The sequence below is a fragment of the Callospermophilus lateralis genome, unplaced genomic scaffold (assembly GCF_048772815.1).
Source record: "Callospermophilus lateralis isolate mCalLat2 unplaced genomic scaffold, mCalLat2.hap1 Scaffold_44, whole genome shotgun sequence".
Lineage (NCBI taxonomy): Eukaryota > Metazoa > Chordata > Mammalia > Rodentia > Sciuridae > Callospermophilus > Callospermophilus lateralis.
This window is the reverse complement of record NW_027514389.1, coordinates 416,376-560,554: the sequence shown is the minus strand read 5'-3', so window position 1 is coordinate 560,554 and position 144,179 is coordinate 416,376. Positions and strand designations below refer to the sequence as shown.

The following is a 144,179-nucleotide window of genomic DNA, read 5'->3' as shown; positions in this document are numbered from 1 at the left end:
TGGGATACTGAGACAGGATCTTAAATATTAGCATGTCCTGTATTTGAGCAGGCAGGAGGGCAGCAAATTCACCATGCTTTAGATTTCAAAACAGTGAAGCAGTTAAAGGAGGCTGTAACAACCTATGGTCCTCAAGCACCCTTCACTTTAAGCATGGTTGAATCCATTACCATCTTGAACATGACACCAGCAGAATGGACTAGTATGTGTAAAGCTGTGCTAAATGGAGGACAATACCTGTTGTGGAAGGTTGCCAATGAGGAATTTTGCAAGGAGACGGCTAGGCGAAATGCAGCAGCTGGTTATCCTCAGAAAAATCTAGATATGTTGTTAGGAAAGGGACCTTATGAGGATCAGTAGCAACAAATTTCATATGATCCTGCCATATACTTACAAATTGCTGTAGATGCAGTTAGAGCATGGAAGACTTTACAAAGACATGGAGGTTTACAAGATCAATTATCTAAGGTAATACAAGGAGCTAATGAACCTTATGCTGAATTTGTAGATAGGCTTATTCAAAGAGCTACCAGAGATTTTGGGAATACAGAACAAGCAATGCCATTAATAAAACAAAAGGCTTATGAGCAAGCAAATCATTGGTGCAGAGAGGTCATTAGACCATGAAAACATAAAGATTTAAACACATATATTAAATTATGTAGAGACATTAATGAACAAGGGCAAGTCTTGGCAGCTGCAGTACAACAGGTTTTAGATGCCAGGCCAATAACATGCTACAATTGTCAACAAACAGGACATTTTAAAAGGAATTGCCCAATAGGAGGAGTGTTTAACAAAACTAGGTATCAAAGGAATAGAATACCGGGTCTTTGCGCACAATGCCATAGAGGGAGACATTGGGCTAATGAATGCCATTCTCAAACCACCATAGAGGGTACTCTGTTATTAAAAAACGAAAAAGGACCAGATGTGTATCCACGATATCATGGAGAAAGGCATTGGGTTCCATTGCCAAAAAACAGTGGGGACAATGCTCTGGGGCCCACGATCACAAATATATGGGGCACTGGAGGAACCCAGCAACCCAAACAGTGTAGTACCCAGGACACATTATCCATTAGATCCTTCACTAGACAAACCAGAGGAAGTGCAGGATTGGACATCTGCGCTTCTGCCAGAACAGTACTAACTCCAGAGATGGGAGTTCAAATCATTCCCATAGAAGTAAAAGGACCTCTTCCCAAAGGAACAGTATGCTTATTATTGGGACACAGTTCTTCTACTCTAAAAGGACTTATGATAAGTCCTGGGGTAATTGATCCCGAATATGAAGGTGAAATAAAAATTATAGCCAGTTCTCCAAAGGGTATATCAGTAATTTAAAAAGGAGATAGAATAGCAGAGTTACTAATAATACCCCACCTACATGATAAATTTTCAAGTCATACTGTAGAAAGAGTTTCCAAGGGACTAGGCTCCATAGGTGTAGATTGGGCTATGCTTTCTTTAAATTTAGATTCACGCCCCATGCTAAAACTATTCAAGGACATGAACTTAATGGGCTACTGGATACAGGTGCAGACCGAAGCATCATCTCTCTCCAAGAATGGCCAAAACATTGGCCATTACAACAAGCCACTCAAATGCTTTGAGGCCTGGGAGTTGTGACTAATCCCCATAGAAGTGCAATGGTATTAAATTGAAAGGATCCTGAAGGATGTGAAGAAACTATACAGCCATATGTATTGGATAATCTTCCCGTAAATTTATGGGGACAAGATGTCCTAGATCATTTAGGACTAACATTAACAAATAACATCAATTCAAATGTGTCTACTATTATGGCTAGACAAGGTTTTAGGAAAGAAAAAAGATTAGGAGAACAAGAACAATGTATAGCAGCACAAATACAAATAGATCAAGGAACAGACAGACATGGATTGGATTTTCAGGAGGGGTCACTGAGACAATCAAAATTACTTGGAAATCAGAAAGACCAGTATGGGTTCCTCAGTGACCCTGACTAAAGAAAAGGTACAAGCAGCCCATGACCTGGAGTATTATCTCCCCATAATACTCCCATTTTTGTCATTAAAAAGAAATCTGGTAAATGGAGATTACTGCAAGATTTAAGAACCATTAATATTGAGATGGTTACTATGGGACCTGCTCAACTGGGGATTCCTCAATGGTCTGCTTTGCCAAAAACGTAGTATGTTTTAGCTATACATATTAAAGTTTTTTTTTTTTTCAATTCCAATTCATCCTGAGGATAGTCCAAGTTTTGCATTTACTAGCCCCTGCACTGAATCATGAATGTCCCGATCAGAGATATGAATGGAAAGTACTCCCTCAAAGGATGGCTAACAGCCCAACTATGTGTCAAATTTACGTTAACAAAGTAATCAAGCCATTTAGAAATCAAAATCCTGAGCTACAAATATTTCACTGTATGGATGATATATTATTAGCACATAAAGATAAAAACACATTGCTAGAATGTTATGGCACACTTACAAACTTATTAAAAAATTATAATCTAGAGATAGCAATAGATAAAGTACAATTAAATTTTCTACTAAATTATTTAAGAGTTCGATTATCCTCAACCATGGTTTGTCCATCAAATATTCAAATACGAGTAAATCAACTCAAATCACTTAACGACTTTCAAAAGTTATTAGGAGACATAAATTGGATAAAGCCTTATCTAGGCATATCAACAGGAGAGTTGGGACCTTTATTTGATATCCTAAAATATCCATCAGATCCAAATTCACCACACATGTTAACGCCTGAAGTAAGAAAGGCATTAAAAATCATTGAAATATACGGAAAGTATGCATTTGAATAGAATTTATATGTTTGCCTTTATTATTTATTGTACTACCAACAAAAAATATTCCTACAGGAGTATTTTGGCAAGAAGGTCCATTATTATGGACACATTTATCTTATTCTCCTAACACTATTCTTACTAGGTATCCTGAGGCTGTAGAACAATTAATACTCAAAGGAATAAAAGCAGCAAAGGGAGTGTTTGGAATTTCTCCCAATAAAATTATCACTCCATATACTATGGATCAATTGATGAGTTAGCTAATGAGTTAAATACTTTGGCAATAATCATGTGTAAATCTAATGTTTCATTTGATAACCACTTACCATCTAATCTTTTATTGTTTTTTTGGTCTTCGCATCCTGTATTTTTTCCAAAAATGACAAGAAAAATACCTATTATAAATGCTCCACATATATTCACTGATGGGTCAAATAATGGTACAGCAGCAGTAGTTACCCCAGATCAAACTTTTACATTTTTAGTACCCAAAAAATCAGCTCAAAAAGGTACAGCTTAATGCAGTATTACAAGCTTTTGTGATGTTTAAAGATTTTGTATTTATTTTCTGATAGTCAACATATTGTTAATGCTATAGTATCCCTTGAAGATGCTGGTAGCATTTCCCCTTCCTCCACTGTTTTCTCTTTGTTTTCCACTACACATTGTCTAATCTGGGACAGAAAAGATCCATTCTTTATAGGACATGTCAGGACACATACAGGATTGCCTGGAGCCCTTAGTTTGGACAATGATTTAGCAGATAAAACTACACATGACATACATATTTTCTCTACACTAGAATAAGCTACTAATTTTCATTAAAAGTTCCATGTCAATGCTAATACTTTACAAAAGCATTTTCAAATAACTAAGGAACAAACTAGACAAATAATAAAACAATGTCAAAATTGTGTGACCTTTTTACCCCAAATTAATCTTGGAGTCAATCCTAGAGGACTGATACCTAACCATATTTGGCAGATGGATGTCACATACTTGGCAGAATTTGGAAAATTAAAATATTTGCATGTTACAGTTGATACTTCTTCTGGATTTTTGATGGTCTCCCTTCAAGCTGGAGAAAAAACTAAAGATACTATAGCTCATTCCTTACAAAATTTTGCACTGTGGGCATTCCAAAACTATTAAAAACAGATAATGCCCCTGGTTATACTTCTACCTCTTTTAAAATTTTTGCTCATCATTTGCCATTAGTCATATAACAGGAATCCCATACAATCCACAGGGACAAGGCATAGTTGAAAGAGCTCATCAAACTATTAAAATGTACTTCTTAAAGCAGAAAGAAGGAATTGGGAAGGGGTATATATTCCTGAAAGATAAACTTAAAATGAACCTTTTTACTCTAAACTTTTTAAATTTGGATTCATCAAGGCTTAGTGCTGCAGAAAGGCATATGTATCCAAAAAATGTACAGTAGCCCAAGATACTTTGGAAGGATATTCTAACAGGACAATAGAAAGGTCCTGATCAAGTAATTGTCTGGAGTCGTTGGTCTGTTTGTGTGTTTCCACATGGAGAACAGCAGCTGATTTGGATTCCAGAGAGATTAACTAAAGCGATTTCTACATACCAAAAAAAAAGATGATTTGGCACAAATCCATAACAGCTGATATCCAGAACTCCAGTTTGGCTATCCTTACATCTGCAACAGAACCAGGATGCTTTTTTCAATATCTATTTTATTATTGCCCTTTCCCACATCATGAAGTTCTATTTTGTTTTTTGAGCTCCTACAGACCTAGGTTAATTTTTTGCTGATCAGTTCTATTTTTTGACTATAGAGTTTTTAATCATTGCAATGGATATTTCACCTGTAAAAAGTTATAAGACCTTTACTATTATGTTATGTGTTGTATGTATTATATTATGTGTGCACACTTGTGTTTTGTGTTGTATGTTTGTATGTACGTATGTCCATATATCATATATGATGAGCACTCATGAAAAATGGATCCAAATATTTTGTTTTATTATTCACATGATTTAAATGGTTTAATTTAAATTGGGTAAACAGCTGTTGAGGATTGTTTTAATATGTGAAGGAAAAAGGAGGTTAACAGATCTGTTTGTTTACTTTCACCTTTCCTTTTCATTATATTTAATAATTCAGTTCAGGATAATGTAAATTGTTCAGAAAATTGCTTTTTTTTTAGTGCCTGCTGGAATTTTACATAATTTTTTATTTATCCATTATTGCCAGAATTTCAATCTTCATCCCAGTGCCCATGAAGACAAAGATAAACCCAATCTATAGCTTCTGCAATAGCTATCACTGAACTGCTTGCAGAACTTGCCTGGACTATGTGTCACTTGTATGCATTTTGAACTATTTGGTGGTGCAGCGACTTGTGGTAGTGTTGAAGTATTTTTGCTGATGGTGTCATCGGTGGTACAATTTTTCCAAAAGGAGCCATCAATTGGCTTGCTGTATCCTCCTCCCTTCTGCTTGTGATGGTCATTCAGCTAAAATTTGGGGGCCAACAGAGGTGAAGCAAAGAACCTCACACCCCCCCCCACTGTTACAAGGCCTATACACAGGTGTGGCTGTATGCTGGACTGGTAGTCAATGACGGGTAAGATCCAATTGCAATGGTACCAACCTAAGACAGGAGGCTGACACCTTGAGGTCAGCTCATCCGATGACGGGTAAGGACCATATATATTATTGAACAACCTAAGTCAGGCATGGTCCCTATGCCACATGCTTGTTGTTTAAACTGAGAGGGGGAGATATTGAGAGCCACAGCCGAAGGGGCCCCAGCAAACTTCCAGCTAATTGGCTCACCATGGCCCCAGTGAGATTGGCTCCTCTGTGGTGGTGCTCATTGGGCTGTTTCCCCACGCTTTCAGACCATGTAGCTGCTCACTGGGGGACTCTTTTGGCTCTGCCCATGCAACCCAGCCAATTGGCCTCACGAGCAGGAGGAGTGGGGGGTTGAGAGACTCGTGGGAAGCCGGTGGTGGCAGTTGGGCTCTGAGGGAATACCTGAAGAGCTCGTGTGGTGTGGCATGTGTGTTCTAAAAATAAAGTTTGTTTCTGCTTGACAAGTGGCTCATGAATTGTGCCCAGCCAGACTGCAGCAGTAAACCAATTAGGTTAATGGCTGATCTTTCAACACAGACTCTGAAAGCTATAAAATCCTGGAACAACATATTTCAAACACTGAAAGATAATGGATTCCAAGCAAGAATCTTGTATCCAGCAAAATTTAGCTTCAGGTTTGAAGATGAAATAAAAACCTTCCATGATAAACAAAAGTTAAAAGACTTTTCAGCTATAAAACTGGTGCTTCAAAACATCTTTGGGAAAACATTACATGAAGAGGAAATGAAAAATAACAATGAACACCAACAGTGGGAGATAGTACAATAAAGGGAAAACTAATTAAAGATGGAAAACAAATCATGTTAAATAACAAAAATAAATAAGTATATCTGGAAATGCAAACCATATCTCAATAGTAACCCTAAATATTAATGTCTTAAACTCACCAATCAAGAGACATAGGCTAATAGAGTGGATTTTTAAAAAAAGATCCAACAATATTCTGCCTACAAGAGATTCATCTGATATGAAAAGACATAAAGACATACACAGACTGAAGGTGAAAGGTTTGGAAAAATTATGCCACTCATATGGACCTCGAAAGCAAGCAGGGGTGTCCATACTCATATCAAATAAAATAGACTTCAAGCCAAAGTTAATCAAAAGGGATAAAGAAGGACACTACATACTCCTCAAAGGAACCATACACCAACAAGAAAAACCCTTCTCAATTCAAGAGTCAAATAGAGCACAACACAATAATCATGGGTGATTTTAACATACCTCTCTTACCACTGGACAGATCTTCCAAACAAACATTGAATAAAGAAACTATAGAACTCAATAACACAATTAATAACCTATACTTAATTGACATATATAGAATATATCAATCAACATCAAGTGGATACAATTTTTTTCTCAGCAGTACATGGATCCTTCTCAAAAGTAGACCATATATTATGTCACAGGGCAACTCTTAGCAAATACTAGAGATACTACCATGCATTTTATCTGATCATAATGGAATGAAATTGGAAATCAATGATAAAATAAGGAAGCAAAATTCCTGCATCACATGGAGAATGAACAATATGCTACTGAATGAACAATGGGTTACAGAAGACATCAAGAAGGAAATTAAAAAATTCTTTGAGGTAAATGAAAACTCTGACACAGTATATCAAAATCTCTGTGACACTATGAAAGCAATACTAAGAGGAAAATTTATTGCATGAAGTTCATTCCTTAAAAGAAGAAAAATCCAACTCATACTACATCTCAAAGCCTAAAAAAAGAAGAAAAAATCAGCAGCAAATGCAGTAGAAGGCAAGAAATAATTAAAATCAGAGCTGAAATCAATGAAATAGAAACAAAAGAAACAATTTTAAAAAATGACAAAACTAAAAGTTGGTTCTTTGAAAAAACAAATAAGATTGACAGGCCCTTAGCCATGCTAACGAAGAGAAGAAGAGAGAGAACCTAAATTAGTGGCATACTGGATGAAAAAGGCAATATCACACGTACACTACAGAAATACAGAAGATAATTAGAAATTATTTTGAAAACTTATACTCTAATAAAATAGAAGATAGTGAAGGCATTGATAAATTCCTTGAGTCATATGATCTGCCCAAATTGAGGCAGGGAGATATACACAACTTAAGCACACCAATATCTAGCAAGAAAATAGAAGAAGCCATCAAAATATTACCAACAAAGAAAATCCCAGGACCAGATGGATATACAGCTGAGTTTTACAAACCTTTAAAGAAGAACTAATTCCAATACTCTACAATCTATTTCAGGAAATATAAGAAGAGGGAGTACTTCCAAATTCATTCAATGAGGCCAATATCACCCTGATTCCAAAACCAGACAAAGACACCTCAAAGAAAGAAAACTTCAGACCAATATCTCTAATGAATATAGATGTACAAATCCTCAATGAAATTCTGGCAAATTGGATACAAAAACATATCAAAAAGATCATGCACCATGATCAAGTGGGATTAATCCCTGGGATGCAAGGTTGGTTCAACATACAGAATCAATAAATGTAATTCATCACATCAATAGACTTTAGGATAAGAACCATATGATCATTTCAATAGATGCAGAAAAGCATTTGACAAAATACAGCATCCCTTTGTACTCAAAACACTAGAAAAAATAGGGATGACAGAAACTCACCTTAACATTGTAAAAGCTATCTATGCTAAACCTCAGGTCAGCAGCATTCTAAATGGAGAAAAACTGAAGTTTTTCTAAAATATGGAACAAGACAGGGATGCCCTCTGTCACCACTTCTGTTCAAATTAGTTCTTGAAACACTGTGCAGAGCAATTATACAGATGAAAGAAATTAAAGAAAAAACTATAGGAAAAGAAGAACTTAAACTAGCACTATTTGCTGATGATATGATTTTATACCTAGAAGACCCAAAAAAACTCTACCAAGAAACTTCTAGAACTACTAAATGAATTCAGCAAAGTGGCAGGATATAAAATCAACAGCCTAAATCAAAACCATTTCTGTATATTAGTGAAAATCCTCTGAAAAGGAAATGAAGAAAACTACCCCATTTACAACACCCATCAAAAAATAAAATAAAATACTTGGGAATCAACCTAACAAAAGAGGTGAAAGATTTTACAATGAAAACTACAGAAACCTAAAGGAAGAAATAGAAGTGTACCTTAGAAAATGAAAAGATCTACCTTGCTCTTGGATGGGCAGAATTAATATTATTAAAATGAACATTCTACCAAAATCACTATTCCGGTTGAATAAAATTCCAATCAAAATCCCAATGGTATTCCTCATAAAAGTAGAAAAAGCAGTAATGAAATTCATCTGGAAAAATAAGAGACCCAGAATAGATAAAGCAATTTTAATCAGGAAGAGTGAAACAGGTGGTATTACTCTACCAGACATTAAACTATACTATGGACCAATAATAAACAAAACAGCATGGTACTGGTACCAAAACAGGCTAGTAGACCAATGGTACAGAATAGAGGACACAGAGACCAACCCACAAAATTACAACTACCTTATATTAGACAAAGGTGCCAAAACCATGCACTAAAGAAAGGATAGCATCTTCAACAAATGGTGCTGGGAAAACTGGAAATCCATATGCAACAAAATGAAATTGAATCCCTACCTCTCACCATGCACAAAAGTTAACTCAAAATGGATCAAGGATCTTGGGATTAAACCAAAGGCTCTGCATCTAATAGAAGAAAAAGTAGGCCCTAATCTCCATCATATGGGGCTAGGCCCCAACTTCCTTAATAAGATGCCTATAGCACAAGAATTAAAACCAAGAATCAACACATGGGACGGTTTCAAACTAAAAAGTTTTTTCTCAGCAAAAGCAATAATATGAGGTGAATAGGGAGCCTACATCCTGGGAGCAAATTTTTACCCCTCACACATCAGATAGAGCTCTAATCTCTAGGGTATATAAAGAGATGAACAAGATAAGCAACAACAACAACAACAACAACAACAAAATAATCCAATTAATATATGGGCTAAGGACCTGAACAGACACTTCTCAGAAGAGGATATACATTCAATCAACAAATATACAAAAAAAAAATGCTCATCATCTCTAGCAATCAGAGAAATACAAATTAAAACTACTCTAAGATACCATCTCACTCCAGTAAGAGTGGCAGCCTTTATGAAGACAAACAACAACAAGTGCTGGTGAGGATGTGGAGAAAAATGTATACTCATACCCTGCTGGTGGGACTGCAAATTGGTGCAGCAAATTTGGAAAGCAGTATGGAGATTCCTTGGAAAATTGGGAATAGAACCACCAATTGTCGCAGCTATTTCTCTTCTCAGACCATACCCAAAGGACCTAAAAACAGCATATTACAGGGACACAGACTCATCAATGTTTATAGCAGCACAATTCATAACACCTAAACTGTGGAGCCAGCCTAGATGTCCTTCAGTGGATGAACGGATAAAAAAAAATTGTGGCATTTATACACAATTGAATACTACTCAGCAATAAAAAAAAAGAATAAGATCATGGCATTTGCAGGGAAATGGATGGCATTAGAGCAGTTTAAGCTAAGTGACCTTGGGACTGAGAACCACGAATTGGAGAGAAGACAGGGTCCTATCCTTGGGTCTGGCCTGTCCTAGCTAGAGTCACACAGGTAAGTGACCATCTTCACTTGGGCCTCCAAGCCTAGTGAAGCAGACCCTGCTGCATAGAACCAATTGGGTAGACACCAATCCCCCCAAAAATCAAATGCCAAATGTCTTCTCTGATATAAGGAAGGTGACTCAAAATGGGGTTGGGAGGGAGAGCAAGGTAGGAAGATTACCTCTAGAAAGGGAATAGGCGTGGAAGGGGAAGGGAGGGAGATGGGGAATAGCATGGATGGTGAAAGGAGACCCTCAACATTATACAAAATACATGTATTAAGATGTGAATTTGGTGTCAACATACCTTATATAGAACCAGAGATATGATAAATTATTGTATAATGGTGTATTAAGAATTGTAATGCAAAATCAATAAATAAAAACTCAATAGAAAGCATAACCAACAGAGTAGATAATTTGGAAGAAAGAATGTCAGATAATGAATACAAAGTATACAACCTGGAAAATAAAGTTGATCACACAATGAAGAAATTTAGAAACCATAATCAGAACATCCAAGAATTATGGACAGCAACAAAAGACCAAATCTAATGTTGTTGGGATAGAACAAGGCACAGAGTTTCAATCCAAAGGAATGCACAATCTCTTCAATGAGATAACATCAGAAAATTCCCCAAGCATGAAGAAGAAATTGCAAAACCAAATGCAAGGGGCTTATAGGACACCAAATGTACAAATGTACAAAATTAAAATAGATCTATACCAAGGCACATTATAATGAAAATGCTTAGCCTACAGAATAAGGATAAAATAAAAGCTGCAAAAGAGAGGAATCAGATAACATTTCAGGGGAGACCATTTCATATCTCAGCAGATTTTCAACCTAGACCCTCAAAGCCAGGAGGTTGTGACTTCTATTTAACATAGTTCTTGGAACACTGGTCATAGCAATTAGACAGATTAAAGAAATTAAGGGGATACATATAGGAAAAGAAAAACTTAAATTAGCACTATTTGTGATGATATAATTCTATACCTAGAAGACCCAAAAAGATCCACCAGAGAATTTGTACAACTAGTAAATGAATTCAGCAAAGTAGCATGATATAAAATCAACACGCATAAATCAAAGGAATTTTCTGTATATCAGTGACAAACCTCTGAAAGGGAAATGAGGAAAACTACACAATTCACAATAGTCTCAAAGAAAATAAAATATATGGGAATTAACTTAATGAAAGATGTAAAAAATCTGTACAATGAAAACTAAAGAAAGAAATCAAAGAAGACCTTAGAAGATGGAAAGATCTACCTTGCTCTTAGATAGGACAAATAATATTATCAAAATGACCATACTACCAAAAGCACTATACAGATTTAATGCAATTTGATCAAAATCCCAATGACATTCCTCTCAGAAATAGGAAAAGCAATCATGAAAATTTATCTTGAAAAATAAGAGACCCAGAATAGCCAAAACAACCCTTAGCAGGAAGAGTGAAGCAGGTGGCATCACTATACCAGAACTATACTACACAGCAATAGTAACCAAAAATTGGCACCAAAACAGACTGGCAGACCAATGGTACAGAATAGAGGACACAGAAACTAATCCACAAAACTACAAGCGTCTTAGACAAATTTGTGAAAAACATATAAGGGAGAAAAGGTAGCCTCTTCAACAAATGGTACTGGGAAAACTGAAAATCCATATGCAACAAAATGAAATTAAAATCCTATCTCTCACCATGCACAAACTCAAATCAAAATAGATCAAGGATCTAGGAATAAATCCGGAGACCCTGTGACTAACAGAAGAAAAAGTAGTCCCTAATCTCCATCATGAGGGATTAGGCCCCAACTTCCTTAATAAGACTCCTATAATGTAAGAATTAAAACCAAGAATCAATAAATGGTATGGAATTAAACTTCTTTTTCTTCTCAGCAAAAGAAACAATCTGGGAAGTAAATAGAGAGCCTACATCTTGGGAGCAAATATTTATGCCCCACACATCAGATAGACCACCAATCTCTGGAGTATATAAAGAACTCAAAAAACTAAATACCAAAAAAACCAATAACCCAATCAATAAATGAGCCAAGGACCTAAAAAGACACTTCTCAGAAGATGATACACAATCAATCAACAAATATATTGAAAAATGTTCATCATCACTACCAGTTAGAGAAATGCAAATCCAAACCACTCTAAAATTTCAACTCACTCCAGTCAGAATGGCAGGTATTAATCATACAAACAATAATAAATGTTGGCGAGGATGTAGGGGGAAAAGGTACACTTATACACTGCTGGTGGGACTGCAAATTGGTGCAGCCAATATGGAATGCAGTATGGAGATTTCCTGGAAAATTGGGAATGGAATTACCATTTGACCCAGCTATCTCTTTCCTTGGTCTATACCCAAAAAACTTTAAAAAAGCAAATTACAGCTACATCAATGTTTATAGCAGCACAATTCACAATTACTAAACTATGGAACCAACCTAGATGCCCTTCAGTAGATGAATGGATAAAAAAATGTGGCATATATATTCAATGGAATATTACTCAGCAATACAAGAAAATAAAATCATGGCATTTGCAGGTAAATGGATGGCATTGGGGAAGATAATGCTAAGTGAAGTTAGCCAATCCCCAAAAAGCAAATGCCAAATGTTTTCTAAACTCTCAGGAGGCTGATTCATAGTGGGATAAGGAGAGGGAGCATGGGGGCAATAGATGAACCCTAGATAGGGCAGAGGGTTTGGAGGGGAAGGGGGTGGCACAGGGTTAGAAATCATCATGGAATGGGATAGCCATTATTATCCAAATTACATGTATCAGCACACAAATTGATGTGAATATACCTTGTATACAAGAAAAGATATGAAAGATTGTGCTCTATATGTGTAATAAGCATTGTAATGCATTTGCTGTCATATATAAATGAAATAAATAAACAAATAAATAATGTCATTCTTAAATATTTGAGGAAAGAGGTATGTTTAGTCTCATGCAAAAATTGCAAAATGTTTTCAATTATTGAAACATCATACAGTACACCATTAATATATATAAATTAATATATATATGCATTTTGTCTTTATTTATTAGTAAAAAAAATTTAAAAAATTATAGAATTTCATCAATTAGCACATAAAGGAGTATCATTTTTTGAGGTTAATATTTATAAGTAGATATTTTTTAAAATAATTGAAACTTATTTTCTAATAGGATACTTTAATGTTCTTTATATCCATATAGAATTATCCCCATATTTCTAAATTTTTACTTTTAATGACCAGATAAATAATTGAGCTTTGATTCATTTCATGCTTCACTTTAGTAAAAAGACGGAACAGTCTCTGAAGATAAATATTCACTTTGTTTTGAAAAACTCATACTTTAGTTGACAAACGTTATTCATGGACAGACATAACTGTTAGTGGGCATAATAATAATAATAATAATAATAATAATATTGGCAACTCATACATTTTATATTTTCTTGTTAACTGGTTCATAGTCTACTGTTTCTTTACTCATCTCTGAACTTAGATCCTCTCAGTTTGTACAGGAATAAATTCTAACAATAACACTCTTGTTGCAAGCATTATATTGGTTGCTTATACTTTATCGTGTTCCAAGTTAATATTATATTTTGGAGGGGGTACCAGAAATTGAGGGACACTCAACCACTGAGCCACATCCCCAGCCCTATTTTGTATTTATTTAGAGACAGGGTTTTACTGAGTTGCTTATCACCTTCTTTTGCCTCAGCCTCCTGAGCTGCTGGGATTACAGACATATGCAACCACACCCAGCTCTAAATTACTCTTAAATACTAAGTTATTTTGTTTTCCATGAAGTACTTTTAAGAGTACTCTTATTACAGTATACTTTTTTTGAGAAGGGAAGATAAACACTATCTTTTCAAAACTAGAAAAACTTTTGCTTTCATTGGGCAGCTGGCTGGAAGGTTGTACTTATGGAGCTGATAGTTTTTTTTTCCTTCCATAAATGGTTTCAGAAACATTTTGCTGTGGCTTAGTATACTATTTGACTCTAATAAAATTTCCTCAGGGTGCTGGGGTTGTGGCTCAGAGGTAGTGTGATCGCCTTGCATGTATGAGACCTGGGTTCAATCCTCAGCACCACATAAAAATAAATGAGTAAAATAAAGGTATTGTGTCCAAACACAACTAAAAAATAAATATTTAAAAAAATGTCTTCCATATTTGTAAGAAAACTTGCAGTCTCTGAGGGATATGAAACACCTTGGTTTTTGAGAAGAGATCTTTGGAGTTTAATTATAGTATATTGGAAGAACAGTCATTTTTAATAATCATTTTAACTGGAAACTACTATTTTAATTTTGCTATCAAAATATTTTTCTCAAGTTTAGGCTTCCATTTTGAAAAATTGCAAGTGATCACTTTAGGTTACAAAGCTACTTATTGGCCTCAGACAAAGTGTAAACCTGATCCTTCTGTTAACAACAGACTAACTTCTACCATACTGCCCCTCTTGATCCAAAAATCTATGAAAATGGACAAAATATATGTTGAGGAACTGTTGTTCAGCACTGGAAAAAGGTAGACCGAGAATGTGATCCTTAAGAAAGATAACACAGAAGTTTGTCCTTTTCTCTCAGATCTTCTGTCAGGGTAATTTGTAAAATTGAGAACTTTGCTTTTAAGCCCAAGTGAAGCATGATTTTCTCTTATTTAAAAAACATAGAATTTGAGGTTGCTAAAATGTCCAGGTAACAGAAAAGAAATAGCTTCATGAAAATGGAGAAGAAGAAGAACTAAGTTTGCACAGAGAATAGATCATAAAATCATGCCCCCACAAAAATGTCACTAAGTTGATGGAAACATTCCCTACTAATCTAAAACATCTGGCAAGTATTATCCAAAATGTTATGCATAGACTAGTCACCCCATGGAGGTACACCATAGTTAATCTTTTGTATTCAAAATTCTGTAGTACAGGATTAATTATGTTAATCTTCCCAGATATTTTCTTGTCACTAATATTAATTATACGTTAGAAAACTAAAAATCGCCTACTCTTGAAAGAAATTCAGAAAGATTATCTCATGATTCCCTGTGATGGTTTATGGCACAGATTACCAACCTCCTATCACTTAGGGTTTCCTTTTAAAATCTCATTCATGACTTAAATTTCACTGAAGCTGCATGGCAGACAACATAAAAGATTCTACTCTGTGTACCCTACACTGTGCTTCATCAATGCTTTCTGTAGAAATTCTTGTTTTTATTCCTTTTCTTAGCATTGCTGGGTATAATCAGAAATTTTCACGACATATAAAACAAAACTTTGTCCAAATCACAGTTCCTGTTTTTCTGTATGAGTGCTTTTTAAAATCATCTTCTTGCTGTCCATGTCTCTCATTTTATGCAATTCCTTGGACCACTTTGTGATATTTACTTACATCCTACATTACTTTATTAAACACCTTTTATTTCTCTCTTTCCAAGAATTTTTTAAAATATTACTGACAATTAAAATGAAAGAGCAATACTAGAACCCTAAGAAATCAATTGTTCACTGATAGGAGGTTAATTATCTCTGTTCCAAGGAAGAGATGTGAACCATATCCCTATTGGTGTTAAACTACCTGAACATTAGTACTCATATATTGCCTCCCCAAAGTCTATAAATATGCCTTATAAACCTAAAATAGTTTTAATTTATGACCTTTTTTCAAAGACACATTTGAGAATTTGCCTCTCAGTATTTTATAATCTATGTGATCCATTTGTCTCCTTGAGTTTACTCCCGCTTGTCCACAAGTTGTTCTGCCCCATATTTGCTCTATGATTAAGTTTCTTATGGGGGGACAGTATTCATCACTTTCTTTCTGAGATTTTGTCAAAAATTTCTTAAGTCTGAATCCCTTTCCATAATACAAGGACTTGGTGAAGAGATTCCCTATCTTTACACAGGCAAATTTCATATTATAGTACAAATTGCACAGTACATATATGAAAAATATTAAGGGGAACATTGTGTGACTCAGCTTTATGGCAAGTGCTATCAACCTAAGTACTACTAACAGGTAAATGAGATCCCTGAGTTCCTCATACTATATCATTTTCTTTTTAAACTAGGCTTGCTTGCTAACAGATGATAATCTAGACCATAGTAGTCAGTTGGCCACTTGCAAAGTACATACTATTCCGAACAAAATTATATAATTATGCAACTGCTCTCTTTTAATTTCAGCATTGATTCCCAGAAACATCTTTATTCTTTCCAAACTTACAATTCTGTTATTTTATGATTGTATAATTTTTGCCCACATGTTGTATATTATGCATCATCATTTTCCTAAAAGTTTTCCTTTAATTATGACATTATTCTTGACATCATTTTCTCACCTCAGGTTAATCTACTTGTGATAAAACGATTTACTTCCAAAGTTAGTCCAAGTAGAAGACTCCCACATTGTGAATAATTTACCACTTCTCATTCTAAATATGAGGTTGGTGATTTTTTACTCAACGGTTTTTACTCTTCTATGATTCATTTCAAGATGTGTCTTGAAATGAAAATTTCTGAGGACAAAAGATATATTTCTCAATGTACTTTGGTCAAAACTGATGTACATGTACTTTTGATAAGTAAATATATTTTGGTTCATGATATACTTTATCCATCTTGTTCCAATCCCAGTGTATTCTAGAAATATTATAATAAGCTTCTTTTCCTTTTTCAGTTGCTTAATATATCAATATTTTAACAAATTCCAATATATATGTAGGCACTACTTTGTCATTGACGAAATTGGCTTACAATTTGACTGTGCATTGTTTTTCTACAATCTTAAGACTAAGCTTATTCTTTAGAAGCATGCTCAATATTTTAATTATTCAGGATAAGAAATTATATGCATAAGACATGCAGCAACTGTAGGTTGGGTAAATGTGCTTCAAAGCAAAGGAAGGTGCTAGTTCTTTGGAAACCACTAATATTTCATCCAGAAAACATCAATTCGTGAAGGACTGCAAAGAGAACATTTTCTATCCAATATACCTGTTGAATTATGTCAGCTTTGTTTATTTCTCAGAAGTGTTTCAGTTGTGCACATTTTTTATGCATGTTATGTATTCCACTGAAAGTTAAAAGTAGATATTCTGTTCTTGGGTAGTGTAAGTTAGTTCATGTACTTGCCAGATGGATGATACACAGGCACCTCTTCAAATGACTGTCTATAGAGAGCTCTCTGCCTATGTGTGATTTTTCACATCTTGGTTCATACTTCAAAAGGCAAATACAATATTAAGGGACATTGTGAATTTGTAACACACTGGAAATATATTATTTCTATGGACAAGTATTAAGCTTCTTCATATATTCATCTTTTTAATGAGGAAATGTGGTAATTAACAGAAAATTGAAGATATGACTTAATGAATTTGTATTTGTTTCAGTTTAATCTTTAGTGAAATACATATTTTATTTCAATTTTTTCTCTCTACATTTGAATGATATCTATAAATAAATTTTATTCATCTTATGTCAGCACATGAATTTTTTCTTTTGTGAGCAGGATGGTAATAACTAAAGTACTAATGGTGCTAAAGCCAATTACAGAATTACCTTCTTTTTAATATTTATTTTTAGTTGTAGTTGAAGATTAACTCTACTTACTTATTCTTATGTGGTGCTGAGGATTACACCTGGGGCCTCACACATGCTAGGTGAGTGCTCTAATGCTGAGCCACAACCCCAGCCCTAGAATTACCTTCTGAAAAATAGATCAATTAAAAATCAGTGCCTCTCTTTATTCAATTTGACCTACAGTTTTGGAAGTATGGAAATCTTAGTTTTGTAATTAAATAGAATTCCATTAGGTTAAGTAGAAAAAAATGGAAATGGAGCAAATTCTTCTAATTCAATCAAGTACAAGGAAAAAGTTTCATTTATAGACATAGCATTCTTTTATTGAATAAAACATTGTTTCCAGTGTGTGGCAAAACAGTATCTTCTTGTATGTTTTGTATTTGCACAATAACTATAGTCTGAGTGATTGTGTTCTATTTAAATGTTAAAGCCATAACCCCCAAAATGATGGTAAGTGAGCTAAGACCTTTGGGATGATTACATCAGGAAGGCAGAGCCTTTTTGAAGAGAGAGGGAGACCTCTCACCACTTCCACTATGTGAAGTTGAGGTGAGAAGATATCTATGTATGAAGAAGTGGGCTCTCCCAAAATATTAAATCTGTGATACCTTAGTCTTAGACTTCTGAGCTTCCAAAATTGAAAGAAATAGATTCCTATTGTTTATAAGCCAACCAGTATTTGTTATTTTCTTATAGGAACTCAAATGGACTAAGATAATCTTTTTTCTTGAATTTAATGGGAAGGTAATTCAAAGAAAGAGTTGATTACTTGTTTTATTATTGAGATACAGTACCTCATCCATCCAGTGACAGACAGAGCTAATATTCAAAATGAAGCTCTTTTCTTTAATCTCGGTGACTGTCAACAGCCCCCAAATCCTACATGGGATGGGGAGCTCTGTGACCACTCTGTTTCAAGTTGTCCTATTAACCAGTCTTTCACATGAGAACTATTTCAATATGTCTGAAAATTTACAGTTATAGAAAAAGAACTGAAATAATTTAGTAAGCTTTCTTAATAGCTATTCATTGTGACAATATCAAGAAGAGTTCTTTAAAATAATAGTTTATATGTGAAAGTGTTAATAAGACAGCATTACTTAAGCCAGGCATGATGGCATACTGCTGTAATCCCAGCAACTCAGAAGGCAGAGACAGGAGGATCACAAATTCAAAGCTAGCCTCAGCAACTAAGTAAGGCCTTAAGCAACCTAGTGAGACCATTTCCTGAAAAATAAATAAATAAATAAATAAATAAATAAATAAATAAATAAATAAATAAATTTAAAATTTAAAAAGGGATGGTAATAGGGTTCAGTTGTTAAGTGCCCCTGAGTTCCATCTCTGGTTAAAAAAATAGTATTATTAAAATCCATATTAAATTTTAATCCTTTGTGATGTTACTATTTTCTTATTTCCCACATAAACTAATGAATAATCAGCAAGTTAACTATATAAGAAATATGACAGGGATTCTGGATCTCAGACACTCATGAGCTTGTGGATTTTATAAACTCTTACTTCATAATGCTTACAGACCTACATGATTATTTTATATCAGTTTAACAATACTTGCTTTGTGAGTGACTAGATGATTTTGGTGATTCAAAAATTCAACTCCCCACATTGTTATTGCTTCCTATTTTTTTTATTACTACATGGGTTTCTCCACCTTGGAATACAATTGGTCTTTAGATAACTTGAAGTTGTTCAGCTCTGCTTAACCTAATATAAAATGCCATTTTTTTAACTATTAAAACTCAAATTACCATGCATGATAAAGACTTACTGTGATGTGAGAGCAAACAAAAAAGAAACATTATCCCAAATCTACAAATCGGAAATGTATTAGTATACATGTTATGAATTCATTCCTTTTCTTAACATCCTGATGAAACACGACTTTACTTTCCCTTCTAAATATCCCTTCATTTATTTATTAATTCTGCTCTTATTTCCAATCAGTTTATTGCAGATATGTGCTTCTCACATGATATTACACCCAAAAGCAATATTTTCATAAAGATGGTTAAAAGCTCTGGAGTTTAAGCTGCTATTAATTTTGAGAAGGCATTGTCCAATTTTGGGATGCTGAACTATTGTCTGTCTTTGAGTTCAAAACCCCTCATTTTTCCACTGATTTTACTATTTTTTTTGTTGTTATAAATTATGTATTAATCAAATGATGTGACAATTAGTAGAATTATGCACTCAGTGGGTGAACAGTGACTAGATGTGGTTTTATTAATCACATCTGCCTACTTTACATATTCACAGAAGCTTAAATCATTCCAAGGAATCTATGTGTCAACTATCCTTACCCAAGAAGTTTGCTAATTGCCATGGCCCACATCTCTCAGTTTATAATTGATAGCACTGACTTGTTTTCTATTTTAATTTGTTTTCTTCTGTGACAACAAAATAATTGAGACTGGGGAATTCATAAGGGAAAGAATTTTTTTTGGCTCATGGATCTGGAACATCAAGAGCATGGCTCCAGCATCTGTTCATCTCAGGTAAGGGCTTCATGGCAGAAAACAGAAGGGCAGTTGGGTGTGTGCAGAGAAAATGGGGCTGATATCTTGTGGCAGCCTCTGAGGGAAAGGCATTAATGCTTTCATAAGGCTCCATGCCATCACTAAACGCCTCCTATTAGGCCCACACCATCACTAAACACTTCCTATTAGGCCCAACCTCTAAATAGTACTGTGGTGGCAAAAAAATTGTAACCTAAATTTCATTCAACCATTAGCATTCTCTTTTAAATGTCTTAATGCTGTCTTTTTTAGTGGACAAAGACTTTGCATGCAAATTTGAGGAAATGAAAATGACTGTCATTGTCTTGATTCATAGGACTTGATCTAGTAGAGTACAAAGAAGCAAACAGATACAAAACACAGAATATGGAGTTATGGGTGAAAGACAATTCCCTAGATGCCAGCCAAGAATTAGAGCCAACAAAGTCTACTTTAGCCTGGGTTGATCAAGGAGACAAAATCTGAAGGGATCTTGAAGAAGTCAAAATTTCCACTAAGATTTAGAAGTACATATGCAATAATCGTGTTTAGGCCAGAAATAGGGAGGCTGTGAGAGTATTTCTTTTCAATGATGTGCAATAAACTTATACCTTAAAATACAGATACAAGAGATGATAAATTATTCAAGACACATATAATGAGAACTTGTAGGATGGTAAAAAATAAATAATAAATAGGTCTAGGTCTACATTGTATCTTGTGTCCAAGAGAGAGTTAGTTGAATTTTATTTAGTAGGAATTGGGAGTTCTTAAATACATTTGAGCATTCAGCAGTACTGCAGGATTATATGTGGCAGTGCCAAAAATACATAAGGAAGAGGCCAGCCATGAGAGCACTGCAGTCATAGACACAGAAGGCAGCATCATATGAGGAAGGGAAATTGTTAGTTACAGAGAAGGCTGAATAAATGTTAGCTGCAGGGTGGGCTGAACACTCAACCCCCATCTATTAATTAATTGCCTCTCAGCCAAGTTAATTAGTATCAACTGCTCCTTGAGGTAAGGCTCATTCTACTTTTGCTTTTTGTTTTCTTTGCTAGACCTGGGCATTTATGAACCTATGAAATTCTTAAAGACAGTGTCTGATGTTTTAACATATTCCTATTTTTCATAACAAGCACATTTTGAATTAAGCTGTCAATCACATTAGTGCTGCAACTGAAAAAATTAAGTAAGTGAGATAAATACCCTGTGAAAAATCAACAAAATAGTAAATAAAAATTGTTTCTTGGATTTTAAATGAGTGAAAGGAACTGCAGTTACAAACTTTGAATAATAAAAGATACAGATATAAGAGATGACCAATTATTCAAGACATATTTAATGAGAACAAATTCAATATAAAATTTGAATAATCCATAATTTAATAAGCTATTTCAACTGTCAATATATCCCATGAGAAAAATACTTCAAGTGTTTTTTAAGATCAAGTTTAGGAAGTTGATTAATGAAAAATTGGTCACAAGTACAATGTAATGCCTCAAATCAAACAGAACTTTTATTTTACCATATTGTTTGTGCTATTTTGCAAATAAAACAAAAACCTTGTATATTAATATAAAAAATTATAAACTTTCTAATTGGTAATGACTATAAGAACTTAAATGTATTATATATCTAAAACAAATTTAAAAAGAAGAGTGGAAACAAGCTTCCTAGAGAAAAGATAACAATTACACATATAATTTAACATTTATATAAACCTCAAACTGAGAGTTTTTAACTGGTGGTTGAAGATATTCTGAAATGCTTAAGCCTGTGTATAACAATATTTATAAAGGAAATTTATAAATTATGTTTCAATAGGATGTATTAGTAAGATCCTGGGGAAAATGACTAGAATACTTCAATTACAAGAATGATATAATCTAATATAAAATAAATTCATCACATATATATTTCTAATTTGTAAAATTACAACAACAAAAGAAAATTAAGTTTCTTGGTGGATAAGCAAAATCAAAATTAATGAATAATTCAAATAAAATAGTATTCATGTTCAGGTGTATTACATCTTCAGATACTAAAAGCAAGTAAAATATCATTATAAAACCATTATGGTGAATGTATAAAGTCAGCAAGACAATTCAGGAGATTCATATAGATAAAGATGTATCATAAAGGTCATCTAAAAGAGATTATAAAGAGTACAGATAGACTTCTCATTTGAAATTTCCTATGCTCATATATGAATACAAAACCAGTGAAGTTGTACATCATACAACGACAAGAATGGGATTCTAATTAGAATAAGTTATACTCCATGTATGTATAATATGTCAAAATACACTATACTGCCACGGATATCTAAAAACAATTTTAAAAGTCCATAAAATCAAGCCTATGTTTTTTAAAAAATAACGATTTTTTAAAGATTTTTTAAGAGAGAGAGAGAGAGAGAGAGAGAGAGAGAGAGAGAGAGAATTTTAATATTTATTTTTATTTTTTGGCAGACACAACATCTTTGTTTATATGTGGTGCTGAGGATCGAACCTGGGCCAGCTGAGTGCACTACCACTTGAACCACATCCCCAGCCCCAATATTGATTTTTTTATCCCTTAATAAGTACTCTTTTTAATTAACATATGTTAGTTGTACACTCATTGGTATTTGAAAATAACTTATTTGCATTCCAATTTCCACATTCTAAAGCATATCTACAAAATATCATTACAATAGTATTTTATACTCATTCATGGATCAAGATGCTGATCATTTAAAGCATTTTGAGTTATTCCAAAATGCCAACATTCAAGGAACAGAAATAAAACTAGATAGAATTCAAGTATTTCAACTCCATGATCAAGTTAATTTATACTGAGCCAGATGCCCTGTGTCTGTATTCACAATGTTTTTGATAACCTATAAGATGAGCCAAATCCATATTTTATATATTTGAAGGCATAGAAAACAAACACATTACATTTGTAGTGAAAATTATCAATATATATTAATGTTAAAATTATAGAGAATAAAATACATTAACAAGTTTGGCAAGAAATAAAATAGTTTATTTTTATCTTTAATGTTCTTACAGAATTTTTATTTCTATATTTTATTTCCATTTTCAGATAATTCCATAGAAAAGACCAACTTTAATTAATTGTGTTAATTTACTGCATATGAAACTAAACAGCATAAAGTTATAGCAGGACACCATGTTCTTAATATATACATGTGGGGACTAGAATTTTAAATTTAGAAACTAGAATTTTAGAATTCAAGCAAGGGGGTTCTGATATATTGTTGTCTGGAATGTAGTATTTAGTTTTGTGTATTGTTAATAACTTTTAAAAATATTTTTATAAAGTTTTATTATGATGTTAATATATACTAGACAATAAATTATTATTAGGTGTGCAAAAAAACCCCAGAATTTTTGTTCTCAATTTTCCCTTAGTTGCTAAATAGAAATACACATATTTATTTGTAAAGTGATGTGAAATTATACTTTCTATAATTTTAAGAAGTATTTAATCCATGAATAGTATTAGAATGTATTTGAATACTTCCAAGCAATTATTAGTGAATGTGAAAATAGTTAACATGATTTGTTCAAACTGGCAATTGCCTTACAATTTAAGTTTTTTTTTTAACATGAAAACAATGTTATACAACATAACTCTAATAGTTAGAAAATTCCGCAAGTTTTTGGCATTAAGTATAGAGAGATTTGGGGTAATCTATAAGGCCTTTATAAAACAGAAGATATTTTAAAAAATCAAAATGTTTTCCAAATTGAAAATATTACAATTCAAGAAAGTAAGCTTTCTGACTTTCAGAGTGTTGAAACAGAAGCTGAATCAACTTCTGCTAGAATTATACAAAAATGATTTGTATTTGGCTAGTGCTTAGCCTGAATTATACTGAAAAACCATCATACATTATAAATTCTATAATTCTGACAGATCTGCATGAAGGATTTATGCAGATTTATTATAAATGATTTATTATAATTAGCCTAAAACTGAATTATTAAATGTATGTCATTAAATTTATCATATCCTATAAGGAATGACAACAATGTACTTCAGTCTTTATAAGGGGGCAATTAATAGTTTGCTCTTCCCTTCATTCCCTCTTTCCTTTCTTTCCTCTTCTCTCTTCTATAAGATAGGTAGACAAAAAAATGCAGCACATCTTTTGGATGTGTCTGACATCATGGAAGCTTAAAGACCGTTGGTTATGTTGCCAGTGGATTTAAGAGCTTGTTTAGAGGTCCTAGCAAGGGAGTATGTTACTCCTACACCATTGCCAGGAAAATGGTTCTTGACAGAGATGGTCCCCTCCTTGGACTTTTGGGAAAGTATTCAGGTTAATTTTTGAACTACATGTTATAGAATAATTTTTTAGTCTGGTAATCTCATCAATTGATTCATGCCTTCAATTAAAAGAACCACTGTTTTTTTAAGTAAAGCAGCTAGGATATTTTTTAAATTAGTCACAGAATTATTTAACATAGGGACAAGGAATTATGTTACTGTCAGTTATTAGGTCACTTCCCTTTTACCTTTCCCTTGCCTAAGCTGGAAGGTACAGCAGTGTTGTGATGAAACATGACTTTTGATTATTTTCACCACTGTACAGTGTTTACAGCAGACACGTGATAATTTTCTGAAGGTAATTTCTAAAAATCGGTGCTGGTTTTCTATTATTATTTTTCTGCAGCATCAGTATTTGAATCCTGTAATAGGATTGAAATATTGAAATACTCTAATTGAACAGAAATATTGAATTCTCCTGAAATCCTTGTTTGGCCACTTCATCATAAACTCACATTTCACTTGTAAGGCAGAAGCAAAGAGAGCTTAAATAAAATAAGAACATATTCTATTCACCAACCAAAAAACCCCACAAGAGTAAGTTCAGAATTCTTAAAAAATACTTAATTTTATTATTTTTGTATTCTAAAATTTTATTAATATCCTATATAAAAGTAAATCTACAGTGAGGTAAATAAAATTGCCTTCTCCTAAGACATCATATACTTTACCTCAAGTGACACTATTATTTCTTCAATAGCTCTGTTTTTTACTGCTTACCCAATTTCATGAACTTATATGATGATGAGTTTGACACTCTTACTAATTCCCTCTAGTTCATATATTCTCTGAATTGTGGCAGGATATATTTGCTTACTTTCATGCCTGTTATAATACATTTAAAAAGTAATTGGGGAGAAGTAGATGTTGCAAAATTTCTCTTTGGTATTTTTTTTACTTTTTAACTCAGAAAGATGCTACTTTAGTCCTTTTAAAAATTAAATTATCTAAGGAAATCCTAACCTCTCTCTCTCTCCAGTCTCCCTCTTCTCTCTCTCTCTCTCTCTCTCTCTCTCTCTCTCTCTCTCTCTCTCTCTCCCTCTCTCTCTCTCCTGAGACAGAGGTCAAAAATGATTATCACTTTACAGTGACAATAAGTCCTGCTGAGTTATTAAACAGCAATCAACAGACTTGTTCCACGAAGTCAGTGCCAGTCATTAGGGGCACCCAGTAATATGGTTTTAGTCAAGACCATTACAGCAAACACAAAGATAGATAGATCTTAATAAAGGAAATTTAGTAAAACAAAATCAAAGGGTTTCAGATAAAGAAGCCATAAAAACAAAGGGAAAATAGTTACAGACAATGTATTTAAAACAAGTATTAGTAATAAAATTTTTTTTGGTAAGTAACTTTTTAAAGGCACTTTGCTCAAAATAACCTAGTAAGGTGTCAAAAGTTCAAGTAGTAAACAATTAGGTAATAAAACAGACTCTCATACTTAGGTACAGGGTAACTTCAGACAGTTTCCAGAAAAACACCTAAATTCTACTTTCCAAAGAAATCCAAGTGAGTTTTTAGTTGACTTAATCATATAACTTTATAAACAGAATCATTCTATTTTTCAATACAATTTAATGATTCATTATTTAAAATAATATATGTATGATGAATTTAAGCAAGAAAGAATCACATTTCCTGAGCTTCAAAAAATTACACTATGTCTCAAATTTTCTATTTATTGTCATTTTTATCAATTATAAACTTTTGAATTAAAATTCAAGCATGTCTGTATTTAAATATGTGAAATGTGCAAATATGCATATAGTATAACCTTATCACTGCATTAAACAATATAGGCATTTTATTATTTCATCTTTATGAATAGTAGAAAAAGATATTCATTATTATATATATTATAATTTCTTTATGATGAAATATGTGAATTATTATATTTAATCAAAGTAATAGTGTATTATTATTCCAGACATCAGAGATCTAGATGAAAGAAAACCAAAACAATTTAAATATGTACTTCATATTGCTTTGGCTATTTTTAAGGTATCAAAATAAAATTATCCTGAATGGAATTAAATAGGCAGGGAGACACTAACAAATTAAATAGGCAGGGAGACACTAACAGATTGAACATAACTGCCCTAAAATATGCTGAAGTACACTAAGGTGGTAGAAGAGGAAAAAAGTACAAGATACAAGAGGGAAAAAAAAAGAGAAAAAAATGTTCGGAGCACATAGGCTGTTGTGATAAAGTCATCTATTTGTGTGTGCCACTTGGTGTTTATGGATGTGAGGCTTATACTCTCATATGCCAAGTTTACAGTTAAACATTTCCTTCTGAGCTACTGTTTTAAATGTATAAAACTTTTTTCTCTCTTTTGGAAATTCTTCAGTATTGATTAGGATGAATATGCCTTCAGTGTACATAACACAACAAGGTTTCCTAAGGAAAGGACAAAAAGGAATAAAAATTTCTAAAAATTGAGAAAGAGGTCTTTGAACAGATTTGGAATACTTTCTGTAAACGTACTATTTTATTTATTCTTGAAGTTGGGAAGAAAGTTTAAGTTCAGGGAAATTCCATTTATAAACAAAACAGTGTTTGTATGTCTGATTTAAGCAATAATTCAAATCCATGGCAACCCCATCAAATTATACATTAAAATACCACGGTTTATTCCTATAACAAGAAAACAAAATAGAAGGGTTATACCTATTAATGAGATTCTTACAAAGGAAGAAGAATGCAGATGGAAAAGGAATGGAAAGAATAAAGGGTAGGTGGAACAATATCTACATATGTGAATAATTTATCATTTGTTTATTATTAGTGTTTTATTAGTGTCTTAGATGAAGAATCATATTCATAGGAATTTGTTTTTCTTATGAATATGAAATTTTCTTTCTTATCAATAGGAATTCATAGGAAAAATTCCCCAATGTAGTCACTAGAATTTCAGATACTCCTTGGTGAATTTATGCTAAATAGGGTCATATCCGTGTGAATTGAGAAACCACTTTTTACCTGAGAGTTTAGCTTTCTAAGCAAATATAATGAGGATAACAATACCCAGCAGGAAAAGAGCCCTTACCTGCATTTCTTCCAGCCACAATTTCTAACCTCCACATGTATTCAATACTTCAGCCCCATGAACCAATTTAGAGACCTCAAACACATACACTGTCATCCCATGCTTTAATCATGTTCTTGCCAGGTGACATTCTCACGCATAACCTTTTCCATAATTAACAATTAATGACAGTAAATGTACTAACATTTACAAATTCACATTGATTAACACTTTCTCCCTAAAATTCCTTTGGGAATTTTTCAAAATATATACCTTACTATATGCAAACCTTAGGATTTGTATTGGCACATTTCTAGTAGTACTTCCTTCTCTCCTCCTTACATTCTAATCACTTTATAATAGTTAACAAATCTCCTTAATGTTAATGCTGGTCTTTGGGAGTAGAATCTCTTATTCATTTTCATAATCATCAATAGGGCTAACACAATTTTGTAATTATATGTATGGGATTACAAATTTTTAATACTAAATTTATCCCAAGATTTCTCCAGTATCCTGACTTGGAAATGATGCTCCTCCTTTTTAAGTACAACATTAACAATAAATTATATTTCACACTTTTAAAATTAAAGGATGCTTCAGGTAAAGGATAGTAAATTTTTAAAACAGACACCAGTCCTCAGTGCTACCAATAAAATCACTGATATAATGTTTGTAGCATTATAAATGAACTAGCACGAATTTAAGAGAAGAAATATCATTAGAAAAATTTTGAAGATTTTTCAGATACACCAAGTACTGAAAGGACCTGAAAAATCTAAAAATCTAAATCTAGGACTAGCTAAATATATATCTGTGTGTATGTGTATGTATGTGTGTATGTGTGTGTGTTTATCTCCATCATATTTTATAATTCTCAGCTCCATGCTCTCTTCCTGGTCTAGACTGAGGACTGAAGCTTTATGCTTTGGACATGATCCTTTAGATCCTGTGAATTATAGAAAACCAGATGGATTTGAGGATAACTGTCCAAAATGTAAGCAAGGAAAAAAGAATAAAAATTTACACATCAACAACAGACCATTTAGAGTTCATTACATAGCCCAAACCAAGAGGGATGAGAGTATAAGAGTATCCATAAACAGAATTTTCAATTATAATTTGGATCAGTTCTTACTCAGAAAGAAATGGAAAATTGAAATGACAGTCAATATATAAATACTAAGACAATCAATAATGGAAGATAGAAGGATGCCCAGCAAGAGGAGACGGGTAGGGTGGCCAAGTCCTTGCGCAAAGAGGCAGGAGCCTGAGGAGCTGTGGCCTAGTGAGCTAGGGGCCACCTTCCCAGGGTGGCCAGGAGCCCAGCTACCATGCATTCCCCTCTCCCTATGGCTCCCCACACCTGTCCTCCTGTTGTCTTCCTTACCTTTGGCCTGCCTCCCACACCCTCTACAGGGCCACTGAGATGCTGGCTGAGATCCTGGAACTACATAAAGATAAAGGTGGAGACCATGGAAACTGCCGTGTTGGAGAGAATGAGGATGAAGGTGGCTACAGCAGCAGCTTTGACCACAGTGGCGGGACTGCCAGGGGCAAGCCACCACCATCACCAACAACAAGCCAGCCCGTGATCGCGCTGCAGTCCCTGATCTCCAAGGACTTGACCCTGGTGCAGCACCACCAGGTGGTGACTCTGGTGCAGATGCACGAGGTGGGCAGCATAAGGACTACATAGAGGAGACAAGGGTCACCTTGGCAGCATGAGCAGCCCCCAGAAGAGTCACCTAGGCGGCGGGAACAGTGCACCTGCTGGCAGCCTGTACACCTGGCAACCAAAAGTGGAAGTAGAAGCAGGTGAAGATCAAGACCCTGGAGAGCCAGTGCAGGGGTCACCGTGTGGACCTCAGCGCACATTGGATGGCTGCGGAAAATGCTTTTCACTGGACTTCAACTTGCTCACACATGTATGAATCCATACAAAGATGGGCCCTATGGTTGCCCCTTCCATGGTTTTCATAACAAGTTTGCTCAGTCACCTAACCCTAAATCTCACGTTTTAGCATATGAGAAGGCCAATCACAACCAGTGAAAAGAAGAGAGAAGACCTTCTCAACTGCAGGCAGCATCTTCCAGGAGTGTAATTGGAATGAATATGCCTCTCCTTTGTATATTATTTCTAGTAAGAATTTTAATAATGAATCCTACACACATAAAAGAATGGTTTTGATAATGTAAAAAAATTAAAAGGAAAAATAAACTTTAAAGAGTGTTTTTGTACAATGTGGTCCCAGCAGGACAATTCATGAACTCTGCATCAGAAGACAGTTCTTTAAACAACAGTGCTAAAATGGAACTTCTTTTCACATTCTTCTAAACATGAAGCTCGGGTTTATAGCTCAGTTGGTAGAGCTGTTTCCTAGCACATGTGAGGCATTGATTTGAACCTCAGCACCACATTAAAAAATAAAGGTATTGTGTTCCTCTACTATAAAAATATTTTTAAAAATAAAATAAATATGAATCTCACCTGTTGCTTACAATTTTTTAAAATTTGCACTTTACAAGTGTGCATATTATACACTTTTGAAGGACATGCTTAGTAATGCTATATGTGATTTTTCTGGAGGTTGATAACTGCTCATTCTTTTTAAAGAAAATCTACCTCAAGCAAAGTTATGTGCATACTTCAAAGTATTCTCCTGTACCTAAATAAATAAATAGATAGATAAATAGATAGATAGATGATAGATAGATAGATAGATAGATAGACAGAAAAAAGTTGTATAGGTTTTTAATTGCTATCTTAATTTTGGTTGTATTCTTTGATGTTAACACATTTTGTATGATTGTGTTTTATAGATGTCTTGAATCGTGTAGTATCAAATATTAGATGTGATTTAATAGTTTTAATCAATTTAAACCCATCTTAGTCATTTTTTCCAACAGAATACTTCCAGATTCTGATGCTTAGTGTAATTTCTTTGCCTGTTTAGTTACAGAAAGTGGTGCTCACTTGTACAATATATTGTACCTTTTAACACCTGATTTATATAATCCTATGTAAAAGAAAAGGCAAAAATAAAATATCAATCCTAAAAAAAGAATATGGCAGGAAAAAATAATGGAAAGTAGAGAAACTGTACAGAAATAAAACATTAATATAAAACAGACATGAATAAAATACGCTAAGACAATGTGAATTTCCATGTTGGAAAATGTCAAATGTACCAAAGGATGAAAATAGAATAGAACAAAAGATAAATTTGTGCTCTTTTCATTAACATTCTATCTTTGGGATTTAAAATTGTTTTCTAAAATATAGTAATATTCAAAGTTTGATATATCCAAAGTAAAATGTTCACAGAACAAAAGTAGGACTTGTAATTGACTATAGCTTGGTATTTAGAGATATACTTAATATTTTCAATACTCTGAGGGATGAGTACAAAAAGTACATTTTTATTCCAATTAAATGTTAATGAGCATATATAAGAATGACACTTTCCCCAAGAGAAATGAAGAATAGATTTGAATTTTGACCAACTACTTAAATTTTTATTCTCTTGTATTAATATCAATTACCTTTATTTCTATTCAAATGAAGATTGTCATAATTTATCTTTTTCATTATCATAGAGAAAAAAAAGAAATTCAGTATCATATCCTTCAACATTTCTTATATAATGCCTTCTTGAATCTCATTTACATGCTGTTTTTCAAAGTTATTCAAAGCAGTAAGCTAAAATTTTTCTATAAGCATATACATTTTAAAAGTTAAGAGTATTTGAGATTACTAATTACTCTGTTTACATAAAAATGAGCTTTTGCTCATTTGTATATACTTATTACAAACATTTTCAAAATTAAAGAGCAATTGCATTTACTAAAACAGTAAGAAATTACAAATTTAGTTCAAAATGACATAACTATGTCATTATTCAGATACCACAAAAATAGACATTATTGTTTGACATATAATTAACTCCTTGTTGTAAAAATGCATGTAGTTCTAAATATATTTGATTATCTGAATTAATTCTATAACAATAATGATTTACATTGCTATACTCAAGTTATTTAATATTATTATGAGTACTGGTGATAATAATGTTTAAAATGCTGTGGCAAGTAAATATTTAAAATACTCAACCTGGTAATATCAAATAAGACAAGAGAAAATATAAGTTAGTTTAATTCCATTCATACAAGTATTTCTCTCAAATGGATATAGAATAAAAAGTCTTTGAGATTAAAATATTTAGAAAAGACAAATTACTTTGCCTCTGTTGGAGCTTTTAGAAGAAATAATGTGATAAATGCTAAAAAAAATTCCACAGGTTGTTTTGTTGTTGTTATTCTTGTTAATACATTTTTTAAATATTTTTAATTGTAGAAGGACACAACCTTATTTTATTTATTTATTTTTTATTAGTTGCTCAAGACAATACAATGATCTTGACATATTATACATTTGTTTATTTTTTATGTGGTGCTGAGGATTGAACCCAGTGCCTCACATGTGCAAGACACTCTTCCACTGACCTACAATCCCAGCCACCCTTAATGCATTTGTTAATATTGCTTAAAAAGAAATGTTTTTGACACTTTCTAAGACTATTAACTCAAAGTGTGTTTATCCTCAGCCTCTCTGTGAATATTCCCTTACTTTTGGAGGGGCTCTGGTTTTATGTTTCTACTGCATTTCAAAATTGCATTACTATGAACATTGGAGTTAAAATTGGCATTTCTGAAATTTGAGTGGGAATTCACAGTTTATCAAATATATCAAATGTTCCGTCAATAGATCCCTCTAAGAATCCTCAGAAAAGTATATTATGTCTCATTCATTGCCAAGGAAGTAAATCAGGATCACAAGACCTAACATGGCACAGCAGAAGATGCAGCACTTTAATAATACATTTGGTAATATTAATTTTAGTAAAATTTATTTTACTATCCAAAGTTAATTAGTTACTTAGCCCTTTTCAAGATTTGTTTATTTATTTTCTCATACATGATCCAAGGCAAACTGAACACTTGGGATTTGATAAATGTAGACCACATATATTACCACTCCTTTTTCTTCTTCCAATACACTGGAGTAACTGAAATTTAATTTTACCCAAAATACTTCATCCTTGAGCATCTCTTTCCATCAGTCCTATTTTGCCATATATTACGATATATGAATCATTACACTTATAATCTTCATAAGGTTCCTTAATACACTCCTGTCAACATACTCAAATTCACTTTTTATACTCTTTCCCCATGTTCTTTGTTTTAATCAAAACTTTCCTTTTAATAGAAAATATTTGAAGTTACCTTGATTTATCTAGTAATAAGTACTTTCTAATTATTATTCTATATTTTATATGTGCAATTGCTTCTGAAAGCCAGCTAATTTGCATAATGCAGAGAACACAGATATGCCATTTAAAAAGATTAATATTCTCACAGATTAACTAATATACTAACAAAAGCCATGTTCAAAATATTAACAAGGTAAAGATACTTAATTTTGTTTGGTTAATATTTTTTTTTTAGAAGATGAAGAACTAGACAGGAACATATGCAGGACCCAGGGCAAACTCACTTGCCTGTTTGAAAATAGCATTTTGAATTACATTAATCACCTATCAGAGCAGTAAAAGTTCTCTTGAAACAGAATTCTTACTTTAATTATTTTATGTGTGACTGACTATATTATTTACAGAAAAAATATACTAAAATCAATATAATATTGCTTTATTAACTTTTGATATTTATTTGTACAACCACATGAAGCATGTGTGTACATTTGAGAATTTGTCTACTGTATTTAACAACTATTTTCATGACATATCTGAGTTCAACAGTTCATCAAATATTTCAATTCTGTTCTTGAGTTGTCACCTAGGGGAAATAAAAGTACACTAATAAAATAATAATAATAATAATAATAATAATAATAATAATAATAATAATAAAAGTTATCTGGCAATTAATATAAAACTTTTAGAGAAAATTTCATCCTGCAAAAAATTTGCTTTCTTATTGTTAACTGTACTCTGACCTGTATTGTTATGCTTTACTTACAATCATTAGCCTATTCATAATTCTATCCTACTATTCCTTTTATACGTCTCCTTTCCAAATGCTTTCCTACACCTTCCAAACAGAAGTGTATCCTATTTGTGTATCTATGTTGTGCTTAATTTTGCACTTGTAATCTTTTTCCAGTTATTTTCTTTTCAGATTATTTTCTCACTGTTGATGACAGAGCAAGGCAGGTTGTCTAGCACCTGGTCAAATTCTTCCTTTACACATAGTCCACTAGTTTATAGTTATCATACTTAGTTTTTAATCTAATTCTTCATGCATAAAAGTTTCCCATTGAACTTATTTTTAAATTATCTCTCTGGAATTTTCTTCTTCCTATCCCAAATTGCTGAAAGAAAGGGCTTAGTCAGAATTATATCAATTAGAACACTAGGTGCCCAGAACAAAGGAGATGGAGAAAGGTGAAGGAAAAGCAAATGGAAAGATAAAATATAATTTCAAGTGTATAAAAATGAAAAGCAAAATAAAATGAACCTATGAGCAACAAAGCTTGATAGTTCCTTTTTAATTGTTCTGTAGACGTAGTTTATTTTAAACAACTTCCAAAAAAAAAAAAAAAAAACTAAACAAAAACAAAGCAAAAGAAGCAAACTCACACAAGCTACACAACTGGCATTATTCTGTGCAGCTTATGAAATACAAAACTCAGGTTTAGAATTGTGTTTGTTCTAGCACCTTGCACAAAGTGACCCAAACAGTATATAGCATAATTGATGTTAGGTACAAGGTCTTAGTAAAGGGCTAGCTAATATTCGTTAAATAGCACAGAAATAATTTTCACACTAATTGCTTTTCAATTCATATTCTCTATTTAAACTATGACACTGATGGTAGTGTGGAGATAAGATTACCTTCCTGATGAATTTGTCTTATCCATTCATTTATCTATTCTCTCACCTATGCATCTCACAATCAGGTAATAAAAACCACTGGTTGCCTGCAAACAAATAAGTGTGGACAAAAGTATAAGTTGATTCATGTGCTGGAATCTCAAAATGAGAGATTTTATTACTAGACAAATTATAGAAGAATAAACTTTACTCAATTTTCACTCCAGAAGATTCTTATGAATATGGCAGACATCAGGGAAAGAGGGTATCTATCTATCTACCCATCCATCCCTTATCTTCTGTCTAATATTTGTCTATCAAAGTATATATGAATATTTTCTCAATAAGTAGAATTAGCATTATGAACTAAAGATAGACACTGGATATTTGTTCAATTAATCTAAAATGGTAATGCCCACTTCTTTTATTCATCTTCTTTTAACTAATACAATGATTTCTACTAATATTTTCTGGTTTTTATTGTTTTGTTTGTTTTCCATTTGGCACTAACAAATTAAAATTAAATAGCATGATAATAATGTTGAAGTTGTTTCCTTGTCAAGGAAAATGTTCAAAAATAATAAATACAGGGAAGCTATGAAATGTTTGTAGATCAATTTATTTTGAAATCAAAGTTATGTTAGATTTAAATAAAAATAAAACTTTTCCTATGGATATTTGATTTATCTGGCTAGTTAACTTTTTCTACTTTAAGATCCATAGAGGAGGCTGAGCGGGTGGAGGCCGGCAGCCGGCCGGGAAGGCACAGTCTGGGCTACTGCATACCGGTCTGGCCATGGCAGCGGCACCTCTGAAAGTGTGCATTGTGGGCTTGGGGAACTGGTAGCCGCGCGGCGAGCGCACAGAAGCCACCTGCTCACCACGCCCTGACGTTTTGCCCAATATTCTGAGGTCATTCTCAATTCTCCCTACCGATCGCCTGGGTCGAGGAATTGAAGGAGGCCCAAGAATTAATGTAGTTTTGATGTTGGGCAGACCGAAGCACAGAGGGCTTGCTATTCGGGTCTCTGGCGAGGCAAGCTCTGCCCATTAAGGGGTTCAGCTGTTGCAAAAATAATTGGTAATAATGTCAAGAAACTACAGAAGTTTGCCTCCACAGTCAAGATGTGGGTCTTTGAGGAAACAGTCAATGGGAGAAAACTGACAGACATCATAAATAATGACCACGAAAATGTCAAACATCTCCCTGGACACAAGCTGCCAGAAAATGTGGTTGTCGTCTCCAATCTCAGCGAGGCTGTGCAGGATGCTGACCTGCTGGTGTTTGTCATCCCCCACCAGTTCATTCACAAAATCTGCGATGAGATCACTGGCAGAGTACCCAAGAAAGCACTGGGGATCACCCTCATCAAGGGCATAGACGAGGGCCCCGAGGGACTGAAACTCATTTCTGACATCATCCGGGAGAAGATGGGCATTGACATCAGTGTGCTGATGGGCGCCAACATTGCCAGCGAGGTGGCTGAGGAGAAGTTCTGTGAGACCACCATTGGCAGCAAAATCATGGAGAACGGCCTTCTCTTCAAAGATCAAACCCCCAATTTCCGAATAACTGTGGTTGATGATGCAGACACGGTTGAACTTTGTGGTGCTCTTAAGAACATTGTGGCCGTGGGAGCTGGGTTCTGCGATGGCCTCCGCTGTGGAGACAACACCAAAGCCGCCGTCATCCGCCTCGACCTCATGGAAATGATCGCTTTCGCCAGGATCTTCTGCAAGGGCCAGGTGTCCACAGCCACCTTCCTGGAGAGCTGCGGGGTGGCTGACCTCATAACCACCTGCTACGGAGGGCGGAATCGCAGGGTGGCAGAGGCATTCGCCAGAACCGGGAAGACCATTGAAGAATTGAAGGAGATGCTGAATGGGCAGAAGCTCCAAGGACCTCAGACTTCTGCTGAAGTATACCGCATCCTCAAACAGAAGGGACTCATGGATAAGTTTCCATTGTTTACTGTCGTGTATCAGATCTGCTATGAAGGCCGACCTGTCTCAGAGATGCTGTCCTGTCTCCAGAGCCATCCAGAGCACATCTAACGGGAATCACATAATGGGCTGGGGAAAGTCCTGCCTCTCCCATCAGTCTTTTGGGTTCATGTGGAAACCAACACTTGGCAACAAGAGATTTGCCTGATCGTGCTCCCAACACGGACATGTATGAATTGTTACAGGTTCATTTTTGAATTACGAGAGACAGTTCGTTGGCTCAACTGTACAGGGCAACAACTAAACTCACATGTGGACATGTGTGTTCATTTCTCATTGTGTGGGTGTTTCTACTAATCAATATTATACATCCTTTTTAAAGATCACATTTGAAATTTCCCCACTGTGGTACTGTATAAGATTGGGACTATCTCAGCTAATTTTTTTAGGTGTAATTCATATGTATTTGAGTGGATGAATTATTTTTTTTCTCCTTCTTTTGATGATAAATTTAACCAGCATTAAAATGGTTGGTAGGATGAGGAAGGAAATGTGTTCAAAGATCACCATATTTAACATTTAAACACTATCTCAAACCAGCATAATTAACTTACTTTGATTGTGGGTTGGTGGTTGTTTTTTTTTTTTTTTTTTTTTTTTTTTTTTTTTTTTTTACAATTAGATAACATTCAGTTAGATAATCCACTTATATACTTTCCCTCTTGCTGCAGGTTTGTGAATTTTTAGCCTTCTTTCTCTTCATTAGCTGCCAGAATGTGCTTTTGTAAAGATTTCAGCAGTGGGAGAAGACAGAAAATTCACCGGGATTTTCCTGCCTTGACTGACGTTCTTCTGATTAACAGACACTACCTACTCTGTGCTAGGTGGTGCTTTTTTTCAAACATTTCTTAAGTCCTCCAGATCCTCTGAGAGGGTGCTGCTATTATCCCTCTTGTAAGATGCAGTTGCTATACCTGGTCATCTGGGTGTGTGGGAACAGAGCCAGGAATGGAGTGTGGCACTCTCTACCTGCCAACATATGGGACCTTTAGAGATACTACTAGGCTTTTCTGGCCTCCAGCTACTTGGTTGTGACAAGTGTCCCATGCAACCTTTCCTGAGGTCACAGGAGGACATCCTGACACTGAGATGTGTGTGGGTCAGGGTCTTGATGATTGCCACACTAGGTGTGGTCCACGGTCGGGTAGTATCTGCTTCACTCTTTGGAATCCAGTTTCCCAGGCCCTGCCCTGGACCCTGAGTGCTGTCTCTGCTTCAGTACACCTTCCGTGTGTTTCTGATGCTCACTCTAATTTTAGAACCACTACTTTCAAAAATTTACTTCATCCTGGCCTGTCACACATTGTGTTCCACGGGAAGCAAGCATCCTGGACTCTAGGAGACCTGGGGGGAAGCTGCATATGTCCATCCCTCTTGAAGGTGTAGAATGTATGTTGGTGTCAGTCAGGGGAAGCTGTTTGCTTACCCCAGCAAGTCCCAAACACGTTAGGCTTAGGGAGATGTTTTAGCAAAGGAAACTAGCCAAAGTTTCCAGGGAACACTGTTGTAGGCTGAGGTGACTTTAGGACAGTTCGAGTGGATCCTTTGCTCTCTACAAGCCATGAGCATGAATAGCTACCTGTGGAATTGTGAGTTCTGAACTTTTGCAGTTCAGGTCAGCCATGAATCTTTTATGGAGCTTTAAGGTGTCACTGTCGAGTACAACCAAGTCTACTTGTCAGCCTCGCTGAAATGCACATTATATGGGATAAGTGGTTTTAATTTTAGAATTAGAATGGAATGATTGTACCCCTCAAAATGAGATTGGTTTCAGAATACCATTCCACAGTTACCTTATATAGCATTCCATAAGTATTAAAAGAACCTATGAATGTCATTTATATATTCATGAATTTTTAGTTACTTTGTGAGATTTTTTTTTGCCCCACCCCACCCAACCCCAACCCTAGTTTGAGGGGTTATTTTTCCCTTCTTTCTTTTTCTTTTAAAACTAAAATGATTGTAGAATTGATTTCCTTGGGAATTCTAAAAGCTATCTAAAACACTTCTGGGGCCTTTTTCAGCCTCATACACAGAAGTACATGGAAGTGCACACAGTGCTACAGGTTTCAGCAGTTTTAATGCCACTGTTAAATCAATTTGGGGGACTCCTGATAAATCTTTTTTAAAGTTTGTACATAGGTAACAAAGAGTTACTTGTAACTGTAAGCTAATTGTGGTGTCTACTAAGTAGGATCATGTGCTGGGAAGATTTGGGATTTTGTGTTTTCCCATCTGCATTCGGCCTCCTCTGGGTTTTGAACCTGAATGTTTTTTTTCTTTCCAAATCCCCTCTTTCTGGAGCTGGGCATTGTGGCACATGCCTATCATCCCTGCGGCTTGGGAGGCTGAGGCAGGAGAGTCATGAGTTCAAAGCCAGCCTCAGCACTTAGCAAGGCCCTAAGCAACTTAGCAAGACCCTGTCTCTAAATAAAATGTATAAAAAGGGCTGGGGATGTGGCTCAGTGGTTAAGTGCCTCTGGGTACACTCTCTGGTACAAAAAAAAAAAAATCCCTTCTTACCGCTCTGAATTCTGCTGACCATACCTCTCGAACATACTTATGATAATCTGCACATTATAGGAAAAGGTAAATTTTATATAAGTTTGTGCTCTGCTACTTATAGATATTTATTACTCTACGAGTCATCTATTTTTGTAACCACCTGTGGTCCGTCCTTTATTTTAACTCACACTTCTTACCAATGATGGTGATAGGGAGGGAGACACCAAGATGAGGAAAGTTCATTTGTACTATTTTAGCCAATCTGTAAATGTAAAAACTACCCTGTGGCCTTGCTGTGGTCCACCCTGCCTGGTGTGGAACAGATGCCTGTCTTGACCCCCACCCTCGGGATGGAGTGGAGCTCCCTCTCTGGTTCTTTCCTCTTGCCCTTACCTGCAGCACAGCCCTGTGGGGTCGGTCTGCGGAGGGTGTTCTGGGGAGGTGCTAGTGTGCAAAGGGAACTTGAGTTTTCCCACTGGTTCTGATCTGCTGCCCATTTACTTACACGTGGACTGTATTTGTTTACAGACGGTAGGTGGATGTATGATTTAAAGCTTGGTTTAATAAACATTTAACCCTTCCCCCCCCAAAAAAAGATCCATAGACCTTTAATCAATTTTACTCCTGTTGTAATTTTAATTAATATCCATTTCTCATATGTTTACTTTTTAATTTAAATCATTTGCTTAAAATCTATAATCTCTTTGAAAGTTGACAAAAATATTTAATTTATCTTTTGGAAGCCAGGAGCTGAGCATGTGGAACTCATTTAATAATACCACTTAATGAATGCCTTTCACTGTCAAAATTGATTTCTAAGCATTGTAATCAAAATTTACTATTGGAAAAACCTAGAGATTAATCCATTGATAGCTTAATGGACTAGTGTGTGGTAACTGGAGGCATGTGAGATTTGGCTGGAGGAAGGAGATCACTGGAGATATGGGCTTAGACTATAACCATTCCTGGCCTCTTCCTTTCTCCACACCCCATCTCTCCTTCTACTTCATGAGCTTCTACTTCATGAGCTGAGAAACTTTTATCCATTATATTCCTTCACCATGATGTTCTACCTCAACTCAGACCCACTGCAATACCATTCACTGACCGTGAAATGAGGACTAAAAAGCCATCAACCAAAATAAACTTTTCTTCCTCTAATTGTTCTTGTCAGGTACTTTGGTCATAGGTACAAAAAGTACACCAACAAATTTTGAATCTGAAGTTCTTGTTTCACTGAAGGATTATTCAAATACTACATATAAATTTAATCAAGAGTTTCTGTTATTGTAAAATCCCTCTGCTTATAAAGGACATGTATCCTTGAGGAAAAGAAGAAGCTTATTATTTGAAGATAGTTTAGTGAAATAGAATAGCCATGTGAAAGCATTTTTAAAATATATTTTTTTAGTTATACATTGACACAGTATCTTTGTTTTTATTTTTACATGGTGCTGAGGATTGAACCCAGAGCCTCGCATGTGCAAGGCAAGCACTCTGCCACTGAGCCAAAACCTTAGCCCATGAAAGTATTTTTTAAAGGAACAAAAAATTATTCCTCATCTTTTTTACAATATGAATTATAGTATTTCCATATAATAAGCCAATTGGCATATAATTTAATGGTTTTTTGTATTCCCTAAGTTCAAGAGACTAACTGCCATTTAAAGACCAAAGCATTTGAAAAGAATGTATACACATTTGAACAACCATATGCTGATAATGAACATCTGCATTTCTCCATTTAATTCACAGTGTTAAACCTTAAAAAGTTGCAAAGATATCATCATAATTAATTTATGAACTTGGTTGAGGGTTACATCTTGATTATTTTACATCAATTTTCAATTATTTCCTCACAGTCTCTAAAATTTTCCCTTTGAAATCATGTTAAATTTCTACAATATGATTAATAAGTTATTTAAATATCTTTAGGGCAAAAACATAAATATATTGAAATTTTAGTGAATGATATTTTTATATAAATTAGCAACAATTTTGTGATTGCAATTTTGTAAACCATCCTCAGTATACCTATAATTTATCAAATCAATATACATGGACAATGACAAAATTATTTATTGGTTTGGGGAAGTACTATATAATAATTTTCCCCAACAATAAAAAATGGGTAAGAAAATCACATATTTAGTGAATTTCTATATACACCTTTTCTATAATACTTTTGTTCCCTTCAAAAATTTCATATGGATTCAGTAGTTCTATACCCATAAGTCCTGGACAAAATGATACAATATTTGAATGGGAACATCATAAAGTGTTCTGTTTATTAACTTATGTGTGGACTCATTTAATTTATACACTGTTGTTGAAATATACATATTTATAACAACCAGACAGTTCATGAAAAGTTAAACATGGGGCCAAAAGAATACCAAGATTCAAAGTGCTAATTTTTCCATTAGCATTTTCTAAAATAAACTAACTATATACCCATTGATGTGGAGATTAAGAAAACAATTGGTGTACCATTGCACAGAATCACTTTATATTGTTTAGATTTTCAATGCATCTTATTGGTAAACGAAGATATATATTTAACAATATTGATCATATATTCAAAGCTAATATTTAGTGAAATGTTAAACACCAAACGGAAATACTTCTGAATTTTTATAAGGTAAGAGATTTTTGAGAGAAAATACAAATTTTTAAATATTATCTTTCATCATGACAAATTTGCTCTTATAAGTCAAACATGTGATTCCACTTCCCCTCCGCTCGCGTTGCAGCTGCAGCTGCCTCCAGGCCCCGCCCACCTCCGGAGTCCATGGCCGGAACGCGCTGGGTACTCAGGGCGCTGCTCCGGGGCTGCGGCTGTAACTGCAGCAGCTGCCGGCGCACCGGCGCCCCCTGTTTGCCCTTTTATTCCGCCGCTGGCTCCTTCCCCTCGGGCGTTTAGGGCCGCCGCCGCCTGCTGCTGTTACTCGGGGCCGCTTCTGCCGCCGCCTCTCAGACGCGGGGCCTCCAGATCGGGCCTGCGCCCGCCGGGAGGCTGGCGGGCCCTCCACCTGCGGCCACCTCAGCCGCGGCCGCGGCCGCCTCCTACCCGGCTCTGTGCGCTCCTCTGCTACCGCAGTCGCTGGCGGCCGCGGGCTCCGCGCGGAGCTACAGCCAGGAGTCCAAAACTCCCTACCTGGAGGACCTTCCACCACTCCCTGAGTATGAATTGGCCCCATCCAAGTTAGGAGAGGAGGTAGATGATGTTTATCTCATTCGAGCTCAAGGATTGCCTTGGTCAGGTACTGTGGAAGATGTGCTTAACTTTTTCTCAGACTGCAGAATCCGCAATAGTGAGAATGGAATACATTTCCTTTTAAATAGAGATGGGAAACGAAGGGGTGATGCCTTAATTGAAATTAAGTCAGAGCAGGATGTGCAGAAAGACTTAGAAAAGCACCACATGTACATGGGTCAGCGATATGTGGAAGTATATGAGATAAATAATGAAGATGTGGATGCCTTAATGAAGAGCCTACAGGTCAAGTCGTCACCTGTGGTGAATGATGGTGTAGTTCGTTTAAGAGGACTTTCTTATAGTTGCAATGAGAAAGATATCGTGGACTTCTTTGCAGGACTGAATATAGTGGACATTACTTTTGTAATGGACTATAGAGGGAGAAGAAAAACAGGGGAAGCATATGTGCAGTTTGAAGAACCAGAAATGGCCAACCAAGCCTTGCTGAAACACAGGGAAGAAATTGGTAACCGGTATATAGAGATATTTCCAAGCAGAAGGAATGAAGTTTGAACCCATGTTGGCTCTCATAAGGGAAAGAAAATGGCATCTTCTCCTACTGCTAAGTATATAACTGAGCCAGAAATGGTCTTTGAAGAACATGAAGTAAATGAGGACATTCGACCCATGACAGGTTTTGAAAGTGAGAAGGAGATAGAATTGCCTAAGGAGATGTCAGAAAAGCTTCCAGAAGCTGTTGATTTTGGAACTACGCCTTCATTGCATTTTGTCCACATGAGAGGATTACCTTTTCAAGCTAATGCCCAAGACATTATAAAATTTTTTGCTCCCCTGAAGCCTGTGAGAATCACCATGGAATACAGTTCCAATGGAAAGGCTACTGGAGAAGCTGATGTGCACTTCGATACCCATGAGGATGCTGTTGCAGCTATGCTCAAGGATAGGTCCCATGTTCAGCATAGGTATATTGAACTGTTCCTGAATTCATGTCCAAAAGGAAAATAAGACTTCCAGGGACTCCAGATAGTAAGGATGAAGCAAGAAGCATTTCATTTGCACATCTTTCTTGGACATGGGCTATAAAGTTCCTGTTTATTGGCAGAAACTGCTAGAGAATGGATTTTGGGTTTGGGTTAATGCTTCTAAGAAAAATTCATAGTGAACTATTGAGAAGGAGAAAGATTAAATTTGGTATTATGAAATAAACCACAAATCTTAAATTTTTGTTTAAACTGTTCGGGATCTGATTAAGAAAATCTGATTAATTCTTTATTTTATATAATTAAGCAGTTTGTTTTTATAGAGGATATGTTACCCATTGTAAAGACTACAAATTTTTATTCAGTACTATCTTTAAAAAATCTTTTTCTCATTTAAAAAATAATCTGTTCAAAGTTTTGATTTTGCCTATGAATTGAGAGCTCTGATGTAAAGCTTCTTATGGATAAAATAATGTTTTATTGTAACCAAACACTCACCAAAGCAAGGAAAGGTTTCAGACCTTTAAACCACTATGGTGTGGCAGATAGTTTTAATTTTAGCTATATTTGATTATTTAGATAGGGGTAGTGATTAAAATAAATAAATACCACAGGTTAGTGAGTATAAATGACAAGTTGGCAGTTTTATGTCTTTAGAAATGTTTTGCCTTTCTAAACCTTGTGGTTAAAGGCATTTAACATTGGTGCCTGTCTGTTTAGGGGGAAGTCTAGTCTCAACTTAAAAGTTGATCCCCGCCCCCTCTTTTTTTTTGGGGGGGGTGGGTTTGGGTTTTGGGTAAACCTTAGGGGTGTTTGTTAGTCTTGAAACTGTAAAGTGATATGTCACAATAGTCCAGACTTATAAGCACATTAATGGCTTCACTTGATTTAAACCAGCTCTGGACAGGAAAAAAAAATCTGTCTACTCATTTGCTTTTCAGTGCAGTAGCACATCCCATATTTTAGAACAAGTAGGGGTGCCTTGCTTTAAATAAAAATAGCATTTAATGTATAATTGTGTGAAGGGTTTATGGATAAAGCTACATCTGCCACATTGTGGCAGTACCTTCTGCTTTAATATTAAACAGCTTATTATTTAAATATTGGACAAAATGGCTGGCTTCAAAATGTAGTCATTAATAAACTAACTTTATGTGCACCTGTGTAGGAGAATCAAAAGTTCTGTATACTTTCTTTGCCTTGTTCCTGTTCTCAGGGTGACTGCTGCCACCAGGAGACGCAGTTATAGTTCATAAAATTGAATTTTCCCAGATTTCAGAGAGGTGATATCTGGAAGAGAGATGATGTTTTCTCTCAATATATAACCATCTTTGATTACCAGCTAAGATACAAAAATCACTGTACTGTAAGCAGTCAATAAATGGAGGCTCGCTTTAGGCTGAAGATTACCTAAGAGTATTTATTATTGGAGTATGTGAGTCAGTTGCTTATATATTTTATTACAGCAATTCCTGGTATATTAATGTAAGAAGAAATGATTAATTTTCAGTTGTATTTAAAAAAATTCTCCTGTAAGTACATGACTTAATCTAACAGATGTACTACTCAGATGGAAATGTTTTCATATGTGGTTGAATGTGCCAAGTTGTGAGAACTGGTGTCCCTACTTATGTCATATGTTCAGGGTCTGAACAGTCCCATTCATAATTGGAATCTAATTTTCTTTAAAAAATACCTGTAGAGTCTATTGGGATTGGGTGTAGTGAGGAATTCATTCATTTGTACTTTGTCTTCAGCTAATGAGTTTCATTTGCACTTTTTTGGGAAAAGAATGAGAGCAAGAGCATTAAAATACTGTGTGATGGGTAAACTTGAAGGAATATGTCTTCATGCTTCACTAAAGACTGAGTTCTCAGTACAAAACAGGTTCATTTATTGTACTTATTAGTTTTTGTTCATAATTTAGGCTAGTGAGTGTGTGATTGATTGATAAGGCAAATGTAGTTATTAGGAGAGGAAGAGATCCACATAACAGAATAAAAGTCTTATTCATTCACAGGAAAAAAAAAAGTCAAACATGTCTTCTACACATTCTACCATACTATTTTATCTTTGCCATATGTCACATGTTGAAATGCAAAGAATGTGAGTTTTTGTATTTGTTTCATACCTGAAGAAATCCATGTATTGACTTTCACATATTAATAATAAACATAATTCTAAATGCTTACTAATTTATATATACCCATTGGGAATAAAACATATTCTTATATAAATCCAATTATTTTATTTTAACTAACATGAAAATAGTCTTTTTTATTATAAAACCCTGATGTTTATACTAATGTTTATAAAATACTGATTTTTTCAGAGTCCCCATCCTGCATTTAGTAGAGGACACTTTTGTCTGAAGTCGTGTTTCTTTCTTATTGTTTTCTATCCCCATGTGAAAAGACATGATTTTATTAATCTTTTTCACTTCATATCACATTCTTACATACACAGTGCTTGGCACATAATTATGTATATAAAAAATATCTGATAGATTCATGTATATTTCACCCCCCAAAGAGTTGATTGATCTTGCATTTGTAACAGAATATATGTATTAAGTGTTGTTTGTTTAAAAAATGCTAAGAAATTTTAAGAAAGGAACATAATAGAGAAAAAGTAACAAGTACATTAAGGATAAGAGCAGGCTAGCAATGTAGTATTTAGACTTGTGTAAGAGAAAAGATACAGAAGTATTATGAAGGGAAAAGTAATTTTTGAACCTGAGATAAAATTGAAAATTTGTATTATGAATATATTAGACCAACAATATCTCTATAACATATAAAATTTGTTATGCATGGAATAAAATATAAAACCACACATGATGACTTTGATGAGATGGTAAGACTCTAAGAAAATCTCTCATTGATTTCTGTTGTTATTTAAACTTTATTAGTAATCCATCAGTTTTAAATTCAGCCTCACACAAAGATTTAGAACATGGAGAAATATAACCAAGTTTTTTGTTTTTCCAGAATATAACTTGAGTGTCTTACAGTTCAATTCCCAAAAAAGTCCTTATTTCCTTTTGAAAAGTCATAAGCACAGTCCACATCTCCATCATAATTCTGGTTTTTTTGAGCTCCCACTAGGATTACTCAGCTCCACTTTTGAGTTTTCTAAAGTTTTTCCAGCTTGCATCTTTAAACTATTAAATTTTCTCCACAAACAAGCTCCAAAGATTTCTGAATCACATGGTCATGTTAATTATAGCAATGATCCCACTTCTCAGTACCAATTTCTGTTAGTCAATTTTTGTGTCACTGTGATTCAATTTCCCCAAAGGAACACATTTAAGGAGGAAAACTTTATTTGGGGATCATGGTTTCAGAGGTCTCAGATGGCCAACTTCATTGCTTTCAGCTCAAGGTGAAGCAGTACATTATGGGGAAAAGGCCCAGAAGAGAGAAGCTGCTCAGCTCATGGTGGAGTCAGGAAACAGAGAAGGAGGAGAGGAGAGAGAGAAAGAGACAGAGGGGGAGAGAGAGAGAGAGAGAGAGAGAGGGATAGGGAAAGAGGTCAAGATAGAGAAGTTTTCAGAAAAAATCAGTGGACTTTTGATGAGTTCCTTTCTTCTAACAAATCACAATGCTAATATTTTATAGAATAATTATCATGTATTTAAAATATTAATATTTGATAAAGAAATTATATAAGGAGGACAACTTTTAGACTATGTAATTTTTTTAATGTGTTAGTTTCAAATTAGTTGTCAACTGCCTACCTAAATGGAACATAAGCAAAAACTAGAAATCAGAATTGACAGCTAATTGACAGTAGCTATAAGAAGAAATGATGTGTGCCTCTCATGGGAATACCCAGATTGATGAATTTTCTAATTCTGCTGATTTTTCCTATTTCTTCCATGCTCACTTTGGCTTGTGAGTAATAAATATTTTATTAGTTTGTCTTTTTGAAGGGAGAAATAACACAATGTCTCTACCTACCTATTTACACAAAGACATGTTATTTAGAGAGAATCTGTTTTTCAGGTACAAAAATGCAATTAGGTAGGTAGAATAAGTTATAGTGTTCTAAAGTGTAGTAGGATCAATGTGGTTACCATTATTTTTCAGCTCTGGAGATTGAACTCTGGACGTTGCACGTACTAGTTAAGCATTCTAACATTGAGCAACATTCCCAGCCCTCGTTGACAACAATTCATTATATTTCAAAATAGTTGGGAAAAAAAGAAGTTTTAATGTTCCAAATACACAAAATATTAAATATTTGAGGTTATGGGTATGGTAATTATCCTAATTTGATTATTGCATATTATATACATGTATTGAAATATCATAGTACTACACTCCATAAATATGTATGATTATTACATATCAGTTACAAAAAAACTAATATATTTTCATATTAAAAGTTACTGAAAGACACTAAAAAGGGAATATTTTTAAGTAACAGTATAGGTTGATAACACTACATAATGTAGAGTTTTATAAAAAAATCAATGTTTTACTTTTTAATTGCATTCAAGGCTATTCCTAGGTGACACTTTTTGTTCACTAAAGGCAAGCTATGTTCTTATTTCCAATGCTGTGAAAGTACATTAATATAAGAACCTTATTACTGTATAATGACATCCCCTTTGGACAATAAATTGCCCACACAAAGGAGGATGTAACTAATCTTATATAACTAATCTTACTTAGAAATGCAATTTTTTTAATGACACTCATTAAGATGTCCAAATGATGCAGTCATTGAAAACCATTTACCACAATGAAATTAATCATAGTAAAAATGAATGTCCCAATATAAAACATTATTCTTTTATAGATTTATATGGCCATGAACATCAGCATGGTACATGAATTAATTATGGACGTTTAGACTGAGACAGCTATAGTGTGTGTACCAGTTCTGGGAACTCATATGGTTTCAGTAAATTCAGTTAAGTTTTCAGTGCTTCAGCCTCCCCTTTTATTTAATGGTGATGTTATTCACCGTGGTGACAAGACTAAAGGAAATACTGCAAGTGACCATGGTTTGGAAATAATTAACTATTACATAAATGACGTTTGTTGATTTTGCTTAAGAATTTAGACTATAGTGGACAGGGTAAAAACTTTGAAATATCTTCCATTTCCATTAAGCATCTATACGCATCTAACTTTCATTTTATATTTTAAAACATATTTTCCCCAGTGCAATTTATTTCAAATGGCTGCCACAGAACTGACTCTCATCTGTACCATGGAATATGTTACAGTACTCCTCAGGCATTTTTATAGCCTTCCTCCCTGGTCTATCTTCTCATATGGTCTACAAATCTCTTTCCCACTCTAATGTTCACATCTAGGCACCTCAAGCAGCAGCTTTGCTTAGTTCCAGATCCAATGCAAGACAATCCTGTCCTGCTTTTGAGTATTTTTTATCTTACGTGTGACTTGCAAAGAAGTCTGCTTTCTTCTATTTAGGTTTTCAAATATCAATGGGATAAGTATTAACTTCTAGAAACTACTGGCTCTAAATTTTCCTTCCAACCATTGGTTGTGATGATGGTGTACTTGGATAGAGGTGGCAAGATGCAACTGATGCCATTTCAGCACAGATCCCTTCAGTCCTTTGAACAACAAGACCTGCTTCTTAATCTCTACTTTGTGTTGATTACAAGCCATGGGATAAGGTTTTAGTATTTGCAAATTTTCCACTATTCACATTCAGATTTATTGGTTCTGTCTCCTTTCAATAAATTCTGTATGTTTTATGGGTTTTTCCATGTTTTTAATTTGACACAATCTATATTATCATACATGAAGTGAAATTACTAAGGACAACAATATAATTATATTATGTTTTAAGTTCATTCTGCCTCTCTCTATCTTTGATTTAGTTGACATACTTAATATATCATTAATTTATTTATTAGGGCTGCCATTTTATCTTTTTCTGCTGTGCAATCATTGGTTTTGATTCTGTTTCTTGCTTTATGATGTACTACTTGAATATTGATTAAAATTCCATTTTGGTATATTTGTAACATCTTTAAGTGTTTCTCTAGATCTAGCTTTAATATTTCTTGTCCTTAATCTTATATTATATATGCATAATATTAAATTCAACTGATATGACATTTTATCTCTTCAAATGAAGTGCAAAAATCTTATCTTCTTTTATGTACATTTACTTCCACTGTTAATAACATGTTTTAATTAATATCTATGTATTAATTAATATGTCAGATGATATTGTTATTTTTGTTTCAATCATCAAATATAATTTAGAATACTAATTAAGAGAAGGTGATGTAATGTGTTTACACACACATCTGTTTTCTATTATTTGTTCTTAATGTTCTGAGATTATTTCTGTCATTTCTTTTCTCGTTTGAAATCTGCTTTCAACCATTCATTTAGAATAGCTCTGTTGCTGACGATTTTATTACTGTTATAATTATTAGTTTTCAGTCAACTAAATTGACTTTGACATTAGTTTTTTACTTTAGTTTCTGAGATATATTTTATTTTAAATAGAATTCTGGGATGGTTATTCTTTTCTTTTACTCCTTAAAAAATATTGTTAAGGAGGCCATGCCGGCAGCTCGGCCTGATAAGAGGGACCATGGAACTGGAGCCGGAGCTGCTGCTGCAGGAGGCCTGTGAGAACGTGGATGCAGCACAGAGCTACCAGCGCGAGCTGGGCCACCGACTGCAGGGGCTGCGGGAGGCGCAGAGGCAGATCAAAGACAGTCCATCACAGACAAGGGATGTCCTCAAACAGTATTTTAATGATTTAAAGAGAACTCTTGGGAAGCTACTCGATGAACGATTGGTGACCCTTTTGCAAGAGGTAGACACCATTGAACAGGAGACCATTAAACCACTAGATGACTGCCAGAAGCTCATGGAACATGGAGTTAACCCTGCAGAGGACTTATTCCGAGAAGGTGAGATAGCCATTCTTGGTGGCATAGAAGAACAGAATGAGAAACTTTGGAGCTTTACCAAAAAGGCCTCACACATTCAGTTGGACAGCTTACCAGAAGTGCCTTTACTGGTTGATGTGCCTTGTTTATCTGCTCAGTTGGATGATTCAATTATTAACATAGTGAAAGATCACATTTTAAACCATGGAACAGTAGCCTTTCGCCCACCAGTGCAGATAGAAAAACTAATAGAGAAACCTGGAGGCATCATAGTACAATGGTGTAAGGTGGATGACGACTTCACAGCCCAAGATTACAGGCTTCAGTTCTGTAAATGCTCTTCAAATCATTTTGAAGATGTTTATGTAGTTTCTGAAACTGAATTCATAGTATTGCACATAGACCCCAATGTTGATTATCAGTTCAGAGTCTGTGCCCGAGGAGACGGCTGACAGGAGTGGAGCCCGTGGAGCGTCCCCCAAATAGGTCATTCTACATTGGTGCCTCATGAGTGGACAACTGGCTTTGAGGGATACAGTCTGAGCAGTCGAAGAAATATAGCACTCCGGAATGATTCTGAATCCTCAACTGTTCTCTACTCCAGCGCTCCAACCTATATTTGTGGGCAGACATTAACATTCAGAGTTGAAACTGTGAGACAGCCAGACAGAAGAGATAGTATTGGAGTATGTGCAAAGAAGCAGAATGGATATGACTCTCTGCAGCGCGATCAAGCTGTATGCATTAGTACCAATGGTGCAGTTTTTGTAAATGGAAAAGAAATGACTAATCAATTGCCTGCCATTACCTCTGGATCCACTGTCACACTTGACATTGAAGCTGTGACTCTAGGAACTACCAATAAGAATGAAGGCGGGAACTTCAAGCTCCGAGTAACTATTAGCTCAAATAACAGAGAAGTGGTTTTTGATTGGTTACTTGATCAGTCTTGTGGTTCTCTTTACTTTGGATGCTCATTTTTTTTATCCTGGATGGAAAGTATTAGTTTTTAGAGTTTTGGATGCTTGGCATTGATTTACTGTATCTGCCTCATCCCAGTTTAGTTAACTTTTGTTGTTGTTGTTGTTTAAAGTTAAATTAATCTTTCAGGCCATTGGAAATGAAAAGTGTCTACTGACAACATTTTTAACAATAAGAGAGTTGAATGGTGTGGACAAAACCATAATTCAGTCAATTTTGGTTTTAGCACATTATTGATAACAATAGAAAATTACAATAAAATCAAATTAGCGTTAAGTGTCTGGGAAGATAACAAAAAGTCCTGTACCCTTCCATTGTACATCTTAAAGTTGGTTGGTTTAATGTAACATTTTATTAAAACTCTTTCAGTATTCAAGACCATTGTAGAACTTTATAACAACAGGAGTAGACCAGAAAAGAAGCCAGAGTTCTGTAAAATTCATTCACTTGTTTTTTCCACACGAGTGCATTGACTGTTTGCTGTATGTTCAAGAATTTGAAAGCAGTGTTAGCGTTTATCCCATTTTCATTAATCTTTAAGTCTAAAAAGCTTTATGATTTTTTTTACAATGCCTGAGTCAGTGTCTGTAATAGGCAAGTATTGTCTTTTGTTCTTGTAGTTTGATTCAAGATAGGATATAAGATGCAGGGTGCAATGGCTCACATCTGTAATTTCAGCAAATCAAGAGGCTGAGGCAGAGGGATCACAAGTTGAGGTCATCCTCAATAACTTAGTGAGACCCTGTTTCAAAATAAAAAGGGTTGGGGATGTGGCTCAGTTGTACAGGGCCCTGGGTTCAATCCCTAGTATTGATTAAAAAAATAAATAAATAAGAGAGAGAGAGGGAGAGAGATGGGATAGAGGATTTTGTACAGGGTGAAATTACTTATGGAACTAGTAAATACAGCAGTGTTAGTCATTTCACAAGTACATTATATGTACACGTGTGCCTTCAGGATCAATGATATGCATATTGCTATTTGTAGTTACAAGCTCTAGTCCAGTTAATGTCAGTTTGATACATGGTCTGTTAGTGGGCCAAAGAAATATAGGGTAAATGCTTGACCGATTTTTTAAACTTAAATTTGTGTAAGATATTTATTTGAGGAACTTAATATGTAAAAAATAATAGCCATAACTTGATATAGCAGCTTACAGATTTTTTAATGTGAAAAGTATTTTTTTTTCATTTTTATCAGTAATAGAAAAATGGAAAAGCAAGCTTGATATTTTTGTAAGATAATTTATTTGGGGGCTCATGTTCCCTGTTAGACAATCGTGACCAATTTTCTCCTTGCCTTTTTATGTATAAGTGCCTTTCACATGTTTAGTGACTGTAAAGAGGTTCCAGAATGTAGATGTCTTGCCCAGCCATCTGAAACAAAATAGAAAGCTCAAATTAAAAAAAAAAATATTGTTAAACTTTCTTTTGACTTTTATGGTTTCTGATGGGAAACCTACTTGGCATTCTTAATGGTTTTCCCACATGCATGAGGTATCATTTTTCTATTGCTACATTGAAATATTTTCTTTGTCTTTATTTTTTTAGAAACTTGACTATGGTGTGTTTTCTTGTGGATTTATTTAAATTGACCCTGCTTGGAGTTCAAGCAGCTTAGTGGGTTTGTGTCCTTTATCAATTTTGGAAGTTTTTACCTGCTATTCTTCTGAGTGCTTTCTCCTTTCTGAGTCTCTGCTGACATGTTTTTGAGATCTTTTGTTACAGCCCTACAGGATCCTGAGGCTCTGTTCATTATTTTTAAAATCTACTTTCTCTTTATTTCTCAGATTTTTAAATTGTTATTCTGTATTCCAATTTAGTGTTCTGTACACTCTGCTAGCTATATTTGATTTTACTTTATATTTTTTATCTTTTTCCAAGGACAGTTTCTTTGTTAAATATCATATTTTCATGTCTTTCAAATGTATACATAATTGCTTGCTGGAAGTTTTTATAATGGCTAAATTTAAATCTTTTTCAGATAATTCTCTCATCTTTTTTTAGTGTTGGTATGAGCATGTATTTTTGTCTTTTTTTAATTCAAATGGAGATTATTCTGTTTGGGCATGTTGCATATAATTTTAGCTTATTTTCTTTGGCCATTGTAAAATTCGAGATGGCAGAGTTACCCCCACTGACACAGTGGAAGTACTGTCTTTATTATTCTCAGACATACTTTGTGAGTTCCAGTTTGCCAACAGAGTTCTCCTGATCTCTCTCCTTGGTCAGGAGATGGAGAATACTTCATCCTTGCCCACTATGTGTTTTCCAGTAATGGGATGATGATTGTGTTTCACATAACCTTTCATGGCAGTGGTAACAGTCCTGACTGTTTCTTAGGCCTCCTCTGACCTCTCTCAACAGGAAATGATGACTGTTATCTTGTTGTTCTTAATGAAGTAGAAGCCATGGCACTGTGAGAAGGATGGACCTGGCTTTATGATAATGAACTGCTGGTTCTTTCCATGGCTATTCCTGCCATAACCCTGTCAGGATTGTAGGACATCTTGTCAAGTCTGGTAAGTATAGAAGTCCAGAGCCCCACTCACCCTTTCCTGACATTGGGGGGATGAGACAACAGCTTGGTTTTACTCTCTTGGTTTTGCTGGATAATTATCTGGAAAATTTTGATCTGCTAGACTGAGCTTTTCCTGCTCTTTTGCATAAAGATTATGTAATTTAATCAGGGCTATTTTTTTGTACCAACTGTTTTTTCCAGGACACTAACTTTTTCAGCTCCATGTACAGGACACACAAAGCAAAAATAAAACTTACTGAACATACCATTGAGTGTTTTATTGGTTTCTGAAAAGGCTTATCTGCCTCATTTTTCCTCCATCTTTCAAAGTCTCCTAACATTATCTTATATATAAAGCCCAGGAAGATATACAAAAAATAAGAAAATTCACATTTATTTCAATTTTTTTGGAATCAGACATCTGCTTGAGTCATTTAAATATATAAAATTTAAAATAAAATTTAACAAATGTGACAACATATTATATCAAACCCAAAGCAGTGAAATTGATTGCCTCTCTACATCTCAGGAGCATGTAATAACAGAGAGCTTCAAAAAATAGTAAAGATTATTTTTCCCTATAACTATCCTAATTTAACATTTAAGATAAAGAGCACTACAGATGACTGTGGACTTCTGGTAAAGCCAGTTATCACTACACAGATTCCAATACAACACAGGAAATTCCTTTTTTCTATTTTGTCTTTTTGTTCTTCTCACACTCTTTTTTATATAATATGAATACCTGATTAATCAACACTTTAAGAATGCTATTTATCTTGCAATCCTGGGTCCAAATAAGAAGGCATATAAAACTAACCTCTGCTGTCTCTTACTCTATAGAAAATGGGCATTCCCAGACAGAGGGAATTATGTTCTGTTGGTAAACTCCAGCCAAGCTGGTTTGTTTGGTCAGACTCTGGAAGCACAGCACATAGGGTAATGCTGTCAGAGCAATGTTAGTTCTAGACAGCTGTTAGCTCTCCTTCTGTGGTTTAATCAGTGTTGTTATGCAAACTATCCTAATTTGCAAGTTACCTAAAGTGAACATATTTAAGATTATTATAATAATAAATAAAAGTATGTCTGTTTGGACCACATAGCAAGTTACATGCTCAGTAAATTGTAGATATTACATTTTAAAAACATTTTCAAAGATTTTTAAGTTGGAACTTTATTGTGTGTGGGGGTGTGTGTGGCTGTGGTAAATGAAGGAACTGATACTCTTTGAAATTCTTTGAAAAGAGAAAAAAATAACAGATTAGAAAGTAACATCTCTCCATACTGAAAGTTTATTTAGATACATGGGTTAAATATTTTCCAATGTTAATCTCAAAGAGTTAAGAGTAAAATAGTGTTACCAGAGACTGGAGAGAATAGGGGTGAGGTGGGGGTAAGTTAAATAAACAGTTCTTAGTTAGAAGCAAGAGGTTCTGGTGTGTCATGGTACAATAGGGTGACTATAGATAAAAGAACATACTGCATATTTCAAGAAACCCGGAAAAAGAAATTTTGAATGTTTCTACCAAAAAAAATCATTTAAAGAGTGCACAATGTGGGGCTGGGGTTGTGGCTCAGTGGTAGAGCACTCACCTAGCACATGCGAGACCCTGGGTTTGATCCTCAGCACCACATAAAAATAAATAAATAGAGATATTGTGTCCAACTAAAAAATAAATAAATATTTTTTTTAAAAAAGAGTGCACAATGTTTTGTATTGAAATATCACATAATATCCAATCAATATGCACCAAATTTTTGTGTAAATTATATTTTTAAATGAAAGCCTAATTCATTTTGATGTAATATTTTTATAATTCTATATAACACTTATTTATTTAATTATCACCTAAGTGTTCAACAAAGAGATAATCAGCTTTGCTTTTAATTCTCATAATACTGTGAAGCAATTATTTACTTTACACTTTCAGATAAAAAGTGAGGCTCAACATAGTCTTTACAAAACCATGCTGAATAAATCAATCACTTACAAGAATCACGTAATTAAACTATTGAGAAAATGCACATCTAGATTTCTAATAATGCATACACATATACACTTATATACATGAAATACTGAGGTTGAGCAGAAACAAAGGACAAACCTACTCAGTTTACAAAGCTTTAATTTTTATGTTTTGAAGAAGTACATCAATATTCTAACTATGAACTAAGTTTTTTTTGAAAAACAACTGTTTTCAAAAATTTAAATTGTACATGTTATAAGCATAAAATATACCATTTTTTCTTTATTAAATATTCAAGTAGAAAAAGTCTTATCCAATAAAAAATAATAGTCCTTGTTTCCTCTACCATTTTGAGTGAAGACAAATTCATGTTTTAATGGCATTATTCCATGGTCTTATAATATAACCTCTTTTCAATGCATGCTCTTTCAACCTTCATTATAAACTTGAAAATTAATAATTTGGTTTTGTTTCACTTAAACTTTAAATATGCTTTCTACCATTCATTTTATTTTTTCTCTCTCTTTCCCTATATTTTCCTCCTTTGCCTTTATTCTTTTCATCTAATCTTTTCAATCTCCCCCTGTTGTTCTGCTTTTCCAAGCCCTCTTATTTTTTTAACAAATCCTACCCCAGTCACACACACCCTGGTTGGACCCTTCTCCTGTGAGGAGGGCTTAGTAAAAAGACTTGTAGACAATCACCAATAGTATCCATCAGACACTGTTTAATGTAATTCATAACCAGGTCACAAAAGTTTCTCACTTAAATTTGCATGCAGACTATCACCTATTTGGTTTGAATACTTTGATGAAGCAAACTGCCTTGTTATTTATTATTGGTCTATTCAAGTTTTTATTTCTTTATGATTAATCTTGGTAGGGAGTAAGCACCCAATAATTTGTCCATTTATACTAATTATCAAATTTGGGGACATATGGTTGTTCATAATAATCTCTAGTATATCCTTTCCATTCCTGTCATGTCAATAGTAATTATTTCTTCTAAAACTTCTCAACAGCAATCCCACAAAATAACTTAAAGATAGATAAAATTTCCCTAATAGTCTTTCCTCAAAAGCAGACATGAAAATGGCCAGCAGATATATGAAAAAATGCTCAGTATCATTAACCATCAGATAAATGCAACTTAATAGCACAGTGGGAGATCAAATCATACTTGTTAAAATGGCTATTACAAAAGATAGATGACAAGTATTATCAAGGATGTGGAAAAAGGGAGCCACTTTATACTGTTTGTAGGGATATAAATTAGCAAAATCACTATGAACAATTTTTGTTCCATTTTTCGTGCTGCATTATCAATTCTAAGGCTGAGGACAGACACATTTTTTGAGTTTTATTTTCACCAATGTCTTTATTAATACAAAGAAATTTAGTGGTTATTTTTCATTATGTTTAATTTATTGATGTCAGATGACTTTGTGCCTTAAAATGTAATCAAACAAAAATGAGTGAAGATTTACATTATATAATAAATGACAAAACCCTATAGAAAGCATATGATATGTTTTTTTAAAATTCTTCTGTTTAATTTATACTGGTTTTCACGTGTATCTACATTGATATTGAACCTGTTTGTCTACACTTATCTTGATTAATCAATAATTTCATCTATTTCCACTGAACACTACCAACAGTCAGCCTAGCTACTTAATATATGTAGAAATTTCTGCTTGGGTTGCAAGATAATTATCTACAGGAGTGTCATATATCTGCCCATCAATTTTGTAAACCAAAGGGAGTATATACCTAAGGGTACTTTAATTTGTTGTGTTCTTTTTGGTGTCTTTTAAGCAGATTTGGGTGACTTGAGTCTTGTCACTTGTGTAATTCAGAATTTCTGAAGGAGGGAGAATTAGATACTCATTTAAACCCTGTATACATTGTCTCATTTTTTTTTATTCATTTTTGTATTCTTCTGGCTCGCAAAAGTTCCTACTTAGGCCAGGTCATAGAGCCAACAAATCTTCAATAGAATGTAAAGTGTTGGCAAAATTAAAAAAAATTAAAAACCCTCAAATTTTAAATGCTACATGAACATTTTCATGGGCCTTTATTACTCTTCTTTATTCAATTAAAGCAGAAGTCACTTGGGTATGCATTACTGATTTTATGATTATCTATTTTTTTTAGCTACAACATATTTAATGTTTACTTCTTTTAGTGAGAAATATACTGTTTCCATCATTTTTTGTTTGACAATGAAATCAGTAAGTAGTCTTTATTTTCATTCATTTATAAATAAGTGGAAGTTCCCTCTTCCCAGAATATGGTATTCCATTTCCCACAGGCTAATCACTGAAAGAAAGATTTGTACTTCTGAAAAGTGAAGGGTGGACTACCCACTGATCCTGGAGTACTACTTACTATGTCCAAGATGGGGAGCCATTTTCAAATTGCATCATCCTTAATTGAGTATTTGATTACAATATATGTCTTTGATAGATGGAATTGGCCTAGGCAGAGTAACACCAGGGATCTTGGGTAAGGAAAGGGAAAAAAAATCTCTGGGCAGAGTGATGTGTCTCAATTCCTCCACCTTCCCAGTATATGTTCAGTGATGTAAGATTTCTCCAAAACAGCCAGAAATCTCAGAGTCCAGACTATTTTAGGAGCACCTGTTGGCAAAGGTTCTTGGATCTGGTACCTGAATGGTAGGTGACAGAATAATACTAGCTAAGGTGAAGATAATCTGCCTGTCATTGAGAGTATTCTAGGCAAAACTATACTAGTTATTACATGGAAGCAGAGCAGCTTTGGTAGAGCTATCTGGCAAGGCCTTTTGGTAATGGTCAGGAAGCAGGTTTCAAGATTAATTGCCCAATTTGTTGTTATTGGTGCTAGTCTAAGTACAAATGCTAAGACTGAAGAAACATAGAATCTTCAGTAAGATTTACAAACACCATCTGACTTTTTGAGTTCAAATTCTGCCTGCAGAACTTAGTTTCTGAAACTCAGGTAAGTGACTTAATCTTTTGTTTGCTTCTATTTTCCCATCTGTAAAATGGTCTAAATGTTTTTAACCTATCTAACAGGATTGTTGGAATAGTTAAATAATTTATTGAAATAAAATGCTTAAAATAGGAATTTATACATCATAATAATTAAGTATTTATACTTATTATTAATATTTTGACTGAGATATAAGACTTCTTGGTTATAATTGATGGTGGAATGTGATTATCATTATTATCCAAAGTACATGTTGAAAACATGAGTTGGTGTGAATATACTTTGTATACAACCAGAGATATGAAAAATTGTGCTGTATATGTGTAATAAGAATTGTAATGCATTCCATTATCATATATAAATAAAAATAAAAATAAAGACTTCTTTACTGTTAAGTTTCATTGATGAAGTGAATGATTCTCTCTACTTATTATGAGTGATAAATTATTTCAATTAATATCATACACAAAGTGCATTTGAAATTATAGATCTTACTTAAGGGGATGGGTTGTTAAATGTGGCCTCTCTTGACACTGACATTCATTTATGGTAGGTTAGCTATGTCATTACATTCAATGTATTAGTGGGCACACATTGAGTTTGAAAAGCACATCTTATGACTGCTTTATTTTGACTAATTTATCTTTAATCTTACACAATACTAACTTTTTTTCATATTCAGATTTAAGTTTGCTTTAGAGATTTCTTTTATTCATCTCCTCAGAATACTTTCTTTGAATAAAGGAAACTGTTCAAATATCAGCCAGAAAGTAAAATGAATGCTCTGAAATTACTCAACTTTAGAACAATTAGAGCTTGGTTAATCCATGTGTACACAGACTCAATTAACTCAACAATTGAATTAACATTCCAAACTCAATCTGAATTACTAAAATATATTTTAAAAAATGGATTTGTTTCAAACTATTTATGCTAGTTAAAGTATTTTACTATCATTATTATTCACATTTAATTATGACATATGTCAATTTTAAGTATTGAACACATTTGCTATGCAGGATATTTCTCTGTCACCATGAAAAAGCTAAGTATGCAGAATGTAATTTTAGTAGTTTCTCTCCAAGCAGACTGGCTTTCCAATGCCATCACACAGCTTTTATTACCCATCACATCTCTGTCACTAGCTCCAGGAAATATGCATGGTATAGTAGTTTCTCTAACTTTTGTTGAAGCTACACAATGCAAAGGACTCTCATCATGCCTTTAAGCTGATCAACATCATGACTGAGTTTGGGATAATTTCTTAATTACTGGAAGAAATAGATAAAATTAAATTAGACTATGAATGATTTTTTACAAAGCCTGATTTTTAAAGTTTTTGATATGGATTACAAAATTTCTAATGCATAACCCCAGCACTCAATTGTGGGGCTAGGGATATAGCAGTTAGTAGAGTACTTGCCTCACTTGCACAAGGCCCTGGGTTCAATCCCAACCACTACGAAGAAAGAAAAAGAAGAAAGAGAAGAACTCCTTGTAAATACACTTATTATTTTATTGTTAATGTAATTTTTTGTACTGTTTCCATAGCATGCCAGAGCTTGATAACAAAGTGGTTTCTTAGGTTAAAACAAACTGCAAGTGGAAATTTAGCTGTGGTGTGTTTAAATTGCAGACTTTACTCAAGAGAGGTGTTATTGTAAACCTCTACAGGACATTATAATTCAGAAGTTGGTGCACATTTCATAATCTCAAATTTTATTTTTATGCTGAATTAAAAAAGATACTTAAGGGATTTCTTTACTTGGTATATCTTACAGTGAACTATAAAATATAAATTTAGCTATTTGTTTTATATCAAAACTTATTTTCAAAAGGCATCTGAAATTTTGCCAACAATTGAAAAGCATACATGCATAAAACTTTTTAAATGTTCCTTGGAATTTTACTGCAATTTATCAGGCAATTTATTTTTGAGTATTAAGAAGATGAAATCTGCCTCTATTTTCCCTATGGTCAAAAAAGGTACACTCATACATTGCTGGCAGGACTGCAAATTGGTGCAGCAAATATGGAAAGCAGTGCAGAGACTCCTTGGAAATCTGGGAATGGAATCACCATTTGACCCAGTTATCCCTATCTTCGGTCTATACCCAAAGGTCTTAAAATCAGCATACTACAGGAACACAGCCACATCAATGTTTATAGTAATACAATTCATGATAGCTAAACTGTGAAGCCAACCTAGATGCCCTTCTATGGATAAATGGATTAAAAATGTGGCATATATACACAATGGAATTTTACTCACCAATAAAAGAGAATAAAATCATGGCATTTGCAGGTAAATGGATGGTACTGAAGAAGATAATGCTAAGTGAAGTTAGCCAATCCCCCCAAAAACAAATGTCAAATGTTTTCTCTGATATAAGGAGGCTGATTCATAGTGGGGTAGAGAGGGGAGCATGTGAGGAATAGAGGAACTCTAGATAGGGCAGAGGGGGTAGGAGAAAAAGGGAGGAGTATGGGGTTAGCAAGGGTGGTGGAATGTGATAGACATCATTATTCAAAGTACATATATGATGACACAAATTGGTGTCAACATACTTTATATACAACCAGAGATATGAAAAATGTTCTATATATGTTTAATAAGAATTGTAATGCATTCCAGTGTCATGTATTTAAAAAAATAATTGAAAAAACTCTAACTAGAGTGTCCCATATAATTCACTGTACAGATACATATAGTTTCTGTGTACCTTATGCACTTATTTTGATATATATAACATGTAGCATGAATGTGTAGATAATAAAGATGTGTGCCACAGAGTTACTAAAAATAACCCTGAAACATAAAAATTAACATAAACTCATGTGTATATATTAATATATTTGCTTGCCTATAATATGAACATTTCAAAATTTGATTTTCTGAATCTAAGGTTTGAAATAGAATTATGTAAAAATTCAGTCAGGATTTATTCTCCAAAAAGTCTTACAAATAATTTTAGTAATTGTTCTAAAAAATGTAAAGAAAAAAAGTCATATGTAACAAATCTTTATTAGACAAAAATTTCAGTGAAATTGAATTATTCAAACTGCTGTATTTGAGTTATAGTTTGTATTCTGAAAATTACCTTAAAATGTTAAATTGGATTTTTTTAACTGTTTTCATGAAAAACCTCAAATCTAAATTCCAAATTATTTACTTTAGAACACATATGATATATATTTAGCACATACTAAGAACATTAAAATTACTAAATAATTTCTCTATATTATTGTTTAATCCCTATTATAACTAGGAATAACTAAAATAATGCATATGATATGATGTATATAAAACAGTATCTGGTATTATAAAATGATTACCTTGCAGCACTATAATGCTATAATCCTATTGATTTTAATGAAGAAAGTATGTTTCTTCTCAATATAATTGTATTTCCTCATATTTTAGGATACTATTTCGGGGGAAAGTTGTATGTTTAAGTACATTAAAAAAGAGGAAACATGTCACTTTCTTCATAAAAAACTACAGCAATGTGATTCATTTTGGTCATGTTACTGTCATCATCTGAGAAATGGGAGAAAAAACATTCATTACCTTTACGCCTCTATCTTCTTTCTTGGGTAGTAAATGTAGATATGAGATGTTAAAGAATCCCTAGCAATCATTATTTAAAAATCCAAGTGATTAAAGTTGTGGGAAGAATAAATTAATGGTATATTACACAAAATTCCATAGCCAAAAGTGGTGTTATCTGCTGAATAACCCTATATAAATCGTCAGAATGGCCATTGTTTTGTTTTACTTCCTGATGTAGTCTTATGATGTGAGACATACGAAAATACTTTGCAGTCTATAAAAACCCTGTTAATCTGACAAAACTTTCTCATGTTCCTGTATGAATACACAACTAGTGAAACTTCACATCAAGTACAACCACAGGAATGGAATCCCAATTAGAATGTTATACTCCATGTATATATAATATGACAAAATATACTTTAGCATAATGGGCATCTAAAAAGAATAAATAAAAATTATATATAATATAAAATAATCCTGGTAATATGAACTTAAACTAGGAAGTCAATAGTAAGAATATATGTGCATATGTGTGTGCATATATATATGTATTTAGGAGGCATGCATACACATGATATTTGTATGTGTGCATATATATGTGTGTAACATATATATGTGTATGTATATATTTGTGTCTATACAAATAAGTACATACATATGTAAATTTTTTCTTAGTCAAATTCATATTCAAGCTTTTTATTAAAGATTTTTAGTTAAGACAAAGGTTTTCTCAAAGCCAAAAACACATTAATTCACATAGAGTATATATTGTTCTGTGTGTAATTTTGGAATTGGTAAGAATTCTTTGAAAGATAGCCAAAAATAAAAATAAAAATAAACCCTACCTACAATGAAAAAAAGATACATTTGTATTTGTTTCAATATAAAAGTAAAATATTCAACAAAATTAAAAATCCAAAATGCAAGAAAACAGTATAAGTACATTTAGAAGTCAGGTAGTAACTTCTTTTAATGAGGGAATGGATAAAATTCTGTCCAAGACAGTAATATCTAGCTGTTTCAAAAATAAAGATATATTTTATTTTTGATCCTAAGGTCAAATATTTTAAATTATCAAATATTGAAAAGTGGGAGAATAGTGTACAGACAATCTAAAACACTGTCTCATTTTCAGACAGTTAAATTCAACTGAAAATTTCAATTCCAGATCTATAATATTACCCAGTTCAATGGGTGTACTTCAAATTTTCCTACTTTTAGCATGGATGTTTTAGAACTAAATATCCAGTTACTGTACACATATAGGCTGTGTATGTGTATTTTTTATTTCTTTTAAAAATATTTATTTTTTAGTTGTAGTTGGACACAATATCTTTATTTTATTTTTATGTGGTCCTAAGGATTGAACCCAAGGCCTTGCATGTGCTAGGTGAGCGCTCTTCCACTGAGCAACAATCTCAGCCAACATTTCTGTTTCTTTCTACTACCAAGGTACAATTATGTCTTTTAAAATTTGGTATGTATTTAAATTTTTATGTTGTATTTTATTTAACATATTCTGTGATTTTAGAACCAACCATTCCTACAGAGATCTGTAATTTAGAAGACACATTTATTTGAATACCACATTTTCCAAAATTCAAAAGCTACTTTAAAACATATAAATATATTTGTAATTACTCATACCAAAATAAGTAGAACCAATCAAAATTGTATGATATGAAGCATCCTTCCAGGAAATATCTATATTCAGATGATGCAGATTTGTTTTTCAAATGAAAATTATAATTAATCTGATGCTTGTGGTTCAAGACATTCATATGGCACAAATCTTTTTTATTTTAAGTTGCTTCTATGAAAAATCTTTGGTATCTTTTTACTTTTGACTTCACACAAAAATATAATCCTGTCATATGAAGATGTATAATTAATCTCATAATATTGTCTTAAGTAGAATGTCATTTTAGATGATGATAAGGCACTGTTTCCTCGAAGCCTGGCTCCAATCTAAGATTAAGGCCTTCTAAGATTCCATTCTGCTCTTCATGACTAGTTTTATATTATTTTGAACATGTTATAGTTTGCTCACATAGTACTAACATGAGAATAATATTTAAAAAGGTGATCAATATATCTACATGGAGTGGATTCCATATGGTCATGGAGAAACCTTAGAGTACAAGCAACCAAGTTAAGTAGACCTAGTAACATGTGAGTAAAATTACTTTATATAAGGGCAAATATTATATCATATGGTAGAGGTGATATAGCTACTGTCATCAGCAATATATTATGAACCAGATATTTGAGGAGTGGAAAATACAGAATTACACAAAGGGAACAGATGCATGTAGGAATTTTGTGTTTGGGTTTTATAATATACTGGTTTTAAAATATACTGAATTATTTAACCAAGTTACAACACCAGTGAAATAAAAAGTAAATTAATTGTACTACTGAACACTGTTTTTGTTTTTCCAACATGTGTCTAAGCACATGTATTAATATTTTAATCCTATCATACTTATAGCAAGCCAGAATGGGAGATGTTATTTCCATTCTTATTTCTCAGGTGAGGATGCTAAAACACAATGTGGTTACCACATTTTCCTGAGGTCTTAAAGCACTTAGAGAGCTCCAGGATTGAGCTCACTCAGGATGCTCCAGCACTGATGGTTTTACCCATGTTCTACCCAATCTTTCTAGTACATATGTGTACACACATTTACCCCTGATATGACATCTATAAGGGTATCATACCTGGTATAACATTAAATATGATGCATAAGAGATGCCTAAGGTTAAAAACTCTTGGGATATTACATAGGAGGTGCTCAATATTTAAAAGCTATTATTATTAATTTTTTGCTTTGCAAAACTTTATTTTTTTATTTAAAACATCTAATATTTAATATAGAGAATATGCATTATACATAATCTTTCATATGCATAAAACATTTATTTTTTTTATTTTTTATTGGTTATTTAAAACATTACAAAGATTGCAGAATCACATAGGTTACACATCCACATTTTTACATAATACCATAATAGTAACTGTTATATTCTGCTACCTTTCCTATCCTCTACTATCCCCTCTCCCCTCACCTCCCATCTTCTCTCTCTACCCCATCTACTGTAATTCATTTCTCTCCTTATTTTTTTTTCCCATTCCCCTCACAACCTCTTATATGTAATTTTGTATAACAATGAGGGTCTCCTTCCATTTCCATGTAATTTCCCTTTTCTCTCCCTTTTCTTCCTATCTCATGACTCTGTTTAATGTTAATCTTTTCCTCCTGAAAAGCTATTATTTTTATTTTAAAAAATTCTAGTTAAATTTGTGAAATTGGTGAATCTAATTACCAAATAGTATTATTTGGATTACCTTAGAAACAATAAAATTTAAATTACACAAATAAGAGCAATGTGCAACGTATAGTGTGAATAATTAAAATTGGTGAAATTCAGACATTGCATATATTTTAATACTTCATGAAAAAGAGTAGATTTTTGTTCAAAAAATAAAAACTAGAAATTTACTATAAGTTTTGTCCTCCTCAAATTATATTATATTCCTTTATTTTATTCATTTATTTTTAAGTGGTGTTGAAGATTGAACCCAGTGCCTCACATATGCTAGGCACGCTCTCTTCGACTGAGCTAAAACCCCACCTTCATTCTCCTCAATTTAAACACAATATGTCACTTTTAAATTTTTAATAATTTTTTTTAAGTTTTTCCAATTAAACAGGTAAAATGTCTGTTCTTATCAGAGTTGGGTATCCTTTGATCTTTGGTTTACTATTAAAACTGCTATTGTACACATTCTCATGTATTCCATGCTGGCCCTCAGAAGGATGTGTTTACTCTCTAAAATATATCTTTTTTGTCCTTGTGGGTATATATACATTTACATGTATGTATGTATTTCTGTGAAAGGGGGAAATCAATAGCATAAGAACAATGGAAAGGGATAAGAAAGGAGAAAGAGGATTTTTAAAAAATTTCTGATCAAAGCCTAATTGACCTCATTCTGAATGTTAGTGAAGATAATGCATTGTTTGTTATTCTAATGGACTTTCATTTGTGTGCCCCCTAATATCTCTTCCACATTCCCATTTCCCATCTAATACCCATTTTGGCTGGGAGTGGTGTAGGTACTGAAAATTGAATGCAAGGTACTTAACACTAGTACCATATCCCAGCCCTGTTTATATTTTATTTTTAGACAAGATGTCTCTAAATTACTGAGGGCCTTCCTAAGATTTTTAAGCTGACATTGAACTCTCAATCCTTCTGCCTCAACCTCAGAGCCATTGGGATTACAGGTGTACTCAACCATGCCCAGTCTAATACCCATATTTTAATCATTCACAGGGATAACTGAGTAAAACTCAACATCTTTAGATGGTACTATAAAGAGCTAAATTGATACTATTTATAGATAAATTTTGTGCTTAAGGGCTCTGAAGTTTAAAACTGGCAGAAATAAAACATGTAACTTGAAAGTGAAGAAAAAATTTGTTTTTTTTCACATGTAAATGACTGCATGTATGTTAATCTCTAGAGTGTTACTAGGTTTTCTGTATTTCTCTTTGTTTGTCCTTTTCTGTATTTTTATGCATTTCTGAAGTTGGATCTGGAAAACTCTCATAGGAAAAAAAAAGTCCTTTTTTTGCTGCTTCCTAAAGAGAAAGGAATACATAAAAAGTCTCCAGCCATTTATCTGTCATATTCACTGACTAAAACTCCAAAGAGGAACAACTAAGGTTGATTACAAACAATCAGAATTTTTTGTGGAACACGATTTAAATATATTCTATTCTGACTTGCTACTATTCAGAGAAGCAATTTTTATTTTTATTTTAGTTGTAGATGGACACAATATCTTTATTTTATGTATCTATGTGGTGCTGAGGATCAAACCCAGTGCCTCATGCATGCAAGGCAAGAGCTTAACCACTAAGCTATAATCCCAACCCCAGAGTAGCAAATTTAACTATGTAAATACTTAGCACATTTCTTAAGTATGTGTTAAGAAAGCACATACTTGTGAATATAACAAATCTCTCAGTAGGTGGTAGAGAGAAAAAGGCGATTTGGTCATTTGGTAATCAGGTAAAGCATCTTCAATGAGATATTATTTAATGGTACTTAATTGTACTAAGGGATCTGAAACAACCAATACACTAATTTTTCAATTCATATCCAAGTCATGATGTATTCCAGAAGACACAGTCTACTGATCAACACTGAATTTAGAGTTTGGAACATTGGGGAATTAGAACAGATGACTTATAACCAGTCAATAAATATAATAAAATTATTCAATTAGTTTCTTCCAGAATAATGGATTTTTTCTCTTTTATTGATTTTACAATCCCTTCCTTTTTTTCTCTACCAACACACAAATCATAATCACAAATAAATAGCCATAAGACATACCATAAAACAAAGAAGCTTTGGATAAACTTGTTGTAGTGATGAGAATCAAATTAAATTGACTAAAATTTTTTAACTACAATTGTCTCCTTATTTGTTGAGAAACTGCAGAAATGCACATAATTAGTGAATAAGGTTTCTTTTATTGTGAAGCTTAGAAAGGAAAATACATAACAATGTTAGAGATGGTTAACTCTGCATGTATCACAGACAATATGATTCACAGATATCTAAATTATGCTCAAAAAAAGAAAAAGTGTAGTGGCTCTTTCAAATAATGCAATCCTTTCCAGCTTTCTGCTCCTCATAGTAAATGAAAATGTAGTGAATTGAAACAATTCAGTAAGTAAAAGAAGCTTTTGCTTCTATGCTGCATCTAGTGCTTTTCTATACTATTCAGAGCATCTGTTGACCAGGGGGAATATATAAAATACTCTATATACAGATTAAACCATACTCTTAATCCAAATATTTGTTAATTTCTAAAATAAAAGAGAGGTAGGTATACCTTAAATGCTTACAGAAAAGCTGAGTCATCTGGACTTTTGGATATTTCTTACACTATAAAGAACAGGATTGTACAGCAGTTATGTGCATGGAAAGTTAGCAGGTATATGCATATTGAAGTGAATTTGAGTATATAAGTAAAGTGACACTATTGCCAATATAGTGTCATCCACAGTTGAGTCCATAAAACCTTCTCAGAACAATATCTTCTCCTAAGCAATAAAATAAGAACAATATCAATCCTACCTATCTTCTGCTTTCATAGGTCACTACTTACAAAACATTATTTTGAGATATTTTAATCTTTTTTTCTCTACTATGATATGAGGTCTTTGACAGCACACTGTGTAATGTGTATCTTTGCTCTCACATCACCCTTTGCCCCATCGGAAAATGTGGAAAAGAAGCAAGAACTGGATTTGATTAAGAATGACTTATTTTTAAAGCTAACATCACTATCATGTGACACTAAGTGGAAAGTAATTTTATAAAGCGACAATTCAATGTTAATGTTTTCTTCAATGATTTTAATGTGTAAAATTAATTTTAATTTGTAACAAAAGCAAGATTGGATTCATGTCTCAGAAATACTAATTCTTCAAATGTATTAAGTTTAGAAACTGAGAATGCTTCACAAGTAATACCTGTAAAAATTGTAGTCAAATGAAATAATATTAAGTTATTCTGAAAATGAGAAAATATCCCAATTTTTACATATTAACAATTTTCTGGGGTGGGGGTACCAGGATTGAACACAGGGGCACTTGATGACTGAGCCAAATACCAGCAATATTTTGTATTTTATTTAGAGAGAAGGTCTCACTCATGATCTCCTCCCTCAGCCTCCTGAGCCACCAGGATTACAGGCATGCACAACCACACCTGTCTTACATATTAACTATGCTTGCTTTGAGATGTTCAACAAAGTTCCAAATACCTGTAGACTCCACAGGTTTATAAATATTAGGTTGTGGCCAAAGTATTTTTCCCCATCAACACAATAAGCAATCCACGATGTTTTGGTTCTGTTCATTCCCTCTCCTGTGGTATCCTTATACATACTGGAAATTCCATGGGATCCCTAAAATCTCAAAGTCTGGTTTTTAATTCATTGTATAAGCAGGTCACTCTGCCTTCTGAGAACATTCAGTAGACACTACAGTTACTGGGCTAGTTAGGGATGCCAAGGAAAACATAAATATTTTTATGTTGGAAGAAAAGCAGAGTAAAATTCCAAAATTGAAATTAATGTTCAAAAGTCAATGAGGCATAAGATATGGTAATAGGTTTCACTCAGCCTTTTTAATGTGATATGTAATAATATGTTAACATTTCATGTATCATTGGCATTTCGAAACTCAGTCAATCCAAAAAAGAGGCCTTTTTTAAATTTAGGCCTCTTCTATTCTTTAGTTGTGTATACTTGGATGTATCTGTTTTTCTTTATACATTGTAGTATAGAATTATGCATGTTTTTATCTTCCCTTCTATACCATCTTAGAAATTTTTGAGGATAGAAAACACTGGTTTTGAATGAAGGCTACTGCCCACAATAAAGTAATACTGCTTGAGTTAATTTCTATGTCACTACATTTTTTGTCCCTAATTTATTGCATATTATGAAATCTTTTCCTGGAATTGAATGTAGTGGCCCACAACTGTAATTCCTAGGGAGGCTGAGGCAGGAGAATCTTGAGTTCAAAGTCAGCCTCAGCATTTTCTATATTTATATAATAGTTCTTTAATTTATTTTTATTTTTTTCTATTATTTTACCAAAAACTTAAAAAAAAAACAGTTGATAATAGTTGCCTACAGCCTCTGTAAATATTAAATGTAAGGGGTATCTTGAGAGTAAATGCCCATGAGTTTTCTTTTCCAAATCCCTAATTCATGGATCCAACCATCAATAAATTCATTTCTATTTTATTTGGTCATCAGGGAGAACTATCTGTAGAATTATAATGCATATTCTTCATTCATTAATATGAAGTCTTGCAGGGCTTGTGGAGAGAACCATAGGGCCCCCACAAGGTCTCATGGAGGTACTGCAGCTGCTGGCCAAAGGGAAGTGGTCCCTGGCTGCCAGAATTTTTAGAACAGAAGGCTAAAAGATGCTGAACACTCCCCCCCCCCTCTCTGAGCGAGTGAGTGGGGTACTGCATGAGGATATGGAGGGTGGATTATCCTGGCCTTAGGTGGGGAGGGGTTGGGGGAGAGGAACAGATGAAGAACTTACCTTCCCACCACTATTCCAGTGGGAGGCCTGCCAGTGATTCTTTGAGCTCCACCGCCTGACCCTTGGCCCTTCACACTGGGCCATGTCTAGTCTGTCTTTCATCACCTTGCCTTTACCCCAATTAATGTCAGGCAGAGACTGACACAGGGATAGGCGTGACAAGTGTCTGGCTTTCTGTTTGACAATTAGCAAGAGAAAAACTCTCCCTGTAAAGACGTTCCATCTACATACCTCCTGGATGTCACCACGAGGAACTGTCATGGCTAGGACAGATGGTGGCCCTAAAGGACTCCATTCTTCACCTGCTGCCAGAGCTGCAATCCAGCCTCAAGGCAATGAAGCACTCCCTGACACTGTGGATTGCCCATTCCCTCCCTGCCCACAGAGCCTCTGTCACAATCAAACCCCAGAGTCCCAGCATCTCTACACCCTGCTCTCGGGACAGAGCACATTTGAGTCTCAGCTTTGGCACAAGGCAGGAAAACCTTTGTTACTTTTTAACTCCCTTACACTTAGTCATTGTGATCACCCCACCTGGGAGTACCATCACTGTCCCAGGATGTACAGGGAACTCTGGAAGTTGGGATCCCAAGCACAGAGGTCACATGACAATCTTCATCATGCTGCTTCTGGGTCTCAGCTGTAATAAGGGCCCTTGGGGGTAACAGGATGTTGATCTGCAGTGGAAACTATAGGGGTACAAGCTCCCATCTTAGTGGCTTATTTCCTGCTAGGTACCAGACATCATGTTCCTTGTCCCCACCCTGTGAGGGGCTACCAGGTCCAGTGTGTATTGGAGATCTCACTCAGCCAGGTTGATACTCTTTCCCCACAAAGTACTCCACAGATGGGAAGGGGTAATGGCCTCAGCCAGGCTTTCCACGTCTTTGGGACAAGAATGTGGTAAGATGAAAAGAGAGTTGGGAAGAGACCAGCCTCCTGAGGGTTTCAGGATAAGAGCAGCCTGGGAGAATATGCCTGAGACTGTGGCAGGCACTGGAGTAGGGGAGTTGCCTGAGCAAAACAGGCATGAGAAAGCCAGAGTGTCACAGAGCAGTTAGTGTGCCAAAGGTAGGGTTAGACCAGATGCCAGCAATGCCCCTTCTAGCTCCAACTTGACCTTGAAATCTGGGTTTGGCTTTCTTCTCTATAGAGTGGGGACATTGGTGAAGACTGGGCTGATGAGCCAAGCATTTACTCTTTGCATTTGCCCTGTATATATGTGGCCCTGTAGTACCTTGTGAGGTGAATCTTGTGATCTCCATTTTTCATGTGATGGAATTAGCACAGAGAGACTGCAGGGCCTGCCTGAGACAGAGTTCAGGACCTCCCTGCAGGGTTATAGGCAGGAACCTTGTGCCATAGGGACTCATGAATCACCCATGCTTTCACCTGTTCTAGCATTAGTATGAGACCAGATAGAATAAGCCAAAAGCACCTTTGTGACATTTTATTGCATGCCATACAACCATGATACTGTATCCATGAAGACCATAGACCAGGGACAGTCAACAGAAACAAGCCATGCAGAGGCCTGCTAGGTTGAGCAACAGGTAGAATGAGGTAGAATAGGCACCCTTGCAGGGACAGAATGTAGAGGGTGGATGTCAGGAGGACCCCAGGATTGTGTCCATTGATGTGCCCCACCTCAACCCCTAGTCCTCTCATTTCACAGATAAGAAACCCAGGCTCCATATGGGCCTGAGCTGGGCCTCACAGGTGGGCTTGGAGGTGTCTGAGTCTCACTGGTCTGCTGCAGCCACAATGAGGGAATGAAGGAATGTTCATAGGAGCAAGTGGGCAGGGCTTGGCTTCCTGAGGGCCTGGCCTGGCAGGAAGATATCACTGCTTATGGGTGGAATATAGGTTTTAAATGTGAATTCATAGGACTAGGTACTGAGGCCTGGTCTAGGGTGCAGGGCACTGCTCCTAGAAGGCTGGGGCTTTGGGAATCTCTGGAAGTTGGAGACCTGCTAGGGACACGGGGTTTAGGGAGGACAGGTAAATCTGTACCAGACCTAAGCTTTCCGGGGACCCTTTTATATTTGGTTAGAGGAGAAAGGGAAGGGATAGGGTGGCTGTGTTCTGAAATTGTTAGGACAATTACTAAGGAAAAGACAAAAGCTCTTTCAGGTTTCATAATTGAGAGCCTGTGGGTGACCTGAGCAAGGGATCCAGGGAGGGTAACTAGGAGGTAAGAGTGTCCTCTAGGGTGAAAGATTAGACAGTACAGATCCTCAGGAGTCACTTGGGAGGAATGAGTACAGTAATATCTGGGGATAACCACTGATTCCTGTTGGCTCAGTAATGGCTACTGGTGCCTGTGATGGTCCCTTGGGCCTAGAGTCTCATCTCTGAGGCTGGTCCTTCCTCAGCCCTAGGAGCATCTGTGTCCTGGGCCAGTATACTGGATCAGGCTTCTTTTAAGAACTGTAAGTGGATAAGATATGTAGGAGAGGTAGTGCTGGGAGTCTAAGCTGACCCCCTCCTGAGTCCTGGACCAAGGTGCTAAGGAAATGAAGCTGGAAGTTCCCTGCCTTCACCTACTCCACAGTCCTAGGGCATCCCACCCTCTTTCCCTCCTTCCTGCAGGAGCACCCAGTAAGCGTGTCAGCCTCAGATGTAGCCAAAATACACTAACCTCCTTTTCTAGGAGGCAGTAGCTGCTGGGGCTCCCACCTCCACAGGTGAGAAGCTGACAACAATTTCCATCTCAAGTTGATTTCAAATAAGCAACATTTATCACACACAATCATATAGGAATAATTTGTCACTCATTAACAAAAGAGCAATTACTTATTCACATTGTCCTTGCCTGAGCACATAGCAAGCTCTGTTGAAGGAATGCATTGGGGTCTTTCACAGAAGTGGAAGATGCCTCTTCATTTCCAGCCAAGGTCAGGACTAAGGCCCAGTGGCTGCAGAACCTATTCCAGTGGAAGGTGACCCCTGCTGGGTGACCCACTAGCCTGGTGGGGGAGGTGCCTTGTGACAGAGGACAGGAGCAGGCAAAGATAAGGAGGAATCCAAGAGTGAGCATTTTTTAAGATGTTAGGGGCTGGGCTAACTGGTCTCGGAGGAACATCAGGCAGAGCAAGGAAGAGTGGCAAAGAAAGCTTGAGCACAGAGAATTTTAGAGCAGAAAGTGCACCTTCAAGTGTCTGCATTGCAGAAGCCTCCATAATCAAGAAACCAGAGTGTACTTGGAAACACGATGTGTCTTCAGCCACACATAGCTGGGTTGGGGGTCACAGAGCAGTGTGCAGGGCTCAGACTCCACCCCAGAAGCCAGATACTCAAGGCTGTGTGTGAAGGTGCTTTTCCTCCTGAACCTCAGAGACAACTCTTTTTAACCCATATTTTTTTCCACCACCTGGAGGATGAAATTTCCTTTCTTTTTTATTATCTCTAATATTTCAGTGCCAAATATGCAGGCTTTTGTTTTTAAACTAACATTTTGGTCAACAATATCTTGCACAAAATTAAAATCTCTAACCAGCTATTGATCTGGAAAATTGGTTTGCTCAACTCCTGCCTGCAGTCCTCGCTGGAGGCAGTCACTGTTACCCCCATTTCCTGTGTTAATGATTACCTTTGCATTTCTGAGGCTCCCAACTAGCCCCTCTCTTGTTTGGTCTTTGGTTTTTCCTGTGGTTTATAGTTGACTTTGGTTTTTGGTGTTTTGTTTGTTTTGTTTTCCCTCTTGTCCCATGTCATGAGATTATTATTTCCTATGTCAGAGTTTGTAATGGGTTTCTTATTTTCTCCCTGGAAAGATTTCAGGCCCTTTTCCTGCTACCCCATGAATTCCCTTAACCACTATTAAGGTTGCATTCAACTTTAACTGTGTGCACTTTTTTTCTTCTGGGTTTACATTCTTGTTTACGCTGAAGCACAACCCCAACTAAACAGTCTAAGGAAGTTATAGTGAAGAAAATTCTCTGAATCCTCCCATAGCTGCAAGTTTGTTTAGCTGGATTGGCAGGCTTTCAGAATGCCATTTTGAAAATGGTGTCCCCTCAGAGTACTGAAGCTATTAGAGTTTTATTGTCCTTTGGCATCCAATTTGGTGTGGGGAAGTCTAATCCCAACTTGCATCTTTTGTGATTGACTTTTTCTTCCTGGATATTTAGGCCTGTCTTTATCCCTGTGTTATGGATGCACACAGTTTCTCAACTTTGGGAAATTTTCTGGTATTATTTGTTTGATTTTTTTATTCTCTATTTTCTCAGTTTCTTCTCTATGGAATGACCCTAAGACAGATATTTGACCTATGTTTGTCTTTTGAATCTCATTCATTTTTTCTTCCTCTTTTTATTTTTTTGTTTCTGAGAGATTTTCTTGACCTTGTTTTCCAAACCTTCTATTGATTTTTTAAAAATTTTAACAATTCTATGTTAATTTATAGACATTCTTTCTTGTTCTGGTAGTTTCTTGGTCATAGCACTCTGTTCCTGTTTTAAGTCCTCTTCTATCTGTAGGAGTATACTAATTAGATTTTTCTTCTAGTTTGGGGAGAGATAAAGCTTATCCTATGATAAGTTTCAAGCAAACAGGGGGGAGCTATCCAGGGTACCCCCAGATGCTAGTGATGAAGACCCTTTCTCTGAATATTTCCATAGGGGCAACATTTTCATCATCCTGTTCCCTACCTTTCCAAGGGTGGGTGTGCTCTGTGTCACCATCATCTCAGGAAGGGGATTAACACATCTCTCTAAAATAGATCACAGTGTCTAATGTGCTGGTGGGAAAAAGAGGGGGACCACCAGTGTTGTATGAAAAACAGCAGCAATTTAATGCTGAGTGAGGGTGGGCATCTCTCAAGGTGAGGCAGGCTATGCTGGGCTCTAGATTAATCTGCCAGCTTCCTTTCTCTGCTGAGACTGAAATTGGGAAGTGACTGTAGGTATGTTTGCCATGCAGCCTGGCCAGCATTACCTCCTCCAACTTAGACACAGCTGAGCTCCTTCTTACATATAACAAGGCCACTGTCACACCAGAAGGCTACCTATACTGGTCTTAGGTACCAGGACCCAGATTGGCCTCTAGATAGGCAGGACAATCTTGACTGAAGCCACACCTAGGTGAGAATATGTCTGAGATCCTGGGGAGGTGGATGCTAGCACATCATCATCCTCATATTACTGGTGTGATAACAGTTTGGGCTGACAACTTCTCCAACTAGTCTTAGAGTGGGTACAAAGGCTGCATCTGAGTCCAGGGCTAAAAATACTATCACAGGGTATACCTTCAGCCAGTCCAGGAAATGAGGACTGGGTTAAGGATGAGGTGCTTTAGGGCATCAGGATGCCCAGAGTGGCTGCCATTCCCTGCTGTGTGGTCTCTGGGGCTCAGAGTTGGCTCTGATCATAATGGAGGGGTACTCTAGAGCCTCAGTTATGTGCCTTATCCCTTGGCCTCTCTGATGCCCTGCTGGTGATCTCGTCATGCCTCAAGACTGTTGTTTGAGGAGTGGTGATGATAGTCACCTCTTCTCTGTGCTATTGGAGAATACACTGTGGGGATGTCATGAAACATCCAGAAATAAGAAATATCCACACATTGGATTGTCCCAAAGAAAGCAGAGACCCCATCTCCCTCTTCCCTTCCTCTGCCTTTCCCCTGCCTTGCCTGCTTCTGGGCCCTGTGTGAGTCTAGGGGTGTGACAGTGTACTGAAAGTGCCTCCTTAGGAGACAGATGTTTGTCAAAAAAGCCTCAAGGCTCTGATGCTGGAATGGGATGTCCTTGGGCCAAGGCGTCTACACAGGGATGTCTGATGTCTATATTGCACTTGCCTTTGGGACTCTCTGCCCTTGTGTGAGATTGACTGTGTTCCATGTGGGTTCCAGGTCTGCTACAGGCTGCTCCACATGCAAAAGCTTTGCATAATGTGGTGGTGGTGATGATGGTGGTAATAGTGGTGGTGATGGTGATGATGATTGCTATAGTTTGGATATTAAATGTCCACCAAAGACCCATGCACTGAAAGCTTGGTCTCTTGCCTATGGCAGTGTTGGAAAGTAAAAAATTGTTTTAGAAGTTGGAATCTTTCTAGTGGAAGGAAATTAGGTTACTGCATGCATGGGTCACTGGCCCCTCTTTCTTCTCTCTCTCTCTCTCTCTCTCTCTCTCTCTCTCTCTCTCTCTCTCTCTCTCTCTTTGCTTTCAGCAACTTCTTCTGCTATATCTTCCCGCCATGATGTGGTGCCTCACCACAGGCCCAAAGGCCACAGGGCTAAAAGACCATGAACTGAAACCATAAGCCAAAATAAACCTTTCCTCCTTGGAAGTTTATTATCTTACATATCTTGTCATAGTGATAGAAAGATGACCAATGCAGTGACAGTGATGATGGCGATGATGAAGATAATGATGGTGGTAGTTGGAGTGGTGATAACAATGACAAGAATAGAAGACACCCCAACAGCCCATATTCCCTTCATTTTGCTGGTCATGGGACTCCATAGGTGGCTGGGCCCATGGCCACCAAAGGTGGTCAAGAACTGCCTGTTTGTAAAGAGGCACTGACCTGTGCATGTACACTCCTTCCTAGCCATGCCCACCCCAAGGACTTGGTTGGTGTCAGTAGGTCAGCAAGCATTTTTGATGTGACTAGCCAGAGCCCCAGGTTAGATTGTCATGCAGAAGCCAAGGGCCCAGAGGTCTCCCAGGTCAGATAAACCACTGCCTGATAAGAAATCATCTCCCCTGGATTTGTCTACCATGATATGCCATCATCCTTTCCTCCCACTTGAGGAGTGTGTCGCTTTGCACAACTTCTCAGTGCCTTGGGATGGCTGTCTGGTCCATACAACTAGTTTTATTCTTTTGTTTGTTTGTTTGTTTGTTTGTTTGTTTTGGTAGCAGGGATTGAACCCAGAGGTGTTTAGCCACTGAGCCCATCTGTAGCCCTATTTATTTATTTATTTTTAATTGAGACACAGTCTCACTAAGTTACTGATGGCCTTGCTAAATTGCTGAGGCTGGACTTAAACTGGCAATTCTCCTGCCTCAGCTTCCCAAGTTGCTGGGATGAGAGATGTGTGCCACCTTACCCAGCTCTTTATAGTTTTAAATGGTTCTTTTATGCATATTTGGTTACAAGTCTCCTGACAGCCTCTTCAGCAAACTAATTGTTTTTCCATGGGCCTCCCAGTATTTCAAAATTTGGTATGTCTCTTCTCATATCCTTCACCCACAATCCAGTGTGATGCTAACCTTGCCCTGGTCTCCTGGGGAGTTGACACCACACCAAGTGAGATGCCTCTTGGCTTTCCACATTCAGTCACCTTGGCCTCAGCAAGACAGTGGTCCTCTCCGACCCTTGCTTTCTTTTTCATTAGGTGAGAAGTTAAGTGCCTTCCACTCGTCCATTTTGAGAGTGAAGGTGGCAACACCCACATGTAGCAGAGGGTCAGTCACAAACCAGGTCAGCAGAGTGTTTCTGTAAAGGGTATAACATTATATCATCCCAGTGTTGTGGGCTACATGGTATTGTGTCTTAACAACTCAATCCTGCTAATGAGTTGTCTCAGAAAATACTTGAACACATAGGTGTGGCTGTATGCGAAAAACACATTATTTACAAAAGCAGCAGCCAATTGTTGAGCCAGTTTGTTGAGTGCTTGTAGAAAAGGAGCTAAGTAGACCCCTTGTTTATGATGAGGGATTCCCTCTGGCACCCTCGACTAGGTTTCTGGTCTCACCATTCTGGCCTCCTTGGGAATTAATCCAGTGGGAGTTCTAACTGTCCTGACCAGGCACACTCACCAGCCCTCACAGGGCTTCTATGTGTGCTGCCAATGTGCCATGTGCTGCTATATCCCTCAGCTCTTTCAAAGTCCTCTGGGAAGCCTGAGCAGCCCCTGTTCAGGAGAATGTGCCAGGCCAGGGCTATATTTAGATGGCTCCAATGCCAGCCTAGCTGGCTGTTCTCCTAACAAGAGGCTGAGAGGCAGGATGGGCTGATTTCAGAGGGTGGTCTCAAGATCTGCATGTGATTTTTCATATCAGAATAAATTCTGCCTGGGCAGAGACCATCCACCTGCCTGGCTGGTCATGTTTTACAAGTGCTGAAGGCTCAAGAACACATGGAAAGGCCTAATCACTTCCTCCTACTATAGTGAGAGTAGACCCTCTACCAGCTCCCCAGATTTTTGTGGCCCCAACATAGCAATCCCAGCAACCCAAGGCCTAAGTATACTTACTCCTGTTCTGTGTCCCTAGTATGTTCTCTTACTTTGCATACTAATCATACTAACAGTGCATTCTTATTGTGTGCACCCTCAGCATTCACTCCCATTATTTGCTTCCCTCGTGTACTCTAATTGTCTGATTTTGTGCCTTTGAATATGTGTTCCTGTTGCACATACCCCTTGTACACAGCTGGGTGCTTTAAGCATCCCTGTCAGAGGCTGACACTCTGAGCCTCACAAGCAATGGTTAGCTTGGTGTCAGCAGAAGATCCAGGGTTAGCAGCTCAGGTCAGGTGCTAGACCTGGGAGTGGGTGTGGGGCACAATGGAGGCCAAGACCAAGTACTGTGGAGCCTGCCAAGCTGAGTATCCTGGGAAGGGGCAGGTTGGGAAGATGGGTGTGAGGGCAAGTATGCAGCAGTGCTGGAGCTCAGGCCGTAGCACAGGAGTTCCCATTCTTAAAACCCCACTCCCAAGGGCCGGGGCATATGGGCTACTGGCTAGTTCCTAATTAGTTCTCCTGAGGGCTCAGGACTGGATTCCATGCTAGTTGCTGGACTTAATTAGCCACAGGACCATAGTGAGATATCTTGGAGACAGAATCCTTCAGGTAATTAGACAGTGGGTGTTTACTGCCACCTAAAGAAAGAGGAACAGGAGTGGCTACCAGCCATTGTTCTGAGTACATGGAATTTGGACAGCCTGAATTATCTTCGTCCTAGGGCAGAATGGGCTTCAGAGAGAGCCTCCAGGTAATTGTGGACTCCCAGTGTAAGGCTAACAGGTTGGGACCAGCAAGGTGGGCATCAGATGGGAGCATGTGTTGACCAGGTGAGGTTCTGGAGCCCTTGGATTTGCAGCCTAGCCTGAACAAAAAAAAATGAATTCCTGAGGTCTGGATCCTGAGTTGTGAACTCTACACACAAGAGGGTCAGCTGACAGTGGACTCTGGGGGTTCTCCCCAACATCCTCATATTCCCTAGGGCTAACTCAGGCCTCTGTGGCCTCTAAAACCCCCACTCCACCCCCACTACCTCCTGTATGGCACCTGCTATTATACGTGTTCTTCCATCTGCAGCATGCAGAACAGAGTCTGGGGCAGGGACCTCTTGACTTATGTTTGAGGGAAAACAAGGAGGAGTGAGTGAGTAGATGGCCCCTGTTGCAGTGTTGCCCCTTTGTGAAGGGGCCCTCAAGCCAGGGCTGTACCCTGCCAGCCACTATGTCCTTAGCTTGAAAAGGGCTCAAGGTAGACATTAAGGGTGTTTTTTTGGCTGAAAATTTTCCTTTGGTGGGGAAAGAGTGGATCTTGGGTTAGGGGTGTGGAGGGAAATAGTCTTTCAGTGCCCCTGTTGTCATGGGGTTGGGATAGGAATTCTAGCTTCCCCCTAACCAGAAAACTTCATTTTCTTCAACTATAAAATGGGTCAACAAAATTTGATCCTTAGGAGTCATCATCAGACTTAGGAGCTCAGCCCTAGGCCTAGGTCAAAAGTTGCCCTATTATCTCAGATAACGCCAACATCACAAAGCAGACAGGCTGGATAGAAGTAAGGTCTATGGCCAGAGGGGCAGAGGGAACACCTTGAAAAATCAAGTTGGTGCCAGCAGCTCTGTCCTAGTCACAGTAGGATTGCAGTAGGTTTCTGCCCAAACTAGTCCTTTTTCCCCACTGCACATGGCTGGACCTGAAGCTCCTCAACTTGTGTCCAGTGCTCTCCTGCCATGGTTGGTGGCTTTGTCCATTATTTACCTGACCTGCAAGCCCATTCTTGCAGCCAAGATCAATTATTAAGGGGCCTCTGGGACCCCTGGACAGTGTAGCAGGGGCTGGGACCCACACCCCTAGGAGATACAGGGTGATCTGACCCCCTCTAGAGCTGCTGCTACCTTCTGCCTCTAGCACTTAGGGTGTGGGAAGGGCACAGGAAGCGCCATGAGAATTTGAATTGCCCCTTCACGTGTCTACAGGTCTGAGAATGGATGGAGGATGGGTATTGTATGTAAGAAGTGAGAATTACGGGAACAGATGGCTGGTAGAGGGTGGTGAGTCAGTGACGGGGGGCTCACAGGAGTTGGGGTCAGGTACAGTAAGGGTTGCCCTGATCCTTTCCAGTGTGGGGATGACACTGGCCCCTCCACCTCTGCCCAAATCTATTTCTGGTCTCAGTGTGCTGAGCTTTTCTGCCTTATAACTGTGGTCTCTGATGTGACCAATTCACAGGAAGATTGTTGGTATCTGAGGCCTATATGAATCCTGAGCTGACCAATGTCACAACCCCTCTACAGCCTTCTGACACCAGCTTCTAGGATAGGGGATGCCAACTCAGGACCTCCCTGAAAATGTCCCCTTCCAGCCACAAGAGAAAATCGTGTACTCCCAGTACCTATGCAACAGGCTTGCATCCCAGGCCGCAGAATCCTCACAGCCACTGTTCCTGCCCAAGCCACACAGAAGCCAAGCTTAGTGTGTGGGTTGGACTTTCTTAGAGGTCACCTTCAGGCACAGAGAGAGGCTCAAAATCCAGGTCCACTACTGGGTGTCAGAGTTGGGGAACATGACCTGACTGAGGGAGGCCAAAGTGCCCAGGCAAGGGGCAGGGCTACATTTTTCTGAAATGGAGCTCAAAGGTCCAAAAGGCCAGGTCAAGTCCCCGGCCCTGGTGTGCATCCTACTAAAGGGATCAGGAAAATGGGCACAGAAGGAAAAGGGACAACAGAAGGTCCAAAGGAAGGCACAGAGGAATAGGCCAGAGGATGTATGTTGTTGGGTTGGGGATCAGAACCCCAGCAAAGAGACCAGGCTGGGGACCTAGATGTAGTCCCATGCCAGGGCAGAGCAGGGAAGGGCAGGACTGGGCAGGTGGGCAGCACTAGGAGGAAGGCAACAGCAGGGCTCAACATGAGGTCATAGTGGGTATGGAGAGGGGCGAGAGCCAGGAACCAAGCAAGGAGTCCAGGCAATGTACCAACCTGACCCAAGATGATGAGAGACCCAATAAGCAGGGGACTGCACAAGGGGAAAGCAGGGAAGGAGAGGAAGGGGCGATGTGAGGATGAGGAGACAGCAGGTGGGTGGGCGGCACAAGGGGTACTGAGGGGAACAAGGTAGGTGGCACAAGAAAGGGGCCCTCATGTCCAATCCCACATGAAGCGATGCCATGCGAAGCCATACAACACTATGCCACACAATGAAGGAAAGCAGTAAGGGGCCCAGGCGAGGATCCAGGCCCAGGGACTGGAGCACAAAGGGTCAGGGTTCTGGAGGCCTGGGTTGGGGTAGGGGAAGCATGAAAGGTGAGAGGGCAGGGGAGGGAAGGGAGGGGATCCAGCAGATCAAGGTCCAAACAAGGCCCCATATCCATTGTCAGGTGTCAGGTTTTAGGCAGCCAAAAGGGCCCAGGCAAGTGGCAGGGCTCTGTTTCCCATAGGAGCCTTCAGGGCACAGAGGCAAGCCAATTCCACTCCTCTGCCCCAGGTAAGGAGATCCTCAGGAAGGCACATGGACCAGAGCAGGGCTGGGGAGGGTAGGGAGAGAAGAGAGGGTAGATGGTGGCACACAGGAAGGAAGGCTTAAGGCCCAGGTCCACGGATAGGTGTCAGGGTTGGGGAACACGACCTGGGCTGATGGAGGCCAAAGGGCCCAGGCAAGGGGCTGGGCTACTTTTTCCCTTAGGGAGCCAGGAGGGCTAATAGGCCAGATCCACTCCATTGACATGGGTGTGAATCTGGGAAAGGGATCAGGAAAGGGGGCTTGGCAGGGACAGGAACAAAAGGAGGGTCAAAGGAGGACACAGTGGGCAGGGGGCTCAAGACAGTGGACAAGACCTGGGAAGGAAGGCAGGGGATCCAGCAGGGCACAGGCAGGCTCCAGGCCCAGGGTCACTCTCAGGTATCAGGGTTCCAGGTGAAGGACCAAGCATCCAGGGAGAGCAAGGGGCCTAGTTGAGGAACAAAGCTTTGTTTCCCATAAGGTGCCCTTGTCCAGATGAGAACCAGGGCTGGGGACCTGGCAAAAGGAGGTCTGGCAAAGGAAGGGGGCCAGGAGGAGGGCGAATGGAGGGCACGGTGGGGGTTCACGGTGGGTGTGCAGAGGGGCAAGAGCAAGGACCCAAACCAGGAGAAGTGGCAAGGGATCCACCAGACCGACCCAGGATGAAGGACCCAAGGATCAGGAGACACATGATCACCAGAGGAAAGCACAAGGTGAAAGTTATGAATGGCTGCAGGAGGTCCAGGATACAGAGAGAAGTGCAAGGGGCACCTAGGGGACCATGCTGAAGGGCCCAAGCAAGGGGCCCTTAGGTCAGACCCAACATGAAGAGATTCCACACTACCCCAAGGGACATGAGGAACATGATAAGGGGATTAGGTGAGTGGCCAGGCCCTTGGACTGTATACTGCTGCAGCCAGGTTAGAGGGGACTCACCCTTCCATGTGGGAGATGCCTCCCATCAGGGTGTCTGGGGAGCTCATACGCAGCTTCAGCCAGGGTAGAGGGGACTCACCACTCTAGGCGGGAGATCCTTCCAACCTGGATGTCAGGGGGAGCTCCTATACTGCTGCTGCCAGGGTACAGCAGACTTGCCCCTCTAGGGGGAAGACCCCTGCCACGTGGGTGTCATTTGGAGTTCCCATACTGCCTGAGCCATGGTAGAGGGGACTCTCCCCTCCAGGCAAGGAACCCCTTCCACCTGGGTGTCATGTGAGCTTGTATACCCCAGCAGCCATGGTAGAGGTGAGTCACCCCTCTAGGCGGGAGACCCCTCCCACCTGGGAATCGGGGAGAACTCTTGTACCACCACAGCCAGGGTACAGGGGACTCACCCGTCCAAGCGGAAGGCCACTCCCACCTTTGTGGGTGGGGGGACTTGTATACCCCACTAGACAGGGTAGAGGGTTTCCCCCCACCAGGTGGGAAACCATTCCCACCTGGTTGTCGAGGGGGACCTTGTACACTGCTGCAGTCAGGGTAGAGCAGACTGGACCCTCCAGTAGGGAGCTCCAGTAGGGAGCTCCTTTACCACTGCAGCCAGGGTAGAGGGGACTCTCCCCTCCAGTCGGGATATCCACTGGGAGACCCTTTCCACCTGAGTGTCCATGGTAGCTCATATACTGTGGCAGCCAGGGTAGAGGGGACTCTCCCCTCCAGGCAAGACACCCCTCCCACCTGGGTATGGGAGTGGAGATCTTATACAACTTCAGCAGTGTAGAGGGCACTGGCCCCTGATGGCAGGAGACTCTTTTCTTCTGGGTTTCAGGGGGAGTTGTATACCGCCTTAGCCAGGGTGAAGGGGTAAGTGTCCATGTTCCCCACTCCCTCATGCAAGACCACATAGGAAATTCTTTCTAAGGAAAGGTATGTATGGCTGGAGGTGGGAGGAAATGCCAGAGAAAACTGTGTAGGCATCTTTGGAGGACCTTAGGATAGAGAAGCCTTCCCAGGGATGACTTCTGGACAGTGATAAATAGTCCCCTGAGATTAGCAGGAGGCACATGCAGTCATGCTGGGAGAAGGAAATAGTCCCTAGGAGCCCCATCTTCTCACACTCTGCTCTCTCCTACAGCATCTGGACCTTAGCGTGTTCTCCCTTAGGAAATTCAACCAGCATGGTCTGCCATGCTTACACATACAATCAGCCTCCTTCAGTGCATTTTCCAGCTGAAGTCCTCTTGTGCTTTGGCTCTCGCCAGTGTCCTGGGGGTGACCCTGTGTTAGTCTGACCCTCAGAATGTGGTCACTGCAACCTCAGACAAAGTTTAAACTCTCCTGATGCCCATTCCTCCTGTTCACCCCCAGCGCTGGCCTCACTCCTGAACTCTGTGCAACCCCAGCTTCTCTCCTGGATTCCTCTGAATGCCCCTCCACTGCTGCTTTCTTGTTTAGGATTCACAGAGTAGCAGCCCCCCTCCTGAGGACCCCAAATCTTCTGTCACTGGAGAGCCTATTGCAAGGGTGTCCAGCCTCATTCTGTGCCAGTTGTGCCAAAAGGTATCCTGTCCTGTGTCTCAGATTGGTGGCATTGACAGAGCATGGGAAGTCATGGCAGGTCAAGTTTGTGTCACCAGGTGCATTGTTTCTGTTAGAAGAGAATGCATCAAACCCAAGCTTATCTCCCTAATGCAATATTGTAGAGAAATTGGGTGAAACTTTTTGTGGATGCAGGCTTCTTAGGTATTTAGAAACCAAGACTCATCTGTTCCGTCTAATGTCATCACAGATAATGACAGACTTCTGCCAATGGGCTGTTTTTTACATGTGTTTTTTTCTTTGTTTTAGGTTCCTCACTGCTCCACTAGCAGCTTCCATTTTGATTGGTTTATTTATTCCCCATCATACCACTTTTGTTACCTTTTATATCCTTTTATCTATATTTGAAATTTATTTTTATAGTGGTTTCTATGTGTTTTACATCAATACCAACATATGCCTGAGTTCTATTACCATGTTCCCTCTCCTCCTACCCTCATCTCTTCCTTATTGTTTATGATGCTGTTGTCACAATTATGATGTGCACACTGGAATTTTTGTGTTCATTTTCATTATTGATTCAAACTGTGAACTTTTTTCTCCTGTTTTTAATTTATAATATAATATGTTAGAAACTAAAATACAAGGGTATGTCATTGTTAGGATTCATGTTCATCTATGTAAGTACCTTTAGCAGAGATATTAATTTCCCAGGTTCTCAAGTTCCCATCTCTTACCCTTCTTAAGTTTTAGGACTCCCCTCAGTCTTTCATGCAGGGCAGGACTACCAGAAACACTAATGTACTCTGCAACTGTCCCATTTGTGGTGGTCAGCTCTTCTTCACTGTGACCATTATATCTGACAGGAACAAGTTAGAGGAGAGTAGATTAATTTTTGGCTCATGGCTTCACAGGTCCCCATGAGCTTCTGACTCTATCACAGAAACAGTATGATATAAGGTCATAGTGGAATATGTAGAAGAATAAAACTAGACTCTATTTCTCACATTGCACAAAAATTAACTCAAAATATATCAAAGGGCAATGGTGAGCCATGTGCAGCAGCAGCAGCAGCAGCAGCAGCAGTCTAGGCCACATGGAGAACAGGGGCGGAGCCTGCCAGGGCCCCATAAGGGCAGGGCCAAGATCTCTGAGCAGGCGCCATTGCCAATGAATTTTCACTGGCCCCACACCTCTTTGCCAAAGCTAGAATAGTCATGGCAGCCTTGCTCAGGAGACGAAGCTTGCATGAGCAGGGCACATTCCTCTCTTAAAGGAGCAGGTCACTGTTGTGCAGGCAGGTGTGCATAATGAAGCTTCAGCACCAGGCCTGCTGTCAGCTCCAGGGTTGCCATGGGCAAGGATGGCCCTAGGCACCCGCTGAGAAGCTGGGACCAGGCTTCCTAGCATGAAGGCAACAAGTCTCTGCTGCTGGGAGCTGTGGTGGGAGGGCTTCTGAACATAGTCGGTGAAAGTGGCCCTACAGGCAGATTGGTGTGGGCATGGCTCCAGGCAAGTTGGCAAGCCTAGCTCTGTTTGTTGCCTCATATCTGACTCTTGCTGGGCTTTGGGCTGGCCTCACAGGCTTGTCTTACCCCGTGCTTCAGAGCTGAAACCAGTGAGTTAGTTGTGCCATACCAGCCTGAAGGACTGCTGGTGGGCAAAAGGATCCCAGGCCTGCAGGGCACAAGAAGATGTCTGTAGGGCACAGCTATGGCCACAAGGCTTGGCCCAGTGGCGGCCTCGCATGACAGGAAAATTCTCTTTGTGGGAGTCATGACCACCCAGAAATACTTCAGACTCCTGCTATGGCTGCCTTCAGAACATGACCTAAAACAATTTCTGGGAAAGTGGAGTTTTTCTCTAGTGAGTGTTAAGACACACCTATACTATTTCCAATTGTGCCACTATGGGGTGTGGATGGCACTTACCCACCCCAGAAGACTTTCATGATACTTGAGTATTTGCATGAGCACTGCTTGGACAGTGATCTGGAAGCAGATGATGATCTTTACATCAACAGAGATCATCTGAAGAGTTTCCTCAGGAGTTTAAATATCATTGAGTCTCTGTTCTTCAGGCAGACAGCACTTAGTACTACAGAAATGTTTTGTGTCTTGTGAGATACATCAGCTTTTTTTTAAATGAGCATTCTGAACAGAAGAAGAAGGGGTACATCTGAGATCTCCAGAACAGTAAGATTCACTAAGCTATCGTGCTCACCCTGAACAAAAACCCAAGCTACCAGTACAAACTGCACAGCTACATTCTCAGTTGCCAAATTACAGAGCAGAGTCATCACACAATGCAGATCCACTGAGAAATCATCCTAATGAGCAAATACAGCAACACAGAGATGCATAGAGGACCAACATCTGGTAATCCCTGCTTTCTTCTTGAGGTTTCAGTCCTGCCCTCAAGAGGAAATTCTGCAATGAGAATTTCTGACTGGGAAGAATTTCTGTTTGGCTATGGACCACTAGCCACCTGGTACCCCCCCTCCCAAGAAGAATGGACTCAGCCTAGATGGAAGCCTTGGATGACATCATCATATAGGTAGTGGAAATGATTAAGGCCACCACCAAGACACGGGTATGCATCATGGACTTCAAGGAGATCTGTTGTGGCTATCGTCCTGTGGTGAATCCCATGTATGGGGCAGAGTACATTCTAAACCTACTGCTTTTACACAGGAAGTATAAAGGAAAGATGTTAGTTGGTGTGAGGAGGCATGCAGACCTAAAGAATATTTTCAGCAAGATCCAGTTAGTGGAGCACATGGAACTAGACACTGAGGAGCTGGCCAACAGAATCAACCAGAAGTCTGGATAACTATTCTTCCTCTCCAATTCCCTGAAGTAGCTTGTTCCCTTCCAGTTCCCTGGATCCAAGAACAAACACAAAGAGCCCAAAGATGAAAATGTCATATACTGATGCTATTATCTGGACATTTTGACATGTTTGTGAGGTTTTTGAGTAGTACAACAAAGTGGTTATACTACTTTTTAATTCTGACTCCAACCCTGATAAGGCCAAACTAGTGGAACTGATGAAAAATTATAGCAGTAAGTACCCTAAAGGTGATATGAAGGTTTTGCCTTCATCTTTAGAATTTTAAATTGTTCCGGCCCTCAGGGTAAGATATTCCCATTTCATAACAAATCTTTGCACTTCTTCTGTGAAGTTGACCTGGTGTTTACCATGGAACTCCTGCAACAGTGTTGAGCAAATAGAGTTTGGGGTGAATAAACACATTCCACAATCATCTTTAGACAGTATGATTGAAAGATTATTTATGATGGGAAAGTTCCCAGGGACAACTGTTTTTTCCTTTTACTAAAAAAAACTGGCTTCTGGAGAAACTATGGGTTTGGCATTACTTGTACTTATAAGGGAAATCTTGTCCAAGTGGGTGGCAATTTCCATCCATGGCTGGGGCTGAAGGATGTGGACATTTTCAATAATGTTCTCCAAGCATGTTTGAAGATGTTCAGAATCCATGAGGTAGGAGTATTGCATGTCCAACAACCTGTCTTCCATGACCCCAATCTGGATCCCAAACAATACAAAGTGTGCTTGGGGTCCAAAGCATCATCACATGGTTCCATGCAGCAATTAGCTGAAATGTGACTGGAAATAAATTGTCCAAGTTATAGTAGCAGCCAGCCTGATGTCCAGCTCTTCTGGATAAAAAATTTTTAATTATCTATTTTTTAAAAAAAAATTTGTAAGATCAACTTTTGAAGTCCATGCAAGGATATAATTTCTAAGTGTTTTTCTTACATAGGACTCCTTTAAATTGAGATTTGTGAACAAAATTGTGATTAGTCTTTGCCTTTGAACACATCTTCCTTTGAACATGATGTAGCAAACCAGCTTAATTCTGGTTTGAAAGTCTTGGATGATTTTTTTTTTCATTTCCTTTCAGGCCCCTTGTCTACAGTCTTATGGCAAAAACATGAAAATTCTCATGAAATATTATTGTAACAAAAAAACTAAAACACTGTAAGATTCTGTTTTGCTAACATTGCACAGTTTCTAACTTTTGTCTCTTTTCACAAGTTTTTTAAAAGCCATCTCAAGTTCTAGATCAGGAAGTGGAGCAGCAAGTGCAGGTAGAAGGGTCCTTGATGTTGCAGTCTGGCTTTATGGCAGTGTTGAGATGGCAAAACCTTTAAGATCTGGGTCTTGTGGAAGGTCTCCAGTCATAGACAGTGTGCCCTTCAAGGTATTAATGGAGTCCCCATTCCTCTCTCTTTTCCTCTTATCCTTACCTGCCATGAGGTGGGCAGATCCTCTCTACCATGTGCTGCCCAACACGATAGACTCCCTTACTTCAGGGTCAAAGTGATGTAGTCAACTGCTCATGGACCAAAATGTAGACAACTGAAAGGAAGAAGAGACCTTTTATTCATATTAGTTCATTATTTCTGGTGTTTGTTAGGATGATGGAAAACTAACACTGCAGGAATGCAGAACCAGAGTTGTATCCCTGCATCCCTCCTCCTGTAACAACTCCTGCAGCCTGCCACTGGATGTCTAGCCTCCCCCATGAAGAGCTTCAACTCTTTCCAGCTCTCAGTTCCCCATGTCTGGTCTCTGCTGCCCCATATTGGACTGTCCATGTCAGGCATTCTAAGAACTTGGATGGAGAGATTGAAGTTAAAGAATTAAAATTGCCTAAAAAAACACCATCCAGTTTCAGGCTCACATCATGCCAGGTGTTTTAAAATGTCTGGTCCTCCCAGGTCTTGACTGATATTGTTAAAGTCCCAGGACACAGAGTTTATACAAAGTTGCTGTGTGCTTTATGCAAGAAAAACTCCCTCTCTGTACCTCTACTAAGTGATCAACAGAAGGAACTAGAATATCCCTTCCAGGTCAGTGAGTCTGTGATAGCATACATTCTACTAGGGGAAAAGAGTCTCTCCCAATTCCTGGGGAGAGCTGAGGTAGAAAATACTCTACTCCCCAAATATTGCCAGAGGAGGCAGGGTTCTTAAGATCTTGGAAGCCTCTCCAAAGGGGCTTGGTTCTACAGAGCTAGCCCCTAACTGAGAATTCTGAGACTCAGAACCATTCTTATGTCCCCAGAACAATACTGTCATCTTTTGTCTCAGAATCCCCAATTCCCCACCCTGCGGTGGGACAATCACATGAGTTGAGAAGAGCCATTGGGGATGGCAGGAGCAGGGAGCTGAGGACAACTGGGCCTAGGAAGAATGAGCACCTTATACTCATAGTGAGAGTCTCTGAGGACTGTGAGTAGAAATGAGGCAGCAGGAGGCTAGGGCTAGTCCTTCCTACAGGGGAGCACTAGAATAGCATACCTACCCCTTTTCAAAAGGAGAGACAAACCAGACTCCAGGGACACTGAGAAAAGGGCCAGCTGGACCCAGACTCCTCTCTCACTGCCAAAATTTAGCTCTCAGTGTATATCAGTATGGAGCAGGGGAGGACATGGGCATCTAGAACTGCAGCTGCAACAGCTGGGAAGATCCCCTACCCAGCCCTGTGAGGATCTCCAGGATCCTGCCAGACCTGAATTTCCAAATTTCTGAGTGTGGTCACCTTGTGAGGAAGTGGTCTGTGGTGAGACATCTGCTGCAGGTCCAGGAGCTGGTGGGGGGAGAGGAGCTGAGGCTGGGCATTGGTATAGCTGGGGATACTATGTTTAGGGACAGTCCTTTTTTTCTCCATGAGACCTGGGAGAAAAAAAGCTTCTGGGTCCTGAGTAGTCAGAGAGTCATGCCCATATGGGGGTGCCGTGGAAGAAGTTCCTAGGATGGAACCTGGCACCAGTCCCCAGGATATGAGGAGTCCAAGGCCAGAGGCAGGAGTTAGACATGCACCCTAACAGGAGAGAAGCAGAAGTGGCTCAGGGAACTCCCAGGGGCTCCCCCGTGAACACTGCATAATATCTTTTATGCCATCTTGTTCATCTACAAGGTCAGTGACATTTAGGGTTTATTAGCCTTCAGCATCAGGCCTGGCCCTCAGAAAATGAGAAAATAATATTGTGAAATGGAGAGATTCAGCCTGTAGATAAAGACAATTGATCTGATGAGTTGAGGAAAATCATTCAGTCATGATCACCATCCTTGTCTTTATCTAGTTCTTCCTTCTAATCATAATCATCACTGAGTTGTTTGACAGTTATTTGAGATAGAATGATCAAAATTCATCATCTATACTGGGACTTTACTGGGAGTGGAGAAGACAGTAGTCATAATCATGTGAGAACAACAGGCACAAATTAGGAATGTCTGGAGACCCCAGGAAATAGGCCTAGGTCCCTTCTGCATAGAGCCCCTCTGGTCTAGAGTAATTCTGTGTAATTATTGCCCTAACCGATTAGATTTGACATTCCAAGTAACTAGGCAGTTATTCAGGAAGACTGACCCTGACCCTAGCACTCTCTGCCATGTCTCTGTGTTTATGTTCCCATGGCCTCTCTACAATTATTCAAGAAGGCCAAATAAGTGAGCATTTCCTTCAGGTCACCCCAGATGGAGGGAGTTCTCATTGTTTAAAGGTTCTTTTAAACAATCTCTTGACTTTTGGGGACTTTGCACAACAAAATGTTTTTGAGAAGGAAGCAACCTTCCTAGACCGTGTCAATGCTACTTTGAGAGTCATCCAATCTCATGTGTGTGAGGGATCCAGGTTGATTTAGAACTGTTCTTCATGCATATCTCATTGAGGAGCCTCAGGGGGAGTTTTGATTCAAGGTCGTGACATGTGGTTTCTTCAGAACCATAGAAACCCATCCTGAAGAGGGGATGAAGATTGGGCATTCTGTGAGATTCTCAAGGATTCAGACAACAGCAGGAAAATTCCCTGGAGATGAGGTTGGAGACAGGGAAAATGGCCCAGGAATGACAGAGACCCTGGTGAAGAAGCTGATGTGTCAGGAAGAAAGGACAAAGTTCACTAACATTAAATGTCAGTGGGCACTACAGTGGACAGTGACTATGTCATCTATACTCCTAGAAGTTCAAATTTCTAGTTGGCTTGAAAACTTTGCTTTGGACCTGTGAGATGGGAAGTACAGGCTGGGGGTCAGAGTACTATGGTATGAAGGATATTGGTGTTCTCCTGTCCAGACCTGGTGGAGGATACTCTCCTGGTGCCTTTGTAGGTCTTGCAGTTGGGGGAATGGACCAGATGGGAGAATCAACCTGCTCAACTCAGGAGGAGCTACTGACTCTGCTTCTCCCTTCCACCAGAGCCCCAAATAGTCACTTGATTCCCCTCCCCCAGACCTGAGCAGCCACTTCACTCTCCCTCCTCTAGAGCCCCAGAGTTGCCTCTCTAGGGATCCCCCACACCCACCTGTGCTATTCTGGGCTATGACTTTTGCTATAGAGAAAGCAATTCTCTCTCCCCCTTCTGACTCTGAGAACCTTGTCTCATTCCAGGGCCCATCAGCTACTGGACCCTGACATTCTTTCTTGTACATTGAGGGGCTTACCCACCTTAGACCTGCTGTGTGGTGAGGCTGTTACTCCCTAGGGTCAATATAGGTCTGAGCTGGGTATAGAGTTGGGAGCGGATGGCTGAGTTTAGGTCTGGGTCTGCTGCCTTTGGCCTATGTGGAGTCTGGGCAGACTGTGTATATCTCTCAGAATCACCGTGAGATGGGCAACCATAGCCCTCAAGTCTCAGAGTCATTGAGGGTCAATGAGATACTGTGACATGGCCAAAGTGGCCAAGCATAGGCAGCTGAAGCATCGCATGGATGCTCTGTTGGTTAAATTTATCCCAAGATAAGGGGGAGATTCCTGTGCTGCATCTGACATTATTGGTCTGCGTGGGTGGTCCTTCACTCCAGGAACTTGAGGCAGGGAGCAGTAGTATAAATTCCAAATTGTCCCCCACCAGTTTGTGAATTCCTCTAGGGTAGGTGGTCCTCATGTCCCTCCACTCAGCAGTTGGCCCATACCACAGCTACGTTCACTAAGGGACTGTTGAATGAATGTGTGATTGAATTAATGATTCAATGACATGGGCCACAGGGATGAGGATCTGTGGAAAGAGCCTGGGGATGGGTCACCCAACAACTAACTGTGACCATGATTGTTCATCCATTCATTGTTGGAGCCTCAGTTCTCTCATCTGGAAAATGGGCACACAAATACCTGGTTTGCTTTGCTTTGGGGACCCACTGAGACAGAGTAGACAGAGTAATCCAGGTCCTCCAACTCCACAGACCCACAATAGTGTTAACATGCTCAGCATCTTCTCTTGGCATTGTATAGGCACAGCCTGCATAGGAGGGAGAGTGACCTAAGGCCAGGCAGTTGGGTACCACTATCCATGTGGCCTTTAATACCTATGGCACCTAAGCTGGCTTTTCCATTACAGTCAGGCATGGGGGAAGATGTAGTCATCTTGGGTTGACCTTTGGCCAGTGGACCTAGGTACTCACCATCTGAATAGCTGTGGGACTCAGACAAGCTGCCTTATTTCTTGGAACCTCTGTCTCCTCATCCACAAGGTGCGGTAGTATTGACATCTGCCTCCAAGGTGGTCTGGATCACATGATATAAAACATGTCAGATACCAGCTCAGAGTTTCCCTGAAAGCAACCCTCAGACAAGGTCACTATGTTGACAGGTCATGGCTGGTGAGATCATACCTGAAGCAGAACTGGGAGCAACTTTACAGTGAAACAGCAAACATGGAGGGCTCAGTAAGGTCCAGTCCAGAACCCAACTTAACCTCTGAGGACAGGCTGCTGGAGACACAGCCCTTATCACTAGGTGCCTGCCTCCAGTGCGCATTCAGAATGGTAAGCCCATCCTGGCACAGGGCTGCCACAAGGAGACCCAAATTACCAGTTTCCAGCAGCCATCAATCCCCAGTAAGGCTAAGAGATTGAGCAGGCAAAGAAGCAGCAGGCCCAGAGTACACAAGGAGTCAGTTCCCAATAGTTCTGACAGGGCAGCACCAGCATAGAGGACCAGAGAGAGGGGCCCAGAAGGGTGAATAGTTTCAAGATGGTGAGAGTGGCATGGAGTGTTCAAGGCCAAGATCAAAAAAGGAGGAAAGTGAGAGGATCCTTGGATGAAGCCACTTGAAGACCATCAGAGCCATGGGAAGTGTAGAGAGAGGATGTTATCAGAGATTCTGGGCTTGAAGTGGGAAGGGAGGGAATGGAGTCCAGGAGTCCTTGGAGATGTGCTGATAGTGGTACGAGTAGGAAGATGACAGCCCAGTGATCTACTTCTGACAGACAAATCACCCAGAGACTCTGGGCCATGGTGTCTCCATCATAGACTGAAGATCCTCATAAGATCTTCCTCCAAGGGCAGTTTGGTGACAGAGAAGTAGACCCAGGGAGAATTGGGAAGAAAATGTCTCAGAGATATGACTAAAATCATAGTTCCTTACCTGTGATCCTAGACCAAGTAGGGACTGTGGAAGACCAGGGATGTGGGCAGGGATGAGCCTGGGCTAGCCCCAGAAATACCCAGATTGGGGATGGACAGAAATAGAAAGGGAGAGGAATTGAGGAGAAGTCTGCCCTAATCCCTAGGGAATTAGGATCAAAGCTGAGCTCAACTGAATGAGGGCCCCTAAGAATAGTACTTCCTAATCCTGGAACCTGTGAATGTATTATGGTCTGTAATCACAGGGACTTTGCCCAGGGGATGATGTTAAGGGCCTGAGATGGAGGATTATCCCAAATTATCTGGGTGGTCCAAGGTAGGGGAAAGATGAAGGTGGGAGGTCAGTATAAGAGAAGGAATGTAAGAATGGAAGGAGATGAGAGAGAGAGAGAGAGAGAGAGAGAGAGAGAGAGAGAGAGAGAGAGAGAGAGAGTAGGGGAAGAGAAAGAAGAGAAAATGGGAGAGGAGAGACGAGGAGAGAGGGGGGAGGGGCAGAGAAAGCCAGAAAAATAGATTTGTAGATGCTGCACAGCTGGCTTTGAAATTAGAGGAATGGATCAGGAGTCCAGGGATGTGGTATCCTCTGGGAGCTGGAAAAGGTCAGACAATGGTCTCTTCCTGAGTCCCTAGAAGGAGCCTGGCCTCCCAACAACTTGATTCTAGATCCCCAGGATGCATTCTGGACTTCTGACCTCCAGGCCTGTGACAGAATAAATGCATGTTATTTTTTGAGCCACTGTAGTGCAGTGATCTATTTCAGCAGTCACAGAAAACTACCACAGGAGCGGGGCACTCATTGTGACCCCTTCACAGCCCCTGCCCATGGTGATACAGGCATGACCTTAGGCCCTGAGCCCCAACTCTGCTAACTTCCATTGTAGATTAAAGAGACTGGAGCTCAGGGACTGCATGAGCTGGTAGGGTGGGGCTGGGCCACAGACTCACCATTCATTCATGGTCATAGAGTGGCTGGATCTCTAACGCTGCTAGTCACTGCCTCACAGAGAAACTCTCAATACAGGACCTAGTTTTCCTGCTAATATCCACAATTGTGACTTCCCTGTCACCAAAGGAAGATGGCAGGTGACCTTCTGTGCCACACACTTTAAAGAATCATTATGTTCTCAGGCCACAAATTGGTCAGCTATGTGTACATCAGAACCCAACTCCCCTCAGTGATGAAGCCTCAGATAAAACATGTTTCCACCTCTAACTGTGGTACAAGATGCTCTGTCTCATTTCCCCCAAGCAATGTCTTAGAAATTATGAACACCTATTTCCTTGGACACACTGGTTCCCTGGGAGTTAGGAGCTCATTGTTGGCAAGTGTCTGAAGTTCTTGACAGGCCTTTTTTGTGGCAGTTTTCTTTTTATCTTCTTCCTATTTCTCTTTTGTACCCACACCTACCATTGGATAAGGAATGAGGTGGGCTCTGAATTTAAGAGTTTGGGAAGCCAATGGTATTGGTGTGCCCTGAATTCTGTGGACAGTCTTTTTCTCAAGAGTAATGGGGGTGGTGAATATGTGTGAGTAGGAGCTGAGTTGGGCAAAGAGGACGAGGGGATTCCAGGAGTCCACCCAGAAGAGAGGGGCACAGTTTATTGCCCTTGTTTGATGCAAGTGATAAGCTGTCTGTGAGGTCAGGGCTTGTAGAACCAAGCCTTCCCAAACTGTTCAGGCCCTGGACTCACTCTCCCTCTGCTCCCCAATCCTGAGCACCTTCCCCATCCCTTGTTCCTGCCCTGGCTTGAAATTCTGGCTTTGTGGCATGGATGCCTATGGCAGCCACTACAGCACCAAGAGGGGTCCAGCTGGCAAAGCCAGGATGGTAGAGAGGCAGAATGAGCCCTTGTGCAGTCCTGGGCCTGTGGCCTAGAATTTCTCCTCAGGAGTTCTCAGTCTGTGCATCTGGAAGAAGGGTCAGGAGGAGGAAGGCATCGAGAGAGAGAGAGAGAGAGAGAGAGAGAGAGAGAGAGAGAGAGAATGAATGAGTGTGTGTGTGTGTGTGTGTGTGTGTGTGTGTGTAGTGGAGGGAGTACATGAGCAAGTGACACCTACCCCAACCCTGTCATAGGGTTAATGAGGGCCCTAGGTATTTGGTTGTGCCTGGTCAGTGATGTTCATGCTTCTAGGTACCTAGCCTGGTGAACCCTGACCTCTGACCCTCAAGCAAGTCTGCCCACCTTTTGTAGCCACCCATGGTATAAGTTCTAAGAACTGTGCACCATATCTCCTCTCCAGCCCCATGAGTATTCTCTCAGGGGCCAGTCTCTGCACCTTTTAGTGTCTTTGCCCTGTAGCTACCTGCACCCACACCCTGAACAAGGTCACTAGCATCCTGCTTGTGACGAAATTCGAGATGTTTGCATTTACTCACCACCATCTACTCATTTGTACATTCATTTCTGGCCTGCAGACCAACTCTGAACCAGACAATTGAAGAAAAGTGATCCTCACCTTGGGTTAAGTGCTTTAAAGGACAGGCAGTCACAGAGCCAGCACTGGAAGCCCAGCCAGCAGGGTGGCCACACAGTTCCACACCTCTGTGTCTCTGTACACCATCTCTGGAGTATGTGGGTCTGGCTGGGTCCTACCACACTGTGTGTTTTCTGCTGAAGTTTCTTCTTTTGTCACTGTATTTTAAACATTTTGCACATTTGAAACTATTCTTGTTCATCATGCTTTACTAGTGTGTGTGTAATCCCTTCCAGAAAATGCACTATAATTTATTTATCCAAACCTGCATTGGCCTCTTATACTGGCCACAGCCAGGTAGCTGGACTCTAGAGATGCAGCTCCCCTCTCATACACATACCCCAGCAAGTTCTCAGCTCTAAGGATGGCCATCTCTGCAGAGGTTGTTTCAGGGCCCCTTCTTGCCTACCCTCTTCACATAGCTTCCAGCCTTACCAGATAAGTCTAATAATCTTCCCTATCTCTGGGTAGAGTCCATATCCTTGCCCTGGTGTGGGAGGATAGAGACTGAAATGATGGTGGCACTGATCTTCCTTGTTTGATGGCAGTCTGATGCCTTGTTCTGATGGAGGCTGCCCATGGCCCCTGATGACCATCCTTAGGGTAGCCAGACACAGGTAGTGGGGCCAGGAGGCAGGCGCTATTGGTAGACCTTTCTAAGCAGCCTTGGGGAACTGCTGAGTGTACGGAAAACAGAGTTCCCAGGTCAGCCCAGTTGGGCCTGGCACACAGTGAGCCCCATTCAGTACTCTGATACATGGACCTGAGCTAATCTGGGATAGAGGGGTGTTAAGAGCTGATTTAGTCTCATTCATATAGCCTACTTCATTCCCAGTGGTGCTCTCTGGCCCTCCAGGCAATACCTCAGCACTCTTAACTGGCCCTCATGAATCACAGTTTATAGAATTGAAGCTCCACAGTTGGTAGATGTCAAACAAGGGTTTTATGGTCAAATTTGGGGTCAGTTGGGTTAAATGGTACTGAAATTCTTTCTTTTCTTCTTGACTACAGGTCATCTCAGGGCCTTGGTTTTAGAGTGGGGTAGGTAATATTCTCTCTGATAGAATCCCTATGTGCCAAACTTCAGGGCCTGGTGTGCCCAAGAACCCATTTGGGGACCTGGTGACTGGGATGCTTTAGAGAAGTGGAGAGGGGAGACCTTTGGGCCCTCAGCAAGTAGAGGCCCTGAGATAAGTGGGCAATCCCACACAAATCTATACCCCTGGGATTCCTGATGGGGGGAGGGATCATGATGTTGCCCAGCAGTGAAAGGCAATGTACAAGTTTATCCTTTGGATTTATGATTCCATTTCTTTGCAGCAAATGTCACAGGAAATGTCAGGCCAAGGCTGAAGCTGGGTGAGGGGCCCATCTACAAAGAGGGTGGGGTTGAGGAGGCTGGAGGACAAAGGGATTTAAGCCAGCGTGAGACTTCAGGCACCTCACCACCTCCTGGGAGCCCTCTCAGATTGCTCCTTGCTTGCTTAGGTCCCCAGCACTGTGTTCTCAATTTTCCCCAGCCATTGTGACCTTGTTAATATGTTGCTTTTATTTGCCCTCCTGCCAGGGCCCAGATGGGGCTGGCTCAGGTACCTTCCAGAAGTTCCCCCCCTCCCCAAAGATTGGGAAGCCATAGGATCAGCTTGTGAAGTATTGGCTGGCTGTGTGACCTTGGGTAGCACCGGCCTTCCCTGGTAACTGGAGGCCTCATCTATAAACCATGGCTGTTGACCTGAGGTGGTGTTCCTAGCTCAGTGCCTTTATGAGTAGGAAACAGTCCAAATCCTGGGATTATCCGGTGTGGGGCTCTGGAAGAGATGGGTGGGGCTGGTTGCAGGACCAGGATGAAGATTGGCTTGTAGCATCCCACAGCAGCCCCAGCACCTGGAGCAGAACTCACACTGTAGGTGCTCAGTAAAAATAATGAGTGAACATCAAAGGCAGAAAAGGTCTTAAGCTGACTGGGAATCCATGCCATCAGAGTTACTTGCCCCCTATTCCTTCCCCATGCCACATCCAGCTCAGCCTGTCTTGTCACTGGGCTCTGCACTGGTTCTCAGATCTGGAAGGTTGGTCAGTGAATGCTGACCAACTCCCTGCCATATGTGGGACCTATACAACCAAGAAGAGGGTCTTCAACTCCCTGGGCTACTTCCTCCTAGCAGCTTCACATCACTCCTGTACACAGCTACACTCCACTGGGCATCCAGGACCCTCAAATTCAGTCTATGTGATATCATATCCTTTGTATTGGACATTAAACCCCACAATCCTGGCCTGCCCACTCTACTTATCCCCAAAGACAGATTCGTTGTACAAAGTCTGAACTTCTCCCTGTCCATTCTTTTTTGTTCCTCATGGCAGTCCTGCCTTATTAGATCACCCCCTCTACATCCTGGCTCAAGACCACACCCTGCTTACTATCTTATTTTCCTATAAGATGGTATTTTTCAACCCTCCTGACTAAACCCTCCCAAGACTACCTCTAAGTGAAGCTTTTTCTCCTTACTTTCAGGGCCTGGGCCTGAAGGTCTCATGCAAGAAGCTTTTCTTCCACCTTTGCTGGGGGAAGCTCCAGGTGCTATTTTCTGTCATCCCATCTCCGTGTCTCCCAAACAGTCTAACCCTCGCATGAGAGAGCAGAGAGCTATTTGTGGGTAAAACAAAACATAATTCAAATTAAATGAACATAATGATGGATGATGAAATATTTCATGTGTGTTATGCATCATGATAGAAATATTAAAATGATGTCACAATTCTATAGTAATCTCTCACACTTTTCAATGGTTAGGGTAAAATGTATTTCTGACAATCAATAGTTGAATTTAATTTAAAATTGCAACATTGCTTCAATTTTTATTTGTATATCTTAACATGAGAGTCTTGAAAATTATTTTGTAAATTTGACAATTTCCTTAGATGTAAATTGATGTAGTAATAGTAATATAAGGTTATTTGAAGATTAATTGATACAATGAATTTCTAATTATAATCTCTTACAAAGTGCTTGATATATAGTAAAGTGAAATAGAGATTAAATTCTTTCTGCTGAATAAAATGCAATGAGCAATCCAATTCCCATTATTTCCTTTTCCTTAAAGATAAATGTCAATTGTAACATCTAATTTTGTCAATGTCAAATCAGTGTCTTTCAATATGCCCATTTAAAGAAAAATATTTTGATTTTTCATTTAGATTTTCTAAATCAGTAAATTTTTCTTTGCACTTATTTTTCTTTTTATTACATGTATTTACAATATATAGAGCATAAATACTATATATTATACTAAATATATCATGCATTTCTTATTAATTTAATTTTTAAAAATATTTTAATGGAAAAAAAATATGTGGCAACTTTAAATGTTGACCTTGAAAGTGAAATATTTTCCTGGTAATATAAAGTGTTATTTGGTCATTTTTTATTTTGTGTTTTGTACTATTTTAAACTGTGTGTAATTTTTATTTCCAATATGATAATTAAATCATTGATTAAATATTGTGTTATGGGTTATCCTTCTTTTTTATTATAGGCTTGAGTTTAGAAATTATGATTCAAGTTAAATAATTCAACACAATCACAAATTTGTAGGATCAAAATTATGGCAACTCTATCAGGATTTCAAGATGCTTTTAAAAAGCAAAACAAAATTGCAATAATAAAAGTTACTTAACACTTAAGTGTAATTCTTGTGAGTGTCCTGGTAAAAGTAGGAAAATCATACATCACTGTAGTTAAGCAGGACTTAGAGGTTAGAGTGCTTGTCCTCAATAGTGACAAAGCAGCTTCACACTCTCTCTCCATCCTGGCTAAGGCATCAGGTTTTCTTGAAGATGCAGCCAGGGTTACAGTGCTCTGTGTGCTGACACCATCTGAGTTCACCACAGAAGCAAAAGTATGTGATGTGAAGCCTCCTGGAGTTCCTGATAGTTTTCTCTGTCTTATACTAATAAATTATTATGAGTAAATGGAGGTTTTTGAGAAACAATAATAGGGATGTGTTGACTCTTGGATCCAGAGCTGTAATAGTGTTTGAAAGCTATCCCTTTGATGCCCTTACTGAATGACCAAATTTCGAAAAAGAATTAAATTAATTTCCAACTGTGCTTTCCTTTAACTCAATCTCTAGAATCATGGCAGTTTTCCTTATTTTTAATAAGGAATTCAATCTAATTAGAATTACATATAAATCTAATCATTCAAGCATATTACCTAGAAGTTTTAAAACAATCATTTTATATTAAATAACAAGAAATGGGAATAAAGCTAGAGTATGGCTGCAGCCAATTTGTTATTCAGCAAAGACAAGCTTCTTCTTCATTCATATTTCTGCTCAAATTCCTTTCAAATACAGTACTAATCTTCAATATCTGATTTCTGTTTGTGATCCTAACTCATGAATATTTGTGAAAGACTAAAATATGTGTAAATGCATAAAATATGTATTCAGAGATACTACCACAATTCAGTGTTCTTGAAATGATTTACAAAATCTTTAGTCACATTTTGAAAGCCTCATCTTTTACTAAGTACTTATCTTCACCAAGAGAGTACAGCACAATAATTTCTAAAAAATGAAGAGGAGTAGGAGGGGTAGGAGAGGCAGGAGAGTGGACTTCTAAAATTTTGGAACTAGATTCAAAGAGAAAATTAAAAAAGAGAAGATATTTTTGTTGAAATTTTGGATATTAATGTAAATAAAGTTTACTAATAGGGATTTAAAAAATAAGCCTTTAAGCAAAAATGTATAGAGTTACAAAAAGACATGTAAATTATGAAAATCAGGGTATTGAACAGATTATACATACTAATAGATTTATGATACATTTTTTTCAATTAAGTTTTTGCTGGGTCAAATAATGGCCTTAATTAATATTTGAGGATCATGGCTGAAAAGGTCCTCTTTTAGCATAAGCATCCTAAATAAGTAAATGATATACAGTTCTGTTTATTCTATTATCAAATAATGCAAACAATGGTATTTCTGATGGAAAAACAGTCACCTTTCCTTTATTGTAGTGCACAGTTGTTCCTCTGTATTCATGGGGAGTGATTCTAAGCCCCACCCCAAACACACACACACTAAAATCTGCTGGGTTTCAAATCTATTATATACAGTAGTGTTATATGTTTATATTATTTATTGCATATCTTCCTGTATACTTTCAATCATTTTTACATATAATATCTCAACAAAATATATTTTTCAATATTGTTTAGGAACAAGTGTCAAGAATAAATGTGTGTACATGTATAGTTAAGATTCCATTTATTTCCAGATGTCTTCAAAATCATAATTGATTGAATCTACTCCTACATATCCCACAGGTATTCAGGACTGACTGTACTTCAAACATCATATAGTATTCTAATTATGACATTAAATGTTACAAGTTTCTTCATAAATATAGTATTTAAATAACCCCAAATTACTATATCACACTTCATATTTTATTATCCTAAATCATATAAAAATTTATTTAATTGGCCAGATGACTAAAAAGAATGTTATTAGTACATGACTGACACTGCCAGATGCTTTGGATATGATGACACATTTTAAAGTTGATGTTAATATCTGACACCCACAGTTAAAGCCTAGACAAAGAGTCCCTTAGTGAAGTTTTATTCTAATGTAGGAAAGAGATATTAATTGTTAATGACACAAATAACGGTCAAGGTATACTTATAATAAGACTCTTAAGAATGCTCAGTGTCAATTACAGAATAGAATAAATAATGTCAAGAGAATCAAAAAAACTTATCAGAAAAATCACAATCAAATTAAGATTTTATAGATGAGGAAGAAATTTTGGAAAAGAGTGGCAGAAAAGACATTCCACTGAGAGGGAAAAGCAACCATAAAAGCCTCTGGAGAGGATGAATAAGGATAGGTGTCAGGGAATAAAGTCAGCATACCTGCAATCAAGAGCTGCCAGAAATTGTGGCATTGAGGAGGCCGAAGAATACAGTAGGCATCCCAGTCAGGATGCATTGATCGAGTCCTTGAAGCAGGGTGATTATATGATGAGAATGAAGTGTTCCTACAGGATAAGGGAAAATATTAGTGGTTGACATGGAATTCACATGAAATTGAAATTATACAATGTCAGGATTTACAGGATTGCTTGGATCTATGTAAAAAGCCACAAAACATAGTTCCTATTGGTGACATTAGGTTCATTGGTACTAGTTTCTACATAGACTCTGTTATTCTCTGAGGGCACAACTCATATATTGTGCAATGTACATAGAGCTGGGAATTGGTTTCTATACTGGCATATAAAACAAAGCTAATGAAATATATAAGAACTTGTGTTATATTCATATTAGAACTCTCAATGTTGCTGGGCTATTGGTGGAGAGTCACAGAAAATGAGATATATCAATGTCAAGATAAGCAGGTTAGTGTGACCCTATGTGGAGAGCCATATACCTGGCATTTTATGTTGGCAAGACTGCCAATGTTCCTGAATTGGTTCAAAAGTTTTGTCATTCCATAAAATTTTTAATGCTGACCATAACTTTCTTCTAGTTTTACTCTTATTAAAGTTTACAAATTTATAATACCGTAAACTCTTCAACATCTATGATTATACCATACATTTATTTCTTGCATTTCTCTTCCTTTGCGAATGCGTGTATGCATGTGCCTGCACACCTCTCACTTTCTCAGGGCTGGGAATTGAACCCAAGGTCTCACACATGCTGGACAAGCCTTCTACCACTGAGTTACACATCCAACCTGGGGTTGTGACTCAGCTAGGTGAAGCGCTTGCTTCGCACATGTGAGCCACTGGCTCAGCACCACATAAAAATAAATAATAAAATAAAGGTATAAAATTTTTTTTGAAGTAGAGTCTACCTAAAATTCCCTGACCTTGAACTTGAACTTGCAATACACCTTCCTCAGCCTCTTGATAACTGGGATTATAGAAATGCATCCCCATATATTGCCTGTGTCTAATTTAAAAAAAAATTAAATTTGCTTTAATTAGTTAAATTTGTCTAACTTTTAAACCAATTCTTTTACTTTGAAAAATTAACGTGTGAAATTATACGAAAATAAACTACATACTCACTTATATTGATTTATATAGATAAGCACCCATACCTCGCTAAGAGCTCCCTGTAGTGAAAGTTGAGTTTTCTGCTTGACTTGGCGGGTGGGTTCCTAGTAAGTGGCAGGCCTCTGAGCCAAGCTCCTTGATGGGAGACTCTGCCAACGGGTGTTGCAGCCAACCACAGACACTATTGCAGGGTTCCAGGCTTCTGAATTCAGACAATGCAACCTACTCCCAGCAGCCCACAACAATTCTCCAAGGGAGGGCCCTCAGCTAGGGGTTTATATACCTCTTGGGTCAACCCTATTGGTTCACATTTATGCTAATAAGGATTTGGAAAAAGTAGCAACCCTATTGGTCCAAATTTAGGAATTGCTCCTGCCACCAGCCCCTTGAGTAAGGGCAGAGCACTTGCGCTTGTCCTTTAGCAAGTCCACCAGTCCACGCGATCTCCAGAATATGGGAGGAGGAGGAGGAACTGCCACCGCTCGACTCACCTCCGCCAGGAAGCTGCAGGAGCGCAAGAACTAATGGCGCTCCCAAAGAGCAGGAGACAAAGCCGCTGCTGCAGCTTGAGCTTTGAAGACAGCTAGAGGTGTAGGAACCGCTGCTGTGCGGGAGCCAATGCTGCCGCCAGAGCATGGAAGCCGCTGCCCCTGCCGGACCACCAGAGTGGCTGGAGTGCAGGAGCCCTTGACTTAGCTAAAACGCAGGAGCCAAAGCCGCTCCCAAATCATGGGAGGAGGAGCCACTGCTTCCGCTGCCACCGCTGCTGCTGCTGCCGCCTCCACACCAGAGCATGAAAGCATCGGGTTCATGGGAGCCTCTGGAGTGCAGGAGCCAACGCTGCCGCCACCCAGGGAGAGCCAGAACCGCTGGAGTATAGGAGGCAGTGACACTGCCATGAGAGCGCGGAATCTAACGCTACAGAGGTGATGGCGTCCAGAACTCAGTAGCCACCAACACTGCCAATAGAGCACTGCTGCTGCTGGAGTGTAGGAGCCAAAGCTGTTGCAGCTGGGATGCAGGACCTGCTGCCACCAGAGCTCAGAGCCGCCAACTATGGGACCCAAGCCAAAGGAGGTAGGTACTGGGAGCCCCACAGGGAGGGTGCAGGCGCCTTGGGTTGGAGGATAGCGGCTTCTGGAGAGGTACACTTTGGCGACAGGAGTTGCCACATTAGAGGTGGGCTCACCTAGGATGGGCATCTTCTGCAATGTAGGAAGTGTGTCCTGTTAGTTTGGGGTCTTGGGCTAGAAGTAAGGGTACCTCTGGTGTCTTTAAGCTGTGTGCAGGGGCGGATGCTTCAGAGGGGGACATTACCTTGAGGCATCTGAGTGAGACCCCATTTTGAGGAGGTACAGGTATCAGTGAGGAGATCTTAAAGGAAAGACAAGATCCTGTGGATAGGCCTAGTGTGGGGGGTTGTTGATGTGGAAAGGGGATGCCTAAGGTGGTTCAGCCTTCAACAAAGGGGAGAGGTTCAGTTTGGGACCATAAAGACTTCCTTCCATACTCCAACGTTCTTATTCCTGGGGGACAACTCTAGGAGCCAGGAGGCCCCTCACTGAGGGTTCCAGGTCAGAGTGTGTGGACTGCTTCTTTGGTATGTAGGTTCTCCTCACACCTTGCTTTCTATGACAGGAAGATAACAGGTTTCTGTTGTCCCACTGCCTTTTCACTCTCCCTTGGGCCAGACTGGAGTTTAGCCTGCCTCTGGATTCATAGCTAGCCACCTTCCAGGTCCCTGTAGAGGTTGGGAATGTTTATAGTTGTGGAGACTAAGGAGAGACTTTGCATGTCTGGACTGTGAGTGTGGGTAAACAAATATGGCTGTATGTGCATGAGGATATGTGTCTGGAATATGCATATATGATAATGAATGTGCATCTGTTTGGAGATGTCCAACTGTATACCTAAGTATTGTGTGTATGCGTATCTGTGTGCATGAACTGTTTTTGTGAGTCTGTATTTGTGTGATGCATAAGTTTGTGGGAATGAGTAAGGCTATGATTGTGTGCTTGTGTGGTGTGTGTGTATTACCCTTCCCTTGTTGCACCCCGTCACTCAGCCTGGCACCTTGTTGCAGCTATGTTTGCATCTTGGGAGTTGGCAGCCCAAGAAAATGGGAATACAAAATAAAGGACACAGAATAGAGAAATGGAAAAAAAGGCACAGGGCAGAGTGTGGGGTAAAGGTGTGAACATAAAGAGCCTGAGCATGCAGGGGAATCAGGGGCATAGGAAGTGACTCTTCTCAGCCCTGAGTGCTTCCATTTGGGCAGGTGCTGCAGCCACTGCCCAGAGGCAGCATATGACATGGGGCCACAGGTGCCTGTTGTTAGAGAACTCTGAGAGCTGGGAGTGTGCACCTAGGGGCAAGTTGGTACCATCCTGGATCCTGAGTTCTTCATTGGTTTGCAAAGGTGGTAGCAGCGTTCCTGGGAAGATGGGCCATGAACAGAGGTGTGACTTGGAGCAGGGACTGGAGAACCTAAGGACAGTGGCTTCCTGAACACAACCAAGATATGATGGACCACATGATCTCAGGATTTTGGAGCAGTATGGAGGACCAGTGTGCAAAGTCTACCTGGAGCTCAGGTGCCAGGTAAAGACTACACTCACTGTCTGATGCTCAGTCAATCTAGTGGCAGTAGTGGATGACATGGTTCCTTGGTTTAGCTCCTTGCTAAAGGAGGAAAATATTTTTGTGTTAGTAGGAAATGTTTTTGCTAGAGGCATTAAAAGAAGGAACTGTGGAGAGAACAAAAGAGGTTGTTCTCTCAGTTTGGTGCTGGGGTCTGGCAGAAGAGGAACTTCTGTAAAATCCTAAAATATAATTCTCTGAACTAAGCCTCATGATTATTGACCTTTAGAGGTTTTACATTATGTCTTCTAGAATCAAGATCTTCTTAGAGGCCACACAAACACTATCTTTCTCAATTCCTTTTGCTAGATTAAATTTGAAAAATTTACTGAATGTATATGGATTAATCTTTGACATATACTTTAACTGAAAGATTGACACATTATGTAAAACTAACCCCCATTAGGACATTTTTACTAATTTTCAGAAAGCATATAACATGTAGACAGTAACTTCCATCTATTAAATTGTTCGTGAATGTTTTTAACCACTCACTCACAGGGCACATGCTGATTAAGGATCTGCATTCTAGTATTGCTTCTCCCAGGAATTTATTGAACATATACTTATTGGGTTCCAAAATAACTAGAGTTTGTGGTAGGTGGTAAATAGCAATACAACCAAAAAAAAAAAAACATTTAACTAATGTAATCTTTACATTGTATGTTTACTTACATGGGCAGGGGGCACAGGACCATACTTCTCACTCATGTTCAAAGCTGTACAACTAGGGTACATAAAACTCTGAATCTTTAAAAAGTAAGTCCAGGTATTTCAGAAATTTATATTAATGAGTAACATGAGATGCTAATTACATGTTGTCTGAATAGATAATCTACAGTTTTTTTCTTCAAGGGAAACTAGAGACCTCTCACTAAAGAAACAATTTTGCTAGTCCCAAATTCAAAATATAACCAAATAATAGAAACTTTTCACTTATATAAAGAAGTATAGCATTCATCAAGATAACAAGTGGATATTTTTACATATGGGATTTATAATGACTTTTAAATTTGGAAGAAAAATGAAACTAAGTAACATTTTTTTCTGCTAATTTTATCCATTTCTTCCACAAATACTTATTTAATACCTATGATGTGCCAAGCTTCACGCCAAGTAGCAAAGATAATAATCATGAACATACTAAAGTCTTGTCCTCAAAGAGACTAGATATAGTGAGAAAGCAACCCTGAAATATAGTCACAGAACAGTGTAATTTTCATAAAGGATATTTGACCCAGTTTCTTGAGGAGAGGAGATAAGAAAGTCTCAGAAACCAAAAAAGCATTTGAGGCAGGGGGTACAGGTAATGCAAAGTCTGGAGACAGAGTTCATGTATAATAAACACAACTAACAGCCTAAATTATATATGACAGATATTTGGATATGCTTGAAACTTCAAACACTATGTGATCTGTAAAGAGAGTTTTGTAAAATAGTTAAAAAATAAAATTTGATTTTAAAAATGCTGAATCCTCATTAAAGCCAGAAATGCCATAGGTTAATAAAAACTCCATCAAAAAAGGAAACTAATAGAAAAATGCTTAGTTTAGAAAATTATTACTTTCTATGCCTTCTGCAAAAATGGCTGTAATTTGTTGAGAGAGATAATAAATACTTAGTACATAATTTTAAAAGTTATAACCAGGAATGTTGTCATATCTAGATTGTACATCCTGCATTTTGTTTAATTTATTTTATATTGCAACAGTTTCAAATATTAGTTCAACATTGGAATGTGGGCAAACTTTCACAATGCCAGTGGTAGGAGGGTACCTAGGTATCTTTGTATTGCATGGGCACACACAGCCCCAAACACAGGAGAATGGGACCATGGTACTGAAGTAGCATTGCTAGAGGTATTTTGTGAATTTTGAAATACAGTCCCAACCTAAAACTGCTACAGCCACTAAGTTATTAAGTTCAATTCTGACATCCCACTTTGTGCATGTTCCATGTAATGATTTTATGAAGAAATGCTAATATATTACACTACAGCATTTCCTTTAAAATAGCATGATTTCAGTGTTAAGATTTGGACTGAAGGATTTATAATGGGCTCACTCAATGCCTGTACCTAGGAGAACAGAGTCCTTTAGTCCTTCAGATCTAAGTACTGGGACAGGCAGGCTACTTGTACATATGTTGGTGCACACAATGACACCAATGATGTAATTACATTTTAAATCTAAGCATTAAAATAATTGCAGAATTAAAATATCTATTATCCTAATATAAAAGGTTAATATTGCATAATCAAACTTAGGCTATAAAAGTTAGTACTTGGGATAAATGTGTATTTTTAAACTTTTGGAAATATATAATATTGGCAGTTTCTCACAACTCACTCATTGTAGATATTTGCATGAATATTAGACCATTTTAAAGTAATAATGTGTTAACATAATACTCAATATGATTTGTATTTATTTCCAAGTATTATGGCTAAGGAAGGAAGAAAGAAGAGATTAATCCCCATTGTAAAAATTGATTGTCTGTATAAATTGGCCCCTAAGGGGAATTTTCCAGATTGGTTTCCTTGTTACTTGACAAGATCCAGTCAAAATCACATTTGTCTCTTTGTCGTGTTACTTTAGCAGGGCAAGTTGAATGAAGGGAACAGGTGCCCATGCATATGAATCAGTGATCATGGCAAAGCACTTATTAGCTGTGGCAGGGCACAGGAAAGCATGAAGGCTTAGAGGGAGCAGAAGCACCAGGTTATTGATGAAGGTAATAACAAGGCTCTTGGGGCTGCATGCACCGAGGCACATTAGGATGTGTAGATACATTGATGGGGGATGAGAACATGAATAAATATGAAGCACAGCTTCTCACCTGGCAGATTTATTAAAAGTCCACTGCAGGAAGATGAACCATTTAAATATATTAAACACTCCAGGCTGCTAAGACAGAGTCGCTGTCACCAAGGTCATTGTTTGAGGAACTTCTGTTGTTGCTGTTTTTAATTCTCTTTCTCCTTTTGGAAATTTGAATTTGTTTTCACTCCAGCCACATCTGAATCTCAGCTCTGTGCACAGGATTGAAAAAGCAAAGAAGCACAGCCTTTCTGCATGAGCTCAGTTAGCCTCTAATTTCTGGGACTTGCTGATCAACTTGTAAGTCAACATGGAGCCTGCAGTTAGATGAGCTTACTGTCTTTTAAATATTAATTTGCTTGTCCATTTGTTCTGAGTCCTCTGTACCTAGCTTCACTGAGCTCAAACCCTTGCCACAGAATTGTATTGGGGGTACTGAGCCTTGAATGGCTCTGTGTGAAAGGAAGACACAGAAGCAAAAATCCAGGCTTAACCAATATAATATGGAGGAAGAATATGCAATTTTATATTACCCTGATATCATTAATTTAGGAGATAGATAATCTGAAAAAAATAATTCTACATTTGCTGGAGTACAAAAAGCTCTAAATTGATATAGGCAACTCTCAATAATTTTGCTTCAGGGTTAAACCTCTTCCTTCTAAGGAAAGATCACTGCATGATTCAATATTTTAAATCCTACTACAACATAATGACATTTTAGGGAGTGTTTGCAAATGCACACTAAGCTGCCACACTTAGAACAGTATTTTATTTTAGTATCTAAATCAGCATTCTGTAGAGGCCTAATCTTAAGTGTGACATTTTTCTTGCTGTCACCCATAGACTGGCATCAATATGATGACATAATTTGCATGAGGCCTCCTGGAACACTGGAAAAATTCCACAACCTTTTCACTAATAAGATAAAGAAGGAGGTGGTGAAGGGGAAGAAGATGGCAGCCAACATCATGCTGAGCCACATCTTCAACATCCCCAGACCTAGAATCCCATCAACCTGTGGAACTTCTTTACCCAGTTCCAGGTGCCTATGATTTATGAAGGGAAAGCACAGCCCTGGCATAACCTGGGCCTCAGAGAGGAAGAGGTATCAGTTTTCCCCCAATCATCAGTAGCTCTGGTGTGGGTGGTCAGGGTCCCCTGACCTATTAGAGGCATATCGAGACCCTGTGACTAAGTAGGGCAGGTGTAGAGGGGTCAGGAGGGCCTTTCCATCCCTTCATTTCTGCACCACCTCTTGGAAATTCTCTCCTTATCTCTCCTCCTGATAGCACCCATGAGCCTCATTCCCAGCACCAATTTTGCATTCTTTCTGGGCTTAAGCAGAGTTGAAAGAAAAGGTGGAGCCCATCCTTTCCCCTTCAGCCACACTGTGACTTGGGGACAGAGCTGGCATTCTCTCTCAGTTTGACATTGAGCTATCATGAGCATCCTGGGGCCTCCCAGACCCCCTCACTACATGCTTTGGGACTGAGCATCAATGTGCTCCTGCTGCTCCAAAAGCTCATGTGCTGGGAAGGTGGGAGGTAGGGCAGATGGGGTCTTCCCCAGAGCTCTCTGTCCTCAGGACATTGATCCCCTGCCAAAGGGGCCTTCCAGCCTCCAGGGCATGAACTCCATGGTCATGCCTCTTCTTTTCCCCCTGCCTCAGGTGAAGAAACACTTGTGGGAGTATTTTAAAAAGCAGATAAGACCATTTCTAAAAGAAAAAAGTGGGGACATCCTGCGTGAAGGCTGCCCTGTGTGGAGCACACTGAGAATGGGACTGATCAGTCTCTTCCTTGGGGAAGATACCAAGCTCTGCTTACCGGAGTGTGACCTGACCTCACAGTGCTCCATTCTCTGCCACAGTCCCTGCTCACCAGATGCCCTGCACAGCGACCTCCACCACATCCTGGTAACATCTGAGAGGTATCCCATGTTTTTTGGTTTTGTTTTGTTTTGTCAGAGATTTTGTAGACATTTATCATGATTTTTTTCTGATTATAGAGATAAGTGATAGTCAGAGAAAGGCTGAGTGCACACTGGGGAAAAATAAAACCACAGTCATGTCACTACTTGCTCCTGTCACTTTACTGGCATGTAAGTCATTGCTAGTGTTGATAAATTCTGTGTTCTCCTGAATACCCTGACTTCAAAAAGCTTCACAGGACCAGGCACCATGGCAGCACTGTCATCCCAGCTACTTGGGAGGCTGAGGCAGGAGAGTTGCTTGAGCCCAAGAGCTTAAGGCCAGCCTGGGCAACTTAGTGAAACCCCATCTGGAAAAATAAATGAATAATATAAAGTACATGATAGAAGTGCTCCTGGGAGGACCTTCCTCTTCACACTCAGCATGCCTTAGCACTGGGGCCCAGGCCTGCCTGCAGGTGTCACCTAGGGTCAGCTGCAGAACCCACAGGGATGCTATTCTTGCTGGCCCACCTGTGCTGGTGGAAACACACCGCCCCTGCTGTGTCAGCCGTGGCCTTTTATGTGGTAGGGGAGTCCTCTTCTGAGCTGCTGTGCTTGGAGGATCATGGTCTCTTCAGCTTCTGTTTGGTTTGAGCTTGGGTAACATCAGGTGGCCTCTCCTGAACTCTTAGCACCTGTGGGTTTCCTAAGCTTTAAAGACCCAGGCAGATGCTGTGCCCTGTATGAAAGAGAGACAGTGGTAAGGATACCTACCAACAGCTGTGTATGGGTGTGAGAGAAGAAAGAAGCATCAATTTCTGTGCCCATGAAACATACATCATGTGCCATTCCTTTTAAAAAGTGACTTTGTAGCTGGGCATGGTGACACATGCCTATAATTTCAGCGACTCAGGAGACTGAGGCAGGAGGATTATAAGTTTGAGCTTCAGCAACTTAGGGAGGCCCTATCTCAAAATAAAAAAGGTTGGAGATATAGCTTAGTGGTAGAAGGTTTCTGGGTTTAATTCAAGTTTAAAAACAAAAACATTTGTTTTGTGTTTAGGTCCACCATCGTCAGACTGCCTGGTTCAAACCCTAGGCTCTATGTGAATTCCTTAGTCAGAAACCAAGCACCTCAATACCTCAGCTGTATGGTGTGGGTGGAAATGACTCTAGTGGGTGTCTGTTGGCATTTGTGGTATCCTGGTGCACTGGGTTGGGGGCCAGGAACTTGTCCCCCTTGCCACCTTGTGCCTCCTGGTCTGGGACTCAGTCCAGGTGTGTATTATGCTCCCTCTGCTGGGTGCAAGTGACTTACCCTTCCCTCCTGGGACATCAGACCACGAGGCAGTTTGGACACAGCAATCCAAAGCTCACAGTAGGTCTTGGTTCCCTTCCAGATGCATTGTTGCAAGGGTCTTCGACTGGCTTGGCATCCTCACTGAACTACTATATGCAGCTGGCCCCTCCAAGAAAGGACTCTGTGAGCCAGTCTGAAAACAACTGAGCTGAGGAACCTCCTTCTCTCAGTTTCAGGAAGAATTGCTAAATGAGTAAGTTGTAAAACTGCATTAATGTAAATGCATATTGGAATGATATGTCAGCACTTTGCCACGAAGCTACATCACCAGTTCTTTAAATTTTTAATTTTTGAAGCTGGGCATGGTTGCCCATGCCTGTAATCCCAGGTACTCAGAGGTTGAGACCAGAGTTCAAAGCCAGCCTCAGCAAAAACAAGGCACTAGGCAACTCAGTGAGACCCTGTCTATAATATAATAATAAAAAAAAGGGCTGGGGATGTGGCTCAGTAGATGAGTGCCCCTGTGTCCAATCACCAGAACTGCTCCCCACCAAGAAAAAAAATATTTAATTTTTGAGATGGGTCTTGTTAAGTTGCCTGGCCTGCGCTTAACTCATGATCTTCCTGTCTCTGAAACAACTGGGATCACTGGCATGGCCAAAGTGCTATGCAGTCTTCCTCTTATGACTATATTAATGTGTGTTTACTCATTTGTATGACAGACATTTAGCAACTCTGTATATCCCAATACTCAGCCCTGAGTATCAAAATCTCCTGATCTCTGACCTTGCCTTTTAGCTGAAGTGGTGGGTGATGAGTGCATTTGGTAGGGCTGGAGCAAGCTTCTCCTTCTGCTAGCCATAAAGCTCAGGCCATAGAACTGGCCAGGAAAAGCAGAGGACTTCCACACTCTCTGCTCTCTGATTGTGAAGGCATTGCAGTGTCCCATGGGTGGGAAGCTCAGGCCTCCTGGAATGGATGTCTTGGGTGGGCAAGGGTACAGAGACAATGTCTTGCCCCCACCCCAGGTCTTAAAGGCACAAGTGTATCAAGGTATTGCTAGGCCCCCCTGGGTGGGATGGAGGGTGGGCTTGAACACCACTGCCCCCACTGAGAACTGTGCTTCAACAAGAGAAATCGGACTCCCAGATGCAAAACTCCAAACTAAATACTAAGCAATATGCATTCCACCAATTTAAAAAGCCAGAATAAGGCCAGGGCTGGGGCTGGGGCTTAGTGATAGAGCTCTTATCTAGCTTGGCCAAGGCAATGGGTTCCATCCCCAGCACCACCAAAAAGATAAAAGTTAGAGCAAGAGTCACAGAGGACTAGAGAACAAAGGGACCAAGTAGGACTAAACCCCAGGGTAGAGAATCCAATCCAATCCCACACAAGGGCCTGAGAGAAGGAGCCAGCAGATCCAGATCTATAGCTCTGTGGAGCTCTGTGCCTCCTCTTCAGTGACTGTAAAACAATTGGCAGGAGAATGAATATGGTACAGATGTTGGGGAAAAAGCTGGAGGCCCAGATGGCACCCAGGGGCTCTGGAACCCTGCATGCCAGGACACATACCCTTCTCAGGTATGCCCATGAGCACATGCAACAAGACAGGCTGCATTCTGAGCTGAACCACTCTCAGTACCCTGAAGGTGCTGCTGTCCAAGAGTGCAGGCCCCTAACTACAGCTGAGCAGAAGGCTCTCTGAAAACTTCTTACATGCCTTGATGTGTTAACAGCATGCTTCTAAATAAGGTCATCTTGGAGTGAGGAAAGATTCTTCAGAGAAGACTTGGAAAGCACAACTACATAAAAAGAAAAAAATCAAAGGGAGCTGGGCTGTGCTCAGTGACAGAGGTCTGCCTGGCATGGGCGAGGCCCTGGTTTGTCTCCCCAACACCACAAAAAAAAACTTTTTTAAATCCAATTTAAGTACAAAACTTAAAATAAGCCTGAATTAAACATGAAAACATCACTGTATTCACACACAGATAATTTCCATGTGTGGAATAACCTGTCCCCTTGCCCACTCCATCCACTGGGATTCAGTGCCATCATTAGGGATCAAGGTAGTGAGCTCAATTGTTCCCATCTCTCATCTAGTTTTGGAACCTTTTGAAATAAAAGCCAAATGGAAATGTTTTTTTTTTTTTAATTCATTTTTTTTTTAGTGTCAGGGATTGAAACCAGGGGTGCTCAAACAAGGAGCCACATCCTTAGTCCATTTTTAATGTTGTTTTTTTTTTTTTTGAGACAGGGCCTCACTAAATTGCTGAGGGTGGCCTTGAACTTTTGATCCCCCACCTCAGCCTTCTGAGTTGCTGGGATCACAGGTGTGCCATGCATTTGGCTATTTTGTTCAGTTTTCATTTGATTCACTCCGTATGTCTGTTTCCATGATGCATTGATATCTACTTTAAAATCTTAGAATTCTGGACCTTCCCAGCCTTGCTTTTCCTTGTCTTGAGTCTGTTCAGTGCTCTCACTGCTGCCCTGGTCTCTGTCCCAGTTTCTTCCTTCAAGAACCAGTTTCTTGACTTCATGGAGAGCAGGAAGCAGTTGATGTGTGTGGATGAGTATGTCTTTTGATCCTGGTTAAGTTTGCTGCCTCTGGGAAGCCTCCTTCCATATATGGAAAACTTCACAGAATACTTGAGTCTCATGCCTGCTTGAGTCCTGGACTGTTTTCTAGGGGCTCACAACACGCTGCAACGGCTTCAGAAAATCTCTAAGATTCAGAAGATGTCTTGGAGGTTTGTGGTTGGAAGTAGATTGTCAGGTCCTTGCTTAGCAAAAGCAGGTAACACGCTGAACATTGAATGCTTGTGGGTCTTCTGTCCTGAAGTGCAGATTGGGGGAAGTGCTAAGAATTGCTGAAATAAGAAGTCATTATTTCATAGGGTTAAAGTTTGACTTCCCCGAGTTTATTCTGGTTTACTATACAGAGCACAAAGGAACATAGCCGCTTATTAATTATGAGTCTTAGAAGGCTCTGTGAACATCACATGTGTCATAGTTGCTGTTTTTCCCTTGATGCTTTTTGGGGTAAAGAAAATGGTATAAGGGCTGGGATGTAGCTTAGTGGCAAAGCCCTGGGATTGATCCCCAGCCCCAGAAAAACAAAAGGCAATAAAAAGAACACCAACCAAAAAACATGAAAATGGTACAAATTTTACCAGTGGAAAATGAAGATTGGCTCTTGAGCCCTTGAAGTGTAATGTGCAGGGAGAACAAGACAAGTCCCTGTACCCTACTTTCTTCTAAGCATGAACACCTGTTTCCTGGTTGATACTTTCATATTTCCTTTTCTCTTCCTTGCCTTAGCATGTTGGGAAGGTTTTCAAAATGCTCATTTACCTCGTGAACAACTATAAGGTCATGTAAGTAGATCAGCCAATTGCTACAAGGCTCCTATGTTGTGTGAGCCACCTCCTGTCAAAGGGGGAAGGTGGTACACCAGCAAGTGCCCTAGTGTACTCTGCAGTTGTGAATCCAGCCATCCAGGTTTTAATTTCTTCTTTTTCTTAAAGGAAATGAATCAGGCTTTGGATGCAGCTCAGGGGTTGAGCGCTTGCCTAGCATGTGCAAGGCCTGGGTGCAGTCTACAGGACTAATAACAAACAAACAAAAAAGCCAATCATAGCTCTTGGGTGCTGAGATTTTGCTTAATTCCCACCCAACATTTTGGCCTTTGTGTTTTCATTTATTTTTAAATGATCATTTTCAGAATGAAAATGTATGTGCCCTGCATTTTTTTAAATGTTTGCTTCTGTGGTTTTTGTAAGTTGGGTGAGTTTAAAACAAAAATCAAAGGTTGCCTTGCAGAATCATTTACTCCTGCACCTGTGCATGACCTTTGCCACCTGGAAAAACAGCACAGGAAACACAGAACAGGAATTTGCACCAGGTGCCCAGGTGTTCATGGAGCCTCTCAGCACTGCTGATCTCCCTCCTCTGAGCCCCTGGGATGTCTGGACGTGGGGCACAGCACAGGGTCTCCCTGCATGACAAGTCTTTGTGACTTTGCAGGGTTCTTTCTTGTATCACCAGGCTGTCAGTTAGTAAATATAATACCCGTTCACACCAGGTGGAAAGAATTCCATACACAGTGCACTCTCTTCTAGCACCCTCCCTCCCTCCCTCCTATATCTCTCTGATTTTTTTCTTAAGTTATGTTTAAATTATTAGAAAGAGTCACTCTTTGCTATTTTTTCGAATAAGGGAATGTATTTGAAAATATTTAACTTGGTTTTTATAGAGTTCCAACTGCTAAGCAAAGTCAAAAGGACTGTGTTCCCTTATTATCACAGTCACAGCTTTAAGGCTTATTGTTATGATAGCCTGGAGGAGATCAAGTAAATGCCTTACTTGTGGTCATTTATTTTATTTTAAATAATTAATTTATTTGCAGTACTGGGGATTGAACCCAGAGGCTCTCTACCACTGAGCCACACTCTAGCCCTTTTTGTTTCTCATTTTGAGACAAGGTCTTGCTAATTTGCTAAGGCTAACCTTGAATTGGGCCATTCTCCTGCCTCAGCCTCCTTAGGAGCTGTGAGTACAGGTATACTTGTACATCTTAAAAATGAGAAGGGACTGGTAATTGATAATTGGTATTGTTTTCTCATTTCCCAATGACTTCAATGATCTCTCTAGACTCCTGGTGGTGGTAAGACTCTTCAGAAGACCTCATGAGAATCCTCCTGACTTTGGTCTTGAAGCTCCATGAAGCTGTCTGCAGGATCACCAAACACCTGAGGTTTTATGAGATCCCTGCCTCATCTTCTGAATTCATTTTCAGAATCATTGGACTTAGACCTCCAGTGGTGAGTGGGATTTATGGACCAAATGTTATACCCAGGAGAGGTCTGAGATTCCACGCAGGCTGATTTGGAAGGGAATTGGGGTATTTGGGGAAGCCTGGATGAGACAGAGTGGTCAAGTCAGCTGTCATGTATTTATTTGGCACCTCCTAGATGCTGGGTTCTGTTTTGTGTAGACTACACACTTCACTCTTAGCCTCATGAAAAAACATGACCCATTCCTTGTCCTTAATTCTATTGTTCACAGAACACTAGGGCCTGTTTCCCCCTAAAAAAGCACATATCTATGCCTCATCTTCCCCACCAGAACCTTTCTCTTCATGTCGCAACACAACATGGCAGCAGAGCCCGTGTCCTGCCGCACTGCTCAGGCCCCTGTGCCCCTCAGCCTGCAGTCATCCTCGCCCTCATGCCCCAGAGGGAACCTGACTTGATTTCTGCCTCTGAAGATGCATTGTCCTTGGCCTTCACACTCATTTCTCTCAGCTGTGTCTAGGGCAGCATTCCTGCTGCTGAGTGGAGAGCTCTATGTTGCTCTGGAGCTTCTCAACTGTGGGTACTGAGTTTCTGCTGTGGGTGATGCAGAGTAACATCTTGGGGTGACTCTCTTTTTAAACTTTTTCCACTTCAGAACTGTGACATAGGAATGGAGATGGTTAAGTCTATGTTTTCACCTTATTCCTTTCAGACTTTATTCTTTAAAATACCACCCATAAACTCTATTTTTTTATGCCAGGGTTGAACCCTGGGGTGCTTAACCACTGGCCACATTCCCAGCCATTTTTTTTATTTGATTTAGAGACAAGGTCTTACTGAGTTGCTTAGAGCCATACTAAGTTTCTGAGGCTGGCTTTGAACTTAGGATCCTCCTGCCTTGGCCTTCTGAGTGACTGGGATTATAGGCACTAAGAATGATTGTTGATAAGGTGTCTGCTTTCTCCAGGTGGTACTATTTTATCCATCCCAGGTTGGTGCCAGTTTCCAATAGATGGTGCTTTGGAAGTTTGTCGATTATTTAGGATTTTCTTTTCTGCAGAAGGAAATGTCTTCATTCGTTGTTTGGGGTCCCAGATCTGTGGTCTCAAATGCTCTCCTTGGGCTATAAAAACAAAATTTGCAGAACTAAAATTGACCAAAACAGAAACATGTTAGGGCATGTGGGAGCCTCTTGTCAGGTCCGGTGGTCATCTGGGAGGCTGCCATGAGGATCAGAGCACAGTTCAGGGTTGTTCCTGCAGTTCATTTATTGACCACCTCTATACAGCCCTGGATGACACCAGGATGGGTGAGTATGGGTCTAGGGCCACTTTTGGAGTTGGTGAAATGCCTGAGGCCTAGCACAAGGGAAATGCATGCCCCACTGAGGCATCCAGATTGTCCTGGAAGGTGCTGTGCTGTTCAATAAAATTGTGCAAGGGCCTTTGTTTCAGTTTCTCTTGAGACCCCTCAGTGCTCTCCTGCCCTGCTCTCCCCTGTGCCATGTGTTCTAGTTACCCTGCCTGGAGCCTTGTTGTTGGTATGTCTCCCCAGCTCCTTGTGTTTCTCCATCTTGGCACTTAATGTGGCTGAGGACCATGCTCTTCCTGCTGTCTGAATGGGTCATCTCTTCCACTCTGGTTGGTTCCTTACCAGGAATGGCATCTGCTTGGTCACCTCATCAGTTTGCCCCATATGGAGGCCCCAGGGTGGTTCTGTGAGCCTCAAGGGGGGCAGGAATTGACAGACCCAGGTTTTGTGGGTTCTGTAAAAGCACAAGTTGTGCAGCCCTCAGGGGCTCAGGAGAGGCCTCTCTAAAGAGAGGCCTGAACTGGTGTTACATGTGGTCCCTGGCAGATACCTCTGGAGTACAAAGAGGGGCTGAGGGAGGGTCAGAGGCCTTGAGCCCCCAAAGGGGGTGGTTCGTTTGTGTGGTGGTGGAGGAGAGGAGTAGAGAACGTGGCTGTCTGCACAGAGTTGCCAAGGGAAGAGGACTGGCTGGCCTTCAGGCCACATCCCTGAGGAAGAGGTGCCAGAAGTTTGCATGGCACCCTGGCTCAGGGTTCTCTGGAAGGTCTCTGCTTATGGGTCCATTCTTCTCAACTGTACTTGACTGTTGATCTGTTTTCCATCTCCAGGACTGGGCATGGCAGATCTCTGTCAGCTGGAGGTCTAGTCTTTGAGCTCTAGGGAGTTCTCATGAATTGGTTTATTGTGGTTTCCTTCTTGCTGGGTTCACATCAGCAGCTGCTAGGCCTCCTGAAATGGTTGTCTGATTCTCATAACATTTCTCCTGTTTAGGCTGTGCTTTCTGAGCCTTCTCCTCAATTTTCTTGTGCAGCCTGGGCATTGAACTCTTCATATCGGCTCTCACATATATTTAATTTGAAGGCACTCCTTTTTTCTTTTTTTTTCTTTTCCTTCTCCTTCTCCTTTTTTGTAACAGGTATTGATACCAAAACCCTCTGAACTCTGAACTCAAGTGCACTGAAACACCGAGCCACATCCCCAGCCCTATTTTATATTTTATTTATTTAGAAATAAAGAAATAAAAAAATAAAAGTAATAAAATATTTCTTTTTTATTGGTTCTTTTTAGTTATACATAGAAATAGAATATGCTGGCATAATTATAAAAGCATGGAAAATAATTTGTTCTAATTCAGTCCCCACTATTTTTCTTTACCTTAATTTCCTTCCACTTCCTGTTCCTTTCCCTCTACTGATCATTTTGCTATTTACTTAAGAGTCTTTTAAAATTAATATCGTGTGGATATACAGGATGATGAGATTCAGTGTGTACATTCATGGTATATTCACACAGGTATATAGGAAAGTTAAGTTGCATTCATTACACTGACTTTTCCTATCCCTTTCCTCCCCCCCTTATATTCATTCACTTTCATCTACTCTTCTGATCTTACTTTGATTATTTTTAATGTCCCCCTTATTTTGAATTAGTATCCACATGTCAGACATAATATTCAACCTTTAACTTTTGGGCTGTGGCTTATTTAACTTATGATAATCTCCATTTCCATCCATTAACCAAAAAAAAACATAAAATAATTTTTTATAATAATAAAGTAATTGTAACAGTCCATTCTGTACAATTACCACATTTTCTTTATTCCTTTGTCCAAGGGCACTGAGGTTGGCTCCATTGCTTATCTATTGTGAATTGAGCTGCTATAAACATTGATGTGGTTGAATCACTGTGGTATGCTGAATTTTTTGAGATTGCATTTTGTTGGTTCTTTTTAGTTACAAATGGCAGTAGAATACAATTTGATGTAATTGTATAAGCATGGATTATATCTTTTTTTGGTGGACTGAGTAATTTCTTTTTTATTATTATATTTATTTTTTATTTATTCTACTTAGTTGTACATGATAGCAGAATTTATTTCAATTTATCATACACAACTGGAACACAACATTTCAATTCTCTGGTTGTACATTGTGTAGAGACGCATCATTTGTGCAATCATATATGTACCTAGGGTAATGATGTCCATCTCATTCCACCATCTTTTCTACCCTCATAACCCCTACCCAACCTCCCCTTTGCCCAATCCAAAGATCTTTCATTCTTCCCATCCTCCCCCCATCATAGATCAGAATCCCCTAAAGGGAGAAAACATTCCACCTTTAGTTTTTTGGGATTGGCTTACTTTGCTTAGCATTATATTCTTAAACTCCATCCATTTACCTACAAATGTTACAATTTTACTCTCTTTTAATGCTGAGTAATATTTCATTGTGTGTGTGTGTATGTGTGTGTTTGTATGCATGTGTTTGTGTATACATGTATACCACAGCTTCTTTATTCACTCATCTTTTGATGGACCTCTAGGTTGGTTCCACAGTTTAGCTATTGTGACTTCAGATGCTGTAAACATCTGTGTGGCTACGTCACTATACTATGCTGATTCTAAGTCCTTTAGTATAGATTGAGGAATAGACTAGCTGGGTCAAATGGTGGTTACATTCCAAATTTTCAAAGAAATCTCCTTACTGCTTTCCAAAGTTGACACACCAATTTGCAGTCCCACCAGCAATGTATGAGTGTACCTTTTTCCCCACCTCCTCACCAATACTCATTATTGCTTGTATTCTTGATAACTGTCATTCTGATTGGGGTAAGATGAAATCTTAGAGTAGTTTTGATTTGCATTTTTCTAATTACTAAAGATGTTGAACAGTATATATATATATTTGTTGATTTATTGTATATCTTCTTCTGAGAAGTGTCTGTTCAGTTCCTTATCCCATTTATTGACTGGGTTGTTTAGTTTTTTTTTCTTTTTTTGGTATTGAGGTTTTTTAATTCTTTCTATATCCTGAAAATTAGCACTTTATCTGACATGTGTGGGAAAATTTTGCTCCCATACCTCACTGATTGTTTCTTTTGCTGAGAACAAGATTTTGAGTTTGAATCCATTTCATTCATTGATTCTTGATTTCATTTCTCATACCTTAAGGGTCTTGCTAAGAAATTCAGGGCCTAATCTGACATGATGAAGATTTGGACCTAATTTTTATTCTGTTAGGTACAGTGTCTCTGGTATAATTTCTAGGTCCTTTATCCACTATGTGTTGAGTTTTGTGCATGGTAAGAAATAGAAGTTTAATTTCATTTGCTACAGAGGATTTCCAGCATTCCCAGCACCATTTGTTGAAGAGGCTATCCTTTCTCCAGTGTATGTGTTTGGCACCTTTGTCTAGTATGAAAAACCTGTATTTGTATGGGTTGGTCTCTGTATCTTCTATTCTGTACCATTGGTGTACATATCTATTTTGGTGCCAATACTAAACTGTTTTGTTATTATTGTTCTGCAGTATAGTTTAAGGTCTGGTATAGTGATGCCCCCTGTTTCACTTTTCTTGCTAAGGATTGCTTTGGCTATTCTGGGTCTCTTATTTTTTCAAATGAATTTTATGATTATTTTTTTAGTTCTATGAAGAATTTTATTGGGATTTTAATAGAAAGTTCATTAAAACTGTGTAACAATTTGAGTAGTATGCCCTTTTGATTATATTAACTCTGCCTATCCAAGAGCATGGGAGACCTATCCATCTTCTAAGGTCTTTTACAATTTCCTTCTTTATTGTTCTGTAGTTTTCAGGTCTTTCACCTCTTTTGTTAGGTCAATTCCCAAGTATTTTATATTTTTGAGGCTATTTTGAATGGGGTAGTTTTTCTAATTTCTTTTTAAGTGGATTAATCTCTTATGTATAGAAATGCATTTGATTTATGGGTATTGATTTTATATTCTGAAACTTTGCTGAATTAATTTATTAGCTCTAGAAGTTTTCTGGTGGAATTTTTGGATCTTCTATATATAGAATCATGTTGTCAGCAAATAGTGATAGTTTACGTTCTTCTTTTCTTGTGCATCCCCTTTAATTTCCTGTTTTTCTGATTGTTCTGGCTAGAATTTTGAGGACTATGTTGAATAGATGTGGTAAAAGAGGGCATCCCTGTCCTGTTCCAGTTTTTAGAGGTAATGCTTTGAATTTTTTTTTTCATTTAAAATGATGCTGGCCTTGAGATTAACATACATAGCTTTTACAATGTTGAGGTCTGATCCTAATATTCCCAGTTTTTCTAGTGTTTTGAACATGAAGGTGTGCTCTATTTTGTCAAATGATTTTTCTGCATCTATTGAGATGATCATATGATTCTTGTCTTTAAGTCTATTGATGTGATGTATTACATTTACTGATTCCATAATGTTGAAACAACCTTAAATCCCTGGGGTGAACCCCATTTGATCGTGGTGTACTCTTTTTAATATGTTTTTGTATGTGATTGGCCAGGATTTTATTGAGAATTTTTGTGTCTGTTCATTAGAGATATTGGTCTGAAGTTTTCTTTCCTTAATGTGTCTTTGTCTGGTTTTGGTATTAGGGTGATGATAGCCTCCTAGAATGAGTTTGTAAGGGATTCCTCCATTTCTGAATAATTTGAAGAGTACTAGTATTAGTTCTTCTTAGAAAGTATTGTAGAACTCAACTGAAAATTCATCTGGTCCTGGGATTTTCTTTGTTGGTAGGCTGTTGATGATGTCTTCTATTTCCTTGATTGAAATTGATTTAAATTGTGTAACTCCTCCTGATTCAGATAGAATAGATCATATGTTTCTAGAAATTTGTTGATGTCATCGAGATCTTCTATTTTATTGGAGTATAAATTTCAAAACAGTTTCTAATAATCTTCTGTATTTTAGTAATATCCATCATGATATTTCCTTCTTCATCATGAATTTTAGTAATTTGAATTTTCTCACTCCTTCTTTTTGTTAGCCTGGCTAACAAAAAAACAACATTTTATTTTGTCAACTTTCTGAATTGTCTCTTTTGTTTTAATTTTATTGTTTTCTGATCTGATTTTAATTATTTCATGTCTTCTACTACTTTTGGTGTTGATTTGTTCTTCTTTTTAATGGCTTGTGATGTAATGTGAGGTCATATATTTGACTTTTTATTCTTTTAACGAATGAGCTTACTGCAATCAACTTTCCTCTTAGCACTGCCTTTATAGTGTCCCAGAGATTTTGATATGATGTGTTGATATTCTTATTTACCTCTAAGAATTCTTTTAAATGCTCCTTGATGTCTTCTGCTACTCATTTCTCTTTTAATATCATATTATTTAGTCTCCAGGTATTGGAGAAGCTTTTATTTTTTATTTTATCATTGATTTCTACTTTCATTTCCTTATGCTATGATAGAATACAGGGTAGTATCTCTATTTTTTGAATTTGCTGATAGTTGCTTTGTGGCCTAATATATGGTCTATTTTAGAGAAGGATCCATGTATTCCTGAGAAGAAGATGTATTTACTCGATGATAGGTGAAATACTTGATATATGTCTGTTACGTATAAATCATTAATTATATTAATGAGTTCTGTAGTTTCTTTGTTTAGTTTTTGTTGGTGAGACAGGTGTGCTAAAGTCATGCAGTATGATTGTGTTGTGATCAATTTCTTCTTGAAATTGAGAAGGGTTTTTTTGATATACATAGAACCTCCAATGTTTGGGGCATACATATTTTATGATTGTTATGTTTTGTTGATGTATGGTTCCCTTAAGTTGTATCAAATGTCCTTCTTTACCTCTTCTTACTAACTTTGGTTTGATGTCCATTTTATCCATTAGTAGATGGAAACTCCTGCTTGTTTACATGGCCTATGTGAGTGGTATGTTTGTTCCTCCATCCTTTCACTTTCACCTTCACTATGTGAATGTCTTTTGCTATGAGATGAGTCTCTTGAAAGCAGCATATTTTGGGATTTTTTTAAAATCCAATCTGTAAATCTATATCTTTTGAATAATGAGTTTAGACCATTCACACTCAGGATTATTATTGAGACATTGTTTGTATTCCCAGTCATTTTGGTTTATTTTTGGTTTTTAACTTGACTTGGTTTCTCCTTTGAGTGGATTTTCCTTTAGTGTAGTTCCTCCTTTTACTGATTTTCATTGTTATTTTTATTTCCTCCTCATGTAACATTTTGTCAAGAATATTCTGTGGTGCAGATTTTTTTCATTGTAAATTCTTTTAATTTTTATCATGGAAGATTTTTATTCTGTCATCAAATCTGAGGCTTAATTTTGATGGGTACAAGATTCTTGGTTGGCATCCATTTTCTTTCAGAGCTTGATATATGTTGTTCCAGGATCTCTTAGCTTTGAAGGTCTCAGCTGAGAAATCTACTAAGATCCAAATTGGTCTATCCCTATATGTAATCTGAAAATTTAATCTTGTGGTTTTAAAAATTCTATCCTTTTTCTATATGCTAGGCATTTTCATTATAATGTGCTTTGCTGTGGATTTGTTGTAATTTTGTATATTTGCTTTTCTAAAAGCCTTTTGTTTTTAATTTTCCAATTCATTCTTCATGCTTGGGAGATTTCCTATTATTACTTCATTGAAGAGATTGTGCATTCATTTGGTTTGTATCTCAGTGTGTTCCCCTATTCCAGTAATTCTTATATTTGGTCTTTTCATGTTTTCCCATAATTTGTGAAGGTTCTGTTTATAGTTTCTCACCCTCTTCACTGTGTGGTCAACTTTATTTTCAAGATTATATATTTTGTCTTTATTGCCTAAGGTTCTGTTTTCCAAGTATCTAGTCTACTGTTGGTGATTTCTATTAATTTTTGTATTTGGTTTATTGTTTCCTTCATTTTAAGGATTTCTGTTTTGTTTTGTTTTTTTCACAGTCTCTATGTTTTTCTTGAAGTAAGCTTTTGTTACCTGTATTTCCTCTCATATCTCTTTGGTGGAACAGTCAATTGTTGCCTGTATTTGCTCTTTTAATTTATTCTTTGTTCTGCAGATCATTTTAATTATGTACGTTTGGAATGGAATGTCAATGGAATCTATTATTGTATCAGCTTGGTGTGTTTCAAGCACTTTCCTCCCTTGTTTCTTCATGTCATCCATGTGTCTTCCTCTCTGGCAGTGTGGATTTGAGGTATTATAGTTTCCAACTTATAATCATGTAGTGACCCTGCATATTACCAATACCTTGCCTGTAGGAACCTGGAAGATGGTCTTGTTGGTCCTGCCTGTTGTCACTAAATGGAAGCCAGGGGAAAGCCACCCCATGCATCAGTAGATGGGGCCATAGCATGGTCACTCTCTTCCTACCGTGGAGTGGGCTGGAATCTCTGTTGTCTGCTCCACCTCCTTCTGTGTGGCAGGAAGGCTGAAGTCACTGTCATCTTCTCCTTGTATTTTATTTAGAGACAGAGTCTCACTGAGTTGCTTAGCATCTTGCTTTTGTTGAAGCTGAGTTTATACTTGTGATTCTCCTGCCTCAGCCTCTCAAGCTACTGGAATTACAGGCATATGCCACCACACCAGCACCTTTTTTCTGTTTTTTTAGTTGTAAATGAACACAATACCTTTATTTATTTATCTTTATGTATTTCTGAGCTTCAAATCAAGTGCCTCACTTGCTAGATGAGCTTTCTACCACTGAGCCACAACTGCATTCACTCCCTTTTTGCTTTAAAGATCCATTTATATACTATGTTGTTGTCATGGATCATGTGTGAAGTATCTTATATTTTGAGGATTATTGGTATTTTTAAAGATTTTTCTTTTCCTTGCATAGTTTTCCACTTCATCCAATTTGCTTCTTTCCATTGGCTTTTCCTCCTTTCTTTTCTTTACTGCACACTGAGGATGAAATCTAGGCTTTTCCTTTTTTATGATGCACTGAGCATCAAACCCCATGACTCACACATGGTAGGCAAACATTCTACCACTGAGCTACATAAGCCCTATTTTGGGTTTTTGGTAAGTTCCCCATGCTAATGCTTTTTCTATTCTGGTTGGAGATTTTTGTTTGTGTCTATAAAAACAGTCACCACAAATGGATTGATAGGCTAAGGGCTTCTGGTCCCTGGCCCCTGAGGCTCTGTGGCTACCCTTGAATTGATCTGGCTCTCGAGGGCTTCTCTTTAAGGCTGGTCACTTTTGCAGCCCCCTGCCTGCTGCCAGGTTTCTGGATCTAAGAGGGTGAGTAGGAGAGTGAGCTCCTCTACTCCAGTTTCCTGCCCTGGTGGCTGTGTGGTCCTCTTCATCCTTAAATTGAATACACCCTGTCCTTTGTAACTACCCAAGACAGGTATATGTCTGGAAGTGGCCTCCAGGCCTGAGAGCCCTTCAGGTGGTCCTTCCTGTCCCTTGAAAGGCAGAGGGCAGCCTCCATGGTGGAGTGAACTCTCACCAACTGCTTCTTTAACAGACTTTGAACACACTTCCTGTTCACTTTCTGCCTCCCTCAATCTAGGGTGACCTTAGAAACTAGTGTCCTTTATTACCAGGTGCTTGTGCTTGGCCTGGCTGAGCTTATGTGTACTGTGGCCTCAGGGTCTGTGTTTTTAGGCCCCTGGAGTATCACTTGCCACTGGCGTGGTCATCTTTCTACTTCCCAGTGTGTGTTCCTATTGGGCTCCTTTTCTACTCTCCTCATTCCTGCTGGTTATGATCTTTTAAAAAGCAATTTCTAATCTGTCACTGGAGTTGGGTTTGGGAGGAAAGGAGATGGATATGTGTTTCCAACTGTCCTTTTCACAAAAGAGCTTACAGTCTGTTATTTATCATGAAAACTGATGAATGAGCCCACAGCAGGGTAGAGGGGAGAAGGAATGAATTCTTCCTGTGACAAAAATCCCAGCAATGGTGTTCACTTAGTTTTCTTAAGGCAGTGATTAGAAGTACTTATAAAGTAAAATAAGAAGCTATCATGACTAGCAGTTTAAGTTTCATGCTTCCTTGTGGTTTCCAAAGTGGATTTTGGAGAGATTAAAGCAAGACACCAAGAAGACCTGAATTGCAAAAGACTGAATGAAACCATGAGTGTGAGCCAGCTGGAGTCCTCGTCCTGTAAACAGATGACACATTACAACCTAGGCCCTGAGGTCCAGGAAATGGCTGAAAGGATAGACTCACTGACAGACAGCCACATCTTCCAGATCTTCTGGGAAGAAGCTGCAGAGTCATTGAATGATCCCAAAAGGGAATGTGAAAGGTGACCTCTTGCACTTACAGAGGCCCATGAGTACTTATACTCACCTTGTTATCAAAGGTTCATGAAACTATATCAGGATCTGAAGTTAAGAGATGTCACCTTGGCAGAAATTGATGTCATCTTCAAAGACTTTGTAAATAAATACAATGACCTGACTTTGGATCGCCAGATCATGTGTGAAGTACACCCTCAGGCCCCGAGGGGCTAGATATCAGAGCATGTTGAGCAGATCAAGGAGTACCATAGCATTCACCAGGCAATCAGCTCCGCCAAGGTTATCTGCAAGGTCAAAAAGAATTTTGGTTTGACTGGTGACTTCAGTGTTCTTTACACTTTAATAAGATTTTTTAGTTATTTGCTGGGGACTCCTCTGAGGTAGGGGCCAACCTCAGACTCCTTGGAAGCCCCAGGGATTCTGGGATCGGCAGTGTGGCAACCCCTTGAAAGGCTCTGTTTGGGCTGCACTGAGGCTAGAACATTCCATGGCCTGCATTTTTACCTTTGTTTGAGATAGTGTGACTGTTCCTTAACTAGTGAGTTTTCTTGGGTCGATATGAGAACCAAAAATTCAGGAGAGAGAAACCATCCTCTTTCCAGAGGAATCTTATTTCACTAGGTCATAAAAGCACAGAAGAAAATATTTTGTCAATTGTCCAGGTACCTTTCCTAGTTCCAACAGGAAGTACCAAATGGCACATTGTTCCATTCATAGGTCAGGCCTGAGTTTCTCCCTCCTGTTTCTTAGCCTCACATTTTTAAGGTGTGTGTGGCCTATGTTTAGTAGAGACAGGCACGATAGTGCTTAAAATTTAGCAGAGTGTGGAATAGTCCATACCTAATCTTGAAACTTTCAGCAAGTCTGTAACTCTCATAAACAGAGAAACCTGAATCTGGCAGGGCTGCTGTGCAGAACAGGTTTCAAAGTCCTTGAAGGCTTCATCATGGCACTTAGGTACTGTGGACAGTAGCTTCCGTAGCATAGCAAAGAGGGCCATAGAGGTCATACTATTTTTGGTGCAAGAGTGTGTCACACTCTTGCTGTAGCATCTTCTTGTCCAGGCTTGTGGGAAGGCAGGCATGGGTGATCTCTACAATAGCCCTCAGCAGAGCTTCATCTTGCAGACTGATGACTTTGAGGCCACCTGCCATTAGAGACTGGATCAGATCAGCTTGCAGCTCATCTAGGCCAAGAAGCTGCTACAAGACATCAGTGAGCCCCACTGCCAGTGTCTGGAGAAGCTGGCCCTGCAGAAGGAGCTGGTCAGCTGACTGCATGAGATTCTGGGAGGTACAGGGGTAGCTAATCTTCAGGTGTTTGCCAAGTTTTGTTCCTGAACTTGAGGACATCCCCCCTCAATCACATGTGTGTGTTAGTTGGAGTGCAGTGTCTGCTTCCAGTAGTTTGCATCAGGACAGCTTTTCAGAGTTCTGATTAAAACTCTTTTCTTTGCTGCTCTCTCCATCTTTGGATGTTGGCATCATTTTCTTCAGTATCTTGACTCCTTTTCTGCCTTCCAATTCATTCTGCTAGAGGACAAGGCAAGCTCTTGCACACAGGGGAATGTTGCTGCAGTAAGCTTGCAGAATCTATGCATTTCTCTCCCAGTCCTGGGCTGGACAGCCTATGTGGTTGTGTAGATTAGATAGAGGGTGGTGGATGGGAGGTAAGAAAGGCCAAACAGATGGAGCAGGAGCAGCACTGATGCACCACAGAGGCCTGGCAGGATACCTCCTGCTAGCACTGAGGCTCTGCTGGCTCCAGCTCTCATCCAGATCTGTGCTGCTCGTACTCCTGAGTCTGCTTTGATGTATAATCTTTGGTTATTAACTCAGAAGAATTATCTCAATTTCTAAAAAATAACTAATTATACACATATTATTTACCAAGTGAACCTGTTTTTGTTTAAGTGATGATGTTTGTGAATTAAAGGAAATAAGGTGCACACAAGCCTAGTACAGTGCCTGGGAATTATTTGGTAGAGGTTAGATGTTGATCAGTGGTGTCATCATATCCTGCAAAACACAAGGTATCCTGGAGTCCTAACTGAAGGAAGGAAGTGGGAGTAGGCCCTAGATGTTTACTTAGTGTCTATTGATGGCCTCGCCTCACTAAGGATCATGCCCCAGGTATGAGTTGTGCAACATCCTGGAGTGGTCCTCTGCAAGTCGCCTTTCTGTCCCAGGCATCATTGAGCTCCAGGTGTTTGTGGACCTTGCCTTCATCTTGGCTGAAGAAAATGACATTGATGTGGACTGGGTGGTCTGCTTTCATGATGCTGTGCAGGGCTATGCGTTCCTGCTGTATTAGCTGGACAAGAAGGCAAGCTTCGGCGAGTTCATGAAACTGCTGAAAGAACTCTGGAAGGCTCTGCAAAATGATCCTCACCTTCCCAGTAAGCTGGTGAGTCTTGTTCCTTGTTCCAAGACATGGTGATCTTGCAACCCTGGGGAACTTCTGTGCTTTGAGGCCACACAGGCAGCCATTTAAACTGATGTTGAAAACCAGCTTTTCTTCATGAATGGAAATGCTTTCTTTGTCTTGGGTTGGAAGAGAGTTATGGAACTGCATATCAAGAGCAGTCTCCACCCTACAATACAAGTGTGAAAACAGCACAATAGGAAGTTTAAAAGAGGGTTACAGTGGTTCTCTGAATGGTAGTAATTGTCTTTTATTTTATTACTTTTGGGTATTTTTAACAATTGATATTGACTAATTTTTTATCAGAAAAATATGAACATTTAAGTAAATTGTCTATACCAGAGTCTGAGTTAACCTTCACTACGTAACTCACCCAATGAGCAAAGATGCCCAGAGACCCGCACTGGCCTTGAGACAGCTGGTCCTGCATGTGGTTGAAGGGTAGGGAGATGGACAGAGAGAGCAGTTTGCAGTTTGCCTGCTAGAAGCTCATATTCTCTTAAAATTTTTCTAAGTTTTTTTGGTCATACTCAGGGACCATGGCAGGACATTAAGAACTTAGGGATCCTGTTCAGTCAGGCATTTCTCCTCAGACGGACTTTGTTCTGGGAACCCAGGAGGATGGTGGCCTGCCACCAGAGGGCACAGCCTGTAGTCATCTAACCAATCATCCATAAGTACAGGCCATGTGCACTCCAGGGTCAGCTAGGAACCTGGCACCATTGCAGCCACAATGAGTGGTCAGTGTCCTGGGGTACCAGAAAGGGGTACCTGAGGCAACCTCAGGAAATGGGCAAGAAGTTATGCCTAGAGCCCTGGAAGAGGGTGGCTGGAGTTTGCCCAGCAAGAGCAGAGGCATGAGGAGGACAGGAAGGAAGACAGTCATTCAAACTTTGGTCCATGTTCTCTGCGTTTGTCCCAACAGTGAGATTCTGCCAGAAACTTGGATTGGCTGAAGACAGTGAAGGAAAGCCATGGGTCCATCAAGCTCTCTTCCCTGTCCCTGGCCACAGCAATCAACAGAAGAGGCATCAATGAGATCAGGGCATCCACAGGCAACCAGAAGGTGAGCCCTCCCAGATTCTAGGTATGGTGTTGGTGGCGTGCACTGGCCTGTTGCAGAGTCTGGGTTTCAGCCACCAGAAAATTGCTTCTAAACATGTTCTGCATCCTAGATCTCCCCAGATGCCATCCTGCACCTGATCCTCCCTGGGGGTCACAGTGGCCTGGAGCCAGATCACTCCTATACATTGGAAGACCTGAAGGATTTTTTAAATAAGCTGATGCTGATGTCTGGCAAGAAAGACCACAAGAGAATGGAAGTGAAGAGGTTTTCTGAGGTGAGCAGGTGCCCCTGTTTCCTCAGGCTGGGCATGCTCACTGCCCCACTGCCTGCAAAAGGAAACAGGCAGGGGTTGGCCTCTGGTGGACAGGGTGGCTCCAGAGAGTGTAGCTCATGGGTCTGCAGGGTGCACCTTGCCTGGAGCCACATCTGAGGTGGGACAGACCCTGGAGGCATCAGCTCCTCCTTAGCATCAGAAAGATCTCACTACTGTTGATCAATCCACTGAATTTAACAGGAGGTGATCAGGTAGATACTCCTTAAGAAGAAGTATGAATGGCTTCATTTACTCTGTAAATTTGTAAAATCAAACATCTCAAGATTTTAATGGGCACTCTTCATCAAAACTAAAGTAACCAAGCCAGGTGTGATGGCACATTCCTGTAACTCCAGCAACTCAGGAGGTTGACACAGGAGGATTGCAAGTTAAAGGCCAGCCTCAGCAACTTAGTGAGATCTTGTCTCAAAATAAAAAGGGCTGGAAACATAGCTCAGTGGTAGACTACCCTGGATTCAATCTCCAGTACTAAAAAAACTGAAGTAAATGTTGACACAGGTTATTGATTTATATAATAGTCTCTATCTCATGTAAAGGTTCTTTTCTTACAGTTTATTTGCACTTTACAATTGACATTTTTTTCCCCAGTTGTGGATAGAAAGCCAGGGCCTAGCACATACTAAGCAAGTGCTCTACCACTGAGCATAGCCCAGCCCACAGTCTACATTCTTATCTGCTACCTGATCTCTTCCTGAAGGTGGCTGCCCTCTCCCTAGGCTCATCATGTTTCCCAGTGACCCTATGGGAGGAGTGAACCCAAGCCGCTTGAAGTAGAACTCCTGTGTGTCTAGATTGGTATGTCCCCCTGCAGTAGCTCACTGTGACATCTGCCTCATGCCTCTGTTTCCCCCAGTTATTCTGCCATGTGCAGTGGCTTGTGGAAGCCTTCCTGAACCTATATTCTGTGAGAAACTTGCTGTTCCAAATCTGGACTGCCGAAGTCTACTGTTGCCCCAGGAATGGCATCTCCATCTGCATGGACTTCCACTTGGAGTTGGTAAGCCAGCTGACAGAGAGTGGGGATGTCACCCAGCTGCTGGAAGCCCTCTGTAGGCAGATGGAGCACTTCCTGGATGACTGGAAGGAGCTGGTGAGCAGGAATTACAGGGAGCAATTCTACCTCAACTTCTACATGGCTGAGCGGCTGGTCCACCTGAGCATGGAGCTCAGGAAGCAGAGTCCCAGCAAAGCTGCCCTCATGATTCTGTCCTTCATCAAAGACAACTGCACCCCAGCTGACATCATAAGGGCCATTGAGGGGTTCAAGGAGGCCACCAGGCACTGTGTAAGGACAGTGATGGAAGAATTACCACCATTGCAATCCTCTAAGATCAGTCTGGTGACCAAACTGAGGGCTATCATGGAACAGTTCCTGGAAAGCATGAGAGTCTTTCTGCCTGGCTACCTGGACCTGGAGGCCCTGGGCTATTGTCTGGCTCACCTGGCCAGGATGGGTGACCCATGGAGCGGTCTCTCCCTGAGGGCCTTCAGGCTGGCCAGCCCAACCTGGTCATGTGTGGCCCCTCTGAGGTGCTGTTGGCTGCCCTGGCCATCTACATGCAGGCCTCAGTCCATTACCTGCCCCACCTTCAATGAGGTACTACTCTGTACCCCAGGGACCATGTTTGAGGAGATGGCCCTGCTCTTGCACCATGGCCTGGCTCCAGTTTCCTGAGGGCAAAAGGTCTGCAGCCTGTTATTCACAGACTAGTTGAGCTACAAGGTGGCCTGCCAGGCAAAGGCCCTATTCCATAGCCTGTGCACACAGTGTCCCTTAGAGGACTACCAGCTGGTGATGGTATGTGACATCACAGGAGTGCTATTCCCTGCCCTCAGCTTTCAGCCAGCACAAAGTCCACCTCATCCCCCAAGCACCCTTCTGTGCCATCCAGGCCTACTTGGCACATCACTACCATGTCCCAGTACAGACCTTGTTAATGGCAGCTGTGTTCAGAGACCAGATGTGTGTGGGGATTGTGGCCTTGGAGAGAGAAGGAATAATGAGAGCCCTGGGGTGGGCAGGCAGTTTCTCAGGGCTTCCAAGTGACCCCTGCTTCTGTAGCAGTGGGCACCTCAGATAACACCCCTCTGCAGGTGGGAAAGTGAGTCTCAGGAGGGTCTGACTCCCTGCAATCAGTGCATCCCCTAGATTTTTTCTCCACCCAGGTTGCAATTCCTGGGAGCCCTGCTCCTCTCCTTGTGTGGACTTCTCTACACTTTTTTCCTGCATAACCTCCTTTGACCATTTCCAGGTTGTGTTGAAAAACCAGCCTCTATCTCAGAGCAAAGCCTGTCCAAGGAAGGGACATGACCTTTGTCCTTGGAAAGACCCACAGAGCGCTCCTAGGCACATTCCCACCCTGCTAAGTGGTTTATCTACAAATAACAGGAGAGATCTTCTGTGCCAGGTTTCCCTGACTCAGTCAGGCTGAGACCCATAGTAACCTCCAGGTAGAGACCCATATTAACCTCCTAGCAGCCACCAATCAGCATGAAACGGAAATACCTGGGGTGCCAGATGACCCTCCCAGTAGTTTATGGTGTTGGGAAACCATGAAATTCAGCATGAACACCCCTCTTGGCTTAAACCAAACAGTTCAAATGAATCCCCCTTTTGTAGTTACCAATCACCCCTACCCAATTTGTTTCCGCCAGTGAATGTGCTAATCATGTTTTAGAGTTATTATTTGATTTTCCCGCGGTGTGTGATGATTTGCTAAGAGATGCTATGATGTATGTGGGGGTTCCTGCCTTCTCCAAAGAATGTATAAAACTGCTACAAACCCTGGGCTTGGGGCCTTTCAGTGTCACCAGTTGCTGTGTACGTGCAGAGGACCGAGCTAGCTCACAATAAACACCTCTTTGCTGTTTATATCGATCTTGGTCTCTGGTGGTTTTTTGGGGGTCCTGAATTCGAGCATAACAGTGTTGATATGAGCAGAAGAGGCACAGCTGCTCTGGCTCCAGGAGAAGAGTGCCTTTGTACCTTCCCTTTAGTCACTGTTATGTTTCCTTGGAAAGAGGTGGTGACTTCCATTCTGTTGACTTCAACCTGTGAGCATCACTGTGCCCTTTCCAGACACAACCTGATCTCTCCTCCCCCAAGGAACATGCCTATGCTTTTACTTTATTACACTTCCATCACTGTCATCATGGAGAATGTGAGGATGCTGGGTGGGTGACAGCTCGGGACTCTGGCTTCATGGTGGAGTTGTTCTCTAATATGATGTTCTGTTGCATCAGTTTTAAATTTTATACAGAGAAGTAACTTTTAAAAAATTTTTTAACTGGGGATTAACCCCAGAGGTGCCCTACCCCAGCCTTTTTTATTTTATATTTTGAGATATGGTCTCACTAAATTGTTTGGGGCCTTACTAGGTTACTGAGGCTGGCCTTGAACTTATAATGATCCTATCTTGGCATCCCAAGCTCCTGGGATTATACGCATGTGCCACTGCTCTTGGCAGAGAAGTAACTTCTAATATATCTGAATCTCTTCTTCTTGGATCCAGAGGCTTAGGATCTAATTTCCTTGTTTTAACATTACACGGAAATCTCTCTATGTGAAGAGACTGCATGAAAAACTGAAAAAGAAATTCATCAGTGAAAAGGTGCTTTTAAAGATTGTTCAGTGACTGACTCTCAGGTGGATGAGGGTCAGGTCCTGGGCTCCCTGCTTTCTTTCTGGGATGCTCAGTATTGGAAAACACCCATGATATTCCACTTTGATGTGACTGCTTTGGTAAGTGTCCACATTGCAACGGAATGGCTACATCAGAAGTCTCACATTCCCAGGGCCCCATCTGCTTCTCCTTGTATGAAGAGTCCCTTCCTTCTTCACTTGCCTGTAGTCAGTACCCTTCTCTCAAAGAAGAAGACAGGAGGGTGCTGGGGTTTGGGAAGAATGGTTGGCAATTGTGTATTTTCAAATCCATGCTTCTATGTCTTTAGGAACAGACTGGAACTTGGGTCTTTCTTTTCAAAATCCTCATTTTGCAATACCTAATGGATATAAGTGGGAAAATGTGACTTCAGAACCCATTCCATTTATATATCATTGAAATTCCAGAAGGAAACTCAGTACTGCCAAAAAGGTCTACAAAGCTGGTATTTACACAAGGCCTTTGATTCTGTGGCCTGTAGCCTGGGTTGACACATCTTGATTGTTTTCCACTTTCACCTTAGGGGAGCTATGAGTACATGTAAGGGAAAATGCATGCTTGGACTTAAATCTTAATGATATCTATAATGATGATACTCTCGTGTTGATTGATAGCATCTTGGATTTTTCTGGATATGTCAGATTGGTCCTATGTCTGGGTTGAATCCCAGGCATTCTGAGTGTGGGAAATTCCTCTGTTGATGGCCACTGTCTCCCTTACTGCTAGTGAAGATGGCATTGAGACTTCATTTATGGAAATCTGTTAGCTGAGACTGCATGAAAACTTGAAAAAAATAGTTCAACTGTGAAAATGTGCCTTTTGTTGCACATGTGTTCATGCATGGTGGAGAGATGAAGCCACAGGATGGGAAATAGCTTTCTGGTTCATAATGCAGCTGCCATAGTTGAGCTTCTGTAATGCTCTAACATGCAGATGCCAGCCTCTGTGAACAAGAGGCTGCAGAAAGCCACATGTATTCAAGTGACTGTTTTCATAAAGGCCTATCCACAGGAGACCACATGGAGGGTTAACACATATGGGCGTCTTTCAGGAAAACAAATTCTAACTTCTATTTATGTCTCTTCTTTGCAGAATCCGCATGTCCCTGAGTTCAGTTTTTTTGACATCTTCCCCAGAGTCACCTGCAAACCTCCAAAGAAGTGACAGCTATGGAGCTGAGCCCTGAGAGGAGCTTCATAGAGCCTGGAATAGATGAGAGAGAGTTCTGCAGTGCTACTTCCCAAAGACCTTTCCAATATTTAAAAAGATTCCATCAAAACAAAACCTAGACACATTTCAATATCAAGAAGACTCAGTGGAGTGCATCCAGCACCTTCTAATATATTCTGGGGTCATAAACCCCTCCTGGTCTGAGCTCCAGAACTTTGTTTGGTTCCTCAACTCTCAGCTCAAGGACTGTGAGGCCTCTGTGTTCTGCAATGCAGGCTTTACTGGAGATATACTACAGGGCTTCAAGAACTTTGTGGTTACCTTTATGATTGTCATGGCAAGAGACTTTGCTACACCAACACTTCATACTTCTGACCAAAGCCAAGGGAAGCACACAGTCACCATGGATGGGGTTGATGAAGAAGAACTTGCCCCATTCACTCTCTGGAGGAGGTGGGAGTCAGAGCCTCACCCATAGGTGTTCTTCAATGGTGACCACGAGACCATGACATTCATAGGTACCATCTCTGGGCCAATGAGAATGGCAACATTGATGCCATCAACCATCTCAATGGGGAGATAATCAGGAAAGATGCCATGACAGAAGAACTGTACAGGGGGTTGTTACTTCAGGGGGTTTCCTTCAATGTTAACTTTGATAACCTACTCAGACATGAGAAACTCTTGAGACTCCTGCCAGCTACTAGGAATTCCTCAGACCCTTATCCCTGATGAAGCATATGATCTTACAATGGACAACATGCTCAAGATTCTGGCCATTTAAATGTGGTTCTGGTGTGGGATCCCAGTTATCATCATGGGAGAAACCGGCTGTGGGAAAACCAGGCTCATTAAACTCCTTAATGATCTGCAGCATGCTGATGCCTGGGCTAAGACCATAAAACTGGTCAAGGTCCATGGAGGAACAACTGCAGCTTTGATTCACTCCAAAGACTTAGAGGCTGAGAAAAACTTCCTTATCCAATAAGAACCAACAGCAGTTAGACACCATCTTGTTTTTTGACAAAGCCAACACAACAGAAGCCATAAGCTGTATTAAGGAAGTCTTGTGTGACTAGACTTTGGATGGCCAGTCCCTGGAGTAGGACTCAGGCTTGCACATACATCATAGCTGCCTGCAATTCTTACAGGAAGCACTCCCAGTAGACCATCTGCCATTTGGAGTCAGGTGGTTTGGGATACAGGGTCAGTTCAGAGAAGACAGCAGACAGGCTGTGCTCTATTCCCCTCAGACAGCTGGTGTACCATGTCCACACCCTGCCCCTGAGGCTGATTCCTCTAGTGTGAAATTTCGGGCAGCTAAATAGCACTGCTGAAAAGCTCTACATCCAGCAGATGGTGCAGAGACTGTTGGACTACATCAGGATCAGTGAGGATGAGACTCATGTGATCACAGAAGTGCTCTCTGCCTCTCAGAGGTTCATGAGCAACACTGAAAGTAAGTGCAGTTCTGTCAGCCTCTGGGATGTGGAGTGCTGTGTGAAGGTGTTCACTTGGTTTCATGGCTGCAGCGAAATGCTATTGGTGAAGCTGAACACCTTTATCTGTGAGATCAGTGTCAGCAAAAATAACTTCAGGAGAGACCCCATCTTCTGTTCTCTGGTGCTGGATGTGGGGGTGTGTTACCATGAATCCATAAAGGAGAAGGAATCCTACTGCAGAGCCATTTGCAGGTATTTTCCACAACCATATGATGACAGAAGGGTCATCCTGGATGAGATCAGGCATGCACAGGATCTTTTCCTGAGTGAGATGCCTCTGAGAAAAACCATAGCCAGGAACCTGGCTCTGAAGGAGAACTTCTTCATGATTATCATCTGCACTGAGCTAAAGATACCCCTCTTCCTGGTGGGAAAGCCTGGCACCTCCAAATCTCTTGCCAAGACCATCATGGCAGATACCATACAGGGCCAGGCCTCACACTCCACTCTATTCCACAGCCTGAAGCAGATCCACCTGGTGTCATTCCAGTGTGCCCTCCACTGCACTCCACAGAGCATCATGAACACCTTCAAGCAGTGTGCTCACTTTCAGCAGGGGAAGGACCTGCAGCAGTATGTGTCTGTGGTGGTGTTGAATGAGGTTGGCTTGGCAGAAGATTCCCCGAAAATGCCCCTGAAGGCTGTGCACCCATTGCTGGAAGATGGGTGCATTGAAGGTGACCCTAACCCCCACCAAAAAGTTGGCTTCATAGGTATTTCCAACTGGGCCCTTGACCCTGCCAAGATGAACCAGGGTAGTTTGTGTCCCACGGCAGCCCCAGTGAGAAGGAGCTCATAGAGAGTGCCAGAAGGATCTGCTCTTCAGACAGTCTGGTGCAGGACAGGGTCCAAGGATACTTTGCTCCTTTTGCCAAAGCCTATGAAACAGTGTGCAGCAGGCATAACAAGGAATTTTTTTAGGCTTCACAACTATTTTAGCCTCATCAAGATGGTCTTTTCCACTGCCAGAGCATCTAACAAGAAGCCTTCTCCACAGGATATAGCACAGGCAGTCCTTCAGAACTTCAGGGGCAAAGGTGACATCCCTGCTTTGGACATCTTCATGGCCAATTTACCTGTGGCCGGGTGCGTGGGAGAGGTCAGTCAGCACCCTGGAACTCATCAAGCAGAGTTGGGGAACTGGAAGAAGCTGAATCCTGCTACTTGCTCATACTGACCCAAAACTACATGACCCTGCAGATCCTGCAGCAGTCATTCTTCAGTGAGGACCAGTAGCCTGAGATCATCTTTGGTTCCAGTTTTTCCTGGGATCAGGAGTACACCCAGATCTGAAGAAACATCAACCAGGTGAAGACCTGCATGAAGACAGGAAAGATGGTGGTGCTGCTGAACCTGCAACACCTCTATGAGAGCCTGTACAATGCACTCAACCAGTACTACATCTACCTCGCGGATCAGAAGTATGTGGACCTTGGGCTTGCCACTCATCATGTCAAGTGTCGGGTCCACCCTGACTTCCACTTGCTTGTCATTGAGGAGAAAAATATGGTGTACGATCAGTTCCCCATGCCCCTCATGAACCGGCACTACCTGGGCCTCAGCTCAGTGCTGCAGGGGTGCCAAAAGAACATCATGCAGGAGCTCATGCAGTAGGCAGAGCAGTTTGCTGATGTGAAGGCCCATCAATTCCTTGCTGGGCACAAATACAGCCCTGCTGATGTCTTTATCAGCTTCCATTCCGATGCCTATGCCTCCATGGTACTGCAGGCTGTGAAGAGGCAGGGCCCTGGGGACCTGATGGAGGAGATGTACCACAGGGTGTCTGAGGAGACCAAGCTGATTCTACTGTATTGTGCCACACCAGATGCTGTGGTGCAGCTTAGCATCTCCACTCTGGTCTCATTTGTGGTGCAGGCGCTGTAACACAAATACTGGAACAGGCAGAGCACCACTCTTTTGCAGATTTCCTCCAGGCCCATCTTCACAATGTGGACGTGGAGAACCATGCCATCGTCACAGAGGTGACTACCCCCACAGCCTTTCCTTTTTCTCTTTCACCCATGAGCCCTCTATCTCCAGTGCCAGAAGGTCTCAACTCTGTTTAAGGCACTGTTCAGTTTGGGAAACCCGTATGTCCCTCCATGTTAGGCACAATAAGGATAAGTCCATTTTGGCCTCTCTCACATGTTTGTGAGCAGAGCTCTATTCTGAGAGCAGCACAGAGCACAACGTTCAGTTCCCAGAATACTGGGCCCACCTGGGATATAAGTGATTGGCCTGCTTCTCATCCTTGGACAGCCTAAGAGTAAAGGATGAGGATGCCTCCCATTTAGATGCCCTTAGTCTCATAGGTGAAAGCTGTGCAGCCATGTGGGGGAATAAATCATAGTTGGTTCTCCTTAAAAGACATCTCCTGGGCTTGCCATGAGGGCTGGCTGGGTAGATGTCAGAGGCAGAGGCCTCCTTGATGCACAGGTGTTGAGTCTGAATCTGCATCTGTGCAGGAGTCTAGGAAGGGACCGCTGACAGAGCTTGAAATTCAGGCTGTGAGTGCAGGGTTGTGGAGATGGGACAGGTGGAGAGACATGTGGAGGGGCTTGTGGACAGCCTTGAGCTTGATCTTGACTGCACAGAGAGGAGCTATAAAGGAAAGTGTATGTAGACATGCCCTAATGGCTGGGTGATGAAAAGACAGTGGCGTAAGAGAGTGACATTGAGAGGAGGGATCTGTCAGGAAGCTTCTGGCATGGTGCAAACTGCAAATGGTTAGCAGGCAGTGTGGCTGGGCTAATCATCAATTCCATGGAGGGGTGACAGGAGGTGGAGGACAGCCTTCCTGAGCTCATTGCAGCTTTGTGCAATCATCATGGAGACCCCAAGAAGGAGCAATGTGTTTGGGACCCAGTGGTAAATCTGTTTTGGATAGGTTTGGATGTCTGCTGTGTGGTTGGATGTAGGAATGACAAGCTTGTCAGTAAGGCCAGGTCCAGAGAAGGGGTCTGGAGCCAGGCAGAGTGGCACATACCTGTAATCCCAGTGGATTGGGAGGTTGATGCAAGAGGATTGAGAGTTCAAATCCATCCTCACAACTTATGGAGGCCCTAAGTAACTTAGCAAGACCCTGTCTCAAAATAAAAATTAAAAGGAAGGGCTGGGTTATTGCTCAGTGGTTTAACCCCTGCATTGTTCCCTGGTACCAAAAAAATGGGGTCTGGATAGCTGAGATCCTATGTGCCTGGGAATGTCTGGGTTTTCACCATGGGATATGGTCCATGGCAGAGAATGGAAAACTACTAAGGGGAAGGAGAGTTGTCAGTGGCTAACTCCATTTGATAGCATGAAGTCAGATTACAAGATGTAATGGCATTGTTCTGGGCCCTAAAGGGTCAGAAGGCTCTCAGGTAGGGTCCAAAGCTGGAAGAGAGACATTGGAATCTCAGAAGGAGATAAAGGCTTCTTTTAGTCAGGACAAGTCTTCTTTCTGCCATCTATTAGCCCTGGAGGTCCTACTTGCCTCAGCCATTCCTTGTATATAAAAACTGCTCTGGGTTGGGCTTCTTCCTGTCTGAGTGCCCACTGGCCCTTGGTTCTGAAGTGGTGCTCTGTGCCCTTACTTGAATTCCAGCTGATGACTTGTGTTCCCATGTTTCATGCCCATGTTCAGATGCCCTTAGTGTCATAGGTGAAAGCTGCGCAGCCAGGTGGGGGCATGGATCATAGTTGGTTCTCTTTAAAAGACACCTCCTGGGCTGGCCTTCTCCAGACTGCTGATGAGCCATGACTGCTAGGCCCTATGGGTAGAAGTGAAGGGCTTGGCCCTGAAACTTGTGATCTTGTCACTGCAGCAGTTTGACACTGAGTACTCATTCCTCAAGGAAGTTTGGTGAGGTGTCATACCTGCCCATTACCCTTGGCCCCTGCCCTGGGAATGTAGTGTGGCATGCCAGAGTGTGGTAACCACTAGTAAGGAACTCTGATTACTATGAGAGGGTCATTGCTCAGCCTCCTGATTTGTGAATACTTACCAGTGACTTCAATTTTTAAAAATTTTCAAGACAGTTCTATTTATTTTTCATGGAACACTCTATTACTAGATATTTTATTAAACTTATGAGTAGACTTTAAGATCATGAATAGGGTATGAAAACATAAGGGAGAGTAAAACAGTAATATTAGAAAATTGATATACTTCAAATATCATGCACTTATCTGCTTGTGCATAACAATGAAAAAATTCAGTTAATTTCAACATCTACTTAGTATCATCATGTAAATCAATCATAGGTAATGCATTTTTTTTCTTAAACTTCTGACATTCTAAAAGAGGGAAAATAATGGACACATGCACAAAAGTGGCACAATGAATGATCTAGAAAATACCCAGATAAGGAATGTAGAGGCAGAAGAGAGCAATGCATTTAAATGATATTTCACAAAAGAGATAAAGGATTAATTATACCTTGATGGTAGTGGATTGCTGGAGAAAAAGTGCAAGATAAAGAGAATGAATCCAAAGTTTGGACAGGAGAAAAAAGATGACTTCTGGGAAGTTGGGCTGACTTAGGTCTGGATTTATACTGGAGTATGGGGAGATAAGGTCAGACTGATAAAGGTTGGGATCATATTACAGGATTGTTTAAAACACTTGTGAAATTCTGATATCAAGTCATAGACCCAAGATACATATCAAACTGTGTTAGATGGTAGGCATACTTACTTAAATCCCACCATTCTAGGAGACACAGTTGGCATGGGGTATAAGTGAAAATGTTTTTAAGTTACCCTCTTTAATAAAATGGTAAGTAAAGAACTTCCCAATTTTATGGTTTATTTTTTATTGTTTCTTTTCACTTGTATATGACAGCAGAATCCATTTTGATACAATTATACAAGCATGGAGTATATCATAGTCTAATTAGAGTTCCATTATTAGGTATTTGGTGGTGAAATTCACTGTGTTGTTTTCATATATGTACGTGGAAACCTATGTCAAATTAATTCCAATGTCTTTACTTCTCTTATTCCCCTTCCCATAACAAAATTCCCCATTGTCTAATCTACTGCACTCCTATTCTTCCTTTACTACCCCCTAATTGTGGGTTAGCTTCCACCTATCAGAGAAAACATATAAACTTCAATGTAGAAACACCTACTATATAAAAGTAAATTTTCAAACCTTTTAAAATTAGTTAAACATAATATATTTTATGGCCTTCAAGTATGCATCATTCTTGAATATTTCAATACAGATATATTATTTTTTGAACTAAGAGCATTTCCCTGGAAACCATTTACATAATAGATGAAATTAATAATATCTTTAACAATTAAAACTATAGGTCATCAATAACACTGAAGTTATGTGTATACAGATTATGAAGACCTTATTAATTTGGACCCTTAAGTAATCTCTACTGCAGATCTAAACTAAAATTTCAAGTAAATTTAATAAAATTAATTCAAACAAGATTCAATTGTCAAGAGATTTTTAAATTTATTGAGCATTACCATAGATTTAAACCAATTCATTCAATTAATATTAGGTATTTTTAATGAAGGAACATCTTATTATGTTATAATCACCTCCATAAATGGGGATTAGAGCCACTGTAGAATATTTATTTATGGATTTTTAATGTAACTATCCTGTTTATTGCAAGGAGCTGTTAACCAAAATTAATAACCCTAATTATATGCAACACCTGCAATATGTATCATTAAATAAAATTATACATGCACTTTAAAAATATATTTTTGAAGGATGTAGAGTTATAATTTACTGTAGTTAAACAAAATCATATTTTGCCTTATATTAAGTTTTATGTAAAAATGATGTTTTACTTGGGGGCTAAAGAACATTGTCATTTTTGAGAAAGAATTTATCTGTGATCTCACATTTTCATCTTCATATATAATGAGCATTTTGGCTATGGTCGATGATTAAAAAGAGGAAATTATTTTTATAAGATGATCACATATAATTTAACATCATTATCAGGTATTATAGTTATAAAGTCAATGAAATAATTAAGGAATACTTGATTGTAGTATTTGAAATTACTATCAAACTATGCTTAGTATTTCTAGAAAATAAATAAACTTGTTTTATACTCATTATTACTGCTTAATATTTGCCTGTTGTTCTCATAAACTACAAGATTCACAAGGTTTATTTTTTAAAAATAATCTTTAGTCAAGACCACAAAAAGTAAGGAATTTGATTCTGAACAAAATGAAGTTATATATTTCTATCATATGGTAGTTGAATATGTATTATGATGTATTCTAAAATAAATATAACTTTGAATTAAAATAATGCATTAAAAAGCATTCAGTGATCAAGCTTTTCTTATATTCCAGGAATGGAGCCAAGATACAGGGACCCAATTTTGAAAAGATGAAAACATCCTTAAAGCATTTTTAATGTAAATGGATATGAATTCTATAATATTTTCCATAAGGTAGTTATTAATTGATTATCTTATTTCTAGAGTAAGAAAAGTTTTATTGTATGAGAATTGAAAGTTGGTTGAAATGTAAACACCAACATTTCAGTAATGTGAAAGAGAGAAGACAGTTTTTTTTTATAAACATATCTTTATTTACATAAAAATAAATAATATAGGCAAATATTCTTATAACATTTAAATTATTATCCCTAAAAGTTCGGGATAATAATTTAAATGTGAATTATTTCATGAATTTTTCAATACAATAAATTTGTAT

At 39.1% G+C, this 144,179-nt stretch overlaps 5 pseudogenes; all 5 read left to right on the top strand.

The window, feature by feature from the left end:
- Nucleotides 1-35,512: 35,512 nt before the first annotated feature.
- On the top strand, nucleotides 35,513-36,507 carry LOC143389195 (glycerol-3-phosphate dehydrogenase 1-like protein pseudogene; annotated as a pseudogene).
- Nucleotides 36,508-41,752: 5,245 nt separating this feature from the next.
- Nucleotides 41,753-43,405, top strand: LOC143389190 (G-rich sequence factor 1 pseudogene; annotated as a pseudogene).
- A 6,341-nt stretch (nucleotides 43,406-49,746) lies between these two features.
- On the top strand, nucleotides 49,747-51,091 carry LOC143389182 (cytokine receptor-like factor 3 pseudogene; annotated as a pseudogene).
- Nucleotides 51,092-78,725: 27,634 nt separating this feature from the next.
- On the top strand, nucleotides 78,726-88,073 carry LOC143389183 (chondroitin sulfate synthase 1-like; annotated as a pseudogene).
- Nucleotides 88,074-105,840: 17,767 nt separating this feature from the next.
- On the top strand, nucleotides 105,841-141,340 carry LOC143389184 (E3 ubiquitin-protein ligase RNF213-like; annotated as a pseudogene).
- Nucleotides 141,341-144,179: the final 2,839 nt, after the last annotated feature.